General features: G+C 37.4%; 9 protein-coding genes, 1 non-coding gene and 1 pseudogene across 13 annotated transcripts; 5 read left to right on the forward strand and 6 right to left on the reverse strand.

Moving 5' to 3' along the window:
- Window positions 1-459: 459 nt before the first annotated feature.
- Window positions 460-38,313, reverse strand: LOC109071183 (msx2-interacting protein-like). The gene is given in 16 exon segments (XM_042713188.1): window positions 460-2,383; window positions 2,570-2,728; window positions 2,874-3,068; window positions 3,184-3,531; window positions 3,647-11,251; window positions 11,254-11,350; window positions 11,438-11,538; window positions 11,623-11,736; window positions 11,852-11,965; window positions 12,207-12,332; window positions 12,439-12,590; window positions 12,691-12,891; window positions 13,064-13,224; window positions 29,398-30,024; window positions 35,004-35,324; window positions 38,036-38,313. Coding segments are annotated over 16 exon segments (10,536 nt in total). The 5' UTR covers window positions 38,119-38,313; the 3' UTR covers window positions 460-2,251.
- A 2,540-nt stretch (window positions 38,314-40,853) lies between these two features.
- Window positions 40,854-42,353, reverse strand: LOC109078146 (transmembrane protein 82-like). The gene is made up of 5 exons (XM_042713971.1): window positions 42,335-42,353; window positions 42,053-42,222; window positions 41,542-41,959; window positions 41,114-41,295; window positions 40,854-41,000 (listed from the first exon to the last, which is right to left on the reverse strand). The coding sequence occupies exons 1-5, from the start codon at window positions 42,351-42,353 to the stop codon at window positions 40,923-40,925; spliced, it is 867 nt and encodes a 288-aa protein (XP_042569905.1). The 3' UTR covers window positions 40,854-40,922.
- Window positions 42,354-45,099: 2,746 nt separating this feature from the next.
- On the forward strand, window positions 45,100-50,189 carry LOC109072242 (SUZ domain-containing protein 1). The gene is made up of 4 exons (XM_019088501.2): window positions 45,100-45,247; window positions 46,446-46,495; window positions 46,594-46,863; window positions 48,499-50,189. Exons 1-4 carry the CDS (start codon window positions 45,197-45,199, stop codon window positions 48,611-48,613), a joined length of 486 nt encoding a protein of 161 aa, XP_018944046.1. The 5' UTR covers window positions 45,100-45,196; the 3' UTR covers window positions 48,614-50,189.
- A 433-nt stretch (window positions 50,190-50,622) lies between these two features.
- On the reverse strand, window positions 50,623-65,119 carry LOC109072243 (polyamine-transporting ATPase 13A2-like). 2 transcript variants are annotated; one of them, XM_042713189.1, is made up of 29 exons: window positions 64,584-65,119; window positions 62,377-62,474; window positions 62,136-62,303; window positions 61,953-62,011; window positions 61,269-61,338; window positions 61,104-61,183; window positions 60,944-61,021; window positions 60,791-60,860; window positions 60,482-60,616; window positions 60,322-60,388; window positions 60,101-60,232; window positions 59,839-60,000; window positions 59,071-59,181; window positions 58,910-58,956; window positions 58,542-58,730; window positions 57,277-57,483; window positions 56,736-56,843; window positions 56,263-56,419; window positions 56,037-56,148; window positions 54,969-55,093; window positions 54,606-54,790; window positions 54,384-54,476; window positions 54,189-54,268; window positions 53,837-53,989; window positions 53,033-53,129; window positions 52,691-52,914; window positions 51,790-51,941; window positions 51,103-51,275; window positions 50,623-51,018 (listed from the first exon to the last, which is right to left on the reverse strand). In XM_042713189.1, exons 1-29 carry the CDS (start codon window positions 64,600-64,602, stop codon window positions 50,851-50,853), a joined length of 3,519 nt encoding a protein of 1,172 aa, XP_042569123.1. In that variant the 5' UTR covers window positions 64,603-65,119; the 3' UTR covers window positions 50,623-50,850. The 2 variants fall into 2 exon arrangements, with proteins under 2 accessions (XP_042569123.1, XP_042569124.1); XM_042713190.1 differs by lacking the exon at window positions 64,584-65,119 and adding an exon at window positions 63,466-63,835.
- A 152-nt stretch (window positions 65,120-65,271) lies between these two features.
- Window positions 65,272-68,362, reverse strand: LOC122135089 (succinate dehydrogenase [ubiquinone] iron-sulfur subunit, mitochondrial-like). The gene is made up of 8 exons (XM_042713191.1): window positions 68,186-68,362; window positions 67,473-67,612; window positions 67,240-67,325; window positions 66,826-66,962; window positions 66,583-66,699; window positions 66,378-66,479; window positions 66,087-66,209; window positions 65,272-65,695 (listed from the first exon to the last, which is right to left on the reverse strand). Exons 1-8 carry the CDS (start codon window positions 68,246-68,248, stop codon window positions 65,615-65,617), a joined length of 849 nt encoding a protein of 282 aa, XP_042569125.1. The 5' UTR covers window positions 68,249-68,362; the 3' UTR covers window positions 65,272-65,614.
- A 2,248-nt stretch (window positions 68,363-70,610) lies between these two features.
- Window positions 70,611-81,190, reverse strand: LOC109072244 (transmembrane protein 240-like). Of its 2 annotated transcripts, none has more exons than XM_042713193.1 (4): window positions 80,592-81,190; window positions 80,216-80,406; window positions 78,119-78,327; window positions 70,611-71,693 (listed from the first exon to the last, which is right to left on the reverse strand). In XM_042713193.1, exons 2-4 carry the CDS (start codon window positions 80,305-80,307, stop codon window positions 71,539-71,541), a joined length of 456 nt encoding a protein of 151 aa, XP_042569127.1. In that variant the 5' UTR covers window positions 80,308-80,406; window positions 80,592-81,190; the 3' UTR covers window positions 70,611-71,538. The 2 variants fall into 2 exon arrangements, with proteins under 2 accessions (XP_042569127.1, XP_042569126.1); XM_042713192.1 differs by having other exon boundaries at window positions 80,216-80,322; window positions 80,592-81,185.
- A 3,443-nt stretch (window positions 81,191-84,633) lies between these two features.
- On the forward strand, window positions 84,634-87,622 carry LOC109072247 (annotated as a pseudogene).
- A 2,161-nt stretch (window positions 87,623-89,783) lies between these two features.
- Window positions 89,784-98,159, forward strand: LOC109072245 (KAT8 regulatory NSL complex subunit 2-like). Of its 2 annotated transcripts, none has more exons than XM_019088507.2 (10): window positions 89,784-91,040; window positions 91,743-92,001; window positions 92,336-92,514; window positions 93,016-93,130; window positions 93,230-93,393; window positions 93,476-93,642; window positions 93,851-93,941; window positions 95,536-95,789; window positions 97,368-97,571; window positions 97,692-98,159. In XM_019088507.2, exons 2-10 carry the CDS (start codon window positions 91,751-91,753, stop codon window positions 97,773-97,775), a joined length of 1,509 nt encoding a protein of 502 aa, XP_018944052.1. In that variant the 5' UTR covers window positions 89,784-91,040; window positions 91,743-91,750; the 3' UTR covers window positions 97,776-98,159. The 2 variants fall into 2 exon arrangements, with proteins under 2 accessions (XP_018944052.1, XP_042569129.1); XM_042713195.1 differs by lacking the exon at window positions 89,784-91,040 and adding an exon at window positions 91,344-91,362.
- LOC122135238 lies at window positions 95,297-95,431 on the forward strand. The gene has a single exon (XR_006153422.1). It is a non-coding gene; the product is annotated as a small nucleolar RNA SNORA2/SNORA34 family (small nucleolar RNA).
- Window positions 98,160-98,286: 127 nt separating the features above from the next.
- On the forward strand, window positions 98,287-124,286 carry LOC109072249 (nck-associated protein 5-like). Its single transcript, XM_042713194.1, is given in 13 exon segments — window positions 98,287-99,226; window positions 114,504-114,632; window positions 114,720-114,788; window positions 114,931-114,969; window positions 115,201-115,320; window positions 115,666-115,755; window positions 115,832-115,952; window positions 115,955-118,914; window positions 119,836-119,970; window positions 120,061-120,136; window positions 120,535-120,834; window positions 121,311-121,459; window positions 122,653-124,286. Coding segments are annotated over 12 exon segments (4,431 nt in total). The 5' UTR covers window positions 98,287-99,226; window positions 114,504-114,512; the 3' UTR covers window positions 122,905-124,286.
- A 795-nt stretch (window positions 124,287-125,081) lies between these two features.
- On the reverse strand, window positions 125,082-134,823 carry LOC109072251 (carboxy-terminal domain RNA polymerase II polypeptide A small phosphatase 2-like). Its single transcript, XM_019088512.2, has 7 exons — window positions 134,192-134,823; window positions 129,836-129,987; window positions 129,347-129,448; window positions 129,091-129,147; window positions 128,403-128,495; window positions 128,043-128,228; window positions 125,082-126,444 (listed from the first exon to the last, which is right to left on the reverse strand). The coding sequence occupies exons 1-7, from the start codon at window positions 134,250-134,252 to the stop codon at window positions 126,319-126,321; spliced, it is 777 nt and encodes a 258-aa protein (XP_018944057.1). The 5' UTR covers window positions 134,253-134,823; the 3' UTR covers window positions 125,082-126,318.
- Window positions 134,824-140,055: the final 5,232 nt, after the last annotated feature.

Below are 140,055 nucleotides of genomic sequence, written 5' to 3' on the forward strand. Positions count from 1 at the left end.
AACACAAAAGAAGATATTTTTTAAAAAGGTAACAGACCATTTAGGTTACCATTGACTTCTATTGTATGAACAAAAAAAGAAAAAAAAAAGTAGAGTTTAGGGTATCGTCAGATGTACTGGGTCTCAGGAAAAACACTAGATATAACTCGTCTTTTTCACGTTCACCGTATAACCACACAAAAGGCTGTAGTGAACTATAAGCCAAAACTCACAATAAACCATTAGATGAAAATACAGAACGTTATTATTATCATCACAATACTGCCATCAAGGGGCTGTTACAGACACTACCACTGTAGGTCAATGGCTGTCATATTACAAATAGGCTATTCTTAAAATAATGAAGTTAACCAACACCAGTGCATGATGATAGGCAAGTATAACAAGTGTAAAATTCATAGTGAATGGAAATCAGAACAAAGGCAAAAAAAGAAATAAAAATAATTACACCAACAGGCAGCGAGTGAATGACCATTTAATGATCTGCAAAGGTGTTAAACAAAATTTATTTTACATCTTTAAATGTCCTCATAGAGGAACAGCAAAATACACTCAAAATGATGAAAAGACAAATCAGACAAAATTTTAAGATCGGCTGTTTTTGTTTACTCTTTCGTTTGGTATTTTAATATTTTTTCATTTGTGTATCAAAAATGTAAGTGCCTTCAAAATGACCATGAGAATTTGTAGTAACCCAATGAAACTGCAAAACTAAGACTCATAGTTTACTTTCTGCATCGGTTTTCTTTACATACTTTTGTTTCGTTTAACAAAACAAAATAATGACCCTGACATTAAAAAAATAAAAGACAGAAAAAAAGCGACACAAAATGAAAATGATTATTTACAGCTTGGCTCAAGAAGACACCAATCAAGAAAGGAGACCAAAAAGGCAGTCTCTATCATGTCTCCTGAAAGATTTGTACATATTTTCATAATTTTTTTTTTTGTTTGTTCTTTTGTTTGTTTCCTTTTTACAAAGTATATTTACCACTTGCATTGCACTGTTCTTGTTGGACATTCAGAGGTATGTTCAAAAAACCAAGAAAGAACAGTGGAAAACAGAATTTAACACTTCAGGGGTCCTAAGGACATCATTATCAGTCCAGACCCCCCCCCCCCCCCAAATAGTTATCGACATGGAAAAAAAAAAAAAGGCTGAAATAGAGGTAGGGGACAAAAAAGCATAAAACAAGGCAATGTAAAATCAGTTCTTAAAGATCAAGTGACAAATACAAAGTCAAGTATCAAAATAAAACTTGATGAATCTCAATTCATACAGTTTTCTCCATTTAAAAATTATGGCACAGGATTGATTTCAAAAAACGTCAACTAAACAATAATCTGAAATGATAATCAAGTGGTAACTGACAGTTCACTTTCACGGTTGATGGCAATAGGTTGTCAATCTTGTTATGCTTGTCAACTGCTTTGAAAGTCTTTAAATATACATCATATTTACAACCAGGCTTTCGCCTGATTCACTTTTGCAATATTAAGAGGAAAGCGAAAAAAGTATACATACAATCCCCAATTGAGGCATCAAATGTAAACTGTACAACTCACAATGCTCCCACATTTTGTCCCTTTCAGAGATAACAAGGACTATATTGAGCGCCACTTCTACAAATAACATGGAAGTAACTTGTTTACTTATGATTGAACAGTAGCTGCTTTATATTACATTATATTTTTTTTTATAAAGTTTGTCAAAGGAATTCAATTGAATTACTTTGACTAGATAACATTTTTAGTCTCTACCACAAAAAATGGCTGGTGAATGAAGCATGTCCAAGTAATAAAGTAAAATTACAATTTCAATAACCAAATTTGTACAAATTTGTTGATTTTCATAACATAGTGCAATGATTGGTCTGAAAATTTTTCAGAAAAAAAAAAATTCTTAATCAATAAAAAGTTTCTTAAAGTCCTAATAATCCCAAACATCTTCAGTGTTTTAAAAACCATATACAAATCTCCAAAAGAAGAAGAAGAAAAAAAAGAGAGATCAGAAAATTGATCGTTGTAGATAGCTCCATTTATCTCTGTGTACTTTAAGGTGATACACAGTTAAACAGATGCGGCAATGAGTCAATGGATTAAAAGGCTGGTGAAAGAACAAAAAAAAAAAAGAGTGAATACATGGCCAAAAAGGAGTAAACTTGACTAACATTGAGGTGCTTTCCAGAGTACAAAAAAAAGGTAAGTCCCAAAGGCTGGTGTTGGCATGTTGGAAGCTGGGATCTCCCTCTTATACAGAAGCTATAACAATCATAAGATGGGGAGAGATACTGGAGATGCTATTGAGAAGGTCCGGAGCGAGATGAGACAAGTGGCTCTCAGAAAACTCGCAAGGAGGGAAAATCTGGACAACATAGGCTGGCTACAAAGAAAACAGAAGAAAAATATTTGTTTGTGGAATGTACAATTTTAAATTATTTATTTTCACTTATGTAAGCATCTAATCTTTACCGAGTGGTTAGACATGAGCATCTTCCCAAGCTATTTTCTCACACTGAACTCTGTCCTGCACATAAATTATAATCGTCACGTTCTTGGGAGGACTAACCTGATTTGAACCTGGATTCGGGACATTGATAATTCCAGCAGCTTGCTTTGCTTGCAGGTAAGTGATGAAACCAGTTTTAAGAGCATGGGTCTGGTTGTGGACATCCTCTTGGTCCAGTCCACAAGGCAATGCCAACAGAAGGCAGTATTCATTTTCAGCCTAGGAAAAAAGTTTTTTCCTTTAAATTCTTAATACTGTCCAGAGATTTCATCTGATTTAATTTTGCTTAGTTTTATAATAGACACGTATAAATTAGACTTAATGTGATTTGAGAAAGTGCTATAAAAGTAGACAGAATGCTTACAGTCATACGTCTTGCAACTCCCTCAAGTTGTGAGGCCTCTAAGCGCATTCTCTGGGCAATTCGTAGAAAAGCACCTCCTTCTGGAGGTGGCAGTGAACGGTGAGCCAGAACATTGTTTCCAGACACAAAATGCAGCTGTACTGCTGCAGTGTCATTCTTAAGTGCCAGGTGACCTTGCCAAATAATTGGGTATTTCTGCATAAAGGAAGACAAAAACACTGTTACAACCTAAAGAATTATTTCCACTCAACTTCTGATGGAAGTAAAAAATAAACAGAAACATTAATAAAAAAAAAAAAAGATTACAAACCGTCAACAACTGCACCATATCAACAGACCGAAGTCCAGTGTGGTCAAGTTTAAAGTCTGATCGCATCTGAGAACTGACTGAGGATGGAGGTGGCATCTGGTTAGAAATAGGTCCTTGAGGTCCCTTCTGCACAGTGATAGGCATCTCCAATTTGGGTGTTATAGTCACTGGAGAAGTGTAAGAGGGGGAGCCAGTCTCACCCTGAACTCGTGATATCTGACACAAATCCATGGAGCTTGGGCGTCGAATGTGAGAACCCTCAAGTTTTGATTCGCCGAAACTTCCCACAGACTCAATGGAGGAGACAGAGGGAACCTTGTGTCTCTGACCATGATCAATTTGTGAGACCTGATAAAGAACGTACATTTTAAGTCAAAACAAGATAAAAAATACTTTCATGGCTAATATAATTGTTAACTGTAATACTCAAATTAGGATTGTTGAGCACAAAACAAACTCTCACCTGTGACGCAGCAATTCCACGATTAGCCAAGTTAATTCCAATTACTGAATGACCTGAATACTGAGGATGGAAGCCACGCATTTCTCTGTAGTATTCAGACATGGAGTTTGCATTTCCAGGATGAATCAGTTGAACTCCTTGAGGAGATACCATCACAGAGCCAGCTGGGTGTCCTATTATCCTATTGTCTGAGTGAGGGGAGAGTGGCATCTTAAGCTCCATTGCTTTTGATGCATCCCTCACAGTCTGTGGAGCATTCTTTACCACAGGGGAGACTTTAGAAGAAGCAGATGATATGTGTGAAGATGACTGCATTGTCTCTGGTGTTCGCGTTTGGCGACTTTCAACAACACCTGGATGGTCGGTCAAATGCTGGTGCACAAGCATACGTAAATCTCTGGCATACTGATCGAGACGCAATGCCCTGTGATGCAGACCTTTGAATTCAGGCTGCATTACTATGCTTTCCGGTTGTATCTGTGGTGCAGAAGCTCTACAAAGTCCTTGAGGGAGACTCTGCATATTGTCATTGCTTGTCCCAACAACTTGACCATCGCCAGATGAACTTGAATGTGATTTCAGTACAACATCTCTGATTACTGCAGGTTGAGGTGTTGTGGAGCGCTGTGGAGGTGCGGATCGAGGCGATAATAGGTTTTCTGAACGGACTCCATAACCTATTCCAGATAATGATGGAGTACTGGCTCTGACATCTCCTTGGGACAAATGACCTATTGGCACAGACTGGGTGACACTATGAGGGGGCATGATAACTGACTGCTCAGCATGGTGTATATTTGACACATACTGAGATATAGGACCAGTTGGTCCCAAAACAACTGAGCTGGTAGGAGGGCAAACTTTTGGAAAGGGTGACGTGGAATGGCCTGACACCCTTGGAGAATGTGAATCTTGCTTGGGTTGTGAGACCACTCTTTCGTGTGGAGCACTAGATGTTAATATGTGATTGCCTGCCAAAGATGGGTGGTGTGGGCTTAAAACTGGTTTAATATTGAAGGTCTGTGATGGTTTTATCTCAGCTTTAATTGAAACGGTTTCAGCTGCTCCATTTTTCTTAATATGCTGCTGCTGTGTAATTGACAGACCGTACCTCAGAAGTTGAGGATGGCTTGTGGATTGTTGGTAGGTTTTCACAGAACCTCCTTGTTGGCCAGTGTGGTAGGATGGTTCAGATTTTTCAAAGCTAGGACTTTCCTGTTTAATTGAGGAAATAACAGGCTGAGCACTGAATGTTTGGCCAGCTAATACTACCCCTGCATGTCCATAACCTGTGGGTGTCTGTGATCCTTTTGGAGTAGAGGGGTGAGGTGGTGGTTCTTGTTTTATCTGTGATTTTGTTACAGACTGCTGAAACTCTATATCCACTGCACTGGCTGGTGGGATTTGACTTATTTTAGCAATGATCCGCTGTGGTCCCTCTGTCTTCTGTCCAGAATAACTCAAAACGACCACACCTTCGGATGTATTGACCCTCAAACCAGTACTTGACCCTGTGTTACAATGTGTGCTTTCAACAACAGGGCGCCCAACACTTCCACCATCATCAGAGGGGTTAAGCCCATGATACCTGCTATTATCATTCAAGCTTGTACGATACTTCTGCTTGGGTAAGGACATCCCAGAGCTACGGTTGCTTAACGAGATACGAGGAGTGTCCTCAAAATCAAAAGGCATAGGGATCCGACTAATGACTGAAGTAGCGGTGGAAGTTATAGCCAGTTTCTCCTTTAGGATCTGTGGTGACTCACATTGTTGCAGAGGTGGCGGTTGTGGTGGTGTTGTACGGGGTACAAGTTGAGTAATAGGGCTAGGTCTGTCTTCAAGTAGAGAGGTCTTTAAAGGCAGCACAGCCTCAACTGAATTTTCATTATCAGATATCCGTGCATCTGCTGTTGTGGTTGTGAACTGCATACTTGGGACTGCATTGCTATTTGAAGCAGACACATACTTTGGTTCCATAAGAATCTTTCGCAATGTGCTGGAGCTTGGGTCAATATCAGAGGCCTTTGTGTCCGGGGGCATGGGTGGATTTGCTGGGGGTCCCCCAACTCCTGGTGTAGACAATGCCACACTAACTTGTGGTTTAGGCGGAATTCCTTTCTCATCTGTTCTAGTGTTCCACTCAGGATGTGTGAGAGGAGTTTTGGATGATGCAGGTGAATTCAGGCAAGTTGTAGGTGAAATAAGGGCAGGTGCTACTGGTTCAGGAGACGGCTGTTGAGTCCTTAAATAAGAAGGACTGTTATTCCCAGAGTGGAAGGCAGATTCTTGAGGTTCGGGCTGGTCAACAGCCGGCTGTTCTGCCTCTTTTGGAGTGTCTAAAGTCACTGTAGCTGTAGCTTCATGTTTACATGCAGCAGCAACAGTAACTACAGCGGCTGCAGCTGCTGATGTCGCTGCCTTAGGGTTGGCAGTTTGAATTTCTTCTGGGATAGATTCTGGAAGTTTAACTATAGTGGATTCAGGTTCCAGCACTGCATCATCAGTGAACTCTAATTTTCTGTTTAAAGAAACCTTCCGACCTCTGAATTTCTTTGGTGTTTTTGGCCGTGCTCTTCCTCCTTTTTTGGCTGCCTCTGATAATGGAGATTCTGTTAGTGAAGTATCTGTGTTACTTGTTTGAGAAGATTTAGAGTCTGGAACAATAACACCATCTTGTTCAGATTCTACAATAGTCTTTACAGTCAAGTCTGTCTCAGGTTCCATCCCCTCGCTTGATACTGGCAAAACAAGTGCCTCTGGTGTGGGAAGGAGGGCTGTGAATGTTGTTGGAGCAGAGAATCCATCTGCATCACCTGATATATCCTCAGCAGTAATGGAATCAATTGCAGCAGCCAGTTCAGTTTCACTTGCTGGATTGGCTGGCTTTTCTACCTCTGTCTCATCTGCAGGTTGTACTATAACAGCTGGTGTTAGGGTAGCTGGTTCAGCACGAGGTTCTTTGTAAGGTGCTGGATGCTGTTCATCTGTAAGTCTTGAAATATTCTCCACTGCCCTCTCCAGTTCCATTTGACGGGCAAGGAAGGCAGCCACGGGATCAGTAGGAGGCTCGATTTCTGAAAGAGACTCTTTTTCCTCAAGACCGTGAACATGTTCCTCTTTGTGGTAAATTGGGACGTTTAAGTCTTCTTTTACTAACTGTGTGGTTTTGGTTTCCAAAGACCCTTCCAAACTCACAGCTTTATTATCACCTGAATGAAGGGCATCCTTAACTGTATCCACAGTGAGATTAACAACATTGACAGAATTATCATCAGGTATTATTTTGGTGTTCCGTGTTGACCTTGATGCCTTGACCTTCTTCTGATCTAAAGCCTGTGTTTTTTCTACAGAAGTGATTTCTATATCTGTTGATTTTTCCTCACCAGGATGTGTAATATCTTTTTCTCTTTTAGATATGTTATGTTGCTTGGTATCGTGTGACAACTGTCCAACCTGCATTGAAGTTTCATCTTTGGATTCAGTTTGGTGATCTAGGGCAGGTGACACATCAACCACTGCTGAATCTGACTGAATGGGTTCTGGGCTACCTGAAACTTTGTCCAATTTCAATGTTTTTCTACTTTGTCCTGCTCTTATTGGTGAGGACTGCCCCTTTTGGGATCGCGGAGAGCGCCATGTCTCAGCTGTTTTAGATATTTCTCCACTAGTTGTTGACTCCTTCATTTCAGTGTCTTCACTCTCAGAATTTTTTGTTTGATCTCCCTTAACTGGAGACATATCATCATCTCTTTTGCGAGTTTTGGGTGGACGACCTCTCCTACCAAGTGTGGTTGCCATCTGCTGTGTTGCAGCCTCCTTATCACTACAGCGTTTACGGGTGGAACGAGAAGGTTCTGTAATCTCTTTTCCTGGGTGTTGAGGAGCCTCATCCTCATGGGGTGTTGCATAGACAGACCGCACATTCCGTCGCTGCCGTGTTTTGCCATGGTTTGTGTTTGATTCATGGCCCTGCTCTGAATCAGTTGCATGAACAGGAGATTTTGCAGAGTTTTTGGAGTCAGCAATGAGTTTTGTAGAGTCTCCTCTGGGGGATGAAGATCTTTTCAGCTTTTCTCTATCAATGCGTTCGCTCTTTCGTGTAGCTGGTTTCTCATTAGCACCCTGAGGGATTGGTGTTGGTGAGACGGATTTTATCTTTTTATTCTTGGGTTGTTTACGTGGTGGCTGTACCTGTTCAAGCTCAGGTTCTGTTTCTGGCAACTCCACATCCAGTGGGGATGCAACCTTGCAAAGAGAAGGACTAACAGGTTCTGTTTTTGTTTCTGGAAGCTCTTTGATCTCTTGAGTTTGACTGGGCTTTGAAAACAATGGAGAAGTTGCCTGAAAAGGATCACATTCTGGCACAATATTACTTAGAGATGCACCAGGAGTAGGAGGTTTGACATCAATATCCTGTTCAACACTTAGGTTTACAGTTCTTATGGACTCACTCAGCTTTTCACTAGGTTCTTTGACAGTTACATCTTCCTTTATCATGCGTTCAGTGGATGTAGAACTAACTGGAACAGCTGTGTTCTGCTCCTTTAGGCTAATTGATGGTGGAGAATCTACTGGAGCATCTTTTGACTGCTCATTCACTATTTCTGGACCATCTTTGTTTGTAAATGTAGAGGGCAAATCTGGCTTATCATGCTGCTCAGAAATCTCTGAAATTTTAGACAGAGACATTGGTGATGTTGTAGCTGGAATATGACTAACTGTTAACTCTTGGGAAATTTCTGATATATTGGGGGATGGCTCAAATTCTTCATCCAATGTCTTTTCCTCCTCCTCCCCCTCCTCCTCCTCCTCAGTTACACTAATTCTTTCTGAAACTGGCAGCTGTTGGTTTTTATCTTTTTGCTGAAGTTCTAAGAAGCGGCTATGAAAAAGTACTCTTGGCTCTTGAGAGGGATCTGATCCTCCTGCTCCAGCTTGTTCCTCTTGGGAATCGCTTGTAATACTATCTTTACCGACTTTAATATCAGGGTCATTATTTTTCTGCTCCAGGTGCTGAAGTCGCCTTGAGTCTTGTTCAAAGATAGAGCTATGTAGGAAGCGTGAAGCAAAGAGCTCTTGTCGTTCTTGTTCATCATGCTTGGCATCTTCCTTTTTATCATCAAGCTTTCCATCAGAATAAGAACGAATTTTCTTTTTCTTCATGTACCACGAAGGAATAGGCCTTGGAGTGGGTTCAGACTTCTCTTTGTCTTTGCTATTCCGAAAGCTTTTGAATTTTGTGTCATGTCCAAGGAAAGACCAATTTTCTTCCCTAGATGTAGACAATGACTTAGCACGCTCGAGCAAAGCTTTGGTGTCTGGTGTTATGGTCTTATCCAATGCAAATTCATAGAACTTGTTCTTTTCAAGTGACTCAGAAGACTTCACATCTGAAAGCCTCTCTTCGTCCTCTCTATTGAAAGAATTTGGCTTTAGTGAAAGGTGTCTGCTTTCACTATCTTCATCAGAGTCTGACTGAACCTCTCCAGGTTCCAATTCACGTTCAGGACGTTTTCGAATACTTTCCCGCTTAACAATACTGGTGGGGAAGCTCATTTCTCCTCTCAATGTGCCGTGCCTAATATTGCTCTCCCAACAGAACTCCTCTTCTGTCACTGATGTTTTCACTTTCAAAATTTCTGCATGCGATGAAAGCCCTTGGCGCACTGAGTTGCCAATATTGTATTTTGATACATCAAATTGCAAGCAATTTTTACTTATTGCCACAGGTGAATCTGGCTCTTTTTCCAGCAACTGTGATGCATCCTCAGCAAAGGGTGTCCCTGGAAGTGAAGCAAGTCTCCTTTCAGGTTCATCATTTATGTGTTTGAACCTCTGATAATCTCGTGCTCTTTTAGAGCCAAAATCAAATTCAAATGGTCCTGACTTCTTTCGCTTGCTGGGTGGTGAATTGTCAGTTACATCTTGAGGTGGTTTTCCTACCTCGTGCACAAGACTTCGATGCTCAAAGTCCTCTGCATCGGTGCTGGGTGTGCTTTCAGTTTTATCAGATTTATCATACTCTAGCAATTGTTGCTGTAGGCGACGGTTCTGCTCCATTTGTTTTCTGCAACTCTGCGAGTGATCAATGTCTGAGAGCAACCTTTCTTTACTTTCAGAGTCTCTTTCTATCCTTGAGGAGTGTATGTGGTAGCTTGTTAAGTGCTGCTGTTCTTGGTCTTTTGAAAATTCCATATCTACACTTCCATCATCAGAGACTGCAAGACTGAAACTTGGTTGACTATGAGCTCCAATAGTACCGGTCTTTTGATCAAGGCTATCTAAAGGATCTGTTGCCTCCTCAGTTGGTTCCCCAAGTCGAGCCTGAAGGTCTAGACTGGGGCCTACTGACAATAGAGTGTCCAGCTCTTCTTTTGTAGTACTAACAGTAACCATCCTCTCTGGCTTCATTTTTTCTCTCTTATACACTTCTTTTCGTTGCATCTTTATATCATAATCAAAGTCTTTCAGCAATGGTTCATCAATAATTCTCCTTAACTTCCCTTCATCCTCCTCCTGACTTATCCTTTTTAAATGGTCAGCCTTTCCAGAAGTTTCTTCAAAGCGCCTCTTTCGTGCAGCTAAGCGGTCAGCTTCCACAGAAGAGTTAGTGTCAAATACAAGATCAGTTTTGAAGTATTTTTTGTTTTTCACGTTGCCCTCTTTATCCACAACTTCAACTTGACTAGCTAAGCCTTTCTCCTTGAGATGTTTTCCATGCTTAAAGAAGTCTCTAGCCTGAGTCTCTATGCGGAAAGGCATACTTTTGTGATCAGAAGAGGGTGGGCTGGTTGGAGACCGAACAGGGTCACTCCCAACCTTTGTTTTTTGTGTCTCACTGAGGATACTGTCTATTAACTTCACTTCCTTCTCCTTTACTCTTGTTAGCTGGACAACACAAGGTGGCAGATCAAGTTTTCCTTTTCCAGAGTAGTCTTTGTCTTTGATCAATGATTTGCTGGATTTACCTCGAAGAGTTAAGCTAGCCTCTGGGCTAATGTCCCTGTCAAGTTCAAGGTCTGGCTCTGATGTTGGAACAGTAGGGGATGCAAGTTTTAATTTCCTCAGCTTTTGCTTCTCAGTCCTGTCCTTGTCTCCTTTTTCCTTACGTCCAGCACGTCTGTCTTTTTCTCCTCCATTTCCACGCTCTGCTTCAAATAGTGATTTGTCTTTCTCTGATTTATCACTCCTATTGTGCCTCTCCAAACGAATTTTATCTGGCTTTTCAAATCGTGGTGGAGAAAGTGAACTGCAGCTGCCACTTCGCTCTGATGAGCGGCTGTAAACTTGATGTTCAGAGTCACTGGGAGGACGTTCAGAAAGGGATGGGGAAGCAGCAGGACTAGCAGGGCGACGTGGATGGGAAGGGCTTTGATTGTGTTCAATTGTTCGTTGACCGTGGTCTCGTTCACGATCCGTTTCAAACCGCTCTCTTTCCCTTTCACGCTCTCTTTGTAAGTAGCTGTACTTTCGAATATCCTGCTCATATGGGTCTCTATAATCCCTGTATTCACGGGGGTCATCATAGTATCGTGGGTCATAAAAATCCCCCATAAAAATACCACACTCAAAAAAAAACCCCACACCTCTCACAATATATTCTACCTACATCCACACTCAAAGAAACAACCTCACGCACGAACATTCTCATAGTATGCCCGTTCAGCTGTGAACTCATGATATGGCGGCCGGCGCTCATCTCTGCAAGAAAAAAAATTAAATAAACTAAATGAATAAATATGAAAGGATGATTCTACAAAATAAAAGACGTGTTGCCATACATCTTACCTTCGTTCATTTGTGATTTCATAGAAATCTCTTATGTCTTGTCCAGATGCCTGCATTGAACGGTAAAAAGCCATCTGGCTTTCTTGATTGGCGAAGTCAACCTGCAAACAAATTTTATTAATTAACAGTGTTAAACAAAGAAACAGTGGGTTTGTCAGTGGTACAATTCATAATAGATTACAGACCTTTATTTTATTTCCTCCAATTTTCCAACCCTTTGTTTCCTTGACAGCGGCCTGCGCATACTCTATATTATTATATAAGATGAGGGCCATTCCTTTTAATCGGTCAAACACAACCTAAATAAATAAATAAAAAATTAATATAAAGAAGACAAGTGAACTTCAAAATGCAGTGCATTTATTCTACCGAAGAAAGAAAACAGAACAAAATTAAAAAAAAAATGTAAATCACCTTTACAACATGTCCATAACGACAAAAGTGCCTTGTGAGATACTGTTCAGTAATGCTGGAGGACAAGCCATCCAACCATACACATGTTGTAGGCATACTCTTGCCAAAACCAAGCTGAAGGAAAGAAAAAAAAAAAAAATCACATTAAGACAATCAATATGTCTTTTGTAATCTATAGTTTTTAATTACAATGAGTACAAATAATAAAAAAATTAATAATTGGAAACACTTTTTCTCTTCTTTTTCCTCATTGTACTAACTGAGAATTGGCTGTTAGCTATATGTAACATAAAAAAAAGAGAGAAAAAAAAAAAAAAAAAAAAAAAGTCCAATAATAATCTGATCTCATCCTCACCTTTAACCTGTTGTTGCCAAGGTATTCACCATCCATTTTCTTAATTGCTTTGCAGACACTTGCTATGTCACAATACTGGAGAAAGGCATATTGTGGGGAACCATTTACCTTTTTTATATCGATATCCTGGTAAAAACAGAATATGTACATAAACTGGCAGTGTTAATACAGTGACTTTGTTTTAAAAACATTTTAGACAATTTTTAAATCACACTTTCAAATGTTTACTTACAACAATCTCTCCAAAACGCTGAAATATGTTAAGCAGATCATGATAGGTTGTGGTTTTCTCCAAATTTCCTATGAATAATGTCCTTGTAGCTTTGGGGTGAAACTCATCTATTCGTTCATCCAAAGGTCGGAACTCATTCTCACTCTCTGTTTCTATTGAGCAATAGATTAGAGAACAATGTTGGGTCCAATGCTACTTCAAAATCTAATATAATAACAACAACAGATTCTGTACTAAATGCGAGGAACCCACCTGGGCCATGCCAAGCAATGACATCAATTTGCATGCCAAAAAACAGCTTCCCTTTAGATGCACTTAGAGCTTTTTCTTGATCCTCTTGCTGGCGAAAGAACACTAATCCATACCGTTCCTCAGAGGCACCATGAATTTGAACTGATGTGACTTTGCCATGTTTCTTAAATTCATGGAAAAGACCATCCTTCAGACTTGTATCTAAAATAGACAGGGAGAGCATAATTACATTATTATTAAATGTTCTTAGTAGATGCTGTCTCACCAAAGTGTACTGCAAGATAATGCTTAAATCAGTTGGGCAATATGTTTTTTGTTTTGCTGTTTGAAAAGTGTATGTCTTCATTTTGACTTAAACTCATAAAAGCCTCACCCGTTGAGCGCACAGGGAGGTTCTGCACTTTGATACCAAAACTTTTGCGAGGTTCATCTTTGTCCAGTGAAGGTAGGGGCTGAGCAGGAGGGGCAGGTACAGCTGCTGACTGAACAGATCTAGCTGGAGACTGACCACTGGAGCTGCTGCTGGAATCACTACTGTGAGAGAAGAAGAACACAAACATGCTTAGAATTACAAAAAAAAAAAGCTACTAAACTTATAGTACATATAAAGTACATATATATATAGATTTCATGCAGTTTATATATATATATATATATATATATATATATATATAAAGAGTAATACAGTTTATTCATGCAGTTTGTTTTCCCACCTCAGAGAGGCACTATTGCAACAAAGAAATTCTGTTAGTGTTGCAGAAAAGAAATAGTGCATCTCCATGATGGTGAAAATATGTACACTCTAGGTCATCTTTTTTTTGGCCTCTGCAACAGAGTATTACAGAGGGAAAAAAGGTGGATATCTCAATCTAATTCCTCTAATCACATACAAAGCCCTGGCAAGCACAACTCACATTCATTTGTATGAGGTGGTTTACAAAATCCACATACATACTACACTGGTGTTTGTTATTTTCAGGTTTCAAGTAGTGAGTGAATGCTTAATTTCGCTACATATCCAAATGCCACTGACATCAATCAGTTTATTTGTATAGAAAGAACCAAGCACAGGATTTTAAATATAATAATAATTAATAAATAAATACATGCATATATTCACAAATCCATCTTTCTTTCATTATGCTTATGCATTTAAATGGCTACATATGAATATATCTTCACTGCCTAACACTGACACTTGTGACGTTACAGTGGATACTTCTTTCCTCAATATGATTCAGCCATATACATGACTTTCCTTTTGTCTGTTTACATCTTTGCACTGCCCTCTTTTCTCACTCGCTCTTTCTCTCAGAAGTGCGGCTGATAGGGGCTGGCCTGTGGGAGTGGGCAGGGAGCCAGCAGTGGCTAGAAATTTCCAGTTCCAACTGGATCTCACGGGGGTGGGGGGAGTTCAAGTGGGCAGTGTGAAAATACACCAGCCGTTGTTTCTTAAAATTCCCCTACAGCATTTTCTCCTTAAGAAGCGTACAATACACCTAACATATAGGAAAACAATATGCTTTTTTTATGCACAATGGCCCTTTATTTATAAAAGAAACAACTCTGCATTCATAAAAAAAGGATTACTTGCATGTTAACAAACAAATATAAATATACAGCACTCAATTCCTAAGGAAACTCACAGCTAAATAATAGAAAAATGGTTGTTTGTTGCATGCTCTTACAAACAAAACTTTGTTTATACATATTAATTACTATGGTGCAGCAAAAATAAAATCATAACGAGAAGAACATTTTCACCATCTGGGTGATTATCTCTCTGATAAATTACCCTTAGGTATCCATAACAAAAATATAATAATAATTTCATTCCTGACTTGTAAGTCGGAGGTTTAACAACATTTCGAAATGGTCACAGACATCTTTGGTGTTTCCTGCTAGTGAAAGGATAGCAAAGAGAGCTAGCTCCTGCTTTTCATCAGTCTGCTGATATTTGTCTCTGCCTCCCTTACGCTGTTTGCTGTCTGGCTGCTGTACATGGAACAGCTGTGTTTAAGAGGCATTTCCTAGAGGTAACCATACATAGTTTTAAAAGACACTGAAGAAAAATAGTGTGACCTTGCAGTAACATTTAAAGAAGAACAGACACAAGCAGAAAAATCCAATTCAATTCACGTTTATACGTTTAGCACTTTTCACGATACAAATCACTGCAAAGCTGCTTCACAGAAAATTTTAGCTTCTACATTATATTTAAGAGTAGCTTATCAGTAGTGAAAAAGATGTTCAACATGACCTGTGTCCTGTCTCCAGAGAATTGAAGGCACGCAAATTTCATTGCAAGTGAAGGTCTGTGTTGATGTCCTAAAGCCACAGGGGCATCTTAATCACTCTCAAAATGCCTCTTTGCACATAAATGGTTCTGAAATATCATTAATTGATGGCTGACCCAATGCCTGTAGCCAGTTTCTGGCCCGGTCAGCATCACAGGATGAAAGAACGCAACATCAACTAGGTCAGTCAACAACTCACGTTTTGATGTGCCTCTATTATATCATTTCGAATACTGCCTTTCATGCTTGTGTAATGTAGCTGTATGTGAATGTAAACAATCTGCAAAGTTTTAAAGCCAATTGTGCACAATAAATAAAGTTATTGTCTCCCAAAAGATTCGACTCTGAACAGCCGAAACGAGGCTTCACGTCATGGGGTTACACATAACGCCTGTCTATGTTCTGTGTTGTTCCAACTTGACCTGCCCTCAAACACTGTAGTTTGTTTGTGTGGTTAACATCATGCCGTGTGCTACGCTGTTAAAGTAAATTTGTTTTATTTTAACTTCTGAACGATGAAGCAGCAAAGAATCAGTGGTCAAAATTTACAGCAGTACAAGCCCAATCTTTTTTGTCTTGAAAGATGGCTTAGTACCCAGTTTATTTTGACCACCTGGCTCCACTGAATCACAAACTGTACGTATGATAAATAATAGATATTTATATTTTCTATCAAGCGTTTAAAATACGGAACTATGGCAATGGGCGTATCATATCAACCAATCACAACAGACTTAGCCATCTGGCCAATCAGAGTAGAGAGCGCTCACAGAAAGGAGGGGTTTAGAGAGATGAATCTTAGAATGGCTTCGAACAGTTCATTGGAAAATCAGTTGATATAAAAATGTATCTCTTGAGATAACTAAAGCGTTTTTTCACTTTGCATGCATGTAAACCTTTTGTAGGAGACTCCAAAAACAATATTAGGAACCTTAAAAATGGCATAAAACGGGCACTTTAAGGCCTGTTGACAAAAAGACATACACTTTGCTAGGGCTGGGTGACTTTTGTTTTGACATGATTTTATTTTTTAGAAATCAAGGAATCGTGAATTTTGAATAGAAATATTACCATATGTTAGAATTAGACACTTTTACAATATGCCGGTGATAACAGTAAAGAGAAAAGAATGATCCAACCACATGTCGGCGCACGTGATTAACTGCTCGCATGTGACAAGCTCTGTGTAGGACCATAAATTAAGCGCTAGGTGTCATTCACACAGCACTTATGTTTTGTCAAAGATGTGACATGGGCAGTGGAATAGGTAAAACATGCTAGAAGATGGGCGTGAACTTCTTTTAACTTGAGCGCGGTGTTTTAGAACAGCGTTTCATGCATGAGACACTGCAAAAGATGCGAGCGCAACAGTCAAACACATTCATGTTTACACAGAAAAAATGAATCCAGCTGTGAGATCTTGTGAAGTGTGCATTTTTATCCAGCATGATCGAGTGTTCTCTGTGTGACGGTCGGTCCGTGTGAACTGAATGCTGTAAACTTCAAACTCGTGATTTCAAATTATGCTGCACTTCATGCATTTGCCCACTGCCATATTCATGTCATTTTCTCTGTGTGCTGTATGTAAAATGAGTGTTACCCTTGCTTTATTTGAAAAATATGATTCCCAATGCATACAAACTTCCCAGAATACTGTGTGCCCAGTTGGTTACAGAGTTTACTCCCTTTTTAATTTTATTTTTATTAAATATTTTGTTATTTGTGAAAAGTACTTGTCATCTAAATAAAATAAAAAAAAAACAATATCGGTCGACCACTAGAAAAAACAACTGAAAAGCAGCGCAATCGAATAAAAAACCTGTAAAGAACTACTACTGCATGTTTGCATCATGGTGACAGGCTGAAAGCTGCTGTTGTTTTTAAAGAACATTTATAGTTAATAAACTGGTGTTATCTTTAGTCATTTTGAATTTGAATTACCTTGACTTGTGAGATTTTCTAAAATAGTTTTCCTTGTATTATTATTTCCTTGTATTATTTACATCATGTTGGCATCTTGGAATATAATTTTCTTTAACTAGAAGGTTAATAAAGAAAAAGTAACTTGAATCATGTTGTAGTTACATTTTCAAGTTGACTAGTTTAAAATCGTTAAAAAAAATCAGTCAAACATTCTGGAAAAATCGAGATTTAAATTTTTTGCAAAATCGCCCAGCCCTACACTTTGCATGTGATTTGTCAGTTCAGACAAGTGCAAAAGAAACAGCAAACATGCTGAATGATGAAAAAGCAAGAATTCAGCATTACACAGGACAGGGGCACATGATTTAAATTTTTTAGCAAATTTGGTATTTATCAAACTACATCAAATACAAGAATACAGATAGAAGTGGACTGGTTCTGCATGTGAATGTTTGTGCTGGTTTGTAATTAATTAAAATTAAAGTGTTTATCACACCAAACATTTGTCTTGGTGTGAAAAAGCCTTTATAGAGTTTTATGACTCTGTAACATTGCCGCTGTCATTAATTAGTTCAGTTGAAAATACTGAAATTTACATAGACACCTTTCCTGACATTTGGACCATTTACGTATGATGTCGTTGTTAAAACTGGTTTCCAATTACTTCCTGTAACTGGTAATGATTTACTAAGAAAGAAGCTCATCTATATGTTTGTTTTTCACCATTTTAACTGATATATTACCTGGTTATGCAGAGTCAACAAAACAGAGGTGCAAGCCAAGAAGTCTATGAATTCATGTTTCACCCAGCTGTTTAGTGATAACTAAGGTTGGGTATCATTGGAATTTTATCAATTCCGATTCTGGTTATCGATTCCGATTCTTATCAATTCACAGTTTCGATTCCAATGTGGTTAAAAAAAAATAATTCAAACATTTAGACATCAAACATATTTGTTCTGTGTCTCTTTTTGTTGCAACTGAATACCATGAACAAAAATCAGCAGGCTACATAAAAACTGGACTCGATTAAAGGGGTCATATGACGAAAAAAAAAAAAAGAAACATTATTTTATGTATTTGGTGTAAGGCAATGCGTTTACGCAGTTTAAGGTGCAAAAAACGTATTTATTTTTCACACTGTACAAAGTGACATGACATACAGCCAAGTATGGTGACCCATACTCAGAATTCGTGATCTGCATTTAACCCATCTAAAGTGCACACACACAGCAGTGAACACACACACACCTTGAACACACACCCGGTGCAGTGGCCAGCCATTTATGCTGCGGTGCCCGGGGAGCAGTTGGGAGTCGGTGCCTTGCTCAAGGGCACCTCATTCGTGGTATTTCCGGCCCAAGACTCGAACCCACAACCTTAGGGTTAGGAGTTAAACTCTCTAACCACTAAGCCATGACTTCCTGTACATTATAATGTATTGCTCCTCTATGCACCGCCTTTCTAAAACACGTCGATTTTTACAAAGCTCATTGTTCTGAAAAGCGCAATGTGCTCTGATTTGCCAGCTATGTAGTGCATTGTGATTGCCCGAATACCTCAAACATGTGACGGAAATGTAACGCCCCTTACCAGATTCAAGAAACTTAACTCTGTAAAATGCACTGCACATACTCAAATATTTGGGTTGTACTGTTTTGGAACAATGTTGTAAATAAACTTAACCACTGATTTATAGTTGCGTCCTCTTTTGGAAGGCAAAACAAAGTAGTTTGGCTTTCGCAAGCAAAACGCTCAACGGCACCACGACAGTGGCGGCGGCAACAATAGGCTTGTTTGAGATGCATAGGCGCTGCGCAGACCAATCGATGTATGACATCAAAGTACCACGAGAGAGCGATTCAAAAGTTTAAAGAGTAATTTGCTCTCTAATGTACTCCAATACAGTACTTTGATGTCATACGCCGGTCGGTCTGTGCAGCGCCAATGCATCTAGAATGAGCCTAATACTACTTCAAGAATAAAAGTTACGTCTTCTTTTTTCATATACATTTGGGCGGTGTTATGCTAATTTTTCCAAACAGTGTAGTAGAAATGTGGGGACGTGTTTGAACGAGGTGTTTTAGGAATTTTTTCTGCCGGTGCGACTAATTTTTGTGAACAGTCACACTGGCGCGACCACCAAGTTGTCCAGCTCATAAGCGCTGCCATTACTGTTACATTTGAGAAACATCAAACAGCTAACGAAAGCGAAATTAAACCATGCTACTCGTTTGAGCTGTGCAGCGCGGACCGTTTATCAGCTCGGCCCGCAAGGCAAACAAACTTGCCCAACCTCAGAACATCTATATTCGGGAGCCAAAGTTATGATCGCGACCCTGTTACTGCACAGATGTAACAGTGCTGCGAGATCCAGTGAGAAGCATTTGAATTTGCCACACAATGATAAGGTTGCTGCGAGATTGTGTGAGAATCATTCAAACTCTGCACAGAATTCTGTGCATTCATTCATTTCAGGGTTTGTACTACCTTTTGATAGAGAAATTCAAGCTCTTTTCAATGACTTTTTATAAGCATTTAACACAACTATTTCCACCACTTTAAAGGGGTTATATGTTGTTGCTAAAAAACATTATTTGGTGTATTTGGTGTAATGAAATGTGTTTATGTGGTTTAAGGTTCAAAAAACACATTATTTTCCACATACATTTGTACATTATTGTTGCTCCTCTATGCCCCGCCTTTCTGAAACACGCCGATTTTTTACAAAGTGTGCTCTGCTTGGCCAGCTATCCAGTGCATTGTGATTGGCTGAATACCTCAAGCGTGTGACGGAAATGTTATGCCCCTTGCCATTTTGTGATGTGTGTGCTGGTCAGAACACCGGCACAACGAGACAAAACCAATAGAGCTGAAACAACTAATCGATTTAATCGATTAAAATCGATTATTAAAATAGTTGTCAACTAATTTAGTAATCGATTCGTTGCTAAATAATTTTTTATTTGCCATAAGCGGCTCATTTCGTGCATATTTTTAAATCTGCGGTGACCAAAGTGTGGCAGTAATGAGCCACCGGAGGTTTTACTCAGCCAGTACAGCAGGAGAAGCAGCGAATAGCCAATAGCTGTCCTCGTTTTATGTCACGTGCTTCCCGCACAGCGTCTCTGCAGCATTCAGCGTGATGGGTGAGGCAGGCGGCAGTGGAGTAAGCTCGAGAAAGAAAAAAAAGAAAAAAGCGGAAGATAAAACTAATCGGACGAAGTCATCCAAAGTGTGGGAGCACTTTACTTTGAGCCTTCAAAAAAGAAGAGTAAACTGTAAACTGCGGCTGTTTTCTGCGGCAGGAAACATATCTTCTAAAAAGAGAGCAAGCCTAACTGCAGTAGGAGTAAAATCTTTGCGTGGCAGGGGCAGCTGCCACTGAGACCTGTCACTCGACCCGTCACCGCTAGTGGCAGCTGCCACTCGACCTGTCACCGCTACATGCGCCTGCCACTCGACCTGTCACCGCTTCATGCGCCTGTCACTCGACCTGCCACTGCTACATGCGCCTGTCACTCGACCTGCCACCGCTACATGCGCCTGTCACTCGACCTGCCACCGCTATATGCGCCTGTCACTCGACCTGCCACCGCTATATGCGCCTGTCACTCGACCTGTCACCGCTACATGCGCCTGTCACTCGACCTGCCACCGCTACATGCGCCTGTCACTCGACCTGCCACCGCTACATGCGCCTGTCACTCGACCTGCCACCGCTACATGCGCCTGTCACTCGACCTGCCACCGCTACATGCGCCTGTCACTCGACCTGCCACCGCTACATGCGCCTGTCACTCGACCTGCCACCGCTATATGCGCCTGTCACTCGACCTGCCACCGCTATATGCGCCTGTCACTCGACCTGTCACCGCTACATGCGCCTGTCACTCGACCTGCCACCGCTACATGCGCCTGTCACTCGACCTGCCACCGCTATATGCGCCTGTCACTCGACCTGTCACCGCTACATGCGCCTGTCACTCGACCTGCCACCGCTACATGCGCCTGTCACTCGACCTGCCACCGCTACATGCGCCTGTCACTCGACCTGCCACCGCTACATGCGCCTGTCACTCGACCTGCCACCGCTACATGCGCCTGTCACTCGACCTGCAACCGCTATATGCGCCTGTCACTCGACCTGCCACCGCTATATGCGCCTGTCACTCGACCTGCCACCGCTATATGCGCCTGTCACTCGACCTGTCACGTATATACGCTCCTGTCACTCGACCTGTCACCGCTATATGCGCCTGTCACTCGACCTGCCAGGGATATACGCGCCTGCCCCGCTTTCTAAATTATGACACTGAGTCCAGGTTCATTAATCTGAAATACACACTGTAGCTTTGAAACCAAGTTATACAACAGTAACCTAAAATAATAATAATAATAATAATAATAATAATAAAATTACACAAAAATGCAATACATGTATATAAAAAGAATATTTATTATTGTTTAAGTATTTCTCCAACAATTTGTTGTGATAAAACTTCCAAAAAGTGCACTATTGCAATTTGCATGCATTTTTAAGATTAGAAATAAGTGTTATTTACATACATTTTATAAATATAGATAATATATATATATATATATATATATATATATATATATATATATATATATATATATTATATATATATATACACACACAGTACTGGTAAAAGGTAACACACATTGCTATTTGTAATGTTTTTGAAATAAGTATTTTATGCCCACTAAGCCTGCATTTATTTAATCAAAAATTCAGAAAAAAAAAACAGTACTATTGTCAAATATTATTACAATTTAAAATAATGGTTGGAGTAATAATGGGTTTATATGAGGCGCCGCGTAGGATTTAAATCAAACTTCGCTTATGAATACATGCATAAAACACGTGCATATACACCTATACATTACTCACATATACATGCATACTACTGGATGTTCACAAATACATATATGAAATACACGTGCACACTAATATGAAATCGATACCAATACATATAATGTTAACAATGAATGCATACACACTTGTGAATAACTTGCGTATACATATAAACTTGACGCGTGCATACACCTACAGACATTCGCATATACAGGTCCTTCTCAAAAAATTAGCATATTGTGATAAAAGTTCATTATTTTCCATAATGTAATGATAAAAATTAAACTTTCATATATTTTAGATTCATTGCACACCAAACTGAAATATTTCAGGTCTTTTATTGTTTTTAATACTGATGATTTTGGCATACAGCTCATGAAAACCCAAAATTCCTATCTCAAAAAATTAGCATATTTCATCCGACCAATAAAAGAAAAAGTGTTTTTAATACAAAAAAAAAAGTCAACCTTCAAATAATTATGTTCAGTTATGCACTCAATACTTGGTCGGGAATCCTTTTGCAGAAATGACTGCTTCAATGCGGCGTGGCATGGAGGCAATCAGCCTGTGGCACTGCTGAGGTGTTATGGAGGCCCAGGATGCTTCGATAGCGGCCTTAAGCTCATCCAGAGTGTTGGGTCTTGCGTCTCTCAACTTTCTCTTCACAATATCCCACAGATTCTCTATGGGGTTCAGGTCAGGAGAGTTGGCAGGCCAATTGAGCACAGTAATACCATGGTCAGTAAACCATTTACCAGTGGTTTTGGCACTGTGAGCAGGTGCCAGGTCGTGCTGAAAAAACGAAATCTTCATCTCCATAAAGCTTTTCAGCAGATGGAAGCATGAAGTGCTCCAAAATCTCCTGATAGCTAGCTGCATTGACCCTGCCCTTGATAAAAACACAGTGGACCAACACCAGCAGCTGACATGGCACCCCAGACCATCACTGACTGTGGGTACTTGACACTGGACTTCACGCATTTTGGCATTTCCTTCTCCCCAGTCTTCCTCCAGACTCTGGCACCTTGATTTCCGAATGACATTTTTCATCCGAAAAAAGTACTTTGGGCCACTGAGCAACAGTCCAGTGCTGCTTCTCTGTAGCCCAGGTCAGGCGATTCTGCCGCTGTTTCTGGTTCAAAAGCACACGCCTGTGCACGGTGGCTCTGGATGTTTCTACTCCAGACTCAGTCCACTGCTTCCGCAGGTCCCCCAAGGTCTGGAATTGGTCCTTCTCCACAATCTTCCTCAGGGTCCGGTCACCTCTTCTCATTGTGCAGCGTTTTTTGCCACACTTTTTCCTTCCCACAGACTTCCCACTGAGGTGCCTTGATACAGCACTCTGGGAACAGCCTATTGATTCAGACATTTCTTTCTGTGTCTTACCCTCTCGCTTGAGGGTGTCAATGATGGCCTTCTGGACAGCAGTCAGGTCGGCAGTCTTACCCATGATTGCGGTTTTGAGTAATGAACCAGGCTGGGAGTTTTTAAAAGCCTCAGGAATCTTTTGCAGGTGTTTAGAGTTAATTAGTTGATTCAGATGATTAGGTTAATAGCTCGTTTAGAGAACCTTTTCATGATATGCTAATTTTTTGAGATTTTTTTTTAGGAATTTTGGGTTTTCATGAGCTGTATGCCAAAATCATCAGTATTAAAACAATAAAAGACCTGAAATATTTCAGTTGGTGTGCAATGAATCTAAAATATATGAAAGTTTAATTTTATCATTACATTATGGAAAATAATGAACTTTTATCACAATATGCTAATTTTTTGAGAAGGACCTGTATGTATAAGCTCGATCCATGCATATACACCTACACACACTCGCGCATACATATAAACTCGCTGTATACAAACACAACTGCACATACTCGCATATACATATAAACTTGATCCGTGCATATATACCTATTAAACACTCCCACATAAATGTAAACTCGATGCGCGCATAGCCTACACATCCATAAAACACTCGCGCATACATAAAAAATAACATTTACTAACGTATACAGCTCAGATAAGAAAGACGCATGCTTTATTTGTGTACATATATATATGCAAGTGATTTCATATGTGGATGTGCGTGAACTTTTCAGTTTAAACGGAAGGCATTTCAGTGTAAAAGGAAGTCGTTTAAGCATGAACGGAAGTAACCTGTGTATATACCGCATTTGCAATGGACAGGGATCGTGCTACAACTGAAGCAATTAGCATTTTGCGAAATGTTCTTTCTGCGCCCACTATTATAATAATACGCAAACCATGCCAACATCATCCGCCGGCAAAGTTTATATTTCATATATTTTTTAAGATGTTATAGTTATTGTAAATGTTTTACTGCGTGATGTATTATTTAAGGGTTTATTAGTACCACTGGTTTTAATTGTGTGCAGTTTGGAAATACTTATGGGATGTGGCAACAAGCTCATTACACCTTAAGTGAAGGTCAGGAACTGGATAGCAGCTTGATTTTAAAGATGTTCAAGCTGAAGGCCTTGTACATAAATACCTTAAGACCACTACTCTTGGTAAGACTGGAGTGTGTGTGTTTTTTTTTTGTTTTTTTTTGGTTATGAAGTTTAATTGATTTACTTTTTTTCTTACCCATATGGGCTTCCTTATAGGGTTTAGGGTTATTTTAGGCCATACAGTTGCACTCATAAGTTTACAAACCCTTTGCAGAATGTGCAAAATATTAATAGTTGAAACAAAATTTGAGGGATCATGAAAATTGCATGTTATTTTTTTTAATTTAGTTCTGTCCTGAATAAGCTATTTCACATGAGATGTTTACATATACTCTACAAGACAAAATAATAACTGAATTTATAAAAATGACCCCCATTCAAAAGTTTTACTGTAATACCCTTGATAAATAAACCCCTAATTAAACCCTTAAATAATAGCTACATCATGAAGTAAAACATTTACAATAACTATAACATATTAAAAAATATATTTTTTACCTTAAATCATGTAGCACTTTTTCTATGATTTCTATCCCATGCTTTGTCAAATTCAAACGCATTTAATATGTGTCCAATCTCATGCAAGTGCTGTTTTTTCTTTTGCTTTACTAGCTACTACATTATCGTCAGGGGAGGTCAACGATAACATCCTTATTAAAAGTCCGATGGTAGTGTGTCCTTGGCCTGTAAAAAAAAACACAGTTTAACAAAAAGCAAACTTTAATTAACCACATTTACATTTCTTGACATCCTTAATTCTGAAAATGGCTAAGCTCACTATTGAAACTGGGACTTAGTTGGGAACACATATATAGAGGCAGGACATTTTACTCTCTCTCTCTCTCTCTCTCTCTGTGTAATCTGCATAGCGTTTGGAAGGTATTTCATGAAGATTGCATAAAGTGAAATTGTGAAATTCTCACCTTTTTCTAGATCGAGACTGCCAATTAACTTACTGCTGGCGAGTGTGATATCATGGTCCGTGAACTTTGCCGGCGGATGATGTTGGCATGGTTTGCGTGTTATTATAATAGTGGGCGCAGAAAGAACATTTCACAAAATGCTAATTGCTTCAGTTGTAGCACGATCCCTGTCCATTGCAAATGCGGTATATACACAGGTTACTTCCGTTCACGCTTAAACGACTTCCTTTTACACTGAAATGCCTTCCGTTTAAACTGAAAAGTTCACGCACATCCACATATGAAATCACTTGCATATATATATGTACACAAATAAAGCATGTGTCTTTCTTATCTGAGCTGTATACATTAGTAAATGTTATTTTTTATGTATGCGCGAGTGTTTTATGGATGTGTATGCGCGCATCGAGTTTACATTTATGTGGGAGTGTTTAATAGGTATATATGCACGGATCAAGTTTATATGTATATGCGAGTATGTGCAGTTGTGTTTGTATACAGCGAGTTTATATGTATGCGCGAGTGTGTGTAGGTGTATATGCATGGATCGAGCTTATACATATATGCGAATGTCAGTAGGTGTATGCACGCGTCAAGTTTATATGTATACGCAAGTTATTCACAAGTGTGTATGCATTCATTGTTAACATTATATGTATTGGTATCGATTTCATATTAGTTTGCACGTGTATTTCATATATGTATTTGTGAACATCCAGTAGTATGCATGTATATGTGAGTAATGTATAGGTTTATATGCACGTGTTTTATGCATGTATTCATAAGCGAAGTTTGATTTAAATCCTACGCGGCGCCTCATAGGCGCCTCATACGGGTCGAGTGACAAATGGGTTACCTAGGTGAAAAAAAGTACATTTCTATAATTTACTTAAAGTGCTCTATTTTCGTGCACTAATTTCTAACTACTAAAAAACTTATTTAGTACTTCTTAAGATACTAATAAGAACATCTAAGTGCACTCAAGTGCGCTATTTTGAGACACCATGAAATATGAACTAAAATATGCTTTTAATATATTATCTCTGTATTTAAAAACATATATTTAGATAGGCCTACCACTTATAGTACATTTGAACCCATAGTGGACTACAAGTGGTAACTAAATACATTTTTTTAAATACATTTTTTAAATACAGAGATAGTATATTAAAAGCACATTTTAGTTCATATTTCATGGTGTCTCAAAATAGCACATTTAAGTGCACTTATAGACGCTCTTAAGATTATCTTAAGAAGTACTAAAGAATAATTTTTAGTAACCTATGTTAAGTACAAAATTAGTGCGCGAAAACAGAGCACTTTAAGTACATTATAGAAGTGTACTTTTTTTCACCTGGGTATCCGTGACAGGTCGAGTGGCAGGCGCGTTTATCCGTGACAGGTCGAGTGGCAGGCGCGTTTATCCATGACAGGTCGAGTGGCAGCTGCCACTAGCGGTGACGGGTCGAGTGACAGCTGCCACTAGCGGTGACGGGTCAAGTGACAGGTCTCAGTGGCAGCTGCCCCTGCCACGCAAAGATTTTACTCCCTCTCCCTAACTGTTAAACCCTGAACATTTGGACACGATGTTGACCTTTTTGCACTGCAATGCAAAGTTTTTCTCAAATAATGAGTGAATAGTGTTCTGCCTCATTTCCCACAGGTAGTCGAATTCCTCTCAGTTCAGGCATAAGCTGTTTTGTTAACATTTTATCGCTTTATTACATTTTTGAATTTTGCACTGTTATAAGGACCACTACATATTTAAAATCCGATGAAAATCACAGTGTGCAAAGACTTTTATTTGTGCAGATTCTGCAGTACAATGTTGTTTTTGCAAATGTTTAGTCGTAAAAGCTGATAACATTGCTTGCTTTTTAACAATTAACATTTAAAGCTTTGTCGTTTACCAGTTCATAATTCAGTCTTGCAGCCTAATTATGACTGATTGAGAGAGGTTAATGTTTAAATGTATTTGAAATGCACTTTTTTCTAAGTATTCACTGCCCTTTTTCACACAGCAGGTTTTTTGTGTGTCCAATTTTTTTTCCTGACAACCTTCTGATGGATTTTACTTTAAACTTTATTTTAAAATGTGAGTTCCATTCAGGTTTCATGCCATTGGCACTTTATTCGAAGGATTGTTTACAATTTCACAGCATAAGCTATAAAGCTGTTTCCCAGGTATAAGCTGTGTGTTTACAGGAAAAAAATAATAAAATGCAATTTACTGCAATTTTATTCTGTTTTATTCTTATTCTTTGTGAAAATATGTTCTGAAAGATTCCTTAATAAGCTTTGTTCGGGATGTTAAAAACTACTTTAGGAGCCCTAAGGACTGCCATGGTGAAAACATTATTTGAAATCTCCTTGTGAAATTTTGCTAGAGTATGTATGGGTCAGTGTTTTGATTGCAGAAGAGTTCGACAAAGGGATAACTAACACATAATAAAACACAACTCCAGGTATGTTTTTTGATGAGGATATGACAATGCAAAATGGTTAAAATCTCTAAAAAGTCTATGTTGAATGATAAAGACCCTTTGTTAATAATTTACTTGGGGGGAAAATGGGCAAAACTAAAATATAAGTACATAAACCGATTCATCGATTAATCGTAAAAATAAATAATGAGACTCTCAATCTTACAATGTCTGTATGAGCACCAAAGCTCAAAAAACCAATAAAACCCATTACAAACATGCCATTTGTTACATCCAGTGGGGATATAATTACGGATAATAATGATTTATAGCCTACTGTCTTTTTACATGTTGCATCACGCTGTGTAAACATAAAACTATGTCTGCACTTGTAATCGGAAAAACGACAAACAACAAGCGCTAATCTAAACTGCTCAAAACTCACGTTTGAATCATCAGTGGCAAATCCTTTAAATATGTAAACGTTCTTACAGACTGTGAGTCAGAACCGCCCAGCGCTACCAAACCTGCTCCTGGCGCCACCATCTGTAGAACTTAGTGGCGCTGGTGCCACTGCTCACAAATATTAGTCTGGGGCCTGGCTGTGCCACTTTTCAAATAGGTTGCCCAAACCTACATCAGCCTAACAGATAGTCCTGACTCAAACTGACGCTGCTGGATGAGCCAAAGTTGCTGTGTCGGTCTGATCGAATTGCTCAAACAAATAAAGCAATGTCTTATAGTGTCACAGAGCCACAACCTATACATTTTTTACTCGCCTATGCAGATTCATTTAGGATAAATTATGTTAACATTGAAAATTGCAACATAATAATTTAGTACATATTCTTCAAAAGAAACAAATGTGCAATACTGAAGTTTGTGTACTAAAAGCTGCACAAACATGGCTCAACAATGATGACCCGTGTGAGGGAGTTTAGAGATAGTTGATGGAACAGTCACTTGGTCTTTTCCATTCAGTGTTGCTTTGCCACTAAAAATGTTACATTTGTAGATCTTTTGCATCCATTTTTATGCCTTGCAAACTTATATGTTTGATTTTCTGTGATGTAATCTACAATGCTTTTGAAAAACCTGCAGATATTACAGAAAGATAATACTATTTAGCTGGTTAACAGATGAGGTTTTGTTGAAATTGCAAAAGTGACATGTGGTAGTCTTGAAAGCTCAGTTATAAAGTATTGGAAAATATAAAACAATGTTTTGGACCATATGCCATCACTTTCCAGCAAAAGTGTTTGTAATTTTATAGAGTTACTATGTAACTAAATATCCAGCTTGTTTCAATTATTTGTGTAAAACACAAAAGATGTTCTGAAGAATGTGGATAACCAAACAGTTGCTGGTCCCCCAATGATGGTGAGCAAATAATAACAGAATTTTTATTTTTCATATATATATATATATAAATATACAGTGTATATATATATGTGTGTGTGTGTGTGTGTGTGTGTGTGTGTGTGTGTGTGTGTGTGTGTGTGAGAGAAGACTTCAGACTTCAAACCTCTAAATCTGTCTGAGATTTTGTTGCTGATAAATGAGCATTTTTATTAGGCTCCTAGGAAAATAACATTGGACATTTTTGAAAATAAGGCATTCAATAACTGACTAGAAATTACTGAAATATACTGATATGTATATATATACACGTATATATACACGTATATATATATACACACATGTAAATACGTATATATATACACATACACACATTTATGTACGGCCATCGATATGCTAATGAAATGCACCAAGATGCTTATCTGCACTTACCTGCCACTGCCGCTACTGCTGGTGCTACTGACAGAGTCAGAGCTGGAGGAACGACTGTGGGATCCTGAGCCACTGTGGGAGCGTGTCGGCCGCGCTGCTTGACTCGGCAGCCTCTGTGGTGATGGATTGTGTGATTGTGAAGAGTGTGGCGAACGACTGCGACTGTGGTGGTATGTCCTTTCTCCTCGTCTGCCTCTTTCTTCTCTGTATAAATCCCGATGGACCACACTGGCGAGTGTGAAAGCTTCACGTGCACGGGGCTCATAGCGAGTCTCTGTAGTCTCAAAACGACTAGGGCTCCGACTTCGTGAACCGTAGTAGACAATGCCTCCCGGTGTCGAGCCGCCACTTCCTACTCCAGCAGTGCTGCTATTGCTTCCACCAGCACCGCTGCTTCCTGCAACACTCCCTGCAACACCTACACTGGCCCCTGATGAGCCACCTCCAATGCTGCCACTGGCAGAACTGGCACTCCCGCTGGCTCCACTGAGGGCCCGGTCCCTAGAGTCTCTGTAATAATCAGTCTCATAGTGACGCTGGCGATCGAAACTACTGCTGTTGCTGCTGCTACGCTCATGGTGTCCATAGGCACTGTGATCGTAAGAGCGCTCCCGACCATCCGCCGCCCTACATGTCAAGGAAAGGGATGGAGGATGGCAAAGAAAAATGGAAAGAATGAAATGAATGTTATTTTCATCCCTGACAGGCATACGAGTCAATTGACATGCGTTGAAGAGTGATTTAATCAAAACACAGACTGCAAGTGCATGTTGGAAAGATGCTGTCTTGGACTTTTCTTTTACTGTAGCACTCAACACAAATATTGATACCAGGTCAGGACGAAATGAATTTTTTTGTTTTGTTTTTTTGTTTGTTTATATATTTTAGATTTTGCTTCAAGTCTTATTGAAAACAGAAGGGAAGAAAATTATGCATGACAAAAGTCATGCATGTCATGGTCAGTCACAATCCAAGTTACACAGGGTAAAGAATAAAAAAAAAAAAAAAAAAAAAAACAAAAAGATTTATTTTACAATGGCAATTTACAATTTTCTATATAATTAAAATTATATATTTTTTAATTCATTAACCTACTGTTTTTTGTGTGTCTTTTTAGTGAGAAATTGTAATTACATTACAGTAATAGACAGTTAGATACAGTTAACTTCTTCTATATTACCTTGAATATAATGAAACAACTATGTCTTTTAATTAGAAATTCTAGACCCATTTCCCTCATATGACAGCATGACATAACTGCATATTACTGCCTCAATTTGTGATTTAATTAACTAACTGGAATGAGGTTTCATTAATACAATGAAGTTGATTTCAAAGAATAAAATCAAATCCACAGGTTATAAAAACTCATTATTTTGGAATAAAGGTATTTTATAATGAGACACTTCAACATCATTTATTCTGGTCATTCTGCAGAATAATGATTAGGGGTGCTCTGATTGATCGGCTACCGATCACTATCGGCCGGTAATCACGTTGGGATGATTGATCGGCGGTCTCTAAAAACCCAGATCTAAAAAAAACTATCTCAAGCTTATGACGCTGCCGTGAGAGGTTTGGCATGACTTGCAGCGGCACCGTCTCAGTTTCTGTCCGGCGCGGGTGAAATAATTATAATGGTATTATAATATTTCTTCATTAAATAACTTATAAAGTAATTTGACCCTTGTGTGAGTCTTTCCTTCACAAACAGCGTGAGGGAATCACCACGCACTCTCTCTCTCAAAATAATGGCTTCAAATCACCACACATCGCATCTGTCTATAAGCGAGCTGCACAGCTGACATAGGAATTGTCACTTGCACAATCGATGCAGTGTCATATTGTCACTAAAGTTTATAAATGGCATTACTTTTTAATTCTCTCCAGGTTCACATTACTCCATTTGCAGTGCATATGTGGTGCATATTTTTTCTGTGCTCATGTTAACGGATTAAAGCGTTCACACTGCACACGGTTGTGGTCCGGCAGTGCGTCTGCAGCAGTGCAGAGATCGTTTCCACACCGAGTCTATTGCTGCACTGCACTAAATTAAAAGTAACAGCGCATTGTTTTCAGTAAATATGAACATGGATTGGCACGAAAATGTAGTAATTACACAATAAATGCATATTATTAAAGTCTACTGTGTTTCACAGTCAACACATATGGCTTTTTGGCTAGGTTTAAAAGGAAAGAGCACTTTAGATTAACAAGGCAATAAGATGGCACTCGTGGAGGTAGAAAAACAAAGTTCTTTATGAACGGCAGGACTGCTTGTGATAAAGATTTAAATGCAAAAGGAAAGGCAGTAGAGCTGACTATTTCTGTCAATGGTAAGTTTGTGATAATGTAAGAAAAGTAGTTTAAATGTTTTGCCACTTGCTTGAGCAACTTAATATATAAATCTAGAAGTAAATGCAAAAGTTAAAAGCATTGAATAATGTTTTGCTTATTAAATTCAGGCCCTGAATAAATGGCTAAAAATCCTGATGGGAGTATCATTATAAATAGTTATAAATGATGAAAAGAAGGCTTTAAAAAGATTGCTATCGGTGATCGGTACCGGCAGATACTGCTTTCTGTGATCGGCCTCAAAAATCCTGATCGGAGCACCCCTAATAATGATTCACGTGGAGAGTGATTCTAAACCATTTTAAAAAAAGAGGAACAAAATAAACCCCAAAGAAACGGAATGAGTGAAGGGGATGTTGAAGCACACTAAACTCTATGCTGGCTTCACTTTAACAGCCATTTTGAAATGCATGAACACTGTAGTCAAACTATGAAAACATAACTGCAATCATTCCACAACCCTTCTTGAGTCAAACAGCTACAGATATTTTTAAATCGCTTGGGGGAAAAAGCAGTAATATTTTTATATTTTAAAAATGATATATTTATTATAATGAGTTCTGCTACTAACTGTTTTAATCTACCTGCCGGTTTTTCAAAATCTCACATTGATAAACTCACACAAATTATTACAAATAAAATTTACAAATTACAAATAAAAATTATTTCATAATTTTGATAATTAATTTCCTCTTTGAGGACAAATAAATGATCTATTAATCTTATTAATAATGATGATAATAATCAGAATAAACTAACATTTTGCAAAGTTATACTGACCGCTGACCATTAATAACTGCATAGTTGCCAAACAACAAAACAAATTTACACATTAATATATTAGCTATTTAAGTAAATTCTGTCATTTCTAATCACTAAAAGGTTGAAACAACACCTGACAAATTCCATTAAAAGCTTGAGATGCAGTTTCTCCAGAATAAGCATTTGTTAGTCATTGACAGTGAGTGATAATAAGCATGTAGCAACAAATCTGACCTAGTAAATCTGTTTGGTTTCCATTAGAAACAGATGTTTTTGTTTAGTGAAGCCAGCTGTGTAACTTGACTGTGATCAACCTTTACAGTACATATAGTCCACTCCTATAATTTCCACAAGAACTGACAAACAGTGGTGACACATTGCATCACAACACTCCACAGCTCATTTGCCATCTCCTCCATTTCCATAGAGCTGTTATGTGTTTGGTCAGCTTTGCTGTATTCTTTAAAGTCATTTGAACCTTTTTTTCTTATTATGCCTCATACACTATTCAAATTATTCACATAGGTAAAGCAGAGAGGCAAAAAGCCAGGGAGTGTGAAAAAGAGTGAGAATCAGGAAAGGGACAGCAAAGTGAGGTAAAAATCTGCAAATGCCAACAAGCTACTAAAAACAGCCTGTTTAACAGCTACATCTGTTAGTGGGAGATGGGAAAAAAGACAGGGATCAAACTAGGGGTTAGAGAACAGCTAATATACACAGGGCAGAACATACCAACCTTTTCAGACAGCGGTAACCCGACCTACAATTCCAAATACAATTTAGGGAGACAGAACTTTGTGAGCAAAAAAGGGGTTAAAAATGTAGAATGCAAAAAATGGTAAGAAAAAAAAAAAAAGGAAGTAATCCTTATCTTTCAGCATCCAACATAATAGTTTGGCCAAAAAGAATCCATGCGTATTAAAAAATAAGTCAATATCAATATACAAAAAGCGTATGGAGGTAAAAGTCAGGAGGTAGAATGTCCAACTTGGTTATGTGCAAAAAAATCCCCATCAGATCAAAAACAGGCTGAAGAAAGTAGTCAAAAAATATAAATCCATAATGTTGTTCTTCATACAGCATTACTCGTGTTCTTCATTGTCATTAGTCCTTTGAAACGAAATGTCTTTGAAAATGTTTTTAAAAATATGAAACCGCAAAACTTGAAACTTCAAATCTGCATGATGCCTCTGTCCTTTTAAATCCCTCTTCAGTGCATTCAATTTGATTCTTATCCCATCAGAACAATGTTCTAATAGCAGCAATGTTCTAATCTCTGTGAATGTTAATAATCCAAGTCAACTCTGAAAACATGGGCATTCGATCAATCTTTTACAAATCCCAGTGGAATCTTCATTGACGTTTGGAAAAAGAGATAATCCATTGGCATTGCAATAGTCCATTTGGAGAAACCAACTTTCTTCTTAATTGTAGTGTATCCACAGTCTGCTGTAGTCCCAGATCCATTATGGGGCTTTGTAATCCAAAGACATATTTCACATCCAAACTGAGAAGTCTTCAGCCCCACAACAGCAATATATACCTCCATGCTTTAATTTTTGGATCCAAAAAACAGTTCTTTCTTCAGTACATTAGACCAAATACGACTTTAAATCCATTCTTTTTTTCTTCGGCGTTTAGGAAAAAACCAAAAATGAACTTAAATGGTCTAGAAATAAGTAATGAATAAATAAAGAGATTTGCTCACTGTTTCTGTCACATTCTACCATGTTGATCAATGGCAGAAGTCTCCCATGTAATTAACAGCCAAACCCTAACACCACAAATAATCCCCAAAAAAACATATAATATATATAGAGAAGAACCCGTAGTGATAGAATATCCTTGTCATTGGGTAGTATTAATCCAGTGTGATTAAGAATCCAGAGAATACCATCCAGAGCACTCCAGATCATGGAAGGGAACTGATCCTAAACCACCCATTTCAATAATCCAATTACCAATCAATGGGTCTTAATTGATCAACACCGTAATCGTGTTACAATAACAGAGCCAAAACACATGATGTAAGACATTAATCCACCTTGGGCGGTACAGTACTCCAGAATAGGGCAATTCCAGGTAAGGCCGCAGTCACGGATTCACTCTGGCTTCCAGAAATCCCAGAATATTTTGATATCCGAAACATGCCCTGGATTCTCTTCGCGATGCGATATCCAACTCTGAGAGAATCCCCATGCAGAGGCACGCTAATCTCTACATAATTATAATGAATTTCGGTGCATGTTCACCATGCTTTGACAAACTTCAAAACTGGCTCGCTTTACATGTTGAGCGATGACAGACCTCGACCATCAAAGCTTGATGCCCAAATTAATACCCTCCAAAGTGTTCTCTTAATTTCCCTCATGTCACCCACCCCCAAAACAATAAATCAGCCCAATTAATGACGGAAATAACTGGGAGGGAGAGATGAGTTACAAGAAACGAATGGTCCCCCTGCCTTCAGAAAAACTATGTCCACTTACCCGTCTAGTCTGCGTTCAAAGCGTCCCTCTCTGCTGTGGAGTGACACAGGAGGCCCATACACAGGGCCCCCCGCCCCCCTTGTGAACCCTGAAACATCCCGCCCACGAGTGGCTATGGTCAGGCTATCATCCAGGCCTCGAGCTGCACTGGGAATAGTTCCTGGCTCATTGTAATCGGTGCGTAGGTCCCTGTCTCCCATCTTGTTGATAGAATTATGAGCTTTCTGAGCACTCTTAATGTCCACAAAATCCACAAAAGCTGCCACTCCACCCTCAGATCCACGTTTCGGGAGCACCTTGACACTCTCCACACGTCCATACCTAAAAAAAAGCAAAAAAACAAAGAGCAGAAAAAGTATTTCATGGTAGCCAACACTTATGCACTGCATGATACTTGCAATCAATTATGCTGATATGAATAATATCTGCAAAGGGCCAAGTAAAAAACAAACCTGCCTGCCAGTCATTTGTGCAATATGTAAATAAGGCTATTCAAATAAAACCAGCCTGCCTTCTGCATCATCACACAAAAATGTACCACTATATGAGTAGCATCAACCATATGCCAGTAATATCTCCCTTCATTTGAATACATCCAATAATCATGACAGGAAAACAAATATCAGATTTTGATAGCCTGTTTCTGGTGCACCACAGAATTGCAAAATAACCAACACAGATCTCATTGGGAGGAAGAGGCTATGTACCATTAAGCAATAAGTACATATGAATGCCAGAATTCAGTCAAATGTCATAATTCAGTCAAATCATTCAGGCTTGAAACCTCATTAGGATGTCTTGATCTGCCCTATGCACCTCTTCTGGACATGTTTAACAAACGTACATTATTTGTCACTTTAAAATCCTTGAAACATAGTGCTTGCATAAGCTTCAAGTTAATACACCACACATTAATTTGGTGTCAATCATCAAAAAAATAAAATAAACAAAACATGCGTAAATCGATGGCAGGTGTACATGGGGGTTAAAACAACACTTGCTAAGCAAAATATGAAAATGAGTAATAAACAACAGGCATTCAAATGGGTGTTCTAGGTGAGCAGCTGTCTGACACACCAGTTCTCACACACACTTACATCTCAGTCGCCATTTTACAAACCTATTCACACTGCTGCTTATTCATTCTCGCGTCCCCCATCTTCAATAAGTACCTCTGCCGCACTGACCTGAGCTCTGACAGTCACCGTACACAAATCACCTCGGGGTACTTAAATGTTGCTTTTATTTATATAGATGCATAATAGATCTGCTTTTATTTCCTTTATACAACAGAAACCCATTTCTCCTTTAATATTCCGTCACAATTGAGCGTGTTTTATTTAGTTCCCGTTCAAGGGGCTGACCGTCATTACCACAATTCAAAGCTAAATAGAACAAAAGCCCAACGTTGAGACAACAAAGCGGTTGGTAGATGCGTGAATTATTTACACAAATCTTATATGCGTGTTCGACTCGCAAAGTATGTCAGTGTTATGTTCATTTACTTCAGCTTGGAAATCTCCAGCACAAAACAAACTCGTTATACAACCCAACAAAACACCATTATGATGAGTTCGGTCACACCTGCAGTTTTTCAAAGACTACATCTGTGCGTTTTGATTGTATTTGCACAAACACGTAACAGACAGACAACGCATTTGTGGTCACTAAAGTCGTTAAGACCGCCTTTAGTCAAGTAACGTTAAATCGTATATATAGCGCTTTTTACAATGTGCATTGTTTTAAAGCAGCTTTGCAGAAGAACATAACGTTAATGTTTATAATACCTTCATGAATTCGTCGCACGGAGCTGGGGGATAATATAGTTTACATTTTGCGACGATACAAACAATCGTGTAGTTGATACTTGCGATGTAATTTCGCTTTACGTGGCCATGCTGCATGTATATCTATTTATGCATGTATATCTATATTTAGAAATCCAACCTTTATAGAGAGCTGTGCGATATAGTTAATGTTTTGGGACGAAATAAAGTCAAATGTGTTGTACGTGTTGAGCGATGTCACTACTGAAGGAGAAATCTCACCACGCTGTTTCAGACGCGAGGTGAAGACAGATTCGCACCATTTAGTTCCAACAAACCGTGTTATTCTTATTTAGTTACGCCTTCCGACCAAAGCCAGGTTGTAACTTATGAGTGAATTCGTTGAAAAATGATACCTTGCATTACGTGAATCCATACAGGTCAGAAATGGCCATAAAACCCCCTCAGGTGTGAGGGTTCAACGTGCAGATACGAGTGGTTTTGAACTCTAGATGTTTCTTTTAACACTAAAAGTCACGTCTTGATGCCATGCTAAACAAAACAGCCCGCGTATGCCAGTACCTTTCAGCTCACCGCCATACATACACAAACTTCTGGCAAGACAACTCAAACGTCCTATTGGTGCAGTAATAGGAACCGTCGCCACATGTTTATAGTTAAAGACTGACATAATTTGCAGGTTGGTCCTGCGCATTTTCATACATAAACTCGTCTTGAAAGTATCCTCCACACTGCTATTGTGTGACTTCTTGTGGATGCAGCCACTGACGGTCAGCGCTCGCCTGACATTCATGACATCTGAGCCGAGGAAGCTCAAAACAACACCCACTGTAATGCCTTTAGTAGTACAGACACCATTTAACCCATTCAACTCGATCGCAGTATTTTCTTCAACCATCGAGCAATAAACGTTACCACCTTAAAGATGGGCTACTGACATCTGGATTGCAAATTAAAGCAAGCTGAAGCCAATAGTTATGCAGCTACAAGTAAGGCGCTTGTATGCGACCCTCCGTGCTAATTAGCAACCTAGCGACGACTGCGACTCTCGAAAGCTAACTCACTAGCCAGCGTACGTTAAGTGAGCCAAAACAAGCCAACTCAATAGCAGCGTCGCTGCGAAAGTTGTGGCACACATTTAAGGTGTTTAACTCTGCACCGGTGTGCTGCTATTGTTTCTCCCCAAAACACTTGAAGATAGCACACTGCTGGATGTTGTCTCGCTCTCGGCAAACCGTCACTTACCGTTTGAAGTGCTCGATAATTTTTTCCTCTCGTACATTTTCTGGTAAATTCCCCACCCATAAATGTCTGGTTTCCCGGACCATACTGCGTTTTGGTGTCCCCCGATCATACAGAAGATTTTACTGAGTTAAATCCGACTGAATGAGTGTGGTGGGGCAAGTAGTTCCTCTGACTCGACACTACGATTGGACTCGCTTGCACTTGAAAGCTGTGTTGACTACGAGAGCCTGAACCTTGCTGTCTAGGAGCGCGCTCCGGTTCATGACGAGATCGCGCATATGCAATAAGCACTCGGAATTCCACACGGATAGAATCGGACATGACATATTTGATTGTAAATCGCTTTTTAATATTAAAATGTGCATATACATATATATATATCACTTGCAAGGTAAAAGTCAAACTTGGTTCCATTTGCTTTAGTTTGACAGCTTATTTGTAGAACATTACTTTAAAACGCAAGTTAATCGTAATCTTGGGATGTAAAATGTATGAGACTCGTGGTTTACCGCAAACTCTTTATTCACGAGTCATTGGATAGACGGTGTTGACAGTATTATTAGTTTCAGTACTGCTGCTTTGTGTACGTTTGCACATCCATTTGCTTTCCCAAAATCCAGATGGGAACTGTCTGTTTGATGTACGACTTACAAGTCAAAACAAAAGACATGACGAGATCCTCTGTACTCAAATGAACTAGTGTATTTAGAAGAAATAACTTATTGAACTGGATTCTCTCTAGATGATAATAACAGTTTAATCTGTATTTGTGGGAGATTAGTGGTCGGACGTCCCAGTCTTCACTGCAACGATGCCTTTAGCATGATTAGTTACTGAAAAGACAAGCATCGCGCTGAATGTAAGCTTAATAATTAATGACAGTACAGCCTGTTTACAGCAAGGATCAACTGTCCAAAATGTAAATAAAGGCGCTGATTAATCACCAGGTTGTGGCAATCAAATGCTGTCCTGAAGAAACACCCAATATAATGTCCAATCATATTACATTTCCTTATTAAAACAAACATTTGACTGTTTTCCAACTATGCACGAGGCGTATGATTTGATGCACGCATGCGCCAGAATGCGGCAAAACAGGGACCGCAATGGATGAATAGCGCGTGCGCTTTACACGCCCACATAGAGAGTTGACAAAGAGCAATTACGAACCCTCTGACTGGCAGAAAATTCTGGAACTTGTACTGAGGTGGAGCTGGTTCTCAAGCTGGATCTTGAGCAAGCCACATAATCTTCAGATTCAGTCTTGAGGCTTCACTGGAATTATCTGCCTCGCTTCCGCGCTGAGACAGTTAGCTGTAATTCTTTGACAGAACTTAATTCAATGAGGACTTTCTGGATCTGCCTAAATTCTTAATATTTATGGAATAGAACTAATAAAATGTAATTCTTTGACAGTGCTTTTGGGAGTGGATTTGGGATTGGTTGCACGTTGGAAATACAAAAGCGCACTTTAGGCCTAAACAATATTGTTGCATGTTATACAATAAATGAATCCCCTGGATACTTGGACAGCAATGGTCTTTTTTTCTTCTTGCTCCTAAACACCACAAGACGGTGTGGCAAACTTCTAAGGACATGAAGACATTTACTGCTTTGCTAAATTGCTAAAAATAATTGTAATGTGTTTATTTGACAGAGGAAACAACGGGATTATAAACAAAAAAGCGACAGAATGTGGAATGCGTTTGAGAGAAATGTTTTGTCCTTGTATGCTGGAGCGCTTTAAAACGCCCTGGAACAGCCTCACCGTGGAGAATTATTAAACACTTGCAGACTGCATGCCAGCCTCACAAACAGAACACACACTCGATGTTCGTGAATGTTCACTTGTTAATTTTTGGCGCCAGTTATCGAAAGAATGTTCTTTGAAATATGACGCCATTTTGAGCATAACCTAGTGTAGAAAAAAAACCAGCACAACAAAAGAAATGACAGCACGGCCATTTTGTTTCCAGTGGAATTAAACTACGTTTCCAGTATTATAATGCCTGGCTTACCCAATCAAACACAAACATTATACACTTTTAGTGAGTGTAACTGCTACTTTATACCCTTTTTGTTGTATTAGTTATCTTTATTATAATGCCTGGCTGACCCTAGCAAATACAACTATTTGTTACTATCTGTTCCTATCCAAGTCTATAGATCATCAAAACGAATAGCGTTTGTGGCAAGAACTGAAATGTAATTTAATCATGTTAATAACTCCAAAAAAAATACTTCTAAAATAAACAAAAATAACTATGGAAGGCATTCATAAGATTTTTTCATGCAGTACTAAAATGTTACGGGAGTAAAACTAAATGTTTTTAAATGACTTTAAATATTTAGGTACAATGGGATCATTGTGGGGAAAACAAAACATTTTCATGCATCGTCGCTGGGGTGGTACCCCTAACGAGAACAAATTAGTACATCTATAAAACTAAATGTTTTTAAATGACTTTAAATAATAAAAAGAACATAAAAATCAAAACACTAATGTTACGGGAGTAAAACTAAATGTTTTTAAATGACTTTAAATATTAAAGCGACTATATCGCTTTAAATATTAAGGACTTAAAAAGCACATCTCTTTACTTAAATGTGCATTTTTCAGGCAAACCACAGACCCTCATGGGATTGTGTTTACGACCTAGATTGTATTTTGAAGAGAAACTGTGTGTGTAGGCCTATCTATCTATCTATCTATCTATCTATCTATCTATCTATCTATCTATCTATCTATCTATCTATCTATCTATCTATCCAAAAAAGTTTTCATCCAAGCCTAGTCCAGTTTCCTTTCCAATAGCAGACACTTTTATCCAAATATATATAATATATATATACAGGCTGTATAGGTCAAGTTTGTTTTCATCCAAGCCTAGTCCAGTTTCCTTTCCAATGTCCTTTGTTCCTCGCGTTTTCCATGGCTTTTTAATGGGCCTTTACAGGTGACATGCTGTGAAAATACAATATGTGATTACATTTTATGCACAAAATCTTAGTTATCTAATTGATGCCTTGAGGATGAGATAAAGAGATCAGCAAATGCAATTAATTATTAGTTCTAACCTGATATATGGCTTCCAAAAGGTCTTGAGATGGTAACAGGCACACAGCTTCACCAGTGAAGCAGATTAGAACATGGAGTACATCTGACCAGCTGCCCACTGTAATCAGTAACACGAAAAGCCCACCCAGGCGCACAATGACTGTATTGAGAATCTGTTGGCCGGGCGGTTGATGTCGATCCTCTGAAAGATTGATTATATACTTATGATTAAACTCAAATGATGGGCAGTGTTGGCATGAATTTTTTTTTTTTTTTTATATAAATTAATACTTTTATTCAGCAACAATGCGTTACACTGATCAAAGGTGACAGTTAAGACATTTCTAATGTTACAAAAGATTAAAATTTTAAATAAATACTATGCTTTTGAATTCCGGTGAATAGGACTGTGTTAAAACCGTAAAGTTTTACCATTTGATTGTCTTACCATTCATGTACACAACCAGCAGAGTGTAGCAGATTGTGAGTGGGGTCCAAAATTTCAGAGCCTCGGTGGTTGATAGAAAGTGTTGGTTTATGTTTGATATGGCAGCAATTCCAGATACGCTAAAAGTTATAATTAGGGCACTGCATAGCCAGGCTAATATAGACGTGCCAGTGGTTAATAGTCCAATGCAAAGTCCACAATAGCGTTGTGAACTGTGTATTGGATACATTGTATTTACATGTCGCCATACTCTGCTGCACCTGCTTGCCAAGAACCAGCTCAGTCCAGCTGCAAGGAGGAGGCTTAGCCAGCCTTGCGGTGCCCCCTCGTGGAGGAAATTAAGGCTGCAGGTTAGTGCGCAGCCCAAGGAGAACTGGCACTGGATAATCATAAGTAACAATGGGTCCATTATTGAGTCCTAAACAAAAAAGAACAAGAACGTTTTATCTAGATTGATAACGAGTTGTCATGCACAAATGTATTAAATGTCATAAATCAATTATGCTCGTACTGATCCTCCTGTGATCCGTGCTGAAATGGTTCTGAGGGAGAACTCTAAAACTATTAGAGATGCAACGCGAGACCCCACAACAGAAAGAACCACAGTTAGGATCCAGAACTGAATTTTCTCTATTAGTCCACCATTTAGTCTGTTCCTTCGTTTAATGTCTGTTTCAGGATCTGCGATATAAAAGACAGACAAGAGAAATGTAAAAAAACCATCAACAAAAACTGTCATATCTTATTATTGAAATATTATATAATATTAAATATCTATTATCTTCAGCCATACAGCATGGGTTAAACAACATAGCACATACAGTATAACTAACCTCTGTGCCTCAACAAATAAGTACGTTTTTAAAAGGTTACGAAGAACCCAGATTCCACAAGCACCCACAAGCCCTGTGATTAACATAAAACATAAGACATTTATATATATATATATATATATATATATATATATATACATACACACACACACACACATATGACTCACCTTGTAAAACGGTCAAACATACAAAACACACAAACACACAAAACACTTGGCACAAACCGGGAAATGAAGGACAACATTCCTAAGTGAGAAATTGTTTAGTGCGCCAGTGATTTGTTTACATAGACACTAGTCAAATTGGCCACACACACACACACACACACACACACACACACAAAAACAAAACAAAACAAAATGAACTTAAATCAAAAGCCTGTATTAGTGACCTCAAGTGCAGATATGACATGTCTGCGATCTACAAACATATATATTTTATCAAGTGCAGATATGACAGTTGGAGGTTTGGTATCACAGTCTCAAAGGTCACTTAGTCCTTGGATCAGTTTTTACAACTCTTTGATTTGTTTCTCTACAGCCACAAAGGTTTAATCTATTAATGTATTTCCATAATTATTTCGGAGGCCTGTTCTTGATTCAAAATTGTAAAAATATGAAATAAAGGAACATTACATTTCTGCCCTCTGCTGGGGATTATTTTCATTTGCGTTAATATATTATGTGTACTTTCCAGAGATTTTATAAGAGGAACATCCCAAGTCTCCCGGAAGTCCCGGGAAAATGCATAATGATAGCGGGCTCCTGATGCCGCAAATTAAAAATCTCCCGGAACCTAGAGCGAGCGAGCAAAAGCGCATGCGAGACAGAGACCTGTGTTTCAAACCGTGTAGCGCGCGCACGGCAGAGAGAGAGAGGGAGCGAGAGACCTTGCGTGTGTGTTCTAGTGTGCGTCGAACGCGTGTAAGACATAGAGCATCCTGATTGGCCTTTTCGGCCAAATCAACCAATCAATGTCAGTGTGGGCGGGCTTTTATCTCTTCTCCCGAACCAAATTAGTCAGTTATGTCTATCTAGAAACAGGAGCACCATGGCAGAGGGAGAGTGCCACAAAAAAAAATAAAAAAATTTAAAAATAAAAAATTTTCCAAAAAAAAAACCTTACACAACCAAGTATAAGACACATTTTACGGCAGACTACACGAAAGTAGTAGTGTATTGTAGTGTCAAACATAATGACAGTCTTGCTCGCTGCACTTTTGTAACAGCGACTTCAACATTGCACATGGCGGGTAAATGATTGCAAAAGGCATGTTGAGGTGAGTTGACATGTTTCATTTCATGTGCATATTATTCAGGGCTAGTTGCGGCTACATTGTCTTAACAATTTAGACCTGTTTAAAGTTTCAATGGAAAATAAATAAAAAGTAGTTTACATAAATAGTATAAGCAGCTTATATAAATAGTAAAGTAATCTACATATTTAAACATTAACGAATAATTGCATAGCCCTATAGCTTATAGAAATTATTTTTATGCTTTGATATTATGTTCTGTGGTGAAATTATCATTATTTCTTGGGGGGCGGTGTACTTCGGGATACCTCCCTGAAAGCTTGAACGTTACACTGCATTCAAGAGCTTTCCAGAGATTTTATAAGAGGGCTTGAACGTTACACTGCATTCAAGAGCTTTGAACAGTCAACAGTTACCACTCATCCAGAGTTTGTTGAAAAAATGATTCAGTCATTAGGAGTTCATTCAAGTATTCAATTAAGCGCATTCACATTTTACACAAAACCAGGCAATTGTTGTGTCAACAGTATCTTTCACCTGCAGCATGCATGACTCACATTGCTCTGACATGAACTCATATTGTGGCCAAGGGCCAGGCTCTGGCTGGTGAAGATTCATTCGGTCAAAATGATATGAAACCACAGTGTCTTTCGGATTATAGGCCATATCCTATGGAAAAATGAATTGGCGTTCACATTATACCGTATTTTTCTATACAGCCCATGAAATCTAACCTTTTAACCTTGCAACCAGCATCCGAGAAAGAACGAGGCACAAGCTGGATGGGAAGATGAGTTTTGATAACAACTTGAACCATCAGGAGAAGTCACCTGAGTGGGCGCGCGCTTGCACTTTTCAAGTTCTCCTTCATTCAGGATGCTGTCCACTACTTCTTGTGTCCGAGATGATTTTTTATTTATATTGCATTGTGTTGTTTTCACAGCCTCTTTCTTGTTTTTTTTTTTTTTTTTTTGCACTCTACCTGATTTAGGATACGTGGCAATGAGCAAATCCACCTTTGATGCCTGGAACTTCACTCTTGCCCAGTCCTTCACCAGCCGCTGTCTGTGGTAATGGAATACCCTGCATTTGATTCGGCCCTTCGCGAGTTGTACCAACCATATTTGGACATATCTGGTTATATGCTTAATCACAGACACAGTTAGTTATGAGAACATAATTAACTGTGTATGTGATTAAGCATATAACCATAGATTAAATAGATTTTTATTTAAGACTTTTTCTGTGTCTAATCGTTTCATCTCTCGGACGTCAGCATGATGTTGAATGTATTAAACGATTTAAAAGGGACGCTGTTTTTTATTTTATGCGCATACCTTGAGAAACCTGGACAGTAGCAGCCCGTGCCATTTGTTGTAAAACTATTGCCTTTTTTATTATTATCATTTACTGTGTAAACACTGATTCTTAGCATGTTTGTAACTCTATCCTCCCTGCAGCAGATGGCGCTACTGTGTGACACTAAGCGGCTCGTTGAAGCTGTAGAGGGAAAATGTGCGTTAGCTTGTGGACTGAGGGAAGCCCCTAGTTAGCCAAGAGTGGAAACATGGATGATGAGGAGGTCGCCGAGAGCTGGGAAGAGGCCGCAGATAGTGGGGTAAATATGCGATAGCTGAGCTTTCCTTCTATCTTCCACAAAATGTCTTTTCAATGTAGACAGCCTCGCGTGGAGCATTAGGCTGATTCATACCACCGGCCTCATGCTAGCGCGCTAGTCACGCCTGTATATTCAGAGTTGGGCGGTAGGCCGCAGTTAAAGGGAAACTGGTCCCAAATCAGATGTTGTGGGATATTTCTTATTTTAAACCAGTAGGTAAAATAGAGGCGATTTTGAACATGGCGGTTGGTGAAGTGACACGTTCGTGCGTCGCGTAAAACAATTGGTTTTATAAGAAAATGACGTAATGAAATAAAACTGTGCTAACTAATGCTAGTTAGCAGGGGCAACTTCCGATGAATAAAAGGGGGAAATCTTTCTTTGCCACTGCATAAGAAACCAGGGATGGCTGCCGAATCGGCCGAGACCTGGTGAATGTCGTAGAGAAGGGACTGTGTGTTTCTGATGTGTAATTTTATGAGTTGATTTCATGCGGAAATACGAGTTCAGAGCAGCGGGATATAGAAGTGGGATAGTCTCCATTCAGACAGTCAACAGGCGCTTTTCACAAGTTTTCAATTTGTGCTGGGGTCTGTTGTCAGTGATACTGTGGAACAATGTATTTGCAAATCAACATATCTTTATTTAGTTAAGTATTTGTATTGATTTAGATGAAAAATGGAAGGTTTATCTCAATAAGAGCCGTTCTAGTTATAACTTTATGACAGAATAAATAAATAAATAAATGACTGAATTTCTTATTTTGGGCTGAACTTTAAATATGCCCTTGACAGAAAAAGTTCAATGGTATTTCATATCGCGTTTCTTTACTCTCATTTAGTAGAGATATTGAGCTCTTTTAAAACACGAGACTTTTTAAAGAGTTTGTCAGTATTTGTCTGGCAGTGACGTCAACACCCCAGCCTTTAGGCTCAGTAAACACATCTTTGAATGTTTCCCTCAAGTGTCTGTTTAGAAAAGCCTCATATTGTCTACCTACTCGAGCAGCACTCTGTAATTCGGCCTCGTCATTAATTTAGCCACTGCACTAAGGATATATAAATAACTTTGTGAAATTGAAAACTGGCTGCTGCTGCTTCAGAGGCTCTTTGCAGCGGCCTGCCTGAACTGTTTTATAAGATAACTTTATGAGATATTCTTCCAGTAGAAGTGTTCATTTTTTGTGTGTTTGACTTAGGAAATGGAAAGAAGACTAGAGGAAAAGCTTCGAATCAGTCAGAAAGAAAGGTGTGTCTGGTCATCCTTTAGTTTTTGAGTCCATGTTTTGCTCAGTGTAGCTTGTTTTACTCTTAATAATAATTATTATTTTTTGGATGCTCTTCCAGACTCTCAAGTGGCAGTTCGAGTCGTTCTCCGATGAGAACAGCCATCGTAATCCAGGATGACTCCCTCCCCGCAGCACCCCCTCCTCAGATTCGTATTTTAAAGCGACCCTCCAGTAATGGATCTTTAGGATCATCTGTGACGCAGACTCGACCCTCCCCACAAGTAAAATCCTTAGCTCAGCGAGAGGCAGAATACGCAGAGGCCAGGAAGAGAATCCTTGGCAGTGCTACTCCTGATGACACGCCACAGGAGAGAGCCAATTCAGACCGGTAAAATACTGACACGCTCATTAGGGCGAAACTCTCATGGTTCTGGAAGTTACATAGACTTTTTTTATGATATTGTATAAACTTTTCCATGCATTCCCATCATGAGCTCTGAGACTGAGCTAGATAAGCTTCTGTAGAAGACCACAAGCGAGCATCATAATAGCTGTGTCAACAACTTCGATTTATGTTGTGGATTATGGGAAGATCCTCGATATAGAGTGCTTGTTTAGCATAAAAATATTAAATTGATCAAAAGTGACAGTAAAGATTTTTATAATGTAACAAAAGATTTCCATTTCGAATAAATACTATTCTTTTGAACTTTCTATTCATCAAAGATTCCTGAAAAAATGATTGAAGGAAAATTCAAAAATATTAAGCAACACAACTGCTCAGCTTTACTATCGGAGTAATAAATTACCATTTAAAATATATTAAAATAGAAAAGTGATTTCAGATTGTAATATTTAATTATTACCATGAATATTACCGTCTTTACAGTATTTTTGATCAAATTGATCATTTCTTTTAAAAATATAAAATCTTACTGACCCCAAACTTTTGGATGGTAGTGTATATATAATTTTTTTTTTTTTCTTGCAGCAAGAAGCAAAATATATTTATTTTTATACTTGCCATAAGCTTTTTCTAAATCGGTAGCGAATTTCAGTGTTTCATGGCATAAAGTTAATTCATTAATCAGAGTTATTAAAGTTGTAATTTGTTGCAGAGCTGATTTGTTTTGTTCATGGCTTAAGGCTGGATTACATAGGATGCATTTTTCCAGTTAAAATAAGTTCTCCCTTTGAAGAACTCCTCTCTTGACCTTGCATTTTTTTCCCCATTCCACTGCCCACATCTCACATTTTTCAAAGCAAAAACATGCTCTGTGTGAATGGCCCATTTTCCACAAGTTGGTATGATTCTTTAGGGTCTTCGTGAAATGTCTGCAAAATACTTTGGTTAAAATTCCTCAATGGTCATGTAAAACAACACCCTTTTTACCTTGTCAAAAACAACTCTGTTCACAGCGACCCGTATCGGTGCATGTCTCTTTAAATGATAATGAGCTACTGCTCACTCCACCCCTCTCTTCTGTTTTTGTGTAACAAAACTAATCCACTGTGTCCTCAGTAGTTCTCATGTTAGGAGAAAATTTAAACTCTAAGTTCACTTTTACATCCAACTACAAAAAACCTGCATTGCTTGCGTGACATTGTCGTAGCTACAGCTGCTCGAGCACTGAGAAAATGGCAGACAATGTACAACTGGCTGAGAGCAGAAATATGCTAATACGGGGTCCATCAGAGATTGTGGGCTGGGACTGAAAATCAAAACAGCTTGATGATTAAAAGCGTTTAGGTTTTTTGGGGATGAAATAAAAAAACAGTGGATGGTTTTTATGATTGTAGTAAGGTTGTGTCCACACACTGCTAAGACACATTATATGCAAACACCATATAAAAGTGCATTTTGCATCCGATGAACCCTTTAAGAAAACTTTGAAATCTCTGTGGATACTTCTAGAACCAAGGCTCAAGACGTTTTGTTATTTACAAATGGCTGCTTTTAAAATGTTAAAATGCTCAGTATATTTTTGAGTGTGTGTTTTACATATTGTCTATCCTCAATCAGATCCCCACGTGGAAGCAGCCATACACTTTCAGAGGAAAACAGATCAGGAAACCATGTGGTTCGACAGCCAGCAGGTCCAGATGGTACACAAGGCTTTCACCACCAGCGCAGATAGGAATAGCAGCCTTTCCTGGGAGAAAAGGAGAGGCGATAGTGGGTCTCCCAGATTACTGTTGAAATTCAAATTTTTTTTAATCAATATTTAGGATGTGGGATGTTTTTCAAATAAGTACGAAACCCTCTTGAATCCAGCACAGCATGTGTGGAATGTAACTGGGGAAAGAAACACGATCCAGAGGAGCGAATGGGGAACGTTCCCCGCTTTTACACTGTGATGAGGACCTCGCTTCCGGACACTGCTCACTGTGATGTCCAGCCCCCAACCGCCAAAATCAAAATGAAAATAGAGAGAAATGAAACGAACTGCAGAACCATTTTCCCTTCCAGCCATCACTGGAAGCCAGCCTGTCAAGTCAAGCCCTCTGAAGAGACATTTGAAACAGAAGAAAACAAGTGCTGGATGTGCTAGAACCTATAAAAGGATAGTAAGAGGCACCAGCTTCCTTAAGCAATAATTCTAGAAATATCACTAATTATCCAGACCTCCCTTCCACACTCATCTCTCAAGCTTTTGTATTGCTTGTGTTTGTCTTTTATTTTAATTTTGGTAATTATTGGCTATGTAAGCTAATTGCCGTATGTTTTTAAATTGGTAAGAAACAGTGAGGGTATGTTGTGAAAACTCAAGCTGACTTTAAGTTCTTTATTGTTTACGGTTATCTCTCTTTTTTTTTTTTGTTCTTTTACTCATGGGTCTTCCTCTGACTGTCCTGATTTCTACATTAAGTAAGAAGAATAAAACAAGAACTAGTAGAGTATTAAATGAGTGCAGCAAATCACATTTTTAAACCGTTTCTTTGCCTTTTATATGATTTAAAAAGGTTGTCAATTTTAGACCTCTGCATTTAAAGTGAAATCCGGTGGAAAGATGACTTGTGTAAATATTCCTTGTGCTGGAAAGAACTGAAGGGAGTAAAGGGGGGGCGGGAGGAATGATTTCGCTGGCTCCTCTCACCTCACTTTCTCATCAAATCTGCTGTTGGCCATTTTCTTTTCTTTTTTTTTACTTATGTAGGAACTCAGGTTGTTGTGAGGAAATAAGAGCGGATGAATGAAGTTGTGTATCAGTGGATAGGTTTTTAACTGAATGATGGTGCAATGTTTAGCTTACATGAAGAATGGCTTCAAGATCATTTGAAAAACACCTCTATGACTGGATTACAGAATATCCTATAAGAGATTATTTAACATTTATTAAAACCTAAGAGAAAAGTGTGTCACACTGCACTTAACAACGCAACTTTAATGGAGTGTTAAGTTGACCTAGTTGCTTTGGCTCTCGCAATACAGTGTCTTTACATGAAGAGCCATACTACCTTTCTTGACTGTAACTCCCTTTTTTTTTTTTTTGCTTTTTTAGATTTTCTTCCTAAACCTTACTCTCTTGTGCTATCCATGAGTGATATCTCTGCCTCATGCAGTTTATGGAAATACCCTTTAATCTGACATGTCATTGTTCACCCATTGTGCTGTAACAGACCAGACCAGACATGGCCTGCCTGAGAACACAGAAATCTGTCTGTAAATACTTTTCAAAATGCCCATTTAATAAAGACTTTTTAAATAATGTCTCTGGAGACCATTTTTGAAAATATTTGTTTCAATTTTTTCATTTTTTTTTAAATGGGGAATTCTTACTTTTACTTCTAATGCCATCCAATGGTTTGTAGACACATGATGCAAGCTAGTCCTCCCAGTAGCAACTATATGTCAAAATGTTTAAAAGTCAGCTTAAATAAAATATTTATCCATGTGATATACACAAATATTCAACAAAAAACCGATGGATTAAACCAAGTTCTGCTCTGCTTTATATATATATATATATATATATATATAAAAATATTTTTTGGTAAATATATTACATATTCGCTATATATATATATATATATATATATATATATATATATATATATATATAAAAAATATTTTTTGGTAAATATATTACATATTCTGGGGAAAAATGTTTCCACCCTTTTTCTTAATTAATCAGAAGACCCTTTCAAAATACTTACAAAGGTTTTTATTCTTCAGTTATGTTTTGTATTGGAAACACCATTACTAACAGTCCATTCTTGTTGCTGTATGATAAGTTTTGTGCCATATATAATAGGCAGACAAGGATGACACCTGGTATGCATACCTCACTAGTGCACTGAGAGGTGGTATCAGATCTTTGGCAACCCTGGATGTGCATTGGGAAGGTTGAAATTCTAAAGCAGGAGGTAGGTGTTAGCTAACACCAATGACGGAGCACTGTGTTGGGAACAAGGGCTGGTTCAGGGGCGGCCATGAGGGTGTTCCTGCAAGATGGGCATCTAGACGTTTGTACTGCTTTTTGGACTCACGTTTTCCTCTGAGGTTGTGAAGGCAGTTCAGGGCACCTCGGTCAATAAGATTCTGTGAAGAAAAATTAATTTGCAATTACTGATATTGGCTGATATGTTTCGGATGTGATGTGTTAATACATGTATTTATCTTTACCTCAAGCAAGTAGCATATGAAGAAGTTGAGTGCAGCTACAGCTATCAGCAGTAGTTTATAGCTCATATCGTTGATTTCATAGAGCTTCAGCAGTTGATGGATGATGGTGTGACGGAAAAGAACCAGCCAGCACATAAGTGCAAAGAAAACCAGCAGTGCGCCTACAAACAAAACTAAGAGAAACAAAAAACATTAAAAAAGCTAAACATAAATATTAGACACAGCCACAGTGAGTAATTACTTTAATAATCACTATAATGATTAAAAAAATGGCTGAAAATCAGGACTGAGAGATTGAAAATTATTACTTATTCTATACCTCTTTATATAATATTATTATAAGGTGATCAATGTGTAATATAAATATATAACAAGGGGAAAGACATTTACATCTAAATGGTAATTAGTCAACATAAAATGGAACTCAAAGCCCAGAGTGACGCTATAAATTGCTCAAATCATCTGGATTCAGTCATATTTACTGAATAGAAACTTTTTTTCAAACAAACTGTTATTTGTTTACTCCATTATTATATGTTGCTTCATAAAAACCTATATTTATAATAAAAGACTATTGAGAAATAGGTCTGTGGTGAATTGTCTATGCATTTTCTGTAAAACTAGCTCATGTTTGCTGTGCTGAACTGGTCTAATTGTGCACAACAAGGTCAAAGTTTAAATTCTCACAATTGTAATACAGTGGTTTCTTGTAAGGATATCCTTTGGTTATCACAATAGACATCATGATATACTGGAATCCAGTTAAGGTAAATATGCTTGTGTCCTCCATGTTGGGCAAGTTTGCAGCCCCCGTCACAGTGGAATTTAGAGGCACATACCTGAAAACAGTCACAGAGTTAAAAAAATGTAAGTGTTAGTTGTAAAGTTAACAAAAACTATAATGAAAAAAATGACGAGACAGTAAGGTCAATAAATGATAACTGATAGATAAAAAAAAAATGATCAAAGGCTAAAATGTATTTAATTACTAGTGGACTGCTGTACATTCCTCTACTAAGTGAGCATAAAATGTATTTAAAAAAAATAAAAACTATATAAAAATCTCTTTTTATTTTCATAGCAAAAAAGCAGACAAAATATTATTGTGGACTGCTGTACATTCCTCTACTAAGTGAGCATTCCGGTGTGCAGTTATAATATTTTTTTGTTTGTTTTTTCCAGTTTTCATAATGTAGACCGAGAGAGTACATATCTAAGTCTTTGATATTAATTTATATATTAAATAGCCTATAATAAATCAGTATACTAGATGAGGTAAAATAAACCATGTATATGAGTTCACATTCTGTTGGTTTGTGCTTATTGCTGAAAGTGCAATACCTGAAATGTAAAAATAATTTTCCAAAACAAAAACAATCATAACAATTAAAATACCAAAAAAAAAAAATATTTACTAGATTAAAAATTAACAAAACAGAACAAATAAAACAATAAAACACTCAGATATTTAGTCGACTAAAACTTGACAAGACTGACTTAATATGATAATAACTAAAAAGTACATTTGAAACAGGAGTAAGACTAAATTAAGAGTGGCTGACAAAATTATTACTAGTTAACTGCTTACCAGTCTTGTGACACAGTGATAAGCAGGGCAGACACCTGGGCTAGGATCAGCAGCACAGTGTGCAGCAGTAAACTAGACAGGACTGGCAGAGACAGAAGACTGGCAGGGGGGCGCTGGGGATGGAGCTCATTGCTGGGACCTCCCCGTCCCATCACTATAGCCAAAACAGTCACCAAAACTAAATCAAAGAAGAGGAACTGGAAGTCTCCCAAGTTTGTTTTCTCCTATAATAGATAAAATAATTCACAAACATTATTGTTAAAATGCCATAATTACATAATTGTATATTTGGATATTGATTTTAGCTGATAAAACAAGTAAAAAGGACAGGCAAACACTCACAGTGTAGAGAATAAGTACAGAGGCAAACTGGATCAGACTGTACAAGGCCATGTACTTGAAAAGACTGAATGACGTCACCAGTGAACACCTGCCTTCCCTGTTTACATTTTTTTTTTTATTTCAAACAAGACATTAGATTTTGTTATAAAATAATAATAGTAATAATCATTACCATCATAATTGAATTATTATTATTATTAATAAATATAAATACTAATAAATAACTTCATTATGCATCATACATTGATATTATTAACAACTTGACTTGAGTCAAGAATACAATATCCAATTAAAAAGACTACTATTACTATTATTATTAATTATTTATTAAAGTATCATCATCATTGTTATAATTAATAATAAAAACAATAAAATATCATTATTATTATTATATCAATGCATATAAATGGCTATTATATATTGATGTTATAACAATAATCAAGAATACAATATCCAATTTAAAATAATAATAATTATTATTGTTTAATGTTTACTTGTATTAATGTTACTGTTATTAGTTTTATATAAAAGTATATAAAATTATAAAACAATGGCTTCATTATATATTGATATTATTATAATAGCTTATATCAATAGTTAATTAAAAGTAATTAACAACAACAAATTATAATATAAAAAAAATACAATTATAATAAATAAAATACATATATATTGATTAAATTATATATGGTTAATACAAATACTGACCCTATTATAATACCTTAAGCCAAAAACACAATATTTATTATCCAATTTATGGATATTAAAATCCATGCATAGGAATGGTAAAAGTGTGAAATGTACTTGATGAGTAGAGGCACGCAGCTAATGTTGTCAGACTTGGATGTGAAAGGAGACGCCACAGAGGCCTCAGCCTCAGACAATGACACACCGACATCTGCAGCCCTCAGTGCTCCACAGTCATTGGCTCCATCACCACACATGCCCACCCTGTAACTGCATGCGAGTCAGAAGATATGGGTGTTATTTTCAGTTTTACAAAGCCCTGCTAATAAATTCCAACAAGATTACTTTATTCATTGGTTATTTATTAATGATATTTAATCTTTCTACATTTTTGGTTGTCATTTATATACATATGATTCTCAAGCAATAGGCGCTACATTTAACCACATATTTCAAATACTGGACTCACTTGAGTTTCTGAAGTGCTTTTACCAGCTGGGTTTTCTGTTCTGGGGTCATGCGGGCGTACACTGTTCCCCTCATCAGTATCTGTATCACAAAAACAATGAGCACTGTTAATCTCCAGAAAATGCACTTGAAAACTCTGGTTCCACCAGTCTAAAACTGGAATGGATCAATATTTCTAAAATTTAATCTATGTCACCTTGGGCAGATATTCAGGGAAATGATCACAAAGTGCCGCAAAGGACATTCCATTTATAGCCAAATGATAGCCGGCACTGTTCTGGTAGAGACCCATGGTACAGGAAGAAGACAGATTAATCTCCTTGCTTTTCTGAATTAATAAAAACTCTGTATAAGACATTACTACATGATATATCAGTGGTAATATCTGTAAAGCACTTAAAAGGTCAAATAAGCAAACCTGTGCTGAAATATCAATAGTGTCCTGAGTATCAATAGTGGCTACTGCACCATCTCCTTGATGAAACTGCAGAGAGGCCACTGAACTGGCGGTAGGGGGCGATGCGTGAACAAAAATAACCTTCTCATGTGACAGCACCATTCCACATGCACGTGCTACATTCACAGCAGTGAGAATATTGTCACCTGATAAGAGCAAAAAAACAGCATGATCAATTATTTTCACTTGAATTTTTTTTGTGTGTCTATAAAGGCCAACAAAAACAATAATTTGAATGTTTAGTGACAATTCAACTAGGCCAGACAATTTTAAACACACACTATAAGGTTTTTCTTAGATTACGTTTGTTATTTTTGGACGTACCTGTAACCATAACAGGCCGTAATTGTGCCAGTTTAAGTGTGCGAATGACTTCTGCACTCTCTGGCTTCACCTGGTTCTTCATTACCAACAGACCCAGGAAGTTCATGTCTTTCTCCACCTCCACCCTACAAGCAAACATTTACTGTAAACTTGAGGTAGCAATGAATCTGTCCATTTTGAAATTTCTATCATATTTGATGAAAGAACTTTGTTTGGGGTTTGGGGTGAGTAAGAATTTTTTTTACAAAAATAATACTTTTATTCAAGAAGGATGCATTAATAAGGGGAAGTTGTGGCCTAGTGGTTACAGAGTTTGACTCCTAACCCTAGGGTTGTGGGTTTGAGTCTTGGGCCGGCAATACCACGACTGAGGTGCCCTTGAACAGGGCACCAAACCCCCAACTTCTCCCCGGGCGTCGCAGCATAAATGACTGCCCACTGCTCCGGGTATGTGTTCACGGTGTGTGTGTGTTCACTGCTGTGTGTGTGCACTTTAGATGGGTTAAATGCAGAGCACGAATTCTGAGTATGTGTCACCATACTTGGCACGTCACGTCACTTAATTAAAAAAATTAAAAAAACAATAATAATCATAATAACAAATAATTAATAATTAAACACACTAGCATTCAAAATTTTGGGATCAGGACAATTTCTTAAAAGAAATTAGTACTTTTATTCAGCAAGGATGTAATAAATTAAAAAAGTGACAGCAATGACAATTATAATGTTTAAATAAATAAATGCTTTTTTAAAAACTTTTTACTCATACTGAAAAAAGTATAATGGTTTCTTGAGAACCAAATCAACATATTAGAATGATTTCTGAAGAATCATGCGACACTTAAGACTGAAGTAAAGGCTGCTGAAAATACAGCTGTCATCACAGGAATAAATCACATTTTAAAATATACTAAAATAGTAATAATATTTCACAATGTGTTTACTGTATTTTTGTTCAAACGAATGCAGCCTTGCTGAGCATAAGAGTCTTTTTTCAAAAACACTAACAAATCTCACCAACCCTAAATCTTTGAATGGTATTGTTTATAAAACAAAGCAGCTGACCTTTCAACAGTGCTTAGGTTGGTCTCCTTAGTGAGGTGCTTGTAAGCAAATCCAAGGACTCTGAAGCCCTGGCTTGCATACTCCCGGAGAGTGGGTGAAAAATGAGAAGGCACTGTAACAAAGAGAGCACAAAGACAGAACACCACTGAGTGCAAAAATAGGCAGTATTCCATATACTCCTGCTCGTTCTTCTCAAGGTGATATAAGAACCAGGACAAGTCCTCACCACTTTCTCTAAGGCAGAAGCTGGCAACCATTTCAGGTGCTCCTTTAATGAATGCAACAGGAGACGCTCCACCTGGACCAACGGTCACCACGCTCATCCTTTGCAAAGAAGAGGAGAATAGGAATCGCCGTATGATTGCCACTGGCTGACTGACGGACTGAAAAACAAATTAAAATCATGTTATCCTTATGCAGTGTCTGGGATGAAGAGTTCAACCAAAAATGAACATTATCCACAGGCCATTCCAAACCTGAAGACTTTCTTTCTTCTGTAAAACACAAAAGATCATTTGGAAGAACGTTGGGGTCCAAAGAGCACTAGACACCATTGACTTTGAATTGTATGGACAAAAAAGTTGAAATATTTTTTCAAAATATCTTCTAATTCATAATCAAGCCCCAAAGTTTCAAGTCATTTCCTTGTGTTTTCATACCCAATAACTATTTTCTTGTTCTGTATATGAATCATCATACATTTCCTTGTGACGGGAGCTCAGATGCAGGGGGTCTCATCACTGCTAGTACTCTGTGTTTGCCAAATTCAGAATCAAGTCCCATCTCATTCTCCGGCTCTGTCAGTTCCTGTCATTTGCATGCAAGATGACATCAAATCAATTAAACAAAACACATATTCATATATCTGTCATATGTAAAAGACTTGAGATGTAAATCGCTAAAATTATTTACTATCCATCATGTTGTTCCAAACCAGTATAACAGTAACTTTATGTAACTTTTGAAGTTTGACAGCCCTTGGTCACTGTTCACTTTCAATGTATTGGAAAGAGCAGCGGGAACATTCTGCTAAATCTCTCATTCTGATCAGCAAGTTACCATTGACATCCATTATATGGATAAAAAACACAGATATTTCTCAGAATATCTTCTTTTATGTTCCACAGAAGAAATTAAGTCTTACAGGTTTGGAAGGACATGAAGATGAGTAGATAATGAAAGAATTTACATTTTTGGCTGAACTATCTCTTTAAAGACACTCTGAGTAAGCAGTCATTACCCATCCAGTGGATTCTATCATTTTGAGCTCTAGTGGGTCTCCGAGTGCTTGACCCCCCAGCAAAGCCAAAGAATGGCAGGAGGCAAGCGCAGAGAGCATCAGTCCAGGAGGAAGAAAGAGAGGGTCAGGGACCAGCTCACCAAATACTTCTCCACTCACTTCCATCACGCCCCACACATCCAGACCCTCCTCCGTAAGAGTGCCAGTCTGAAACAATCACATTCAGTCAGTTTTTAATAACAACACATAGAAACTTTGCCATCTTTTGTCACAACTTTCACTGAACCAAATGAAAATCAGACACAATATGTCTGACTGTCTAACTTAATTTTAAAATGGCATTAAAAACACTGAAAGGTCAACAGGAACACCTTTATAAACAAATGACTTGAGCAGTCGTCGCTGACACAAAATATATATATACAGTGTGATGAGGATGTTTGACTGGAGCACATATAGGGAGTTCTCATTCACTTGACAGGATCTTGATATTTAGCAAGACAGCAGCAGAGATCTTTATCGGTCATGGCTAACCCTCTGTGGCACAATGTAACCTCTAACAAACCCATTTTCTTCAATTTGAAAGCACATGCTGCAGGCAAGACGCCAATAATATGGTTAATAATGAAGGGATGACAAGAATTTAAAAAAATATATATTTTTCTTGGTGGAAAGGGTGTAACATTTTTGCTTTGGAAAACCACCTCGAAGAATTTTTTTTTATTACATTTACCTACCATAAAATATGACCTTCTTTTAGTATAGTTTATTTTAAAAGATTTAGTCATTTTAAATTATTTGCATAATCTTTTTGCTCACTAGAACCAATATTGCGCAGTGTGAAATGAATATGGATGGAGAATTCTAGAAAAATATTTCGAAACATAAATAATAATTATAATTTATAAAAATAAACTGCAATCCAAGTTAATAATCTAGTCAATAAACCTATCCATGTTAACTAGATTATGTGTCAAAATGAAGTAGCACTGGGAGTTATCACAAACTGGCAGTAAAGGAAATAAGCTGTCTATTGGTCTAGCCCAGGGCACGGATGATGTACTCTGCACTGAGTAATCCAACAAAGTTTATTTTAACAACCTGAAGCTTAGGCTTTAAATAACCAAATATAACATTAAGCAAATATTTAATCTTAAAACTTGAGCTTAACTATCCATCTTCAAGATATGAATCATCACAGCATTTTTAATGAAACAATAAAGACTGTTCCCCTCAATGGATCTCCAGAAACCTTGTTCTCTCACCTTATCAAAACAGAAAAGTGATATCTTGCTGCAGATATTAATGCGAGGTGGGCTGATGCAGAATACCCCATGATGCTTCAGACGACTCTGGGCATAGATAGTGGCTGTAGTCATAGCAGCCGGAAGAGCAGGTGGAACTATTATTGTCACAATATCCAGAGACCGGATGACTACCTCTTGCCAGGTTGTCTGATGCACAAAGAAATTGAAAAGAATCTGAAGTGTAATTATTTGTTAATAATTCAACAGCTTTTTATTGAGGATGAAAGCATCTAAATCCAAATTGATGTAGTGAAAGAACTCTACATTAGAGGGAAAAAAACTAAAATAATTTTGACAAATTTAAATATGTACTTAAAAATACTTACATTGCTATTTAAAAGTATCACAATGCTATAAATAGTGCCGACCAGAGCTGAAATATAGACATTCACATCAATGAAGGCCCACATTCTGCATTATGAGTCTAAAAGAAACAAATGTCATTATATCATATACATACATTAAGTTTGCAAATAACCCAACTTACCCAAAAGTCCTAGAAACAGTAGGAACTTCATAGCATCCCTGAAGAAGCGAAAGTCTAATGGCTGAGGGTAGAGGATAGAGCTAATAAGGTCTCCTTTGGCAGTAAAAAACCCTGAGGAACATAAACGAAAGTTACGTTGATTTCATGAGAAAACAACAAAAGAAATTAAAAATGAAAGTAATTTTATGGCTTGATGATTGTTTTTAAAATAAGTTTTTGAAAGAAGCCTCTAATGCTCACCAAGGGCTGCATTCGTTTAATAAAAATACAGTAAAAATTTTAATATTTGGAAATAATATTACATTTTAAAATAACTGTTTTATATATATATATATATATATATATATATATATATATATATATATATATATATATTAAAATGTAATTTATTCCAGTGATGGCAAAGCTGAAATTTCAGCAGCCATTGCTTCAGTCTTCAGTCACAATCCTTCAGAGTTCATTCTAATATGTGATTTGGTGCTCAAGAAACATATCTTATTTTTATCAATACTGAAATCAGTAGTGCTTCTTAATATGTTTGTGGAAACCATAATACATTTTTTCATGATTTTCTGATGATTAGAAAGTTCAAAAGAACCGGATATACTATTGAAATAGTTATCTTTTGTAACATTACCTCACTTTTGAGCAATTGAACGCATCCTTGCACAACACCAGTATTAATTTCTTTTCAAAACAAAGACCAAACTTTTGAACAGTAGTGTATAATCAACAACAACAAAACAATGTATTGTAAATGTAAGTCACCTATGCATGTTACAACAGCAATGGCCCCATTCCCAGCAGGACCGCCTCCTTTAGCCTGGATGAGCTGTGTGCCACAAAATAAAGTGTGTCTGGGTTGAGACTCTGATCTGTATGTGGCTTCAGACACAGACAATGACGTCTTCATCACTGGTATGCTCTCACCTGTCAGTGAGTGAAGAGTGAAGTGAAAACAGAAAAAAATGTTTAATGCACATAGAATTAGTGCAATACACAATTTCAGAGGCGGTCTGTATTCTCTCACCAGTCAGCATGCTTTCATTCACCATGCACTCCCCTGCCAGCAGGGCAGCATCGCAAGGCAGAAGCAAACCCTCGGCTGGAATCACAATACAGTCCCCTGGAACCAGCTCCTCGGAGCTCACACACTCCTCCTCTGGAAAAACAAACAAACATGTTTGCACAAAAAACAAAGTCACATTAAAAACACTGTGCCTATTTCTGGCGTTTGATGAACATCTTTACCTCCCGTGTCTCTACGCACAGTCACGTTCACTATCAACCGCGCCATGCGGCGGAGAGTGGTGCTTTGCTGCACAGACATATAAACATCTACTTACTATTTCAATTCACGATACGACAAAAGAGCTCTGACGACTTGAATGCACAAATAATATTTGCATACCTTACGAATCTCATAAAGAGACACACTGATTGAAATCAAGGATATGATTAGGATACAAGCAGCATAATAATAGTATCTGTCTGACATCCACAAGATGATGCTGAACACCTGAAATATGTAGAACGGATTGAGCACCTAAAAAAAATACAGAGCAAATCAATATATGAACCTTTCACAAAGCATTCACTTAAAAATCCCGGGAATGATGATGTTTAATCAACACACACTGTTTATAATTGCAAGGTATTGATTTCACTGTATTTTTAAATCATTATAGTGGTAAAAAAAAGTAATAGAGAACAGGTCTACCTCCTCAAAGAGAAGCTGTAAGTAAGACTTCACAGGTACATCAATGACATTGGCCCCAAAAATCTGCTTCCTGTAGGACAAAGAATGTGTAAGGCATACAAAGGAAAAAACAGTTATGTTCATTGGTCATATAGGCACTGAAAGTGTACAGGCCTTGTGCTTTGGTCTGCTTTACTCAGTCCTTGTTGTTGGTTATGCAAGTAAGCGCAGGTCCAGCCTTCAGTGAGAATGCTGTAGACAGAAGATCATTTACTACCACACAATTTCAGGCAGCTTAAAGTAAACTAATACATACATAAATATCAAACAGTACCTTGCTTTGCAAAAGGCTCCTTTCCTGGAAATCCATATGTAGCGCATGCCCTCAAACACATAGTATCTGAGCTGTGTTTTCTAGATGGAAGAAAAACAAGACACGATCAAGCAAATGGAACCGAAATGTACATTACACCATCTTTTTTGACTGCCCTTATGTTACCTTTTCACTGTGTAGCTGCACAGTGTCTCTCCATTCATTCTCATCTGCCTCTCCTACTGCAAACTCCAAACTGGAAAAGTTCAACAGAAGAGTTTGATTAATGGCTCTATAAATGTTATTGAAAATCATTTAAATATGTATGGTAATTAATATTATATATAAATAAATACAGTAAAATAAACAAATTTTGCTTTAAATAAATTATTATTGATAAATTATTTTGAGTACAACAAACACTAACATGACACAGAAATACCTTTAAAATTATTTATAATTATATTTTCACACTTAAATATTATATAATTTTTCCCACATTACAGAAATGACAATTTAGGTGAGAAAGTGCTTAACTGTCATGAAAATAATGTCACAATGAAAAATAATTTAATGGGATTAGAATGAATTAAAATTAGATTCAATACTCTGAAATCAGATTGTTACATTAAATTATTCAAGCTAAAAAAAAAAAAAATTTTCAATATTTGTATAAATCTAAATATAGATCTAAATATAGTGCTATGTTATAGGTTTGCGCCCTCACAACTTTTAGTAAACACTTTAAAGTTTTTAAAATGCAAAGAATGAGTTAACACAAGCGGCTGGTTCCTTTCTAAAGGAAACTGAAAGAAATTCATAAATACAAAAAAGGAAAAGCATGAGTAATAAATGTACTGTGGGTCTCACCTGCCTTCCTCAATCTGCTCTGTAAGCACATCTACAACAAAATGCTGTCCATATCGGTCCTGTCATAACAAAAAAAAAAATAATATCCTTCCTTATTTTGGAAAAGATGTGATTTACTGTATATTCTTCCCCCACTTGAAATTATTTTAACAACCAGTATCTAATGTCTCAGTAAAACAATACCTTTAATAGTAAAACATCCGCCATTGAAATGGGACAGGATCTGCAGCGGGCCAGGATGCCGAGGCGAGGGCGCCAGTTGAAGAGCACTAGTAACAGGCCTAAAGAACATAGCGCCCCAATACGACACAACCACACCTTCCAGCATACCCATTTGTACCCCTGAACATCCTGAGAAACAAATCACATGATAAAATGATCAGTTCTACAGTAACAAGAAGCGCATTTGTATTTTTCCAAGTACCATATGTGAGACGGCACTGAGCTCCTTGGGTCTCGGATCCTTTATGAGGGGTTCTGTGTCTGCGGAGGTCACCCCATCCAGCCCTGGACCACAGCTCCCTAAAAGACAAGATCCGCAATTGGTCCTGTTGAGCAGTAGCTCCTTAAATGCACTAAGCCATAAGTGCAAACACACTACATAACCTGTGTAGTGCACACTCCCTTTTTGTAAATACAAGAATAGACTCTTCCACCTGACGTCAGTAGGATATGACACTGATTGTAATGTTGAGCTCAAACACATCCACGTTGTGAGTAACATGCTGGCAAATCGTCATTTTCAAGCTGTGAAAAATGCATGAAATGGCTATTTGCATTTATAAGTTGTGAAGAAAGGTTTGTAAAGAGGTTTTAAAAGGTCAAGGCTGTGAAACTTGTGTGAGTCTGGAGTTTATCCAAGTCATGGAGAATTTTAAACTGAAAGAAGCAAACTGAAAACTTCTTTTTCCTCTTTTTTTTCAGGTCATGTGCTTGCTTTGTGATGTTTCTACACAACCAAAAAATGCTGACTTTTACATTACAAGTGCTTCCTTCAAATAAAACTGAAAAACCACGAAACAACAAACTTTTATCAAACAACTTGATTATTTTTTTTTTTTGACGTTCAAAGATTTAATGGTGTTAAGTCATAATTTCGACATACACTGTGTTGAAACACTTGTATGAAATATGTAAAAAGCTGGGCTGAACGATATTCATAAGAAATTAACTATTTTAGCAGCAGAAATTGGCCAATACAATAAAATACTGAGCTATTTAAAGAATCTTTTTAGCAGGTATAAGACACAGAGCTTGAAATACAGGTTCAGTACAGCAGAGAAGACAAGAGTCCAGAGGAAATATCAAGCAGTAAATGTGCTAGAAACATAATACCCCCTTCAACACATTATTTATCAACTGACTTTGACTCCACATAATGTCAAATATGCCTTTTTAGAGTTTCAGGCAGTTCTAACAGCTGAAACGATTACTATTTAAAACTAACTTTATATGTGCTAAACAAATAACTGTACTGATGTATTTTTCTAAATATTTTTTCAAAAGAACTTACCACTTTTGGTCTTTTCCCTGATGCAAGTTCCTAGCAAAACTTCCAAAAATATTCACCACAAGACTTGTCTACGACATTATAGATTACTTTGGCTGAAATATCTACAACATTACAGTAAAGCCTGAAGCTGCAGTCTGTAACTTTTGGCGCTCTAGCGGTTAATAAACAGAACTGCGTGCGTCTTGCGGAAGAACTTTTTAGCCGGAGCTACTTCTCTCTGTTTATGTCTATGACGAATCACGCAGGTACCGGCTACTCCTTAAGTAGTCTTAAACGTCTTAAATAGTCCGAATATAAACACTTAATATAGGTGTACCGTAGAGATTCAGGATAAGCCAAAAACACGGTTTGGAAAATGGATTCATGGTGTACTCGCTTATTATAGAAATTTTGTACATTTTAAACACAAAAAAGTTACGGACTGCACAGGAAATGCTCCCGTTCAGGTAACGTTAAACCGAAGCAAAGAAAAAAAAAATAAATTCAATTAAGCAATATGTATGTGCAAACAGATTTTTATTAGGTTTTCAGTCTTGAATAAGTTTAATAGAAAATTATTATTATTATTGTTTAACAGCAATGATCAGTTATTAGAAATAAAGTGATTTAGAACCACTGATCTATAATAGAGAACATATACAGATCATATATAGATCAGTGTTTAGAACCTATACCTATATAATACTAATATATTTACATAACTCTGATCATTTTTTTGGACATTTTAATAAAATGTTTGAAGCCCATTGTGTTATGTAAAATTAAGCCTGTTTCGTACACACACACAGATATTGTTTTATCTTATTAAAATCCAAATTAATCTAACTTTCTGACGTCATGCATTGAACACGACTAAAACAAAAGCAGTCTACAGATAAAATAAAAATAAGATTTCGAAAGCAGTGCACGTTCTGCTCTTGACGTTGAACGATCAGATCAACTCAACAAATGTTAGATATCCAGCTTTATTCATATGTCATGCGAAAGAAATTTTCAGCTTGTAAATACATCAAATTAAAGATTAAACTGCAATCTTCAAAAGACCTATGGGATGCGGTTGATTCACGAGCTCAGCTTTAGTGGCATTTTATTCACTTGCACAGGCGAAATGCACTTACCCATACCTGGCGAATCCATCTATGAGCAACAGGGTGAAGGCTAAAGCCCATACTTTTATTCTAGGGCCATAATTTTTATTACACTACCGCAGAAGCTAAGTTTCTGATTCAAGTGTCAGTTCTCTGAATGTGACGCCGGACGGTGCGTTATAAACGGGATATATCGCCCTCCAAAGCACACTTCGGAGTGAAAACAATCATGGCCACCATACTGAAGGGTCGTTCCAAACCGAAGTGCTCACAGCTGGCCACTTCAAAGGGCCCTTCGGAATGAAGTACAATTGATACTTCGGGCTCCCATGATCCTTTGCGCAGATTCTTTGTATGAGGAGGGCGCCTCCGTGTGTGCACGTGATTATGACACAGGAGGGCGCTTAAAAAAAAACAGTTTTTTGGTCCCCTACACCCTTCAAAGCTCTCACTCCGGAGGGTGAACCCTTTGAAGTGATTAGGGCATAGGGATGAGCCCTTCCGAATGAAACGCAGGAGTAGTCTTTCTTTCCTCCTTTACGATCTTTTGTCAGCTCACCCATCCAACACCGCCACCTCGAGGACATCGCCTTCTCTAAATCTAATTTATTCTGCAGAAGCATACACTCCACGTCTTCAGTAAAAAAAAAAAAAAAAAAGTCTTTCTAACCTATGCAGATCATAATTGGAAACATGAGTGTGATGTTAAACATGCAAATATTTGTATATCTTTTATAGCAAGTATAGAGCATCACGTGTACAGTGAGAATCCAACACACAAAGACAATCTAGGACACAAGACAGACAGCTATTGTATGATAAATATTATGCCATTTTGACAGGTTCCTGGATTCAGATATTCATGTACAGTATAACTACAATCAGGTTAAAATGGAAATGAAAAGCAGGTGTTGTTGTAGATTTACTTTTCATTAGAAGTAAATGTAGGTCTCTCCACTATCAAACGATATAAAAACGAAATATCCCATATTAACGAACGTTCCATGCTGAACTCACACAATCATTTAAACCAAGTACATGATATTTTCCGCATTTACAAGTCAGATGGCAGACAATCTCTTTTCTTTATAAGTCGCCATCATTTTCTTAATTTCTGCTATGGCTTTTCCAGGATTGAGTCCCTAAACAGAAGAGAGGACAGAACAGATTCAATGAAATACAGAAAAAAAGGGAGACAAAACATAAGCTAGTGCAAACAAACATTTATTTAAAGGGATAGTCCACCCAAAAATGACATCCAAACAGTTACGGCTGCTCCCATTGACTTCCATTGTAGTTTTTGTCCACACAATAGAAGTTAATGAGAAATGAAAAACGTTTGGTTACCAACATCCTTTAAAATATCTTCTTTAATGTTCGAAATAAGAAAGCAGGTCACACAATTTAGAAATGATGATGATAAGTAAATTAAATTTTTTTTAGGGGATGGACTGTCCCTTAATTTCCAATAACAGAGAGTCTAGTTCATCTAAGTAAAGTGTTGCTTTCCAGTTTAATGGGAAGATGGCATACCTTGGGACATGTCTTTGTACAATTCATTATTGTGTGACAGCGGTAGAGGGAGAAAGGGTCCTGTAATTTGGACAGACGCTCTTCTGTAAAGTCATCACGAGAGTCAATCATCCACCTATACGCCTGAGAATTGGATGCAAAACAGCAGAGATGTGAGGGCAAAGATGTAAAATCAATGTTGATCCAGACTAATGAAGACTAACTGGTAGATTTATTATTGTAAAATTAATCAACAATGATAAATGGCTGTTTATTGTCCATATAAGCAGTGCTATATGGGAAAATAAATACCTGCATGAGCACAGCTGGACCAAGGTACTTGTCTCCATTCCACCAGTAACTAGGACAACTAGTGCTGCAGCATGCACACAGAATGCATTCATACAGACCATCCTATGGGCACGGGAAAAAGTGTGTTTAAAAAATCATTAGCAAAGATCACAATCATCCTTCACACTAACAAAATCAGCAGAATATTCAGAGGAGGGTCTCGAACCAGCTTTTGGCGGTCCTCGATTGACTGGAGGTACTGCTCTTTTCCCTGCTGTGACTCATCCTTCTTTTTTAAATATGGCTCGATGGACTTGTACTGTGCATAAAAGTTGCTCATATCCTAAAACAACAGGAAATATGAGCGTAGGATCAGTTTGAAAAATTTAGGTTCATTCTATTTGACAAATAAATACTTATATTATCATATGTTGTCGCTGGGGTTTTCAGTTAACTGTGGTTTACTCACAGGGACTAGATCTTTCACAACATACATGTGCGGCAGGGGGTAAATCTTCATCACTTTGCTGGTATTTGTATCTATTTTGTTTAAGCAGGCTAAGGTGTTGCCCCCGTTGATGTTCATAGCACACGAGCCACAGATACCTGTAAATTATATACAGAGAAATTAAATCACATTCTGTCATAATGATGTAAAATATTAAAGGAATAGTTCACCCAAAAATTTCTACATTTCTCCAAATCTGTTTTGTTGAAGAAACAAACTCATCTACATCTTGAATGGCCTGAGGGTGAGTAAACTTTTAGCAAATTCTCATTTTTGGGTGAACTGTTTCTTTGACAGGACACAGACTTGATGTATTTTTTTGTGCTCAAAAGAGTAAAATGTATTTATTTTTAATTCTATTGTAATTTTTTTTACCCTCTCTACACGAGCGTCTGAAGGTGAGTGTCGGGTCCATTTCATTTTTAATTTTGATGAGAGCATCAAGAACCATTGGACCACATCTAGGATGAGAACAAGTAAACGGTTATGACTATAACGTACTAACAGAGGAGACTATAACGTCTGTGTAAATATCTGGTGCACACCATATCAAATCAACCAAGTAAACGGTTATGACTATAACGTCTGTGTAAATATCTGGTGCTTACGTGTTCAAATCAACCTCATAGGTTTGCATGCGGGGCTTGTCACCAGGGGTGTCAGGGTCCCATCTGTAAATCTGAAATTTCTTTATTTTTGGCTCAGGGGCAGCGGCAGGGGCAGCTGCTGTCTGGGCATATCGCACCAGCTGGGGTAGAGAGAGGAAAGCAAAAGATGAGTTCAACAAAAGACAGGCGATGCTCAATGCAGAGTTCACTGACATTACATAAATAAAACACATTGCATCCCCCCCAACCTTAAAATATATTCGGTAAAATTAAAACAGATGACTCTATATTATTTTCATGGCTTTGTCGAGTAAGTAAATACATTAATATGCCGATGTCTTTTTATCAAAGGGGTCTTTGTTCTGAAAAAAAAAATGAAGCCACTGGTATAAGCGAATCACCTTTTTTACAGCGCCACCTCTAGGTGTAATAGAGAAGTGTGCGGGAGTTATATCACCCTGTTACTCAACTCACATGTACAATTGAGGTTCAATAATACTCTTCCATACTAGAAGATCAGTTACTGAGAATTAAAAAAAAAACAGCGGTTAAGTAACATGACTAAACAGGTAAACGCCTGATCTGTCAGCTAACAATTCACACTTGGCGAATTCCCTACAACGAGAACTTCCTTATAAATCACGATGGTCTCATACATTTTCACCTTACACACGCATAAGATGCTGACAGATGCGGATTCGTACACAACTTACCGCCAACGTCCTACATTTGCTGAAAGCAACAGCGCTGCGAGTAAAAGAATTGCAAGCGAACATCCTCCACTTCTGTGTTGTTATGTAGGAGTTTCTTCGCGTAAACGGCTTCAACAGTTTCAGAAACGTGAGCTGCTATCCGCTCCTCCTCCTAAAGCCAGCTGGGCGTGAATTTGTCCTCCGTCAATAAAGAGCGACAAGAAGACTCGTATGCAACGATACATGAAGCTGAAGCGTCTTTCAGGGATCCCACGGTTATGGAAAGCTTGGAAACATTATGGTTTCCATGCATGGGAAAGTCATGAAAATTTAAAAAAAAAAAATGTAAATGGTGAGTTTTTTTAATTTTATTTTTACTTAATCAGCTCTTTTTGCTTATATAGGCTAAATAATAATAAAAAGATAAATACCTTAATTGTATTATTATTATTATTATTTTAAATGTTATACATTTCGTGTGAGATCCCCTATGACTTCAACTATGAAAAAAGAAACTGTTCTGGAAACAGCGGCTGATATTGAAAATCCATACGAAAAATCATAAGCAGATGCAAATGCCACAATCTGTTTATGTTATGATATGAGGATCAACAAAGGTCAGGTTTCGCAGAATAAAAACCTAAACAGCCCTAAACATTAATAGGCATAATTAAACTAAACTGAGAACTATAGCATACATTTACCACAATGCTGCATATTTCGGGGCCTTTGTCATAATAGTTATGAAACGTCTGACATATTTAATCTTTGTTATTCAGAAACTGATTACATTTAGAGAAATAGTCATAGGTGCCATGCAGGTCAAAACCTCAAATCAGTTTTGGGGGAACTGTTTCTTTAAGAATACTCATTTAGGCTATAGGCCCACAGATATTCATAGCTTATAACTATTTTGAGCACTGTGATGTGGTTCATTTTATCTTAGTATTTTGTTGCTTAACCTGTCTGAAAACATTAGTGCAAACAATTATTCAGGTTTTTGCTGAAAAAAAAAATCACTTTAGAAGGGAAAACAGGGTAGAAAGCATTTTAAAACTCATTTGACATCATTTAAAAGATAAACCCATAGGAACAAAGCACAATTACATAGCAGTCCGCTGTTTTTACAAGCTCCGCCACTTTGCCATGGCTATAACAGCGGAAAACTGGCCTACATGTATTTAATCTTATAGAGTTCCCGAGATGCTAGTCGATCTTGAGTGAGGTTTTCCTCGCTAGTTTGAGAGACATCAAGAATTACGGTTGAAGGAGCATTAAAACATCCCTTCAAGGTAAAACAGGAATGGTGTTCATCAGTCTTGTCTCATTTCCAGAGATCTGCAGTGACTCCTGGATCAAAAGCAATCTTACTCAGGCCTCAAGTGGAGTAGTCCACGTTTATCTGTCAAGTGAGTCCCACTTCTGCCAGAAGAGCTTCTAACAAATCCCTTTGACCTTATGAGCCACTGTAGGGTATATTGAGGCAAAGTGGAAAGGATTTTATTTAAATCCGTCAGTGTCCTCAGTCAAGTTAAACATTTCAGAAATTTAATTTCCCACCCAAAACAGAGCACATTTATAGCCTTATGTGGTTTAATGTCAATCAGTGTAAATCAATGTCAAATATATGTAGTGTTAAAAGTCTCTTATGCTCACCAAGGCTGCATTTATTTGAAAAATACTACAAAAACGGTAATGTTATTACAAGAACTGTTTTCAATTTGAATATATTTTAAAATGTAATTTATTCCTATGATGGGAAAGCTGAATTCTCAGCAGTCGTTTTTTTTTAGGAATCATTCTAATATGCTGATTTCATGCTCAATTATAATCAGTTATTACTGGTGGTCAAATACTAATGATGGTTCTTATCTTATATTATTGCTTGAGCACCAAATCAGCATATTAGAATAGAAATCAAAAAATCAAATAACACAGAAGACTGGAGCAATAATCATAAAAAATAATATTTTTCAAAAAAAAAAAAAACAGCAATTTAAAATATATAGAAAACAGTTATTTTAAATTGTAATAATATTTCAAAAATTCTGTTTTACTGCATTTTTAATCATATAAATTCAGCCTTGGTGCATAACACTGATATATCTTTCAAAAACGTTAAAAAAATCTTGTCATATCAGTCAATATCATATCATATCAGTTGTTCTTAACTGAAAGTATCAAAGTGTCTATCACTTCATCATACTATTTTTTTCTACCTAATACAGCATTAGAACTGTTTTAAACACAGCAGTTATCATTTGACAGCGACAGGCATGTCATTTCGACAGATTTTTGTTGCTATACAATATTTAGTTTGAATTCTACTTGTTTTATGAGTCATTAATCGTAAATTTTCCAGGTGAAATTTCCCCTCAGCATGAATGTTATGTGATTGTTCCATGCACACCACCTTCAGTCGTTGAGAAATTACACATCCCAAAACTAGGGGTCACTGTTGTGCTTCAATGGCACTTTTAATAAAACAGACATTTTATCTTCACAACAGCAATGTCTGGACATAAAGAGGAAGAGAAAATTGGGTCAGGGCTCTGTGTGCTGGCAGGCTGGTTGTTCTTGTTTGAGTCTGGAGTAGTTTAAAAGCAGACCAGGGAGGGCTATTGGACACAGTGAAGACAAGGCAAATGCTAGCAGTTCTCTCGCATATGACGGATGACTTTCAAAACAGCAAAAAGAGCCCTGACCACTCATTTCAACATTCCTGCACGCTCCTTTATTTACAGATAAAACGAATACATTCATTTATTTCACATGGTAACAAAGCTAATCAATCATTTTTTAGAGTGATCTCTTTTTCATCCATCCAAAAATTTCACGTATCACATATCAGCATTCAAAATTCTTTCCTCTTTATGTTTCTCTGTCTTTTTATTCAGTTCATGACTCTTATCTAAGAACCTCCAACACCTGTGTTTGCTTAAATCCCATAAAACAATATGTATAACTATTTACAAGAGCATTAATCTCTAACTATACCATCACAAAACCATAACCTCCCACCCCACCCGCTCCCAAAAAGTTGTTTTTTGATGAAAAAGCTAAAAAAGGTTGGGGGGGGGGGACATGAATTGACTCTCAATGTCTCACAAAACCATTTCTTGCATCCTCCCTCATTCTAAAAGTGCATGCCTAGATTCAGCAATTGAAAATAAAATGCCTATACAGAAAAAAACCTTTCTAAACCATTCGCCATGTGGACACAGATCAGCATATTGGCAACGATAATCTTCTCTCTTCTTTTGGCAAATACTCGAGTGATTTTTGAAGGTCTAAAAAATGTAGTGGAACAATTAAAGTGGGTCTCTGAGGCAGCAGCTGGTAATGGAGCAGTTTTGGGGAAACTGCCATTAAAGTCAGAGGTGGCGGGGGCTGGGATGACCATTGTGATAGAGCTTCTGCTTGATGTGCACCATGTTTCCGCTGGAATCCTCCAGCTGCCGAAGCTGTGCCCGTCTACGGAGGTCCCGGAGGTTGCAGAACTGTGGCAACCACGACCAAGAAGGGGTATCTGTGAGTGACACAGAGAAAAACTCATTAGCATCGGTTAAACGGTGGAGTTCCATACATTCTTAATGACTAAGCTAATGAGATGGTTAAGAAAAGGAAAACAATGTACACCTTACAATGAACCAGCATATCTACACAATGTGTTAATGCAAACAACATGTTGGTCCAGACGTGGGGATGTAGAGGTATAACGAAACCACAGACACTTCCTCAGATAGTCCCACTCCCTCACAGCTAGCCCTGTTGGAAGTGTGTCAGTGTGTGTGCGAGGGAGGCGATGGGGGAGCGGGGGGTTATTTATAGCATTCCATGGGTATGCAATCCACTAGGATTGTCGTGAAGGGTGTACAGAGGAAGACTGTGAATAAGGGTTTTTTAAGTCTTATAGCTGGATCAGAAGAAAGAGTTCAGTGAAGAGCTAAATATTAAAGGGACTCAGTAATAGAGTTCCTTTTTTAAACAAAAGAAAGGTATGGGGATGTTGGTTGCAAGCAGTCATATTAGCCCTTTTATAAAAATATATAAAAAGATAAATCTATACAAATATTTTATTAAAATATGGATATATATATTTTTCTAAAATTTTTGTATGTTTTTTCCCCTAAATTATTATTATTTTATTTACTGTAATATATTATTTAATTTTATTATTACTGTTCTTTTCATTTTAGGTGCTTTTTTTATTCATTAATTTTATACATGGTTGTCGGGGAGATGCTAAAATTGCAAAAAAGGATTGTCTGTACAAATAATTACATTTGTTCTTTAAAATATGGATATGCATATTCATAATATAAAATATATTAAAGTATAAATATATAAAACATTTTATTAATACAATATAAATCAGTTAACATTTATATTATTCTTGATCTGAACAGAAAATGATTATTGAAATGTGAAAAAATATGTAATATAAAATATGTTAAAAATATTATTAATATTTTAAGATTATTAAAATGTCAAAAATATATAAAAAATATATAAAAGTTAAAAGTATTAAATATTTGATTATTTCAGTTATTACAGTATAAATCAGTTATCAGATATATTACTCCTGAGCTAAACAGAAGAGTAACAGAAAAACTCAAAGCAATGAAATGTAATTCTAAAATAGGAAATGAGAGCTAAAATTCAAGGTATGTGCCTCAGTGCAGTGTATATGTAGTGTGTGTATGACTGCACGCTTACACATCTCGCCAACTTGCCTTCTCTATCCAGCTGCTCTTTGTCTATTTTTAGCGCTCGCACAGTGCAAGGGTGCAAGTCAGTGTGTGTGTGTGTGTGTGTGTGTGTGTGCTGGTGGGGGTGGGGGCATGACAGCATCTCCCTCCCGCCTTCCTTTCCATCAACCTCACCTTCACTCCCTATCCTGGTGAGGCTAAATGAGGCTGACCTGCCATCAACGTCACATTTTCACAGCTGTGGTGTGCTTTACTAGAAGGGCATCCCCAATATTTTTTCACTAGTCCATATCATATGGAGATACCATTTTGTGTTGGGTACAGATAAATATATGTGGTTGTAATTTTTCTCAATGCTACTCTGGATCTAGATGTGAACTGAACTGAACTGAATATATTTTTTCTTTGGTGCCTGTGTGTCGTTCCAAACCGGTAAGATTTTGGTAAATCTTCAAAAAACAAACTAAGATATTTTTAATAAAACCTAAGACGTTTCTGTCCCTCCATAAAGTCCAGGTAATCAAAACCTAGAAGATCCAAAAAGGTCATAAAGGGATTGTAAAATGAATCTAGGATTGAGTGGTTTAATCCACGTCTTGAGAAGACATACGATTGTTTTATATTATAAACATTTAATTTAGGGTTTTATTCCCATACAAACTAAAACTGGCTTTCATTTCTCTCATACCACACCACAGACTCACTCTTTTTTAATTTCATACATACCCCTTTGCATTTCATTTTTTTAAAGAACCTAATATTTTTTTTTCCATTTTAACATTTTTGTAATGTTTATCGTCTCATTGCTTTTGTAAATTGTAATGGAACCTTTAAGAAAATACAGGTAAGAATAAGATCGAATAGATCAAATGGCCTTCACATTTCATGTCCACATATTTATTCATTTGGTGAGTGTAGTGGGGTTATGCACATTTAACCACTCATTGTCGCTAAATAACCTCTGACCAACTAACCATCCTCTGACACGGAGTGTTTAATTACTAAATAGCTAGCGGCCACATTATAACCTACTTTTTCAATATATTCTTTTCTTCCAAGCTGTTCTTTTATCTGTGACTCTCCTTGACCCATAATAACCATCAAATGTTCATCCGATGAACACAATAATCATATTCAAACTAAAAGCGTTCCCTTTTAATGCACTATTTACACATTCTGCCACTCTGCCCTCAAAGGACCATGGACAACTGTTATAAACAACTGCTGTGTTGCCTGCGATTTAGTTACACTAAGTGAAAGCCTGCTGTTAATTTCTGCAGCTACAGTCTTCATCTTAATACATTCATTACTGGACTGTAAAAACCTGACAAGTCACAGTAACTCAAACCGTTTGAGTAAACAGATTGCCTTTGCTTAAACCATGTAAGTTTAAAAACTTTGCAATTATGTAATCAAGTGATTATTAAGTGCTGATTGAGCATTAGTGATGACCAGCTGCTGTTAACAAACAGCATCACAGCTCCACTTATTAATAACCAGACTGACTTTATTTCTGTCAGACGTCTACAGAAGATCTGATTGAGAATTAACTAAGGTTTAGATGTTGATTTATTGCTTCATTTAAAGTAACCATGTTAGAGATCAGTGTTTGCTTTAGTTGGGCTCTTGACCCTTGATTTCGGTCTTAGATTATTTTTTTTTTTTTGGACATTGTAACCATGTGTTTTTTAAACATGTTTGTTATAACTCAAAAAACCCAGAGAAAATATGATCAGGTATTGGTTGTTAAACAGCATATTGGTGATGATGATCATCAATTACGGAGCTGTTCAGAGTTCATAATCTTACTAAATAGGTGTTCTATAGTTAGTTCAGTTGATTACAATGAAAGTCATTCAAAAAGTCAGTGGTTCTTCCATAATCAGTTAATATAAAAGACTTTCCAAAACAGTGTGGTCTTCTATGGTGTCAATTAGTCACACACAGACATCAATAATCAGAATACCAACATCAACAACTGCAACGAAAAAAAAAAAAAAAAAACATGCTGCAATGCATGCTGGGTACTATTGTAGTACAAAACTCATCCATGGCCCCCAGCATGCTCTGCTGGAATGGTTTTTTTTTTTTTTTTTTTTTTTTTATGGTCACCATTGTTGAGGTTCATATGCTGATTATTGATGTCTGTGTGTGACTAAGTGACACCATAGAAGACAAAACTGTTTGGAAAGTTCTTTATATTAACTGATTATCACAGAATCACTGGCTCTTAGAATCACTTTTACTGTAATCAATCCAACTAATTACACAACACCTATTTCATCATAGATTAGACTCCAAACAGTTCAATAATCAATGATTATCATCACCATATACAGTATAACAACCAACATCTAGGTACAGGCTAGATGAAAAAAATGATAACCTGAATGCACTGTAAGTTGCTTTGGATAAAAGAAGCTTCTAAGAGTGTGAGTGTGTGTTATAAACACCTGATGATATTTTCTCTGGGGCTTTTGAGTTACAACGAATGGTTACAACAGCCAAAGAAAAAACTAAGACAGAAATCAAGGGTCAAGAGCCCAACTAAAGCAAACACTGATCTCTAACATGGTTACTTCAAATGAAAACAATAAATCAACATCTAAACCTTAGTCAATTCTCAATCAGATCTTCTGTAGACGTCTGACAGAAATAAAGTCAGTCTGGTTATTAATAAGTGGAGCTGGTGATGCTGTTTGTGGGGTGTGTTTAATCAGATCTTGAGAGATTTAATGTATTTTATTTCAGTTTATTTCATCTAAGGCTGTGTCTGAAGTCAGTGTGTAGTTCTTGTGTTTCTCTCTTTTCTTCAGTAATTCTGTTTGTTAACAGCAGGTGTTCATCACTAATGCTCAATTATCACTCAATTAATCACTTAATTATTTAATTGCAATGTATATCTTCTTTCAGTGAACTCAACTGAATTAAGTTCAGAGTACTCATAACTGTTAAGTTTTAAAACTTAAATGGTTTAAGGCAATCAGTTTCCTCAAACGGTTTGAGTAAACCCAACTTGTCAGGTTTTAGTGAGGCTGTGTCTGAAGTCAGTTTGTAGTTCCTTTCTCTCTTTTCCTTCAGTAATTCTGTTGTTAACAGCAGGTGTTCATCACTAATGCTCAATTATCACTCTATTAATCACTTAATTTACTTAATTGCACTGTATATCTTCTTTCAGTGAACTCAACTGAATTAAGTTCAGAGTACTCATAACTGTTAAGTTTTAAAACTTAAATGGTTTAAGGCAATCGGTTTCCTCAAACGGTTTGAGTAAACCCAACTTGTCATGTTTTTAAGGATATTTGTTTACACAAAAGGTTTGAGTTACGTTACTTGTCGGGTTTTACAGTGTGTTAGTTTTAAAACTTAAATGGTTTTAAGGCAATCGGTTTCCTCAAACGGTTAGAGTAAACCCAACTTGTCAGGTTTTTAAGGATATCTGTTTACTCAAACGGTTTGAGTTACTGTGACTTGTCAGGTTTTACAGTGTGGGGGTGATAATAACCGGGCAGAAGGGGAGCGCTGACAGCTGATGAAAATGAAAAATGTAGGTGTGTAAATGTTTGGGGACAGAAAATTGAATTTTGGGAGTGTTTGGAAAAAAATATGTTTATTAACATAAAACCAATACAGTGGGACACATGCATTTTTAGATTGTTTTATAAATTTATGAGGATTTAATCCTATACAAATCCGGGTATATATAGCACTCTAACACACCAACTGCTAATCATTTTGTGAGATTAGCTGATCTGTTACTGTATATTATAAACACCACTGATATAATAAGTAAATGTACAATTTTAAATCCTTTAATTACAGTATTTTACTCTTTTAGACACAGCTAACATCACTGTAAAAAAAATTTTTTTTTGAAGTTGCAAATAAAACAGAGTAATAGAGTATGTTTTACAAGAATATACTTTTTCAGCTTTTATACTTTAAAATGTAATGTTTCAATTTGTTTCTTTGTAATTAAAGGGATACTCCACCCCAAAATGTAAATTTTGTCATTAATCACTTACCCTTATGTTGTTCCAAACCCATAAAATTTAACACAATTTAAGATATTTTGGATGAAAACCGGGAGGCCTGTGACTGTCCCATAGAGTGCCAAGTAAATAACAGTGTCAAGGTCCATAAAAGGTATGAAAGTCGTCGTCAGAATACTCCATCTGCCATCAGATGTGCAATCTGGGTTATATGAATGGACGGGAACTCTTTTTGTAAAGTCTCCTCTGTGTCTCTCTATATCACCATATGCTGCGTATGCTCTGCTGTATCATCCGCGCCACAAGGATGCGCTGTTTTCTTTCAAATCAAAGCTAAATACACATGGAAACAACAAATCCTTGTGGCGTGGCTGACACAGAAGCGCATACGCAGCATACGCTGATATGGAGAGACACAGAGGAGACTGTTGACAAAGGTATTGTTGAATAAAGTCATTATTTTTGTTTTCTTCGCTTACAAAAAGTGTTCCCGTTGCTTCATATAACCCAGATTGCACGTCTGATGGCAGATGGAGTATTCTGACGATGACTTTCATATCTTTTATGGACCTTGACACTGCTATTTACTTGGCCGTCTTTGGGACAGTCACAGGCCTCCCGGTTTTCATCCAAAATATCTTTAATTGTGTTCCGAAGACGAACGAAGCTTTTACGGGTTTGTAATGACATGGGGGTAAGTGATTAATGACAAATTTTAATTTTGGAGTGGAGTATCCCTTTAATTGAGAAATTTGCTGGCAGTTAAAACTGTTTTGACACCAATTTCTTTCAGTGTATTTTTAATTAACTACACAAGCTGTGTTCATATTTTCACTAACATTTAAGGCACTTATTCTTCACAGTAAAGTGTTTGACATCAATTCTTTAGTTTTTTCAAATACAGTAACCAGTTAGTACCTGAATACATCCATTTAAATCTTGCACACAAAACATGGCATTTATTGAGCAAGGAAACAACACTCAACAACATTCAAACTCAAAATGATCATGCTAAACTAAATATAATGCAAACAAACTTACAAATATCATTACCTCGGTTCATAACATTAAATAAATTGTCACATGAGGGAAGAAATCTTGATTTGGTGTTATTTCAATGCATAAAATGTAATTTTCTGTAACCAAATCATGGTCTGCACAATGTTCCTACAAGCAAATCCTTTGTCTTTTACATGTATCCACATATATGCTTTCCATATACTCTTGGTTACAATGTTCTTCCCACTCACCATAATAGCGACTGGCTCTCCAGGCCCTCACAGCACAGTGCAAAGCTCCATCCAGCCACAACAGCAACCAGCTGATGCAGAAGCCCAGCAACAGCCCCAGCATGAGGTCCATCTCCTGTTTGGTCACACTGTCACTCACAAAGTAATTCTCAGATGAGTCCACGAGCGAATGGTCTCCGTCATATGGAATTACATAGTGAACATGATGCCTAGGGCAGAGGGGAAAACTGTGTTTAGAGGTTTGCATTCAGCAACTAAACGCGACAGACAGGAACATTAAATATAAAATGATAGAGAAAACAGTAAATTAAGTGATAGACAATAATGACATACAATATTATGTCAATTACACAAATGCATGCTTTAATATTGCTCTCAGCAGGGTGGGAAAGCCAGCATTTCTATACTGATACTATTTGGATCCAACTGAGCTCAGTCAAGCGGGGTTTGTTTTCTTGGAACATGTAAATGCATTAAACATATGGTTTGGCACACAGCTTTTACAAATAATGCCATATACATTTTTTGTCGCACTGTGTTGTTTATGAAGGTCTATGGGAAAATACTCTTCTTATAATTCAACAGAACTATGTGCAAAAGTGTCTTAGATAGGGGTTTAAATATGTTATGCATTTGAAAATCTTCATCTGGTTTTGATATGTAAAAATTACTGTACATCATACATAATTTCTTTATATGTAGTACTATTTCATGTAAAGAAAACTGACTTATGGTAAGTTTGTATATAACCTATATGCAACCTTTATACTTAGCTACATAATGCCTCAAAGGTCAAATAATTGTATTTATTGTATTTAGTTTTGTTTTTCCAAATCCAAATCCAAAAACTACTTTTTTTTAAATTAGGATGGAAAAACTATAACAGTGGCCAATTTGAGGGGAAAGTAGAAAAAAAGTCATAAAGAAATTGATTTATATGTAATAAAATAAATTACGAGAGCTCGACTTTTGCACATTAGATACTGACAGGCAGAAATAGACAGATATGCAGATGTTAAAGGACTATATGAATAGATTAATATTTTGATGAAGAATGATAAATTATATCTATAAATGACAATGATCAACACAAATCAATATGCTTCCTCTGGTTATCTATAAATTAGCTTTACGTTTCATGCATGAACAAATATTTCACATGAGAGTTTTATGCCTTGTCTTGCAAATATCAGGACACCGAGCGAGTTTTCACTGACCATGACCTATTTGTATAATGCACTCGGTCCTGATATGTGACACAGAATATACTCTATGTTTGGAAAGAGATGTGGCACGCAGTCATTAAGTTATTAACAGATCTTCACCAACAATAAAGTGTTAAAACATGCAATTCTAATTGAGAACAATTATGATTTGACCTAATTTACTACCCTCAGATGTTCTTACATCAACAGTTTGTAATCAACAGACATAGCTTGAACAGAAACTGTTGTGCAAATGAAGGCTAACTAACAAGTGAGGTTTCATATACTATATTCAACAACATAAAAGAAATGATAGTCCTGTGTGTGTATAAATACAAATAAGATTATTTTGTCTTAACCATTTATGTAGCCTACTACACTAAACCACAACACAAAACTGCATTTACACTGTAATTACTCATATGCATTATCTCAACAGTCCTTCTGTATTAAAATTACATTTTATGTCAGTAACATAAACGTGATTTTGTGGCCAACACACACACCCAAAAGAACAACATCTCTGGCTGTGCTTGGAGAAAAATCACACCTTGATACGCATAAAGAAAACACACACACACACACACACACACACACACACAAGCTGAGAAATCAAGGAGATTTCACACCGACGCAAAGCAACAGTAGCTCCTCAGTATTGATAAACCATTCGAATTACGCCCAAATTGTGAAATAAACCCTGCGAATACAAATATTAGGCCTTTAATGAGATAATCTCCGATTGGATAAATGAGATGAAATGGAAAAGACAGTGTTTCGGGGGCTGGAGAATAGCTCAGGCCTAAGAACTGTTAGTAAGAGATGGGGAAACCTGTCGATTTCTGGCTCTCGTGCTAGAATTCATTTCTTTATTAACGCTTGGGTTTTTTACCTTCCACAGTTGCAATGACAGACGCGGTCTTCTCCTCGTAAATGCGGTAAGATGTAGTTGTGAAAGCGGTCCAGGAGTGCGTTCATGTCCATTAAACACGCTATCGCCTGCAAAGAACCATTCGAGTCAGCCGGGACATGACAAGCAGTATTGGAACACAGCAACCGCTACATGACCTGGTACTGTGACCACTGCAGGGGAAAATACACATTACATTTCCACATCAGCCAGTAATAGACACAAGTACGGTTGTGCTGTTTTAATGAGATTTTTAAATGGACTTTCAGCGGTCCACGCTTTCGTTAACCCCCGATTTCACTTTGAAAATGACAGAAATGCACAATTATGAAGTGCTTAGGCAGGCGGAAGGTCTTACCATGACAACTGAAGCACCGAGGATCATAAAAATCATGGTGGTTGTGATCATATGCATCAAAACTTCCGAACTCGCCTTTCCTCTTCCCCAGTCTGTTCAACAAATCCGGTTAAACTAAAAACATGCCGTCCCGGGAGAAGACGCTCATGGATGCGCCCTCACCGCTACACCTGCCTCAGTCCTGAACCCGCCAGATTGGGAAGCGTTCTGAAGGCGCATAGGGTTAGGATGAGCAGATCTCTCTATCCCAATCTATGAGCATACACGCGCATTCACACGGTCTTCACCCACATCCAGCGGAACGTTCACCCAGTGCTGCAGTTGAATCCGCCTCAGCTGTGCGGTTGGGAGGGAGCTGAGGAACGCGTCCTCGTCTGATAACTGATGCTGCTGCCTCTCTCCTCCTTCGCGTTCCGACGCCGTTTGAAACGTCTTGCGAAAACGAGCGATGCCTGGCTCAGCTAGTTCTCTGATATATCTGTCTAGGAGATGACATCTAGTAGACCTTAGATTCGTCGTCGAGGTTTTGTTTGTAGAAATGTGAAGTCGGCTTTACATCTGCTGTGATCGCCACACTGTATGTGGCAAGCCGTTTTGACATTCACTCCTTAATATGGATCTAGCGCATACATATATAAAATATATTACACACACACACACACACACACACACACACAAACACACACACACACACAAGTTTAGGGTCAGTAAGAAATTTTAATGATTTTGAAACAAGTTTCATATGCTCTCTAATTTATTTTATCAAAAAGTAAAAACAGTACAAATATTGTGAAATGTTATTACACTTTAAAATAACTGTTTTCTATTTTATTATATTTTAAAATGTAATTTATTTTTGTGATGGCAAAGCTAAATTTTCAGCATCCATTAGGCTACTGTCTAGTCTTCATTGTCACATGATCCTTAAGAAATCATTCTAATATGCTGATTTGATGCTCAAAAAATGTCTTGTTATTATTATCAATTCTAAAAACAGTTGTGTTGCTTTATATTTGTATGGAAACTATAATATATATATATATATATATATATATATATATAAATATATATATATATATATATATAAATATATATATATATATATATATTTTTTAATAATAATATATTTATGGCTATTTTTAAGTTAAGATTTAAAAAATCTTGAAGAAATAAAACTGTTACCAATAAAAATTTGAATAAATACTAGTGTCTCAAAAAGTTGGTAGTATCTGTCAAGTTATTCAACTATTTAGTTGCATGCAGATAAATGATAATTAATAATAAATAAATATTACTTAAACTGAAACAAGTACCAGCAACAACTGGAGTTTAGGTAAGAAAAGTGAATAGCTGATTTCAGAATCACATGCTGTGTCTGAATTGCCTACTTCCATGTAGATGAAAACAGTATATGAAAAAAGTAGCATGTTCACATTCACATAGTATCTGAAAAACAGTACCAGATGACCTACTAGGGGAGAGCGGGGCACAAAGTAACACTTTTTGACTTTGTCCGTTTGTGTGCATCCACATGGGGTTCAGAATATAATTTTTTTATCCACAGTGATTATACACTTGTCTAGCACAAATATGTCGCTTTGTTTCATAATTACAGTGTATACTTTTTTCATATTTACCCTCAAAAAAATGAAAGTGAAATGTGACAACATGCCCCATAGGTGGGGTACATTGTAAAAGTTGTGGGGCACGTTGTAACATGACCATATGACAGCTTAAAATGTTATCTGATCAAATGAAAAAATATACAAGACAAACTAAAATATTTTGTTAATAAAAAAAAATAATTAAAAAATAAAAAATAATCTGATTTTAGAGTTTGACAATCCAACCATGCTTGGAACGGTCCACATAAACAAGCAAAAATACTTTACATGTCTTGAAATAATAATTTCTAAACATTAATCATTGACTGTCAGTCTTTATTCACCTGTTTCTCATTGTTTCTCATTAAAATTCATTAAAGTAAATAGTGTAAATTACATCGCTAATGTCATAGAATAGCACATTGTAACGCAGTGTTACAATATGCCCCATCTGCACAACTGGAACTTAAAACTGGTTAGTGTCTTCTGCTAGTTATCAAAGCATTAAAAAACGATCTGAACTGTTAAATAACAGATTGGAGATTAAAATGCTTTTAGTGAAGCAATGCAACTAAAGCTGGTAGGTCACACGACAGTAACAGCATGGCGGATGTAGTACATCCAAATTAAGTGAAGTAATGAAGTAAGTTTCAAACCAAATATAGTAGCTACTGGACTATGTAATTTTGGGTGCAAATCGTAGAACAGAAAGATACTAGTTAGTTTTAAGGAGTAATATTAAAATGGCTTGCCACACACTGTAGGTTTTTGTTGGTAAAGTAGGCTTCTTTAAGTCAGCATGCGATCAGATTCTTCTTTCTAAATATCCATATGGATTTATATGCAGAAGCTGCCATCACTGTGTTATAACCTGCTATTTGATCCAAGGCAGCCAGGAGCGTTTCTTTCCCATCTGGTGGCAGTGCCGGTGCGTGAGCGTAATGTGCGCGTGAGAGGGGTGGGGGAGAGACGGGGGTTTGGGTGGGGAGTGGTAGAAGACACTTGACCAATTCACTTTTCCCGTAAAAACACGGCTGATCTTTTCCAATTAATGAAATGCACTACATTATAGGACAGCCATCCCATAAGGAGCGTGTAGTCTTTCCCAACCCATCCTCACGCCCCCTCACGCGCTCTGCAGTTCATATTGCGCCATTTCGTTTAGCCCATACGATTGTTCAGCTTCTGTATCCCACCTCATGTTCCTGTTACCGATGATTGGCACGTTAACTAACACATGTGAAAGGACCTTGACCGAATATACAAAGCACTGACTGACTTGGCAGGAATTCAAGCTTTAAGTCTTAACTCAATTTCCTACTTGATGCACTTCAGTTTCTTTCCAGAGCGCGCAGTAATGCAGAGTGATGGCCAAAACGATAACCAAATCCATTCTGTTGTACTACAACATGCTGTGACAAGTGAAAATGCATTATTAGTGAGTTTTTCAACAAGCTTTTAATGCAGAACATGACGCTGTTTTCGTTTTAACTATTATACACTAATTCATTAAAGCTAATTTACTGATGACAAGTGTTTATTTATGAAGGTCACCGAGAACATGCCACGATGCCCCCCACATTCAGCAACAACACATTTCAGCACCCTGGAGAGCAGCACAGTGAAGATTTACTGCTGACCACCATCAAACTATCTCTCTCTCTCTCTCTCTCTCTCTCTCTCTCTCTCTCTCTCTCTCTCTCTCTCTCTCTGATTCTCCATCTCACTCAATATGCTGACATAACGTAGAATGAAATGGAGAAAGAAGTGAGTTTTTGTGAAAATCTGAAAATGCTCAAATTTATCATGTACAATAATGTTTATATTACTTGAAATCTTTTTTGCAACTGCTTTTCCTTTGCAAACCTCATATCAAATATAACAATAAATACATTTTTATTTTTTATTTTTATAAGTAAAATAATAAATAAAATATTTTAAAATGTTCAAATATTTGTAAAAATATTTACAATATTTATTACATTACATTCGTTTTATTAAAATGTATTATTTATTATATTATATTATTAAATATTATAAATTGTTTTGTTTTTTTCCCACCAAGTTATATTTAAAAGACAAATAACATATACACTAGATACTACAGCTTTTCCTAGTGGAAAAACTTAAGTTCTGTCATTTGCTGACATATTATGATATCATATTATAAATATTGTAAGAATTATTTAAAAAACAGGCAACTTTATTCTTGCATAATTTTACCTAAATTATATTAAATGAGCACATATCTTAACAGGGAGTATTTTAATTTAATTTTTGATAAATCGTCCCTGATGAAATGAAATCAAAGTAGACCTATGTAGCAAAATGAGCACGTTATGGAGTCTTTTATCCATTTCGTTTTATTTTGCATTAGTATGTTGCTTATGCTACGGTCGCTTGCTTCCCGCTGCGGCTTATCCTTCGACGTCATATCCGCTGCGTTGTTGTTGTACCCACTGATCTATAATATAGAACCACCAAAGAGGTATAGGTGCGTATTGATTTAAATAATCATTCAAATGAAAGAGTAATTGTAATTCTCACACGTGCGTTGTTATTTGCATTTTTGATTAATATTTCATTTGACTTTTTCGCCTCTGTGCATTAAAGTGTTTTAATATTTATGTCTTTCAGAATGATCAAGAGTTTGCCCAACGATGTTCAAGCACAGCTGGGCTCTGGCGTTACTATTCTCTCATTGCAGCAATGTGTGGAGGAGCTCATGTTGAACAGCATCGATGCTGGAGCAACATGTGTGGCTTTCAAAATACACATAGACAATGGCTCTTGAATGTGCCAGGAGGACATAGAAAGAGTGGCCCTGCGATACAACACAATTAAATGCAGCTTGCTGGAGGATCTGGAAAATGTCCGCTTTTATAGGTTCAGAGGAGAAGCAATTTCCAGTACAGTCTCTCTTGCAGAAATGGTCGAAATATTATCTAGGATTAAGCTGTCATTGAAAACATACGTTAAAACCTTTAATGAAGCAAATGCGCTGGATGTTGCTGAAGCTCAAACCGTTCGTCCTTCTGCAGGGATGACTGTGTCTGTCTACAATATCCACAACATGCCAGTTCGAAGAAAGAGAATGGACATTGTTTTAGAAACCGAACACATCCGTCAGAGTGGAGACCATATCTCTGATGCACCCATCTGTGTCATTTACAGTGAAAAAAGAAAATTCAGCCCACATGATGGTGCAGCTCTCAAAAACAAGCAGTAGTTATTACATGTTTGTGCAGATTCATGGCTTGAGCTGAGCTCAAAAGCTTGGAGAGATCAATTACGTCCATGAGCAGTTAGAAATGACTGGTCATATCGGCCGTGAGGGTCACTACAACAGCTTGCAATTCCTGTTTGTAAATGGGAGGCTTTTTCTGAAGCCACGCATTCATAAAACACTCAGCTGCCTTTTGAAGAGAGTAAGCAGTGCTGCCAGACAAAACAACCACCCGACCACATATTCGTTAACATTGAGCCCCAAACAAAGGGGCGGATGTGATCTCCATGGCGTCTACGTGTTGAATATCAAATGCCATTACTCAGAGTATGACATATTTGTCCAAATATAAACATACAACAACAACAGTGATGGGAAGCAAAAACCAAAGGATTTCAATTACAGATGGAAAAGAGGCTGAAGTTAGTTTGAAAAAATTCTGCTTCCCAAATAAAATTTCTCCAGAAAAGAGGAAGTTGCCATCAAATGACACTGAAGAAGACAAAGATGGTTTTTATGGTACCAACTCAAAGACTTCCGGAGCTGCACCATGTCGTAAATTAACTCTTTTGAAACGGGATCTCTTGACAAGTTCAAAAGGTTGTTTGGGAAGGATGCTGAGAAAAAACAACAGAGTACAGGAAAAACATGCCTTTTAAATCCAGTGTCTTCTAGAAAATCCATTGACTGCTTTGTTGGACCTACTTTGTGTTTAGATGATTTAGACAAGCCCTTTTTGAGGAACATTTCAGGTGTTTATTCTCCTTATAGTTCTGAATGTTCTGCTGAATATTCATCATGGCACAAGGGAGACACACTATCATTGGCTGCCAAATGTTTCTATTTAAAACATGACAAAGAGCCATTCAAAGAGGTCAGCAGAGAAACAGACTTTCTTTCTATGGAAAATTCATTTTTCCCAGTTGTGCAGGACTCACACTTTGACAAAAAGTCTTGTGAATTAGAAAAAAGCCTCCTAGAAGATGTTTTACTTGGATCCACTGGAACTGTTGATTCAGTTGTCCATGACTCTTCTAAAGATTTTCCAGGCTTCGCTGTAAATGATCAGGACACAACAATACCAGAAACTTCCTCCGTTTTAGAAGACTGACACCTCTGCAACAAGAATGTGACTTCTTTTGTAGGAAGTGTGAACTGTGTTGATGAAGCCAGTGTAACCTCTCAGTATGATCCTCAGTGCAGCAACACAGGAAATGAAGGTCAGGCTACAAATAAAAGTGCTGAAACAATCCCAGTGTCCAGCAGCTGGCTGGCTCATGACAGTTTGTTTGGAAAACTGGTTTACATCAACCAAGTTACAGGGCTCAGCAAATACAACTCTCCTCCTGTGGAGGAGACTCAAGTGCCATGTACACAGATGTCAGTAACATGGGGGTCAGTGTTATTTCAAGAACAGGTTGGAGAAATTCAGTAAGCTGATTTAGAATGACTAATGTACAGATATTTATGTTATAATTAGATTTTCTTTGCTCATAGGATTTGAGTACAGGTGTTATCCATTTCACACAGACATTGTACTTCCCTTTCTGCCCAAGCCCAGAGCAGAAAGAGCCCTAACTCAGGGAAAGACAGCAGAGGTACAGCTCTAGACTGACATCAGGACTGAAATCAGCTTTTTAGTGCACATTAACTAATTGTTTTTCTTCTTACTCTTTTAAGAGGATGCTCAAGGTCCCAATTCACTCTCGACTGGAGTAACCCAGTGTTCATACCAGAGGTAAAAAGACTACTAATTTAATAAATAATTTAAAGATTTTTAATTAATTTATCCTTATTTAACACTGGGTAATGTAAAAATAATTTGACTCACATATTCTATTAATTATTCTGAAAATGTTGCTGTGGATGTAACCAGCGGTCAAGCTGAGGGTCTTGTTGTAAAAATCCACAATATTATTTACCCCTACCGGTTTACCAACAATATGATCCACACAATGAGAGAGTGTATTTTTACCCTTCTGCTCTTTTTGTGCTTTGAGGAACTTGCATGGCTAGACACTTAAGATAGCAATGTCACAAAGCATAGCCTTTTTCTTATGTGGTGAAAACTAATCTAAGATTGTGTTGTATTTTTACCTCAGGACATCCATAAAGTGGACAAGAAGTTCCTTGCTTGTTTGATAAATACAACAGAGCAGGAAGCCTCTGAAAGCAGTACAAATGAAGGTGCCGCAGGATGAAAATCATTACGTTGAATGGTCTGATGATGTTCTAAACATTTGTCATTGCTTCCACCTGCAGGAAATCTTCTAGTGTTGCTTGATCAACATGCTGCCCATGAAAGAGTTCGACTGGAGGGGTTGGTAACGTCATAATGTTACAAAAGATTTCTATTTCAAATCATTCTTTAAATAAAAAAAATACTGAGAAAAAAACAAAACAATGTATCACAGTTTCCACAAATATATGAAGTAGCACAACGGTTTTCAACTATTATAATAATAAAAAATGTTTCTTGAGCGCCAAATCAGCATATTAGAATGATTTCTGAAGGATAATGTGACACTGGAGACTGGAGTATTGACTTATCAATACTCATGGAAAAAATGACATAACATTTATAAACATATTAAAAATAGAAAACATTGTAATAATATTTCACAATATTACTGTTTTGTTTCTTTCAAAAATGTTGAAAAATCATACTGATCCCAAACTTATAAGAATATAAGAACGAAATAAATTCCATGTAAAACATTAGCAATAGGGGTGTGACGAGATCTCGTGGATCTGACTGGTCTCGCGAGAACGTGAGGATATTCTTGCAGACCTTTCAGATATATTTTATTTGCATTACACTGGCTCCTTACCAGTGGTGGTATGTAAGATAATTTATGTTCACATCAGGCAAGTGGCCGCATGATAATCGGGGAAATTACACAGTGAAGTCTTTATCCAGTCATAAAAACAGAATTCACAGTTTAACACGGAATGTCACTGAATTTTTTACATTTTGAATGAATTAATCAAAAGTAGGTAATTTCACTTAGATCAAATCACCATATGGACTAGAATCTGTAAATATTAAGCCGCAAAAGTCGATTTAAGTATGAATCCTGCATGTTCTGCCTGTCTCCGTTAATGAATGGTGCAGACGCGCGGTTTACACACACACACAAACTGAAGCGCCCCTGACGCTCGTCGTGATTTCTGCGTCTGCTGTCTCACTAAAGTAGGATGTAAACATATTAACAGCATCTCCAGAACTGCTCTGAGAGTCACTTCATGAGCATTTTACCATTTGATTTAAGTAAAACTAGCGTCATATACAGTCTATGGTCATATCTCATACACAGAACTGTAAAGGTATTCACAGCAACCCGTCAAAATAAAACTCCGGTTTGATTAAAGACACTGCCTATTAATATTTTTCAGTACAATGTACATAGCTTACTACTACTACTTTAAAGAATAATCAAACTTCCATGTTTTAATTTTAATAGTAAACCCCCTTTGTTTGCACAAAAATAAAGTTAATCAATTTTCAATAATTAAGTGATAAATGAAATTAATGTTTTATGCCTTCATTTCATGACCAGAAAAATGTAAATACACAACCCAGAATTTCATAGGGAAAAAACACATTCATAAGGCTACTTTAAGAAAAAAAAAAATGTTGTTTTATGCATTCAAATAATTAGACATGCTAAAACAGAATTTGGTAACAATAAAAAATATAAATAATATTTTGAAAGGATAAAGCATTTCATAGGGCCCTAAGCATGTATTTTTTTGTTCAACTTTTAATAAAGTGATGTGAAAATGTTTCATGATTTTAATTAATTAGACATGCTTTTTAATTAATACAATTTAATTTAACCATTTTAAGAAAAATTCAAATGGAAAAAACGGAATCCAGTAAAATAAAATGACAGAATTTGGAAAAAAATAAATAAAACTGATTTCATAGGGCCCGAACTATCCCTCAGCCTTGCCGCGCCTCCCAGTTTGGGAACCACTGATTTATTCTTTTAAATGGATACATTAATCGGGTTTATTATATATATATATAAAATTAGTTTACTAAATAAAGTAAACTTGACTGACTGGTTGAGATTTTAGTGGTGTTTATTATTTATACTGTTTATACTTTTTGTGCAGTTATTTGCCTGTCAGTTGAGCTTGTGGCAAAACATTTAGCAGTGTTTACATGTTTATTACTGCATAAAATTTATTAAAATGGATGTTTAATTTCATAAAGTACAAGTTGATTTCAAAATGCACCAATTTTGTTTTTGCATTTTGTGTTTTTTTAAGTTGAATAAAACTATTTTCCCCTGTATATTTCATCATTGAGGATTTCTTCAAAAAAGTCTAAAAATCTCGTCTCGTGGGATAAATGTCTCGTCACACCCCTAATTAGCAATAAATATATATTTTTCCCACACTGTTCTTGTTGTTTGATGTAGACTTTTATGAAGCTGACCCAGGCACACCTGGAAAAAGAGGCTGTGTTCTTCAAGTGTTACCCCACCCTTAGAGATTAATGTAAGTGAGGAGGAATTGAGACTCAGAGGTCAGTGCAGCTGTTTGAGTCAACATTCCTGATTCTGCCGTCATCTCTCTGAAACATACACGTGGGTTCAATTTGTTCTGCACTTTTTTCGAACAGTCCCATAAATCTCTCTTTTGTTCTTCAAATGGTCTTGTCAGGCCTTCCTGAGGGGTCTTGCTTTAGATGTAAGGTTCTGAAAGAGTGAGTCACTTTGAGTGTGTTGTTGGAGAGACTTCCCACATGTTTCATAGAGAAAGAAAGCACAGAGCTCCGTCGTGAGAGATAGTCGGTAATTAAAACCATTGCAGAGTTCAGACTCAGTTCTTATGTTTTTTAATTTATTTATTCATTAATTTTTATATTGATTTAATCTTAGTTTAGACTCTGTTTTATTTTGTAGGACTATCTGAGAGAATACATTGAGGTGAGCTGCATATCCATGTGACTTGTATCTAATCTGTGAACAGAATACTACAAGTGGTCTGGTTTTAGACCTTGAAGGATACATGACCGCTTTTAAATAATGATAAGCATATCATGATCAGCCGTAGCACATCATATATCTTGATTTTTTTTACCCCGTATATTTTTAAATACTTTTCTTTGATAGTTTCATTAATTTATTTTTATATCCCCACAGGATCTTCCCAAACCAAATCTGGGAAAACTTGAGAAGAATGTACAAGTCTTGGCAGCTCTATGGAAAAGCTCAATCTGTTGCACAAAATAAAAACTGAATTTACAATCAAAAGCATCCTGCACTTTACGCTTATCTATGAAATTATTTAATTTTAATAGAGATATTCTACTTCTGTTTTATTGATGGGCGGCTTTTATTATGGTTCACCCTTTGGCGCGTGCAGCTGCTGGCAACAACACTGCTCTGAGTTAGAGTAGCCAATAATAAAGGACTATACTCGATCATGGAGCATTTTCCTCCAATCAAATTGTTCCTCGCAAGGTTGTGGTCCAATCAACGGAAACGTAGGAGGGCGCTAAAATGGATGATGTTCCTCTGCAGCTCGTTGTTGTGCATTGCGATGATCGGAGGAAGGGGCGACAGGAAGGTCTCACGTAAACGTTTACCAAGTATTACTTTATAGGTGAGTTATGTACGTAGAAATGACGAATTATAGCACACGACACCAGTCTTAGACTAAATGAATGCTATATATTGATTTATTATATCAGTTTTAACCAAAAGTATCCTATCCTCCCAATTCAAAGATGGCCGAACAGCAGGACTTGGCGCTTTAACGTCAATCTTTTTTATCTCTAATAAAGTTTGAGGACTCACAGCTTCTGTTATGTTAACGTTTGCATGTTTTGCTAATACAAAGTTGAAGAATTTAATATTTGAATGCTCGTGGAGACAGTATGGCACATGCTTTAACGGAATCCATGTGCAGCTGGTAACGTAATACGGTAAAATCTTGAACCAGTTCTTGTTTATCTTTAATAGATTTGCATAATTAAGTTGTATGCCGCATTTTCGATCTTTTTGGCCACTTCATGTTTAAATACAGTCATGACAATGAAGTGCATCATTCATTCATGGCGTGGTCTGAAAGGTATCTACGGGGTTGTAAGTTAACGTTATCAGTTCATGAAAAAATCTGAAAATATAAGGGAGTCTTTAAAATTGTGATACAGATGTGCTGAAAGTTAACTTAAGCAGGTAGAATAAAAATGTATATTTCTGTGGTTATGCTCTGTGTCTTCTGTTAAGCTGGATACATTTCTGTAATGATGAACTGTAATATCACGGTGCCTGTATTTGAATGGTTATGTTGGCTTTCTCACAGCATCAGTGATGAACAGGATTCGGATCCACGTTCTCCCGTCCAGCAGAGGTCGAGTGACTCAAGCTGCTCGTGCTCAAGAACCTCAGACCTGCTCTTATGCCCAGAGACCCTGTTCACAGCCTCGCCTGGAGGGCCTAGAGTTCTGCATCAAACATGTACTTGAAGATAAAAATGCTCCCTACAGGCAATGCAGCTATGTGTCCAACAAGAATGGCAAGCGCTGCCCCAATGCAGCCCCAAAACCAGAGAAAAAAGAGGGGTGAGGGTGTTTGTTTATTCCCGTAACACACTTACACTTACCCCAGGTTTCACAGACAAGGCTTAAGCCTAGTCCTAGACTAAAATGTAAGTCTGAGCTGTTTCGAATGAAAGAAACTTGCACTGACTGATCTTAAAATATATCAGTGCCTTTGTTTTGTCTCAAGATGCACACCAGTAATGTTTTTTTTTCTAAGGCACGTTTATAAAAATTAATTTAATGTCCTAATTGAACTATGGCCTAATCCTAGCTTAAACTAAGCCTTGTCTATGAAACCGGGCTTTAAAATACCTACTAGAGATATTTGACCAATAATGTTTCTTCTTCTTCTTAGGGTATCATTCTGTGCAGAACATGCACGCAGAAATGCTTTGGTGCAACAAGCTCAAATGCGGAAGGCATCTGCTTCAGGACCTTCCCCTGAAGTCTTGCTGTCTCAGATCAGTGGCTACAGTCGACCGGAAACTGGAACTCACGATCAAGAGGGCCGTAGTGAAGCTAGCCGCATACTAGGTGAGATGTAACTGATCTTCTAATCTTGTGCCATTACTTATTAACCAGGCATGCATTTGTCCTTGTGAACATTGAGAAATCTCTGGGTGTGATGCAAACAAACATGTGCATGTGTAAAGTGTAGTATAAGTAACAGAAGAACCAATTATGAATAATAGGTTAAAATTATTTGTACTCTAGAAATTATTTAAAATGGAAACCGAATGTAGCTTTTTTTTTATTTATATTAAAAAAAAGTTTTTTTTTCTGCTGAATTAAAACTTGCATCAAATGCTGATAAATAATGGTTTATGTAAATTTTTTGTGTAATTTGTCATTGTAATTTTTCATTATTTTTCTTTTTTTTTGTATAAAGTTACCAAGATAAGTCCTTTTTTGTTTTTTTACTACTTGACGGAACTTTTAATAGATCTGAACATAACATAATAAAAAAATTGTATAAGAGACAGAGTTGCATTTGATTTTTATGGTGATCTATTCTGTAATTACTTCCTTGTATAGATGAAGAGAGTTGGAGTGAAGAGGAGCAGGATCCTATTGTTTTGGATCAGACCTGGAGAGGAGACCCTGACAGTGAAGATGAAAGTCTTGACAGTGACCACGAAGACCCTTTAAAGTGAGACCTTCCTCAATTTATTTTACTTTTCTGCTTTGTCAAAATTAGTTTTAATAATGTCACGTGAGATGTCAATTAATGAAATGTGATTTTCTACAGGCATGCGGGTGTGTACACAGCAGAGGAAGTGGCACTCATCACACGTGAAAAGCTGATCAGACTTCAGTCCCTCTACATAGACCAATTTAAACGTCTTCAACACTTATTAAAAGAAAAGAAACGACGCTACCTGCACAGCCGCAAGATTGAACATGAGACAATTGGTGAGGCAGCTGCTTTTATCCTTTGATTGCGTGATATCACATATACAATGAACATGTATACTCACTTGTGTGTGTGATTCAGGGAGCAGCCTGTTAACGGGTCCAGAGGGGCTGTCCATGAAGGAACGAGAGAACCTGAAAAAATTAAAGGCTCTGCGACGTTATCGCCGTCGCTATGGTGTGGAGGCCTTGCTGCATCGCCAACTCAGACAGCGAAGACAAGCAATTACTGAGGGAGGAACGCCACAGGTATGGATGGACTTTCTAATAATGTCTTAAAGACAATAGAAGGTTTAAACACTGCACACTGCCAAATGAGACAGACCTTTTATTGGCTTTCCCATACTGTCAGATGGGCATCAGAAGAGACAATCTGAGCCTACTGTCATGGGCTGTTATTTTTTTTATTAATATTATTTGTACATATTTTAAATCTTTTGTGTCTTTTTCTGCACAGGCGACACGTTTAGGTCAGAGATGCATTTCCTTTGTGGAAGGGACTCGCTGTTCATATCCGTGTCTGCCAATGACACGACATTGTGTCTCTCGTATCCTTATTTGTTTCCGTACATGCATACATATTTACACGTGTATGTGTGTATATGTATGTATGTGTGTGTATATATGTATATGTGTGTGTATATATATAATGAAAAATTTGGGGTTGTAAGATTTTTTTTTTTGATAGTCTCATGTTCACTAAGGCTGCATTTATTTGATTAAAAATACAGTAAAACAGTAATACTATGACATATGAATACAATTTAAAATAACTTTCATTTTCTTATATATTTTAAAATTTAATTTAATCCTGTGATGGCAAAGCTTAATCTTTCAGAAGCCATTGTATATGTCTTTACTGCCATCTTTAATTAGTTTAAAGGGTACATAACATACAGTTTCACCTAATCTCATGTTAATCTTGAGTACCTATAGAGTAGTACTGCATCCTTCATATGTCCAAAAAGTCTTTAGTTTTATCATATTTATAAAAGAAAAATACAGTTTTCCGATTCTCCGGAAAAAGCCGAGCTCCTGGAGGCATGCTGTGGGCGGAGCTATAATACCGATGTTTCGTATTGTTTCCATTAACATATATTCTTATGTGCTGATTTCCAACAAAAGACAGAAATTTGATGCAGTTGTACTTACATGAAGGGGTTTTTCTTTATCACTGGGACTGCTCCATGTTTTAATGGCAAACGATGTGCAAATCCAGCGTCGACCTAGGCCTTGTTTATAAAACATTCGTCACTGAAATGACGAGAACACACAAATGCACTTGCTACACTGCCCCGGAAAAACAAACTGCATCCACTCTTCTGGTTTGGAGACATTCTTGAACAAATCCTATTGGTGAACTCCTATGCAGCGCTTCTGACGATTTCCATTTGGAGACATTCTTGAACAAATCCTATGCAGCGCTTCTGACGATTTCCAGATGAAGCGCGTTGATGGGCGCGGTCTCGCTCTCCTCTGGTCGACGTGTGCGTGAGCGCGCTTTTCCGAGAGAAATGCTCATATAAGGAGTTCCACCATTGTCTACGTCATTAAATCCACGATCGAAAAAAAAACCAGCCGAAACTTGTAGCAACCCGGAAGTAAGATTTTCGGCACAAAAATTGTCATTCTTCCAAATTATTTTTTACAACTTTGGCCATGTTTAACATGAGAATCTCTTTGACACTGTGAACAACTCTGAATACATGAAACACCATTGTAGCCTCCCCTTAATGCATCTTTGCTGAATAAAAGTATTTTTTATTTTACTTTATCTTTATCGATCAACCCCAAATTTTTGAATGGAAATATGCATATTTATTTACATATGTTAAATATACATATATATTTCTTTGTTTATATGGGCGTACATCTATATAGACATAGATGTATATATGCTTTTGAAGCCCTGAATCAAGACCCACAGCTTGCTGTAGCTGTTGGTTTCAAACAGCGGCTGATATAAAAGTCTTCTTATGGTATGTTGGCTTTCCCAGTTATCTAATGGGTAAAGTCGATTCAGTTTGAAGGAACAGTTCAAGTTTTCCACGTCCTCCAGCCTTCGATATCTTTGACATTTAAAAGTTATTTCCCAGATATGCCAATGTAAGTTCTCTTAATCTCCTTAATCCTCCACAATAGACATTTATCAAGACAGTAGCCAAGTTTTATTCAAAATGTGCCCTGGTCTGAAGGACGTTCCATGTGATCGTCCTGTGCACATGGGACAGTCAGAAGAGCCCCGCTGTCCTCTCCACCTGTCCCTGCCTCCTCCCATGTACCAGCCTGAGCAGGAGTCAATTGCCCCGGAGCAGCTGCCGTCTGCACCCACAGACCTGTACCTCAGTGCCGCAGAGCTCCAGCCAACAGAAAATCTACCTCTGGAATTCAGTGATGTATGAATTGTGTTGGTTTTTCTCATTAAAACTAAAGTTACTGTGTGCAGTTGCTTTCCTCATGTGTTTTGGCACATTCCTTCACACTAAGTTTCATATTATCAGAGCAATTAACTCAGCAATCTGCACTAAATTTGTTCTACACCTTGCTCCCTCTTCAGATTGTTAAGGTATCCATCAAGTATCTACATGCCTGCAAGCAGTGCTGCTCAAACATGTCCCCTGTCGTGTAAATCAAATCTCATAGCCTCGTATGAATGAAAAACAAATTAATCTGGATGTTCAGCAGTCATCTTCCTTTAATTTGTCTGACATTTTCTGTGTGCCCACAGTAAAACCTCTCATTTAATCTCATTTTTGGAAACATCTCATTTTCCTGTTATGCTACAAACTATTTATGTGCTTTTCCATTACTTGTTCCCATTGCTTGCTTTCAAGCACACAAACAATATTGCAAATTTACTCATATTGCTGGATTTTGTTTGCTACATCAGTGCCAATGTTTTGATTCCATTTCAGTTATCAGCCAGTATTAGAGATAAGTTGATATCAGACATTTTGTCCAATCTTTATATTTAATTTACATTTGCTGTAATTGTTAAAGGGATACTCCACCCCAAAATGAAAATTTGCCATTAATCACATACCCCCATGTCGTTCCAAACCCGTTAAAGCTTCGTTCATCTTCGGAACACAATTTAACATATTTTGGATGAAAACCGGGAGGTCTGTGACTGTCCCATAGACTGCAAAGTAAATAACAGTGTCAAGGTCCAGAAAAGGTATGAAAAGCATCGTCAGAATACTCCATCTGCCATCAGACGTGCAATCTGGGTTATATGAAGCAATGGGAACACTTTTTGTAAGCGAAGAAAACAAAAATAACTTTATTCAACAATTCCTTTATTAACGGTCTCCTCTGTTTCTCTCCATATCACCGCATGCTCTTCCGTATCATCCGCGCCACAAGGATGCACTGTTTTCTTTCAAATCAAAGCTAAATACACGTAGAAACAGCGCATTCTTGTTCCCGTCGCTTCATATAACCCAGATTGCACATCTGATGGCAGATGGAGTATTCTGATGACGACTTTCATATCTTTTATGGACCTTGACGCTGTTATTTACTTGGCAGTCCATGGGACAGTCACAGGCCTCCCGGTTTTCATCCAAAATATCTTAAATTGTCTTCCGAAGACGAACAAAGCTTTTACGGATTTGGAACGACATGGGGGTAAGTGATTACTGGCAAAATTTTCATTTTGGGGTGGAGTATCCCTTTAATCTTTTAAAAATATTTTAAATAACTGTCAGTTGTAACCTTTAGCAATTCACAAATTAAATATTTATTTTTCATATAGTACATCATAATGGTGTGAAGCCTAATTTAACTTGTGACATTTAAAACAATTTATAATTTTTAATGATTTGTTAATGATTGTTTTTTCAGGAATGGCATAGAACTTTAATATCAGCAATTTATCAGTTATTGGCCATAACGTAAACTAATTATTGTCCAGATTATAAATATTTGCGCATCCCTTATCACTGTTGTAATTAAAGTCTGCTGATGTGCAGGATCTTGATGCTGAAGATGAGGGTTTGCAGTGTCCCCCGTCCCCCTTGCTGTTCGACACAGCGCTTGCATTAGAAGACCAGACCATCAGAGAGATCGCCGAGGCCCCCATGGACATTCTGACAGGGGCGGAGCACGGCTATCTGGATGGCTCTTCCCAAGATGCTGAGCTCTCGGAGAGAGACGAGGTGTCTGTGGATGATCAAGTAAATATTGTTACACTGTCACGTGTTGGAATAATTAAACAATGCAACTGAGGCAATATGTCTGTTTCTTGCAATGACAAGGGGACATTTAAACCCCAAAACTGTTGTCTTATTTTACAGGTTGAATCTGAAATACTTGAAGCAGTTCCCATGCAGAATTCATCAAAGGACTCTGACATGAAAACAACAGATGCCTTATCCTGAGCACCTCGTGACCTGATTTTCTCAGCTGTCATACTGTTGAGATTTCAAACTATCCAGATATCTATTTAAAAGCCATATTTCTGAAAGATTGCTTTGAATTTTAACATCTGAAACATTTTTAACTTAAAACATTCTCATTACTTGCTACAATAGTAAAATAGCACATGTTCTGATATAGACTTTTAGTGTCTTGTGAAACTAAAGGGACATAAGTTATATGCACAGCTGGAGGTTTGTGTTTTGTACGGTGAAGATGATGTACGAATTTCACTACAAAAAGTCTCAAAGCACCATTTCTACTTTTATCCAGTACATTTCTGGTTCCATGTGACATTTATAACTCATAACTGGGATTTGTTCACTAAAATAAACCTTTACATCTCATCTTGTTCTTGTTAATTATAAATTTGCATTCATGAAAGGAGCTCCTCTGGGATAGTCAGAGTTCCCACGGTCTCGGCAAACCTAGAAACATCAGGGAGTTTTTATCTTCAGAGTAATGGAAATATTTATAGTGGATATACATGGTTCTAGTAATGATCTGCTCTGTGTGTGGGGTAGAACTTGATTGCGAACACGGTTTGATTTGTGAGTGAACTGTTCTTTCGAGTTGGTTGTTTTTGTTAAAAAAGGCAAAGGGGTTCACAAAAAAGATCTGAGTAATACATCAGTGAACTGGTCTCAAACTGATATTTTTAGGAATCTGTATCCAGTAAACAAATGACTGGAAAGGTCATGGAAACTGGTCAAAAAGCGGGAGCCCTGGACAATGAAATAGTGTCTTGATGTTGAACATTTACTAGTTGCTTTCCAAGCTGGGAAATTAAGCAGGTAGTTGTGTTTTAGGAGTATGGTAGCTGTTAAACACAAAACATAGTTCAAAATAACACGTTTTAAATTAATATATATGTTGTAATTAAATAAAAAGTAGGTTTATACACTTAAAGGCGTAAAATGAAAAACATATACTAAAGATTGGACAGAGCATTAAACTGCATGTCAGCCCTGACGGACAAAAATAAAGCTGAATCGCTGCTTAGTCACAAATCATGAATATGAAATCACTGCAGATGCGAAGAGAAGAAAAAAAAGACGCGATTACAGCTTAGCTTAATAAAATAAACTGCGTTGGCAAATAACAACTATTAAGATAAATGAAAACATGCTTTTGAAAACGCTACGTGGAGCACAAGACAGGCCCTTTTACTAAAAGTGGGGCGGGCAACACAATTTCAAGCCATGACATCACTTTTCCTGCGAGTGCTTTAACCTAAACACGGGAAGAGAGACGGATGGGAAGAGACGACGATAAAACCTCTGATCTGCGGCTGGGAAAACAGATAAACATGTCCACAAGCTGTGAATTTAAAAGTACAGCTCAAGGTATTTCTTAGCGATATTCACCGGGGATATAATTCACACCTTCCGAAGCAACACAAGGACCGCGCGAGGTAAGGATCCCTTTTTTCCCAGCTATTGCACGCAGTTTGACGTTTACATGTCGAAAGTATGCTGATTTTGCAAAAAGCAGTGTATTTTGGGCGTAGAGGGTTTTATTGTGGTATTAAATGTTGAAGTGCGCGGTGTAAGATTGGAAAGGGAAATGTGGGGCATTAGCCATCCGGCTATCTGGGACACCGGTGGGGTTGTAGACTGAGGATGCTTGTGATATCCTGCTTTGCTCAGAAATGCAATGCGCTTGGCTCTTTAATTACTGATTCTGCCATAATCGACTTCTTTTGAGTTTGCTTCATATATAAACAAATATTTCATTCATATAGTTTTAATGGCAGCGCACAAAAATCACAATAATCCGATTTTATCGTAAGCCTTTGCATCAGTTTTCCCCAGATCACTGTGTTTTATGTAGTTAAAGCCTTTCCTCTTTCTGCAGCATAGCGAACGTGCAGCCTGTTTATAGTTACACACTTTGGCAACCCGCAACTTTTGTGTTTACTTGTGTGTGTGTGATGAGAACGCAGACTGCATTGTAAAATTGCTAATTTTGGCAGTTCATTCTGCTTGAGACCCTAAAACAGCAACTAATTCAAGAGTAATTGAGGGTAAAAGCATGCCCCCCAGCCCCTCCCCTTTAATATTTTACAGATGTTTTTCACATTTGCTAGTCCCATGTTCAAAACCATGTTAAAACTGGCTTACAACCTACAATTCTCCTACATATTATATAGTCACGTTTCAAAGGCAGTGTAGTAGAGATATTTGGGTCATTTTTCATTTAGGGAAACTTCTTGTTTCTTAGATGATTTAAAAAAAGCAAAGCAATGCTGTTTTAAAAGGTTATTTTCCAAATTTGTAAGAGTGTTGAAATGTTCAGTTTGCTGAACTTTTCCTCCCTCCAGACATTTTAACTTCTCTTGTTATGTATATGTTTCACACATATTTGGTGCATCTGTGCAATTTGTGGTTTTTAACAAAGAAGAAACAATAAAACCAATTAACAAATAAACAATTAAAGTTCAGAAATTAACACAAATTAAAACTCAAAGTAATAAAAGTTCAGAAATTAATTGTAATTAAATCTCCACTTAATAATTCAAGACTTTTTTTTTTCCTGGGTGTCATTACCAAACCAGTCGGTTTCTGAGAATATTATGTCATAAGCTGTCGAGTTGTTTTAAGTTAATTGACTGCTAGTTAAATTGTTGTTGTCAAGTCCAAGGTTAATCCTTTAATTTTAATTTCTACCAAAAAGTGAAAAATATCATTGGCATCACATCATTAAAATCGCACACTGAACCAAAATCTATTTAAAAGTTGATTGACCATGATCATATGTTCCTTTAGTGCCAAAAGTTTAACATAGATTGACGACCATTTCATTTCTAAAGATTTCATTTAATACAAAGTCCCTCTAATTGAAGAATCCACCCATTTGTTCTTACATAGTGCTCTTGGTATTTTGATGCACAGACAGACCTTTGCACAGCCAATTAAGTAAATAAGGTCCCCAAAATAGCTGACAGCAATTGGAGGCGAGATAAACTCCAAATTGCTCGGTAAACTAAATGGCCACAGAGGACATTAGAGGCAGCAGGGGGCCTTGCTCCCTTGTTTGCTGATAGTCATGGTCGTGTGGTGATTTTGTGAACTACTCCCATGATCACAACATTATCTTCATGTGGCTTTTGATGTTTTTGCATGCCCGACGGACATGCATTGTCCTTAATGGGAGTCAGATGACATAGGCAAGTTCACATTATTAAAGATTCCAAGACACTTAGTGAGGAATTCAGAATGTTTTCCTTTGTGAATTCACTCAAGTGATGTGCGAAAATATGAAACTGTTTCCATAGCTCCAGTTTATCTGTTTGTCTAACTATATCTAAAACGTTTGTGTTGTTTTATGCTTTTTTGTAAGACTTTTAAAATGTATGCTTACCTATACAACACACACATGCTTGTTTTGCACTGGGCGGTTCATGTGAAGCCGATTTCCTCGTTGGGCATCTTTACTCTGCAATTCAATTAGTTTCATGTCTGTCACCAAAACAGTTTTCTATTTTTTATTCTGCTTAAAACTATTTCTAACATTATAGAATAGAGGGAGTGACCTAAATGAATCGCAAACGCCTTTCAACATTTCATGCATTATTTGCTTCCACAGAAAATTCTGACTCCGTACTAATAAATACAGCAAATTCTGCAGAAAGCCATTGTGACTCTTGTTAAAGCAGTGTAGTTTGCATTCCATATGTAATCACTGTGCCAAAGAGGTCATGCAACTATTGTTCTCATATATACATATTTAAATAAGATGCTATCAGTCATAGCGCTGCATTACATTTCAACATGTTACAGCTCCCACATGGCCTGAAGTTGTTTCTCTGTTATGTTGTAGCTTGCGAACAGTGCCGCTCGTTGTTTTTCCAGGTTGTGGCTCATGATGTTATTCCATGGATTGGAGCCCAGAATGGTTGGGGGAGATTGTGCTTGGCCACCTGATCCTAGTGCACGGCGGAGATGCCGATCAGCTGCTATCACAAAGCAGAGCCACATGAGCCGCATACAAACAGAACCCCTGTGAAACATCTGATAAAGAAATTAAATCACACAGGGTGCTGTGGGAAAATTTAGAAGTGATATCTTGCAGGTTTCGCCCCCCGGTTTAATGTTTGTTGTTGAAAGGTTTATGTCTCTTGATTTGTTATTCGGTGCAGCTTTAAGGCAAGACGTCCCAAGTGAATATGGTAAAGATGTATAATAGTCACCATACTTCCCTAGTTGTTTGTTTACATTATATATGTCAATTAGGCATTACTTATCTGACTGAACATGCAGTAGAAACAATAAAATATAAACTTACAAAGCACCGTACAAAAAACCATTCAAAAACCAGATTATGCTTTTTTCAGCAGAGAACACTTCCTTCAAAGAAATGTAATGTAATTGAAATCTACTTATACAAATAGATGTGGTGCAATTAAAAAACACTTAAGTGTATTTTGGATGTTTTTTTTTTCTTTTTTTCAGTAGTCTGCAACATCATGTTATATAAAGCCAAATAGCCAAAATCTCAAAATAGTTTTTGCCTGTGTCTCGCCTTAAGGAAGCACCTCAGAAAATAGGGAAGTGAACAGTTCCTTAAATTCAGATGTGAAACTGTAGAGTTTTTATAGCTTGCACAGTTTCATTCGTGCTGCGCTTGGTCATCTAAACATGGCTCTTTGGACAGTTAGGTCTGAGGCATGAAATTGGACCTTTGGCAGTGGCTGTTTGGCTCTGAGAGCCTCCGTATAACCAGGCAGCCTGATTGAGGCCCAGTAGTCGTGCATTAGTGTGAGAAAATGGAAGCCGTCATTACAGCAGCATCTTTCTTGTCAACATAAAAGGCTAAAAAGTATACTGATGGGCCAGCGTTGGCACAAAGCATGTTTAAACTCCCTCTAGACACGCAGGCTCTCGGTTTACCCATGCTGGGTTAGGACGACAATGTCTGTTATCAGTTTTCCCTGCTGGCGCATTTCCCCTCACCCTGCACCCCGGCAAACAGTTACCATGGTTATGGATTGGGGGATCATATAAATGCAGAAAACTCATCAATTACTCTGGGATGCTGGAAAGATATGCCGTATACACAGCAGGGGAGTGGGCTGCCATCTCCCCAAGACATTACTACTGTTTTCACAAACACTGCAGACATTTGGACGAACGCAATTACTCTTGCAGCATTCTCTCCTTCCAGTCTTTGTTGTGTTTTTAAGGTGCATAGTGAGGCTTTCTTACCTGTATTTTACACATTCATGTGTATGGGTATCTGACATGATGTGCATTTTCTGTTTATTTAAGAAAAAAAAATCTGATAATTTGACTTTATGAAAAGGCAGAGTTAGTTTAGGTTGTAAAAGGTCATTTGGTGTGACTCACCAAAACCATAATCATATTTATGAATTCATAATCAGGAGGGGGAGGAGCCCTTTAGAGTAGTATTAAAAAACTTTTTGAGGATTATTAAGATGTATGGTCACATCCTTTGAAGGTGTAAGGAAAATATTTTATACTTCATGGTTACACCACATGACATTTTTAGTCATTAACAGTCTTATTTTAGTATTATGTCTGTAGTAATTTAATATTCTGAATTAGCGTTTATTTTAGTTTTAGTAATTTTATGTGCTTTTGTATTTTTTTTTTATTTTTGAAATTTGCCAGTTTTTGCTTTAGTAAATTTAGTACTTCCATTTCAGCTTATTTTATTTGAATTAGTTGCCAGCATTACTGTTATAACATTTTTTAAGGTTGTTTTTTTCATCTAATATATATATATATATTATTTTAATTTTAGCATTATTTCAATTATTTATTACTTTTTTAATTAGTTTTTGCTAACAGCATTGGTCATTAACTCATTAGACTTTTGTAAAAAATGGTTAAAAGATGTTTGAGTACAGATATTAAGCTGAAACATGGCCAATGCATTTCAAACTATATTTTTTATAATGTTTTTTTTCCTTTCTTTATCATTGACAGTCTTATTCGTCGATGGCCCGTGTATGTTAATCTATATATTATTACAGTGGGTTTGTCAAGAGTACATTCCTGTTACCTTCCTGTATACTTAGCCAGTAACAGTATCTTTTGCATTGAACAGTGGTGCTTAGAGAACCTATCAGCAGTGACCAAGTGAAAGCAATGCACCATTGCAAAAATATATGGATTTATTTTGCTTCACATTCACACTGCAGAGATAAAAAAAGCGAAGTAAACATTTGCTTTGGTTTTCACAGTGCGCCAGTCTTCAGCTGCAACAAACATTCAATTCATAGTTTTACTCAGCGGAAATATGCTTCGGAATGTGGCCTTAATCAATTCAAGCAAACCAGTTCAATGGAACATCCTGTTTGGGGAAAGAGGGGATAAATGTCTACGATTTAGTTGGGCAGCAATGAGAGTCAAACAAACGTTATCGTCATTGCTGTAGAGTGGGGCAGTTGTACAGCACCATACATCTGATATGGCAGGGGTCCCTTTTCTCTGGCACAAAGAGGCTACAGTCACAGACCCCCTTTGAAAAGCCACACCACCACCCTGTTTGAAAGCCAGGAAAAATGGCCTCACGTGCTTTCATTTCCCTTCTTTTTTCTCTCCAAATGAAAGCATTGGCGGTTTAGGATCCAGTGACCTTTAGCCTGTTAATTACGCCAACTATTCCCCTGAGAGGCTTACCAAAGCTGATGTATGTTATGTTTATGTTAAATGTGCATCCTGCCCTTCGACAGGGTCACTTCTTTTAAAACACCCACATTATCAATCTGGCTCATAAGAGCGGCACGTTATCTTTGCAACCTTTTTTGGCTGACAGAATTTGCATATTTATGTAGCTCAAAGGATTAATGGCTAGACAGAAGTACATGCAGAACACATTAATATGGCTTAAATATGGATTCTAGCGTTTTTAAGTGGACAGTGTGACAGAACAGAAGAGGTTATCCATATTTCGTAATGTAAATAAAACAAAAAAACTACATTTATTAAAAAAAACAATCAATAAAAATATTAATAAACATTTTTGTCAATACCAAATCAATGTGATTTAGGCATCACAACGTTTTTATGGACCGCAGAGGACTAAAAAACACATTATGTAAAAAAAATCAGTAAAATCATTCATTAACATTTTTGTTTAGGCATCACAACCAACAGAATTTACTTATGTATGTAGGGCAGAGGATTAATGGTGGCATGAAAGTACATGCAGAATACATTAATACGCTTAAATATAGATTCTTGCATTTCTAAGTGGACTGCGGCCACATGCGGCAGAACAAAAGAGGGGAGGTAGGGAGCTGAGATGATTGTGCATCCCAGCTGGAAGGTGCTGGAGGACATTCGCTTTGAGCCACGACGCCTGGTGTCCAGATGTTCAGTGGCTGTGTCCATGTTCACTGGCTCTGCAGTCTGCTGAATGCCAGGCTTCACTGCACTTTACTTCAGTGCCGGCACGGGGACACCGGCTCAGCCAACGCAACTCACATGCCAGTCTTTAAACCAAGCGTATAGCCCACTGTTTTATTATGTTGAGCTGTTTATTTTACAATGGAAGAACATTTTTCCAGGTTTGTTAAACGTGTGGCTTTTCTTCCTTTTGTTTATCAATGGAACCCGATCCCGACCCTCCCTCTTTTTTCCCCAATACAGTAGCCAGGGTGACATTTAGTCAAGGTGGTAACCATGACTACAAGATTATTCTGTTTTGGCTTTACCAGATGTCCTTGTCCCATAGATACAGCGTTTACTCGTGTGTTTGTGACCTCCAAGTCAAATTTGCTTTGTCAGGCAGGTTATTTTGTCTCTGCGTGTTTGTACGATTTGTACTTGCATGGTGTATTTGGAATTTAGTGTTCACATTTATCCTTGAATTGATGCGGCGGATAAATGCTGTTAGATAAGTCACTGTTTATTGTAAAATGTCATGGAACTCAATTTTCAGTGTTTACTGCTACATAATTGTTGCTGTAATACAGAAGACGTGCTCCCCGCGGGGATGAAGGACCGGTCAGTTTAGCACAGTGGCGTCCCACCCCTCCTTCTCCCCCTCAGACCAGTGTCACATTTCTAAAAGGTGGATCAGCCCCTCCACCTCACATGGAGTTCAGCACATTACCGCCCATTAAGCTGTCTCACTCTCAATGGGGGCTTTTTTTGCCATGAGCCTGATTTATTCCTTTAATCCTGAGTCACCCAAATGCTTTGTCATTGACCAACTGCTGGCAAATGGAAGTGGACCTAACACTAGCAAATGTCTGTTGCAAGGATTTTTTTATTAGGGATGGTATTAAAATTCAGACCGATACCAATTAGCTGATTTATATTTTTTCATTTATCAGTCATTAATTATTATTATTATTATTATTATTATTGCATGGTATTACTAGCCAAAAGCAAACACACTAAAATCAATCATTAAAATAAATAGTAAATTTCATAACAATGATATCATCCAAAAAAATTATATTTATATAAAAAAATAAACATAAATTATAACATATGAATGGAAATAAATATTTATTCTGATATCTGCTAAGGAAATTTGAATGCAATAAAATATTATTCATAATTTATATCATATGAATGTTTGGACATATAGATACACTACAATAATATTGCATAATAGTTACTATTAGTAATGCAATAATACCATTTAATAATAATAATAATATATTGAAAAGTGATAGATACTAATTTTCTAAATAAATAACTGATATATTATGCGTCTTGTAAAATATTTTCTTATCAGGTCTTTCTGTTCTGTATCTGTGGAATATAATTCTGTGGAATCTCAGTAACATGCTTCTCTCAAGCATTTGATGGTCTCCCACACAGAATCCAAGAATCCCTAATCAGCTCTATCAAATCACAATGTTATTGTAGTTATGTAACATTTGTGAGCTCCAGATATTGCTCAGTCAGGCTCAATCAACCGACTTAAAATGTAATTGCCTGCATTACTTCCTTTGAGGTTTCTAATTAGGCCAAAGTCCAGCTGTGTTTAAGGAGATGTAGTTCAGCAGAACTGTTACAAGCATGTTAATGTCACTTGGCACCTGGGGCTTACAGACGCTTTCAAGTGTGCTCCACTTTGCATGTCATTGCTGAGTAGTGAATTGGTAACACATTGGAAAGCCAAGACGACCTCCCAATAAGACTCTGAGTTCCTGACATTTAAGACCATCTTGTCACAATACACCTCATTATGGATCCGGATCATTGTATGTAATGACGTAAGTCTATCCCTCTTGGGTGTTTAGAGACGTGAAAGTGGAGTTTAAAGGATCACAATGGCCCTTTGTCCAGAAAGCTCTCACCCTTTGACTGTTGACTCCAAGACAACATGTGACCCCTTTGCATTTGGGTCATTTCATCCAATTTGGTCGTCTCATGTGAAGACACTATCACTAGCCGAGGTGGAATTCCTCCTTCAGGCATGCACATATGAATAAGTGTCTGGCAGGGGCATGATCTGAGGTTCATTCACAGTCAGGGATGGGCTTTTTCAGCCTTTTGGCCTTGCAGACGGCCCTGTAGCCATAATTCAAAGATATTAAGATAAGCTTTAAGTGCCTGCAAGAATTTTGTTGTCCTTTGAGCAGGGTTTTTTTTTTTTTATTAGGGGAGGATTACGAAAGTGTCAAAATCTCCTCTCAGGTTACCAATAAGTATGTCTACATGCACAGTTACAATTGAGCAAAAGTTGAATCTGTCTGTTGAAGTGTACATGACACAATGAGTAATTGAGCTACATCCATATTATCCATACAAGGACGCTTAGTCACAAAACCCAGAATTTCATTCATACTAAAGCATTTACATGACAGTTTAAAAAGATTTTTTTAGTCCTACTTAAATAAAGCTTTTGTAACTACACTTAGGTAATGTACATAAATTAGCATACATATTTTCAAAATTGACTAGTCAGTAAGTTATCTTATGTTTACTTCACTAGCTCCAGCTTGCGGACTGTCTGCATGAAATAATTTTCATCAATGTTACAGTTCGCTGATGTCCTCGCACACAATCCACATGCAGCCCGGGGCTGTTGTGCATGTGCGAATGATTTAAGCACTCAAAAAGAGCAGCCCACTAGAGTCTGTGTGTGTGGCAAAGCGGAACATGGAAAATGAAGTATACCTGAGTTTAGAGATTGTCGTGTTCATCCTAATCTGTTTTAAGGATGCCCTGTATTTTTTGATAAATTGGTGTTGGGTTTGTTTACATAGAATGCTTTCAAAAACAGCTAGATGAAGCGCAACTGAATGAAAGTGAACTTTTTTTTTTTTTTTTTATGTTTAAAACTACTTTAGTGCAGCATCTTAGTGCTCATGGCAAAGAGCTCCAAAAACAGTGGAAGATGTGACGTATTGTCCAAAGACGTCTGTCTGAATGTGTATAGCTAATGTAGTAGTGCTTTAAAAAGGGTTAATGTTTAATTTTAGTCTTTTTTTGGAATTGTTTTCTAGTCAAAAATGATCTTATTTATTTCTAAAACTTCCTAAAACATAATAATTTTAACACCACTGCATAAGATATTATTTTCATAGATGGTATATTGAATATTAGTGTATTATGTCTTCACAGTGATATTCAGATACTATTATAGTATTTATTTATATTTTGAATTAGCTTTTTATTATAATTTCAGTTTAATTTTAGTTATTTTGTTATGTTTTGTCATTTTATTCTATATATTCTATATAGCTTATAGCTTTATATATACACTCTATAACTATTATTATTATTATTATTATTATTATTTTATTTCAAGTATGTATCCGGGATGTCTCTTCTTTTCCCAGACATTTGCATCTTTGGCAGAAGTGTTATTTATCCAGGTCAGCTCTTGGTCATGCAGCTCCACATTGACTTCCACAGTATCTGCAGTTGCAATCCAATCAGTGCAAGTCTGATAAAGCAGTCTCAATCCTCTTAGAAAAGAAGCTCCTGCTCCTTGACAAGGGGCTGAGGTGCCTGGGTAACTCCATTTTCGCCCCTGTGCTCATTCGGATATCCGTCCTTGTCCTCATCTTTGTTCGGGATGCCTTTTTGAAATATAACCCCCTCTCTTTTTATGGCCTCTCCAGCAGTTGTAGGGTTAATGTTTAGCTGCAGCCGTTGGAGGAGGGAGAGACACTCGGAGGATAGGTGGGGGGGGTGGCCCACAGCTGTTGTAGTAGGTTGGGTCTATTGGGGTAGAATGCCTGCCTCACACTCCCTTGAACAATGGGAGGACATGGAGGCCACTGCATATGGCATAGACAGTTTCCTCGCACTTACCTAAGGACAGGCACTGTACTTACAGAATAATGTGAGGAGGATTTCCAAAGGCGCACGTTAAAAGATCGCAAAGGGCTTCTTTGCAGCATTTGCAGATCCGGCTCCAGTGTCTCACATTTGCCTTGCATGGGCTGCACTGAAACGTCTGGGATGCTCTGATTGGAATTTAAGGTAATTTTATGCATAGCTGTTCGCAGCCCTGGTTTTTAGCCCCGGTTGAATCCCGTCTGTATGTTTCTCGCTGTATTTCAGTGACTTGTGTTTGCAGGCACTTTGTCAGGAAGAGTGTTTTATGATCTGCTGGATATCAGATTTGGCTAAGTATGGAATAACTATGCATTTATCCCCTTGGCAAACAGTTTCACAGCAATCTATACAATATATTTTTTTATACATTAACTTGATGCATTAATGTTTTTGAAACCTCTAGAACGTTGCAGGTAGGTCATTGATGATTCTGTATGTTAATCAGACAAAACGGTTTGCTTAAGCCGGCATAGTGTGATGAAACGACCCATACAAGTTTTCCTTGTCCTAGAAAAGCAGTTGCATGCTAAAATGTTAAAAAATACAAATCTGTTTGCTTTGGATGAGGGACAACATGGCTTACATCATTCAGTGTGATGCCTGAAGGATTCATTGTTTGGGTGTGAGTGATCACCTTATTTAACTCTAAGCTGACTGTAAGTAATTGAGAATTAGATTGAAGTTCGTTCACAGTTAGTCTGCGACTCAAAATAGTAATTAAAGAAGCTGAAGCTTTTGCTTAGTCCTCTTTTAAGTGTGTTTAGGTAGATCATGCTGCACTCAAGGCCGTGCAAATGTAGACAACGTACTTCGTCTAGATAGGTGCGCTGCCGCAAAGGACAACAATAGTGCATGAGTCTGCAGATGCCTGCATGGTAACTTTGCTGAAAGCTACTGAGTAACATGGCTTGCCTTTTATGTTTTGTGCAAAATGGAGGACCATAGAGTCCATAAACATTTTGGGGGGGGTGCTTCGCTGTCACTGATGCGACAGCCCGAGCAAGTGGACGAAATAATCTTTAGAGCACACAGAAAATTGCAATTGAAATATTTACCCCAGCTGCATAAACCTGCATTATTCAAGATTTTTATATTTAATGCCACATTCAGGAATAGAAGCTGCCTCGCCGTACTTCAGAGACTCTTTATCCCCGGAATAATTTACATCAAAGAGAAAAAATAATGCCCTTAGGGACTTGATGGAAGGTCTATATGTTTGTTTCCTTTGCCACAGAGTGTTTGTATTCATTATAACTCTATTCAGTGCAATTGCAGACTGTGCATTTCCTCCTGTCTCTGTGATTGATCATTTTATCAGCTCGTAAATCATGCGAAAAGATCAATAATTGGGTTATGAAGGTGTCTTTGGGCTCTGTGCCCATTGTGCAGGGTGTGAATAATCAGAGACCGTCTCTGCAGATGCCGATTGGCTGCTGCTTAATAACTCCTGGAGTGTGGGGGATGGAGGCGGAGCTCCCAGCACGTTTTGGGATCCCAGAGAGCCCTACTTCTGTTTGATTGCTTTAATCCACCCCTCCGATCCAGCCAGGGCCTCCCCCAACCTCCACTTTCCCTTTTTTATCCACACTCTTTTAAATCCTAATTTGCATTATTCGAGATATCATTCATAACTGTACGAGGTCACACCTCCCAAAAAATGCGGCTCCATGGCAGCCGTTCATTCATTCATGGCTTACTGATGAAGCTGGTAGAAGAAACATGGATATTTTTGCACACCATCACAAAGGACTTGTACTAAATTTCTTTGAAGAATAGGAACTGTTTGTACTATTAATTACCAGATTCAAATGGTTTAATCTGGCAACCATCCATTTTGTTTTTGTAATTGCGGAACGTATATAAATTACTTTAATTAGAAGGCATGTGGTTGTGATTTTCTGCTGGTCTTGACGCCCTTCTCTTGTACAGATAGGACCATAAATGAATGCCTGTGGTTCAATGATAAAAATACATTTGACATTGTGTGCAATCTAAAACTCCTTCTTCATTATTGTCCCTGATTGAGTAGACATTCTCCTCTACATCATTTGATCAACCTCTCAAGAAGCTGTGTCCTCTACATTGTCAGATAAGAGCGGCCTTCTTGTGTTTGATATATACAGCAGAACAGACAGTGGCCTCTGGTGTCTGACTCTGCCATGTTTGTCGGTGTCTCGTCTCGTCTCAGAGCATAGCTTTGATTTCTAGTCTTAATCACATTCTGTAGACTTCTCTCCTCTGGGCATCATACCAAGCCAGTGACTCAGAAGTATGCGAGAATATAAGTTCTACCAACGTTAACAGTAGTCTCTCAGAAGCTTAGCCTCAATAAATGTACTGCTTTACAGACAAATGAGTTTGGGGCCCTGTTTTGGGTACGCCACAGTGCTTTATTGCTATATTTACTATACAGCATATCAGTGGATTAAGGGGTTTGCATTGTGCCTGAGCACTGCCAAGAATCCTGTTGGCATGGGTGCTTGTTTGCCTCTGTTTTTGCTTGTCGCTAAAACCGACTCCACTATGTTATGGTATATACAGCAGGGCTATAACCATCCTAGATATTATAGTGGGCACATCCACCCCATGTGTTCAGAATAGTGGTTGATCAATGTGGATTTTTTTATGCATGATTCTTAAAGGGACACTTCATCCAAAACTGTAATTTACTCACCTTCATGTTGTTCCAAACCCGTTTGGCTTTTGTAGAACACAGAAGGTAAATTTATGAAGCATGTCCTGGCCATTCTTTTCAATGTGTAATGCTGCCATGCTCCAAAATAACAAAAAAGTCAAGTCACATTATTTATATATAATGCTTTATAATTGTACAGATTGTTTCAGGAAAATAATAATGTCGTAAAATTAACCAGAAGATAAAATCATCATTATTCTGCTCAGTTTAGTTCAGAAATTCAGTCTTGTTTCTATTCGGTTCAGTAACTGTTGCAAGTCATAAAGGTGGTCCATGCGATTCATGCATGATAATGATATCCATTTTGTAAATGAGTCATTCTTTTGTGTTGCATATTTTAAATGAATCATTTTATCAAATTCACATTAATCTCAATAATTTCTTCACGAATTGGACTAAACCTGATTTGAAGAGGGTTGCAGCGGTCAACAGCTCACTGATGATTGTCAGTAAATAATGTTTTTGTTTGGTCATAATGTTGGATGTTGTCTCTCTGGAGACTTTTGAGGAAGGCCCAAAAGTGCAGTAGCAACTGATGGGAAGTTCTTGACTGACGGTCATCTCTCCACTGACAGTATTATCATAAAGATTCTAAAATAGGCTTTTGAGGCTGTTTCAACAGAATAAGCTTACTCATCCATGCATTTTTTTTATTGCCTGCAAGTGATTCATAGATGAAAAAGAAAGATGATCGAAGCTGGTGGTAATCCTCTTGAGATTTTGCCCAGCCCTGGCCTCCAGCATTCGGAAAACGGTCAAGCATTAACAACACAGGGTAAAAATGTAGAGACGTGACACGGTTCTAGCTAATCCAGTATTGCAAATGTTGTGAAACCAATATGCCATCACGTACGCATAATATGCAGATTTAGCTTCCTTGTTGCTCGAGATCATCTTCATCACACAACTCTTTTGCACATGAGGACTGGAGCGAAATCCAGAGGGATGTTTTATTTAGGTTTTTCTTATCAGACAAGAAACAAGAGTAATAACCTGGAAAACCACAAACTCCTCTACCAAGGCATTGGTTTTTAAAATTGGATTTTCACTATATTCATTTCTTGGTGAGTTTTATTTTATTTTAATTTATTATTTTAAAATTAATAATTTATATATTTATCTATTTGTTTAACATCTGGTACATTGGCAGTAAAATACTATTATAGGATTTGTGGATTTGTAGATTAATTAAATTCTGGATTTAAAAGATGATTTATCACTTATGTATCTATTTTCTTTTTGTAAGTCATTTTGTATAAAAGTGTCTTCCTCTATTGGAAGGCTCTTTGTGAAAAGAGTTTGTCATGTGAAAGGAGCCTCCTGGCACTGCAGGAACTATCAGCTCTGTAGTGTGGCCTGGAGCCTGTCGAATAGTGCCATCTTTACTATTAAAACAGAGCAGTGCTCTCTGACCCACTGCACTCTGTGAAACCTCTGACCCCAATAGCCTTTGTGTTCATTTACTTCCTGATATGGAGTTTTCATTTAAGCTGTTCACTCGTCTATAGATAACCTTGCTACATAAATGAGCACACAGAATGCTCAGAGGATCAATAAAGGATAAGTCCCATGAACATTGATTTTTAGATTCAGTTTTGCAGTGATAGTCCATCTGTTGACTACATCCGGTGTTCATATTGAAGGTCAAATTTATGGTATAGTGCACTGATGGGAATAGTTGGATAAAGGTGACTGGAGGCTACCGTATAGTTAAACAATACATTTACATTTACATTTAAGTCATTAAAAAAAAAAGTTTTAATATCGGCCAATATATTAGTTAATGGCTTCAAATTGTAAATATCCATCCCTACATTTAATAAAGTAATGTCTTTATGTGCAAAGCAAAAATGGGGTAATGGTAAAATTCTTGGTTTGCCAAGCAGGTTTGACCATCATAATTTATTAAAACATACAAAAATGCTTTGGATAGCAATATATGATTGGTTATTTCAGAATAACTGTTTAGTGTTCTCATATTCTTTAGCACTCACTAGAACACGTGTCTTTGAACGCTGTTTTGTTGTCTAAGTTTAAATGCAGGTCAAGAGGATCTGATTCTGTGCCCCATTCAGTAAGTCACTAGGTCATGAATCATCATGATGGCTGGAATCCTCTAGTTTTTTCAGACCTCTTCAGTCTAATCCTCTCTGAAGATGTGTCCTGCCAGGGACTCAAGTCCTGCTTAATCACTCAGAGCTGTCTCAAAGACTTGATAATCACGCTAACTCTTTTACGTCGAGATTAAAAGGCACACCGCTAGTGTGTTCTGTAGGAACTCAGAAAGTACAAAAGAATGTTTGGAAAGCTGGATTACAGATTGTTTAACCAGTTGTTTACAATATGCAAACACCCAGTTTGAAAAAAGCAAGAATCTGAATCTCTTTAAAGGTTGAGAATGTAATTTCAGCTTCATTAGAACACCGAAGAGAATTGCATTAATAATGTGTCTTCAAACAAGTTTTGCCAAACACGCCCCACATCTTTTATGTGTTGGACAAACAGAAAGCCCTGCCTCACACTTACAGTTGTCTCTGTATATCAAGCTGGGACAGGAGAATGTATTTATGTCGACATTAAAAACATTTGACAGTAAAGCTCTAAGAGTGATTAGAAGAAGAAATCATTTATCACAGCACTTTTATTTCACTCTTGAGTGGTTTAGGTAGTGGGAACTGTAAAATAATGGCACAATAAAATCTCTTTATTTTTGTTAGGTAGAGACGATGTCGGAAGAGGCCCAAAATAGAGTAGATGAGGACTTTGAGTCTGAGGAGGGTGATCTCGAATCCTATCTAGAGGAAGAGAGTAGCAGTGAGCTTCTGGAGCGAGTGAGAGAACTTCAAGTAAGTGCCATTTACTTTCACCAAGAATACAGTTTTGTTGACTTTTCTTCCTTGACTTACTGTTTAAACTGTTCTATTTTTGTATAGGCCGAGAACTCTGCCCTTTCATTAGCAAACGAGAGTCAAAGAGAAGCATATGAACGATGCTTGGATGAGGTGAGTTCCATACCAACCCATGCATTTGCCTTCCTATGGAGATTTGCTATGTTTTTGGATAATGCAGAAGCCAATTAAATAGTCAGATGATGAATAAAATAGTCCTGAAAGTATTTTGTTTAATTTATGTGTGTATTTGTAGGTCGCTAACCATGTTGTCCAAGCTTTGCTCAATCAAAAGGTAAAAACTGTGGTTTTGCATCAGGAGCGTAGTTATAAAAACTTCATTTGAACTACAAAGTCTAAAATTTAATTCAAATTAAATATTTAATTAATATTTTTTTTCATATATATTACAAATTATTAAATTATTGGTTATTTTATATGTTGGTTGTATATTTTATAAGTGATGTACATATTCTAGTCATGTATTTTTTTAAATGTTTTTAAAAGCTGTGGATTCTTCTTTTAGGATCTCAGAGAGGAATGCATTAAGCTGAAAATGCGTGTGTTTGATTTGGAGAGGCAGAACAGAACACTGTGTGAGCTCTTGCAGGAGAAACTGCACAGTCAGTCATGTGTACATCAGCAGGTAAATGATTAAATCCTTCAACGTACAATGACAAAATGCACAGTGCAGGTCCGATTATAGTTTAAAATTTGTTTTTCACAAAACATTCTTCAAAGTCCACAGGGATGTTCTGTTAGGTTTGTTTGCAAAATGAAGAAAATGGCTCAATTAACTTCTTCCTGTTTAATTTTCTTGAGCTGCTTGGGCAGCATTTTTTCATGTAACTACAAGGAATTTGTGTGTAAACAGGCAACAACAAAAAAAACTTGTGCATGCATAGTTGTTATACATGAGGTGTTTTGCATAATCCAAAAATTAATTCATATAATAAGAAGCTTAAAGCTTACCTGATGTGTCTTATCATAGCAGCCAGGACCCTGTCTGGAACACATCGGCGAGCTGCAGCACAGTGAACCTAACAAACTGATTGAGGCTCAGAGGAATGCACAGGCCAAGGTAAGAGCTGTACACAAAGTCTTTAAGTCAGTCTTGTATGACAACTTTACCTTATCCTTATGATTTGGTTCCACAGGGAAACAGTGAATGTGCACAAAATTGCATACCAGAGACCCAAGGCTCATCCACGTCCATGGAGGCCATGTCCCCATTCTTGAAGAAGAAAGCACACATTTTGGAGGTCCTCCGCAAGCTTGAAGAACGGATCCACTTCGGTACCATCGTTCCTCTGGCATTCCCTCGATCTGTGACTATAGCCAGGCTCTTGCCTCTAAGGAGGCTGTATTGGCCTGTAGAGACAATACATCCAGGTGCAATGCACCCAAAGCACATTGTTCCCATTCCTGTCCAGATGTTTGCACACATCAGCATTTGAATGGAGGAGAGCACAGCAATGTAAAATGTGGTAGTTGTAGCACATGCCTGATACTGTCCAATAAAGATTCAGTCAGCTTAGCCAAGAGTAGCCACAATTGTTGCACTTCAGCCCCCATTACCATTGATAACCTCAATTTGGCTCGGCCCGATTTCCAAGAGAACATGGAAATGCAGAGCCTTGTGAAGCCTGCCACAGGTACAAGTGAACTATTTATAAATAGGACATCTGGAGATTTGTCCATTCTTTCAGCAGAGCAAGGTCTTAACCCTCCGAATGATCCCCACTCATTAGAAATCCCTGAATCATACTCAAGACTAACTGTTTCAGAAAGAGATCAGCCCAGAGGGTCCGATCACGTGTTGGTGGAAACAAGAGACAAGAACAGGTTATCTGACCTTCTGCTTGAATCTCAGTCCAACAGGTCAAGCGGCAGCACCTTCAATGAGACGATTTGTGATGATAGCACAATTGATGTGGCGCTACTGGACTCGGACTTGAAGCACTTAAATGCTGTAGTGCCACAAAGACTCGAGAAGGAAGAGTTTGCAACAAAAGAAGACACTGACTGTGTCTGTCGAGGCAACATAGCCACCTCAAAGCTGCCTACTCTCGGACTCAAAGAAAATGAACCAGTCCACAAAGGCTTGTTATTTTCTCCTAATGAGAATCATACTGCCTCAAAAGTACTGGATGATATCTCTGTCCCTGTGAAAGACACACCATCCGATCCTCAGTCCATTAGATTGAAAGTTGCGGTCGGCCCAAATCAAGTTTCTTGCCTTAGAGAGGTCAAGGCCTCACCCTCCAAACTGCTTAAGTTCCTCAAGATACCCACTCTTGGAGAACGTACTGCAGTACCTGCTCCACCTCGTCTCAGTCCTCAGTTGACTCGTAGCTCAAAGATTCCTTGCCGGAGCAACAACTATGAGGTGAACAATTCACCTGTAGCCACGCGAAAAGCCACCACGACAGAGAGGCAAAGACAGCTGCCCCCTTCTAAATCGGAGTCACACTCTGCTCCAACTTCTCCACCCCAGCCTGATGATGTCTCTGCTCCATTGCTGAAGGACCTTGGCTGTGGTATCCCTAAAACAACTCCTGTAGCCAAGCCTACACAAAGTTCTCACGTTCAAAAGACCCCTCAGAAAATTCCACACTACGAAAATGTCTCTGACATCTCCAAAACATGCAGCACTGATGTATCCCAGCTGCTTGGAGAAGTGAGCTCATCTCTTCAAAATTCCAGCCCAGCTAATGAAGGTGCGAAAGGAAAGCAGACAAAGTTTGGTATAGAACGACCAGCGAGTCTCAAGCAGAAGGAAATCTCACCAGAGTCTGATTCTTCAGACCAAGAGGACAGCTCAGAGAGTCCGGTGTGGCATAAGCAAGTCATTCATCGCAGTCTGCCTAGTCAGTCATCATCCCAGAAGGCTCAGAGTGGGATTAGCATGAGATCCAGGAGCCAAGAGAAAAATGAAATGGTAGATAATGATTCACAAAGCTCTGAATCACCTTTAAAAAGGAACGATCCACCACCTGTTCCTAAGAAATCAGGGATTGGTAGACATTCAGGTGAATCAAGTCATTCTTTTAAAGAACGACTAGCTGCACTTGGCAAGTTGAGGAACCCAGACGAGTCCACAACTTGTCCTCCACTTGCAGAGAGGAAAGAAATCCAGTCCGCTGCAAGCACATCAACACGGACCACCGATAAAAGCAAAATTGCTGACAGAAACTCGGATTGTAAGTCAGAAGAATATAGACTTCCTAAAAATACAGATTCCATTGAGGATAAATCATACCATTCAGGTCATCTTGATGGTGCTGTTTCAAAACACCAAGCAGCCTTTCAGCATGTTGAGCAAGCTGTCAGGTCTCTTCCCTCTTGCACATTAGTCTCCAAACTTGAACATGAATCCTCTAGAACATTCTTAGCAAAGCAGGAGAGCCCAAAATCTAAGATGCATCCACCATCTACTAACTTAGAGGCTGCGCAGGCTTTGCGGAGCTATGCTAAGAGTACGACACCTCATAGCCTTTCATATAATGGAAAAAATGTTGCTGGTTCCCATAGTGCCAGCCCCAATAAAATCGCCCTCAAATCACCAACTAAAACTGTGCCACCCTCTATGAACCGAGATGGGAAACCTACTCAAGAATTTCAGAGGTACATGTCCAAATCTGAGGACAGGAGCCATCTCAGGGCCAATAAGAAGAAGAATTCTTCGTATGGAGAGAGTCTTCCTCCTCCACCACCAAGGCCAGTAGAGTCTGCTGAAGAAAAAAGGCACTCTGCTCCCAGTCCACAGTCTTCTATCGAGCAGAAGGTCATGAAGGGCATTGAGGAAAATATGATGAAACTGCATGAGCAAGATAAAGGGCAAATGACTGAAGTCAAGCAAAAGGCTTCCAATGGAATTGCCAACTGGTTTGGTCTGAGAAAAAGCAAGCTTCCAGCTCTTAGCCGTAAACCAGAAATGTCAAAATCGAAGGATGACAAGAGAGAATGGAAACTCAATATATCTTCAGTGGGCAAGGATTCCAAGGGGGCTGCAAAGAAAACCGAGAGCGAGAGCCTAAACATTTCCATGCTGATTGAGAAGGCAGAGGGCTTGCATAAAGCTCTTGAAGAAGAACGGGCTTATGTGAATGGAGTGGCCTTGGACCGACAAGGAAAGGGACATTCCTGTGAGGTGGTGATGGACCAAGCCCAAGGCCAGCTATCTGTAATGTACAGAGGAGTGCCATCTGATAACTTCATGCAGCAACTGCTAAACCGGTTAGTACAAAGCAACTTATACAGTAACTCTAAAAGGTTTTAGAGTTTAGGTTTTATTTTGATATTTGTTTTAAAGAAAGACAGCACAAGTACATATTTCAAGGAGGAAAAAAAAGGGGGAGGCGGGGGAGTAGTTTATGCCAATTTGGTTTGGCTTAATGCAATTAAATGTTATTTTTATATTATTTTCAGTCATATTCTCAGCATTTTTGTTCCAAGACGTATTCATTTAGTGCAGGGTTGGCGAACATCGGTCCTTGAGAGCCGCAGCCCTGCAGAGTTTTGCTTCAACCCTAATCAAACACACCTGAACAAGCTAATCAAGTTCTGAAAGTTACTAGAAAGCTACAGGCAGGTGAGATTTAATTAGGGTTGGAGCTGAACTCTCCAGGACCGGATTCATCACCCCTGATTTAGTGTATAAATCAACCCACAGTAAAGCTACAAGTCAAAGGCCAAATTAATGACTTAAATCCTTAATTCTTTAATCTTCAAGTGCATAGTTGTAGTGCAGGTTTGCAGGTGTTGAAAGTTAATTGAAATAACTGATGAATGAGTATGGTGAGAAAATGTGCTTTGAGACTTAATTTGAATATGACTTGTGAATTTGCATTATTATAATAGCTGGGCTTCTGCATATGCTTTAATAAATTAGAGGGAAAGTTTAACTAAAACCTAAAATGTACTTGCATTCAACCAAAGTATTTTTTTATTCCTTTTTTTTTTGTTGGAAGATTTAAAAAACAATTTAATATAAAGCTCCAGAAAGGAAGATACAGTTATCATAAAAGTAGTCTACCTGCTATATTCCAGGTATTCCAAAGCCATACACTTTGTCTCTGATGAATAGGTAATGTAAATATATTGTAGACAAACAATGAATAGTACTTTCACATCAACTGTATTCCAATTCTTCCATAAGGTTGATGGGAAGGACACTGGTGGCATCAGTATGGCACATCGACGCCTCTCGTTTGACTGTAAATCCAGACCTGTATTCAGTCACCAGAGCGCTGGCATTGCTGGTCAGACAAGAAGCAGTGATGACATAGAAAAGGTAAGAAGTGAAATTCATGGGGATAATGCACAGTCATTTTGAAAGTTTTCAATATGACTTTTAATGCTACCTTGACGGCACTTTTCACAGGTTTCTGCGTTACTGAGTAAAGATGTCACGTCAGATGAGAACCTGGCTGAGGCGATTCATCATGAGCACTTTGCAGGTAAGGCATGATCACAATGCATGACATCATGGTTTTCAGTGTTTCCAGAGGCAGGAATTTCAATTGGTTAGCATGTAGTGACAAAAACGGGTTTTAACCTGTCACTGATGATGAATAATCTAGGTGCGTCTGAATTACTGTGGCTCTCATATGCGAGTCATCCAGCAACAGCTGTATGGAAAACATTATCTTGATGTTAAGGGTGTGATCCTTTGTTATGCAATGCTACTTGAAAATATGTGTCCATGTATAATTTAAATAAGGTTAAAAAAGATTATTAAGTCATTTAATTATAATTCAAATTAATATTATTATTATTTTATTAAGCACAATTCATTCATGTATTTTAAATTAATAAAGTATTAATAATATATTCTATTTAAATTAATCTTTTTCAGGATCTGGAATCTCCACATACACTCTTGACAGTGGCATTGGTACCTTCCCTCTTCCTGACTATAGCGCAAATGCTGGTTGCAAAAGCATTCCCAAAGGGAAGGCCCATGGGGAGAGTGACCCTACTCATCTCCAGGGAAAACATGGCTCAGGGATGAAAATATCCCACAAGGCCTGGACTTTGGAGAGAGAGCTTTCATGTTTAGAAGAGGATTATATGGGGGGTCAGGATATGGATCATCACACCAGCACTTTGGAAAACAAGATTCCATCCAGCCAGATTGCAAACATCATTCATGATGGTATATAGTACTTTTTAGCCGTCACTTAAGGTTAATGAGTTATGTGAGTTTTCAATTTAGAATGATTATACAGTATAGTGTTTCTTATCCAGATAGTAGGGCTGCACGATTAATCGCATGCATTTGTCATGCGTGTCTCATCAGTAAAGCCGGTTCCGTGATTAGCGTAAATGTCTGTCGTATTCAAACGGGAGCGGCAGTTAATACACAGAGCCGTAGTTCACTGAAAAGCTACGCAATATTCTGTTTCATAATTGAGATTAATCGCATTCGATTATGAACACGATATTGCGTAGCTTGTCAGTGAACTACGGCTCTGTGTATGAACTCCTGGTGCATTTGAAAACAGGTGACGGATATTTACCGCTAATTTTACTGATGAGACACGCATGACAAATGCATGCGATTAATTGTGCAGCCCTACCAGATAGTGTTTCTTTTTACTCTATTTCTCAGCTTTGATTTATTTATTTCAGGCACTGATATCTGTGGAGCACCTATGAAATTAGGCCCCACAAAAAACTGGACTTTCCCAAACCTCAAAGCATCTGCAGAGCCGTCTGAGGTTTATCTTGGCGTTGGAGACGGAGTGCAGCCAGTGAGTCACAAGACTTCATTTAAGAGGGTGAGCATCACTTTAGATCCTAGTGTCACCCAACAAGACAATTACAACAATTTTTTATTTAATTAAAAATATTTATATACACTACCATTCAAAAGCTTGGGGTCTGTAAGGTTTTTTTTTTTTTTTTTTTGTAATCTTTGGGCTTTTTTGGCCTTTATTTTGATAGGACAGTATATATAGACAGTAAGCAAAGTGGGAGAGAGAGGGGAGGGCAGGATTGGGAAAGGGATGCGAGCCGGGGCTCGAACTCTGGATGCCCCGAAGTGCAATGGCTCTATTTGTCGGTGTGCTGCTCACGAAGCTATTGGTGCCAACCTGTAATGTTTTTGAAAGAAGTCTCTATAATGCTCACCAAGGCTGCTTTTTTTTTTTTTAACCGTAATATTGTGAAATATTATCGCCATTTAAAATTGCATTTTCTATTTTAATATATATTCAATTGTAATTTTTTCCGGTGATGGCTAAGCTGAATTTTCAGCAGCCATTACTCCAGTCTTCAGTGTCACATGATTTTAATATGCTTATTTGATGCTTAAGAAACATTTCTTCCATTATCAACACTTGTGCTGCTTAACACTTTTGTGGAAACTGTGATACATTTTTTTCATTCATTGATGAATCGAAAGTTCCTAAGGACAGCATTTATTTATAAATGTCTTCACTGACATTTTAGATCAATTTAGTGCCTCCTTATAATAGTGTAAAAGTATAAATTTATTTAAAACAAAACAAAAAATCATAATGGCCCCAAACTTTTGAACAATGTGTATTTCTGTTAGTGTACACACAGTAAAGTTCAGCAGCATGTTTATGTTCTTGCATTTAGTTTACCTTTGCCATCATTCTAAAGTTCACTGAAAGTTAATCTTTTAACACTGTTAATGTGCTTTAGCAAACCTCAAAATAAATCCGTTCGCTTTTAGCATTTAAAACTGTCGATTTTAGTTTTTAAAATTAATTCATTTACTGACAATACAAATAAAACTTTAATAATGTCCATTTATTTATCAGTCGTAACAGGTAGCATAACAGTTAGAATTTTAATTGACTTAAATAGCCATACATAGACTGTTATAAAGTATTATTATGATTAATTAAATGATTAAAGTATTATTATGTGTTGTCATATTTTATATCATCATGTACTGTTTAATGTTACTCACTGTGCCTATTTGGGCCTGTTTTACCTGCAGTGCAAAAAGACGAGTGATTCAGTAGCCAGCCGCGAGGGAGACCCGAGAAGTCTTCCTCAGCCCGGTCAGGCACGTAGAGGTAAAAGCCGCATTCCAGCTAACCCAGACATGGTGAGGGACACTGGTTTGGAGTTAGTGAAAGAGAGACCTGACGACGGCCTGTCTCCAAGCCATCCCCAGGTCCTCGAGACTCCCGAGTCCCTGAGCGATTCCCTCTATGACAGCCTGTCCTCGTGTGGTAGTCAAGGCTGAAGTGTTTTCAGAGGGACTGAATGATAACCAGGTACAACCTTTTTGTAAACCCCCCCCCACCGGATTCTCGTGACACTTCAGATATTTTTCAAAGGTGGATACTTACGGGATAACCCATTTTTTTGACCGAAAAAAATTCCCACGCCACGTCACCCACAAAATACCCACGTTTCTATCCTGATGGTCAGAAGGAGGACTTTTACAGTGTTTGTGGTGGTGTAATTTTAGTCCATTATATCATCTCATTCGTGTTCTCTGTTTGAAGTGGTAGCAAAAGTAGTGACGTTCAGCTCGTATTATCTTTAAATTACGTTTCAAGGACGAATCCAAGCTCATTGCGACAGTCTTCCAGTTTTTAATCTCACAGAATGTTCTGGTTCTCATGCAACATCAGTGCACACACTCTTTGGTAACATTTGTGTAAAGTTATTGGAAAGTGAATGTTAATATATGTGATTTTCAGTTAATTTAATACGCATATTTCATGAAAAGAAAAAAGAAAAAAACTGCATCAGCCGTAGACTTTTGATTCATTGTGTTTAAAGAAAAAAACTTTGTAGCAGCAACATACAGTAAGTGCGATCCCTATAAGGAAGAGCTACAGTGTTCCACGGTGAATTATTATTTACTTTTATTTATTTATTTTCTTTGAATAGTGTGGTAAGATGAGACCACCTTTCATTGGTTACTCCTTTTATGTTCTGTTCAAACACGTTCTGTGCCTGACTTTGTGTGTACATGTCTCGCTGTACGTCTCTAGGTTAGTTTGTTCTCCAGATCTGGCCATGACTTATTTTTTTGTGTTAACTTTGTATTTGCAACGATGTGACTCGGTAGCTTATGACCTAATTTTGAACTGTGTATTGTTGGATCACCCTGCTTACAATCAGTGAACAAAGCTTTAACGCAGGATTTTTTTATCCCAGTTTGGCTCTGACCGACTAGACACGAGAGAAAAATCAACAAATCGTTCCTTATGAATTTTGAAAAGATGGCTGATGATTTCTTCATGTTGATGTAACAATGCTGACTCTGCCTTATGCATCTTTCCACAGCTGTTAGAAATTAGCCTTCTGTGGGCCAGGTTTCATGTCGATTACTCAGCAAAGGTTTTTTGGGGGGGAAATATTCCTGATTTTTTCCCACAAACCCATCGTACTTCTTCAGCCTAAAACATTTAGGTGTAATTCAAGTCAAGGTGCGTTGCATGCGCTTAACGATGCTAATCCTGCAAAATGGATTACAGGCAAAAAACTTTTCAATTTCAAGTGGTTGCTCAAAAAGCCATAGGTTAGTTGATTAATAGTACAACCCAAATCCTTTTAAATCTGTGCTGACCTCATTAGGGGTTTTTTTTTTTTTTTTTTTTTTTTTGAAACGACCACAACAAAAGACTAATTAGAAACATTCCCAAGCATATATGCTTTGTCATCCAACAGTTTTTTTTCTAGACCATAAAAAATATTATTATAGAGAAAAAACCCACACCCACACACACATCACACTATATTTCACAAAAAACTCTTTTTTTTTGTTATTATTATTATTTTTTTATACGTAGTTTGTGTTACTATCGTAGTTCCCGAATTTGCCTGCCGTTATAACCTTTGTTATTTACCTTGTTGTAATTGTCAGGAATATTTTATATTAGTTTGGTATGTTTACAACAGAATTTATGATGAAGTTGTTAATATATCTGTAAAATGTTTATATACGGTGCTATCTGATTTTTGTTTTCACTCTGTCCTGCAAAAGCCATAAATGTGTTTTCATAATCTCCTTTCTAAGCAATCGCCATCACTCATGCAACCCAATAAAACCTTTTTAAGTATGTTCCTATGGTGTATTTATTACAGAAAATGACATACATGTGTCTTCATATATACTGAGATGGATTCTGGTGCCCCTAGTGGTCAGAACAAGTTACTTTTCAGATGATAGAAACAATTTAACGTGTCTGAAAAAAAAATGATACATCCTTTTTTGGGATCAGACTATTTCAAAATGAGTATCATTTTAGGTCAAAGAATCTGAATGCTTGTTTTCTGATGTTTCATCATTCAAAAGTGCATGTGTCTTGAATTTGAATGCTATTTACATGCTATTTGAATTCTGTGCAGCTATGTATAAGGTTATTATTATTAATAATACATTACAGTGACTCATTTACATTTACATAATGTTCCACAGAAAAAAATTTATTGTTGCAAATACAAAAGTCAAAAATAACAACAGATTTTATCCGGGCAGTTTTTTAACCAAAGACAATAATCTGCTCTTTCCAATATTTTGCTGTTTATAAAAATCATGAGTATTTGTGCTACAGTAAAAACAACTTATAAAAACATGATCATGGTCAAATAATATAAGATGAAGTTTGTGGTCTGCGTCGACAGACGGTATCATACAAAGACAATTCAAGTTCAATTCAGGTTCAACCAAATATACACATAGATGACAGCACAAATAATTGTCTGCATAAATACAGCAGAGAGAAAGACAATTACAGAACAAGATAAATCTCTTTGGTTCATTCTGTGGTGTTAATTCTGCTCCTCACGTATCATAAAACCCCTTCAAGTACACATGAAGCAGACATAAGGCCACTTTAAGATGAATACAGGAAGTGTCCAGATAAGCATGAAGTTGTAATTCACACACAACAGTGTTAAAAACAGGGATTTTACATAATACCATGTTAATGCAGCTCAGCAACAGTAAAAAACTGCAGTTTAAACAAGGCCTTGTCTAAAGTAATAAGACTTATCAGAAACAAGGATGAATGGGTGCTTGGTGTCACATTTGCATTTATGGAAAAAGTATGCATAGCATGCTGGATAAGACGATGTGTATTCCTGTAGCTTTTCCGCTCTAATCTGGAATACACAAGAAACACTAGTTTTCCTTTAAAGTATGATTATGAATGTTGAAGACTGAAAAAGTGTGAGGCTGAGTTCAGGTAGGACTTTGCATAGAGAGACTGGCCTGAAAGCTTATCGTGCTTTATGTTTTAACATAATACAGTGACTTCAGCTTCATTGTTGTGGATTATTGATGACCTGTTTAAATCTCCCAAAACATGTCATTGTAAATGTAAAAAAAAAGAAAAAATGCTATGAGCAAAAAATAGAAAAGTAAAAAAGGAATATAAAATCTGTAATTGTTATTGCAAAAGGCAAGCTCAATGACGGAGACAAAGTTGGCATCTGACCACAATATTTATCATTGCTAACTGCTCAAGGTCCTCAAACCATGTAGCAGAACCGCATATACTTTGTGCTGAGCAGAATTATGAGCTTCCGTGTTTGTTTTCAGGTCAGAAGGCGGAGTCTCCTGTCATATGAGCCGCTCGCGTGTGATTGGCAGTCAGTGCTACACAACATGGAGGTTTGCCCTGGTCTGGTGGTGTAGGGATTACGGACCCCTGAGTTGTTCGAGTCTGCTGTAGACATCTTCAGCCTGACTTAGCTCTTCAAATACTGGGATGAGGTGAAGCAGTTCAGTGTCCTCTGAATCATCAAACCAGGAGAGCACAGGAACCTGTTAAAGGCACAGAGGTTATTATACATCACTACTTTACAGGCTTAAAGGAGGGGGAGGTATTTTTTCAAAAACGCTTTAGAAAACTGAGTCGGGCCGAGTACCAAAACAAACTTGTAGCCAATCAGCAATAAGGGGTGTGTCTACTCATGATGGCGACGAGAGAGCACTTAGTACACAGGATGGATATTATCAGATAAATCGAGAAGTAGGACCAGTGTAAATTTCGGATATGCTTTCCAGCGCTGAAGAGAACTCAAGGAGCGGGAAGGGGTGCGATCGGACGCCGAGGTTGCTCCGTTACTTCTCGACAGGTGAGTAACATTGGTTTTGCTTTGTTTCACAGAACTAATATATGCTGGCTTTTGCTTGAATATGCTCAGGTGTCATGTTCGCTTGTTTGTTCATCTGCAATCGTAGTGTCGTTCCCTTCAGCTATGATAAAGACACATTCATTTCCACACCTATAAGCCTGGCGCGTCTAAACCTCCTCCACTGTTTGTTTTAAGCGTCAGCTCCCAAAGTGTGTCCTAAAAATAAGATGATATGTTTAATACAGCAGATGATAATACAGTCATAATCGTTGTCTGGGTTGCGTACGTATTTGTGGGGCGGAGCTATCAAAATAGGGGCGAGACCCTTTTGGGGTAGGGGCGTATTTGTTTCGGTGATTTGAAATATCAACATTGGCTACCAGAAATCACGTACCCCACCTTTAAAGTAATATAATCATTTTGGTATTATTTGAATCTACTGGGTTTATGTATTTTAAAAGCATGAAGATCATTTTAGATGGTGGTACATCAATCATTTTTTACATATACAGTTGGGTCCAACATTTGTTCAGCTTTTAAACATTTGTTAATATGCACATAATATTTGATATATATTTATACAGTAAATAGAATAGAATATATATGTGACCCTGGACCACAAAACCAGTCTTAAGTTGCTGGGGTATATTTTTAGCCATAGCCAAAAAAACATTGTATGGGTCAAAATTATAAAATTTTATTTTATGCCAAAAATCATTAGGATATTAAGTAAAGATCATGTTCCATAAAAATATTTTGTAAATTTCCTACCATAAATATCAAAACTTACTTTTTTATTAGTAATATGCAATGTTAAGAAATCATTTGGACAACTTCAAAGGCGATTTTCTCAGTATTTTGATTTTTTTTGCACCCTGACTTTCAGATTTTCAAATAGTTGTATCTTGGCCAAATATTGTCCGATCCTAATAAACCATACATCAATGGAAATCTTATTTATTAAGCTTTCAGATGATGTATAAATCTCAATTTCAGAAAATTGACACTTATTGACACTTTGTGGTCCAGGGTCACATATTTGTGACTATATGATAGATATAATAATACATACAACTACCGTTCAAAAGTAAACTACTGTTCTTTTTTGCAAAAATCTTTTGTAACATTGTCTTTGCTGTCTTTTTTTTTTTTATCAGTTAAATGCATCCTTGCTGAATAAAGTATTAATTTAATTGATTGTTAAATTGTTAAATAGCAAGAGGTAGAATCTAGAAGGCAGGCTTTAACAAAAAAGCTAAATAGCAGCAGGACAGTGAAACCCACAGCATTCTCAGGGTGGAAGATGTAGGAGGCAGGGGAGTTGTCCAGGATCAGGGTTTTGTGGAGCTCACGGCCGAGGCGACTCAGGTCTTTAACATAGCAGCCTTGATAGAAGACACAAGATTCACGGAAGAGCCGTGTGCGGAACACGCCACACTGATCCAGCAGGTCAGTCACGGGGTCTGCATACTATCACAGCCATGAAGGGGGAGAAGGAGGGATGGGTTAAGGAAACTTTGATACTGGAGAAGAAAATAAATCTAACGCTAGAAGAGCATAACTCTATAACACTAACTGACCAGCACTAGTGAGGGATTTCTATTTCCTAGAGCTCTTAATGAAAGGTGATAAATGTCTGAATACCTTAGCAAGGCTGGCAGTGAACAGAACACATTCAAACAGTTCTCCCATCCTCTGAAGAAACTCATCCACATATGGCCTCTTCAACACATACACCTAAAACACAGACAGGTTTGTTGTTGTTTATGAGATAAATGTTGTTAATTCACCATTCAAATGCAGTGTTATCAGAGTAGCAAGTAGTCAATTTTAAAATTCTGTAAATAAAATAAATCATGTTCTGCAGGTCCATCTAGTGCTGTCGCTCATAGCCTCCTCCTGAAACAAGTAATCAAGAATAGGCCGTACTAGTGGGAACTAACCTATCCTGGATTACTTGAACCAGGCAGAGGCCAAATGCAGAGTTTCTGTGAAAAATTACAGAGAACATAAAGTTCAATCTCATAATTTTAAAAACTATAAAAAATTATATTCTAGCTGTGGTGTTTACCACAGTTTTGTGAGTAAAACAAAAGAATCAATGGGAAAATAGTCTCTTGTGATTGTACACGACGTCAAAATCCTCCTCCACTAACGTAAGTGTTGTTCTCACATCAGTCCAGCAGATGGTGATCATCATTCACTTTTGAATACAGAACAACCTCTCCACTCTTTCCTCAGGCACAAACAAGTCCTGCACAATTCGAGTCAGTACGCACTGGCAGGAGATTACTGCCGTTTCTCACATACACAAACATTGATCAGATCTCACCTGGTGTGTGGTCCCCTCAATCTCCACAGGCACAATGAAATCGGCATTGCTAATTGGCTACAAAAACACAATGTGGATACAGTTAAAAACACTGGTGGAGTCAGTGTGCAACTGTTGTTAACTCTGTTGTTTAAATGCAAATACAATAATTCTTTTACAGATTATTTCATGGATCTATTCTTAAAGTGAAACAGTATGAAGCTCCTTAAAATGTCAAATTTACTTTACCAGTCAGTGTTTGATAAACTGAATGTACCTTAAATGAGCTATGCACCAGTGTTTCATCCAGATCTATGACCACACAGATCTTCCCCTGGTCCTGAGAGGTCACTGCTGGCAGCAGACACTCTCCTGGTACCTACAGATAATATGTAACAGATCAATATTTTATTATTTTTTCATCACACCAACAAAAAAAAAAAGATTGACTGAAAAAATACATTGTATAGCCCCTTTATTGTCTGAACTGTACATTAAATTTTACACATCCAGATTATAATTCACACATTTTATATGGAATATTTTCTATTTATCTACCCACATATATGTATACAATATACAATTTGACAATGTACAGAGTTTGTTTTTGTTTTTTTGCAAAATGACATCATTTAAGGATTGGCAGCTATTTCTAATTAATCCTTAAAATGTTTCTTTCCTTTTTTGTTCTGTGTTTTTAATGATCCAAAATAACAAACTGGAACAAAAAAAGTGACAAAGTGTTGATTAATGGTTACTATAATACTTTGGCAATTGTCCCATTGTCCTCAGGGGCTAGCAAGGCATCATGGGTAGGTGATGTTGGCAGTTGGGCATCTTGAGCTCGAAGGCAACAGATGAGCTTTTTGAAGATATTCCTACTCCCAGGTTTCTGAGGTGAGCTTTTATTCACCTGATCTGTTTGAACACAATAAAACAATTTTTTCAAATGCATAATTTGCATATTACTCCCGCTGATAATTGCATTGCATAAACATAGCATTAAAAAGCCTCATGTTGTGTGGTTTATAAACAATCCCACTTGAATCCCACTAAAAGCTACTGTTAAACCCCACTCAGAGCAAATATTAATAAATATTTTCAATGACCCACTTTAGTCTCTAATAGATGGCAAACAAAAACTAAATTCACATTTGCCAATCAGCTAGATACATTTGCATCAAATGCACCACCGAAGCTTGACAGAGCTTTTAAATAAATAATTCAGAGCACTGGAATGAAATGTATGTTTTCGTCAATAAACGCTGCTCCTATCAACATCAAAACCACCAAACGCTCAGCCACCCCTCTCCAGAGATGGCACACGTTGCACAGAAACACAAAATCTGTTTTAAATGAGACTTCTGGCCGTGGCTGGTATATGTTATATAATCTCAGAGGGCGGGAAAGCCCACACATTTCAGCTGTACCTTCGGAGCAAAACATACACACACACACACACTAACACACTCACAGACCGCTCCTGCCATTTCATCACAGGAGAGTCTGGCAGAAACAAGCCCTAGAAGTGCATACGCCACAAAAATAACTCATAGCTACAGAAATAAGAGATGTTTAGTAACACACGACATCTGTCTGTAGTGAGCTTTGTTGTGCATTACGGAGGGGCTCCTTGCATATTTAGGGGGCTTTTTTTTATATATGCTCTTTATAATCATGTATGTGACGAATAAAAAGCTTGAGTCTTCAGGCATACTTTTGCTTGGAAATATTTGTATTTGCATGTAAGGGAAACATGATTTTGTTCAGACATGCCTGTTGAGATTCCCAAGAATGAAAAATGGCTATTATAAAATCTCTTGCAACATGAAAGTACACCATGCAATGATTAGAATCTGTTTTTTATTGTTATGGTGATGTAACTTCAGTACTAGTAATGTTTTTTTTAACAGCTTAAGGAATTGACCATGACGATGAGCAGGGGGCCGATCCCAGGCACCTTTCCCCCTCTCGTTCCCTATTGGGGCTTATGTAGCCATAGGAATCATCTTATGTAACATACGAGCAGCATGTACAGCAGAGGGAGGATGAGAGAAAATGGCCTCCTCGTCATCATTTACTCTGTGCTGTATTTGCCCATCTGTACACTCGCTGATAACGCCCTGCTTAACAAAAGGACTCAGGAAATGGAGTACAAGGAAAATGTATCCATGAATTCAAATGCACTGTTTTGAAAGCATTTTTCACATGAGGATGGAGCGATACTGCAAAGCATTTAGAGTATTTTGTTAAGGTCCGTCAAAGGTTCTGCTACAAGCTTTTAAGTGGTCAGGGTTTCTAGCTATCACACTTCAGATCTAATCAAATGAGATTGTGTGTGTGTTCTTAATCAATCTACCGAAAAACAGTTTAACTGCTGAATAAGAGAAAACTGCTAATTTCATCCTCAGTGAATTGTCATCTATTTTCCTTAATAATCGAGATCTCCGAGGCAAATTAGACGGCAAGCATGGATTTGAGTTTCAAGGGATCGTGTGTAACTGGAGTTCAATGAATCTGTTACGAAAACAACAAGTTCTTGATATCTGTAATTAGACCAGCGGACAAAGTAACTGAGAAATTATTGTTTGTCTCAGTCGTGTTGCATGTATCTGACAAGATCAGAAAACACTGATATAACAGCAGCAATGTTTTCCTACACAAAGTGTCTTAGAATTGCTCTAAACAAATTGGTTTTACAAATATCGTATCATCAATACATACAGAAGCTATTTTTCAGGCATTCAGATGCTGCTTGGTCTCTGTCACCCTGATATCTACATATACATCCATATTGGATAACCTTTATATTTAAACTAAGCATTGTTTTACTGTCTTTCTTCATGGATTGCATTTTGATGTTATGATATGCATTAAACTAAACCCTAGTTGGATACAGATGGATATTCAGCTAATGAGAAAATAAGACATAACTGTCAGTTTCTAAAACGGAATCCTTGCTTGATTTGAATGGCATCAATACAATATATTCAACAAACTTGTTTAATCTTAGGTTCAATAGCAAAGATAAACAAAACTTTACATGAACAGTGCAAACCTTCTTTGCATTTGGTATCTGGTTTAGGGGTCAATGACATGACTTGTACAGACATATTAAATATATTAAACATTTTAAGAAATGCATTTTATACAGAAATGGCTTGAATATGGCTTATATAATATTTTCAGTTGCTGAATTAAAATTATTTGTATATTGTATGGTGAAGGTTAAGGTCCAAATTGCCTAGTGTACCTGTCTGGAGACTGTTAAAAAAAAAAAAAAAACAAGATAGAAAATAAGAAAATATTTTTATTAGAAGGATTAAGTTATTTAAAAAAATAAATGGTGGTAAAAGTACTTGCATATAAATATTTTATATATTTTTTTATAAATAATATTAATAATATTTGAAAAGACTTCTGACAGACAAATCCTAGTCAGTGGCATAACAACAAGCAGGAAGCCATTTTGTTGTCATGTCACAAAACAGAGTCCGTTTCAGACCCTGACGAGTGTGAATTATAGGCATTTAGTTTGTTAAAAAAGATTATAAACTATATATTTATATGTATTTTTAGATTTTATATTTTTGACCTTTTTAAGCACCTTTTTGATATTCGTGACTCAAAAATTAATTCTATTTTTACCCTGAATAATATTTTAGAATATATTTTTTTAATTTGAGTACACACATTATACTTGAAAAGAAACTATTTCAGTGCTTTTTACTTGGTTACGCCACTTGATAGTTTTAGACTGGGTCTGAATATTTGCACAAATGTATACAAAAATGATTTTCAAGCCATCATAAATACAAAGATTATGTCTTAGAAGATAACTGGCACGTATGTTTTAAACTATATCGGTAAACTTTTTATATTACCATCTTACACTTGGACTAATGCATCTGATCACCTCCCAAACACCATCATTTGAGAGATTCTTTGCTGTTAAAGTCACACTGGACACAGGTTCAAGGGGTCTTCTAGGAACCTGTGCAAGACTTGGCTCGGCTATTTCCCCAACATTATGGCTGCTGGTAATTCACTAATCCAGAGATCGTAAACATCTGAAATAATACCCTAACTGAAATCAGTAAAGTACAGTCATGCTAGAAAGACCGGTGTTTATATCGTGTTTGCGTCAGATCTATAATAAGCGCACAGCTCTGCACACGATAAACATTGGTACGAACTGCGCGAGATACACTCGCCCGACAGGTAGTAAGTAAGGGATTACAAAATGGTTACAATGTAATTTTCCGCGGCCTTTACCCGTTAAACGTCTAGATAAGGCCTTCATCGACCGTTAAGGTTTAAACGCGTGTAACGTAATCGTCGCGTCGCGCGGCAGATGGAGGGCGTGTGCTGAGGGGTGTGTTGTGCATTCCAGCGCGGCACCTTGCGCTCTCCACTAGGCCGACGCTTTTCTACATTTCAGCTCGACGATTTGTGTAGTTTTACAGCGGTAGGATTGTGAGATATCCGAGGGCACGTAAGTCGAGTAAACAGAAAGTAAATGTTTCTGAAACACAAGCTGCGTAACATTAAAACAACATGTCACTCAAATGATCCATTAACCGAGCGATGAAACGACATCCACAAAAGAGGAAACGACGTGCGACACGAATTCAATTGGTCGGATTGGTTATGTTTCGAAAAATATCCAAAAATCATAATCGCATCTATTGTGTGAATGATCAATAAATAATACATAAATAAAATACATACCTTATTACTATACATCAAAGAGCCCAAATAAGAGAGAAAAACATGTCAGTGTTGTCAACACGTCGTCTAAAATTCTTTTCAAAACATTACGTAAACATTCAGCGATGCCTTACTGCAACAGCAAAGCATGTAACTTACATAATAAAATAAGTTACACGTAATTGTTTTGTTTTCTTTATTAAGCCATATACAAAACAGAGCGTATTTACATTTCGCTGTTCAAACCGTCGGAACTTAACGAATTCCGCTCGCGACTGTCACGTCAGTCGGCTCAATATGACAAATAACCGTCACAGTTCGAATCGCACAGCGGTAACGTTACGTTAAATAAAGCCCGACAGAGAATATGAGAGCAGGGAGAGCTGTAAGCATGTGACAGTGCGTTTCCTACCTGTTTTCGAAGACAACCGAGAATCCTCTCTCTGCACTTGAGTGATGATAGAACTTTCCATCTAACAAACGCGCAGCCCTTAACGTCCAACCAACCTTTTCCAGCGACACACAGTCGGCCCGCATTTAGTGGCATTAAAAGCTAGCGAGGCTTGAAATGAATAATTTCCGTTAGCGCAAAAATATCTCAAACCTACGGCGACAAAATATTTTGATATTTATTTATTCCCGCCTTCTATTCTCTTCCACATGGGAGGGGCATGACACTTTGTTTTTGTTTTCTCTTATCTGCTATTTTCTAGGCTTCGCGTCTCGGTTTACTTCATCGCCTGTATATTTATCCATAGCCCCTTCTTGTCTAGGTAAAGCCCTCACTTTTTCTCCAACAACATGGAGAATCCAGGCGAAAGAAGAAAAACAACCGAGGACATGGGGCAAGGACGGTTTCAAGTTCCCCTTACTACAGATAAACAACCCTGTAGCTGGGCTATATTCAGAAAAGTATTTTTTTTAAAGACACGACCAGATCGCTCAGGTGTATAATTTGAGAAGATAAGACGCGAAACTAGGCGGTAATCGACTATTTTTATGTTTTTCCGTGTGTTGTTTTGCTTTGGACGGACTCGGAGGGGCGCCTTGAAACAGTTGGTCGTTTCGGATTGGATCTTCAGGAAGTGGGAGTAGCTGAAGCATTCTTCTGTTCTGCACACTCCACACCGAAAACATTCCAGTGCTGGTTTTGTCGCAGATCAGTAGTCAGAAGCGATCGTATTAAATCTAAATTGCAGTTAAAAATGCATCACACCTGCCTAATTATTTTTCCTGCTGATCCTCCTCATCATAACTGATGATGAAGTGGATTAAAAGGCTATTTATTGCTCAATTTAAAAATATCTCTTTGTGTTATCAGTGCAAAATTTGAGTAACCTGCAGATTCTGTGCCAAAGGTAATTTAATAAACAAAATTTATTAAGTACTAAAAGCTGTATTTTAATTACTCAAATTAATGCAAGTGTTAATTCCACATCGATTAATTAATCAAGATAAAAAAAACAAATAGACAACAACATCAATGAAATTGAGGTTATGGAGTATGACATCACTAAAATCGATTAATTAATTAGGTTATTAAAAATAAACATGCCACTTAGATAACAACTTGTTTGCTTTGAAAACAATATTTCAGTTCATGATATGAAACGTTGTTGGTGAGCGAAAGCATCAGTTAAATTGTAGTGATCAACTGTGGGAAGAAAAATATATGCATCATTTCTTAATTATGAAAGCTTAATAGCTTTTGACCAACTCTAATGGCCCTGTATAATGGCTAGCACAAGGTGTTAATTTAATGATGAATGATTTAATGAGTAATTGCACAATTGCTAATTTGTTTTCAAACAGAAATGAAAGCTTTGCTCCTTCATTCTATTTTTCTACATTCTATATTTCTATCTTTTTTCTCCCTCTCTTTCAATAGGAGCAGAGGTAGAGGATGGTAAATGTAAGTGATAAAAGGGCGACAGGCATAGTTTTTATGAGTCTGAGTACTGCCCAGTACTCCTATGTTGGAAATCTATTCCTGACTATTCCCAAATGGGACCAATTCTATACCACAAAACCAAGACATAAACAAGAATGGTAGCACTGTTTACATTCCTAGTTTTAGAAATGTGGAAGTTGTGCAGATGTCAGATATGTGACTAAAATAAGCCGGAGAGCTCCAAAACATGTTTTTTTCTCTCTCTCTTTTCCTCAACTCTGCAATCTCAAAAGATCTATTCTGTTTACAATGCACTATAATACAAAGCCAAACCATTTCAAACAAATATATTTTAAAGAAGGAAATAAAGAAAATAATAAAACATTAACATACTCTATGCTTTTAAGGTGAAATAATACATTTTGCTTCATTAATAACAATTATAATTAACTTTTTTTGTAACTACACTTTCTCAGCCCATTGTAAATAAAAGCTTTTATGTTACTGAAATTTTAATGCCTCTTCCTTGCTGTATAGTGCCCCTTGTTTGTCCTGTTGACTAAACATTCCATAGAGGTCAAAACTGAGAGATACACCTCACTCCAGGTGTAACCCATCTTTTTGCAGTTCATCTCGAGGTCTTGGCGCCAGGTATTTCTTGGCCTTCCTTGGCATAGCTTCTTAAAGGAATAGTTCACCCAAAAATGAAAATTTGCTGAAAATTTATTCCACTAAGCCATCCATGATGTGAACTGATTTGGAAAAATTTAGCATTAATTCACAAGTAATCCACACGACTCTAGTCCATCACTTAAGATCATGAGAAGTGAAAAGCTGTGTGTTTGTAATTAACAAATTCATCATTAAGATGTTTTTAACTCCAAACCGTGGCTTCTGGCCAAAATAGGAGCCCTCTATCCATAAAATTGCTTTCTCCAGTGAGAAAGTTGTCTTATCCGAATCAGCTCTGTTTACAAGTGAAAACAGTCAAAGCAGTTTAAACAAATATGTCGGTGGAAGTTGTCCTTGATGTGAGGACAACTGGGGATGGGCTTTTTCACCATGAAGCATTATTATGGATTATGGACTTGTATTTTTGGCCAATGATTTCAAGTTAAACCATTAAATTTTGTGGATTATTTTTGTGGATTACCATAATGTTTTTAATTAGCTGTTTGGACTCTCGTTCTGATGGCACCAAATCTGTTCTGATGAAGAAACACTCATCTTGGATGGCTTGAGGATGAGTACAGTTTAAGCAAATTATTATTTTCTTTTTTGGGCGGGGTGGGTGAAAAATTACCCCAATAAAATATCCCCTTCAAATATCTTCATTACATAATCTTAGAACCTTCTCTAACCCAAAAGGGCAGCCTAATCCATCATGGAGTTGTACCTGCCTCCAAAAAGTTCATTAAACCCAAATGGTAATCTTAGAACCTTCTCTAACCCAAAAGGGCAGCCTAATTGTTGTGTTTTTATAAGGTTACAATTCTGGATTGGTGCCTTGAACAAGGACGGAGTGAAATTAGAACCTGTTCCCTAACCCTTGATCATCTCTGGTGTACATTTCAAGACCACAAAACAAGAAGACTGTCAAGCTGTTCAACTGATTGGATGGATTCAGTGTATTATGAATATACTCTACCATTGAAAAGTTTTGGGTCATTATTGAAATGTTTTTGAAATAAGTTTCTTATACTCAACATGGCTGCATTTATTTAATCAAACGCAAAGCAAAAACTTTTACAGTTTAAAATAACTGTTAATGTTATTCTTAATATATTTTAAAGTAGATTTTATTCCTGTGATGTGAGTCTTTAGTGTCACATGATCCTTTAAAAATCCTTCATGCTGATTTGCTCAAGAAACCTTATCAGTGTAGAAAAGAAACTTGCTTAGTGTTTCCATGGAAGCCATGATACACTACCAGTCAAAAGTTTGGGATAAGACTTAAAACAAAATCAATACTTTTATTTAGCAAGGACACATTTAATTGATCAGAAGTAACAGTAAAGACATCTATAAAGCAGCAAAACTATTTCAATTAAATGCTGTCTGCTTTCTATTCATCAAAGAATCACGAAAAATAAAATATCATGGTTTCCACAAAATTATTAAGCAGCAAAAACTATTTTCAGCATTGATAATAACATGAACAGTTAAAAATCCAGCTTTGCCAGCAGGAATAATTAACATTTTAAAATATATTAAAATAGAAAACTGTAATAGAATTTCACAATATTACTGTTTATGCTGTGCTTTTGGTCAAATAAACACAGCCTTGGTGAGCATAAAATACTTTTTTTTTTCAAAAACATCAACAAAAAATTTGAAAGGGTAGTGCATATACAGTATTAAAATGTATTTACTAATAACTACTAGATAATTCTAATAAAAAATGTAATATAATATGAACACAATTTTATATTAATATTCATTTTAGTATAATATAACATTAACTGTATTATATGAATACATATTAACATTTGTCTTGCATTAAATATGATAATTGTAAATAGAAGATTTTTAAAAAGATGGCCGTAAAACAGTCTTATCGCAACATATGAACATAGGCTTTTAAAGTGATGAAATCTTGAGATATCTTCAGGATTCATTCAGTCTTAAGGCTCTTTGTACATATCAATAATCAGTGAACAGGATATAAGCTAACAAATCCTGCCTAGAGCCCCCCTCCCTCAGTGACTTACGGTCCATGCACTCAATGACCCGAACACATATGCTCAGCGAGAGCTGTGCCCAGACTGACCAAATCTGAGGTTTCTGTAAGGCTCAGACTCAAGTCTAGAGCCATGTGATTTGCAAGAAGGGGAAGGAGACCCCCTCCCACAATCACTCTCTCTCTCTCCCCCAAACCTGCCCCTGAGTGGCCCCTGCCAGGCTCTGTTTCCAGGAAAGGGGCCTAGTGGACAGGCGCAGGGGCCTGCGTCAGGGAGAGCCTGGCTCATTGAGAAAAACAAAAACAGAGAGGGGAGGTGGGAAGACTCTCCCTCCTTACATAAGAGTCTCTCACAGTGAAAAAAAAGCCTCTCTCTCTCTACCACCATCATACTTGAAACCCGTCTGTCTGCTCTTTACACAATGCCACACCCTATAGTAGGTCTCTGCTGGAACTTCAGCATTTTGGATGGTTTTATTTATTGGACAGAAAAGAGACTCTTCTTTTAATTACTTTTTTTAATTGCCAGCTGGATGCTCATTAGATGCATTGAGCATGGAAGCAACATGCACGCCTCAAGCTTGCAAAACTCTTTGCTGCTGTGCATGACTTTTAAGATTACAACAAATAATAACTGGTGGTAAACTGGGCTGTGCAATGCATATGTGTAAATAACATGTAGCAATATTTATTAGGGTCTTAGGGTTCAGAGAGGCACATATGATGCTAATACCAACAGTCTATTAATTTTGACACTTTACTGCCTCCTTGTGGTCACACTAAAAACTGAAAACTGAAAAAGCGAAAAATAGTAGACCATTTATGTAAAGATTTACAAATGAGTTCTATGTCCAGTTTCGTGGGTTTACAATATTCATATTTAGTCATTTAAAATGCTCTTTATTTCAAAACATCTTGCAAATGATAACAGCCAATGATATTCAAAGTGCACAATGCCAAGTATAAGTTAGTGAAATGCAAAAATATAAAGTATTTTTAAGCATTTATAAGAATGTTTAATGTATTAAACCAACTATAAAATGTTTGACCACCTCAGGTTGAATAGGATGTGATCTGCTTTGCATGTTCCCAAACAGGAACTGAACCAGACAAAAATGCCAACATGTCAGCAAGAGCAACAATATTTAACAAACCAAGAAAATAGTCTTTGTCAAATTAATGACTCAACATATGAGTCATGGAGATGATTCTGATATTCATATTCATAAACATTCTAATATTTTTATATGCTGCTCAGTTATTATCGGTTATTATTGGTAGTCAATTATTATTATTAATGGCTATTATTTTCATCATCAATTTTGAAAACCGTTTTTGCTGCTTAATATTTTTTAGGATTCTTTGATGAACAGGAAGTTCAAAACAGCACTTATTTGGAAAAGAAATCTTTTGCACCATTATAAACCATTATTCACTTTTGATCAATTTAATGCATCCATGCTAGACAGAAATATTAATTTTAACATTTATAATAATACTGATAATAATAAAAAGAAAAATCTGCCTGATTTCTACCTTTACATTCTGGACAATATGTTTCAAATGTTAGGAAAGATCAAATGTTACCAGTCTTGACAGCATGTTTTTCAAAGCAATTTGAAAGGTAATGTAGATTTCATGCATTCATTATGAATAGCATACATGCAAAATAACAGTATATTATAATGTATATTATTTCAATATA

Source organism: Cyprinus carpio, chromosome A23 (assembly GCF_018340385.1).
Source record: "Cyprinus carpio isolate SPL01 chromosome A23, ASM1834038v1, whole genome shotgun sequence".
Taxonomy (NCBI): domain Eukaryota; kingdom Metazoa; phylum Chordata; class Actinopteri; order Cypriniformes; family Cyprinidae; genus Cyprinus; species Cyprinus carpio.

Excerpts from the sequence above, each read along its gene's own strand:
- LOC109078146 (XM_042713971.1), bottom strand. Across the intron at positions 41,296-41,541 it reads GCTGGTTGTGTACATGAATG|AGGATCGACATCAACCGCCC; the intron begins GTAAGACAATCA and ends TCAATCTTTCAG. Across the intron at positions 41,001-41,113 it reads TTTTGGAAGCCATATATCAG|CATGTCACCTGTAAAGGCCC; the intron begins GTTAGAACTAAT and ends GTATTTTCACAG.
- LOC109072242 (XM_019088501.2), top strand. The coding sequence starts at position 45,197 with ATGGATGATGAGGAGGTCGCCGAGAGCTGGGAAGAGGCCGCAGATAGT. Across the intron at positions 45,248-46,445 it reads AAGAGGCCGCAGATAGTGGG|GAAATGGAAAGAAGACTAGA; the intron begins GTAAATATGCGA and ends TGTTTGACTTAG. Across the intron at positions 46,864-48,498 it reads GAGAGAGCCAATTCAGACCG|ATCCCCACGTGGAAGCAGCC; the intron begins GTAAAATACTGA and ends ATCCTCAATCAG.
- LOC109072243 (XM_042713189.1), bottom strand. Across the intron at positions 57,484-58,541 it reads CACTTTTCTGTTTTGATAAG|ACTGGCACTCTTACGGAGGA; the intron begins GTGAGAGAACAA and ends TGATTGTTTCAG. Across the intron at positions 55,094-56,036 it reads AACCTAAGCACTGTTGAAAG|GGTGGAGGTGGAGAAAGACA; the intron begins GTCAGCTGCTTT and ends GTTTGCTTGTAG.
- LOC122135089 (XM_042713191.1), bottom strand. The coding sequence starts at position 68,248 with ATGTTCGCTTGCAATTCTTTTACTCGCAGCGCTGTTGCTTTCAGCAAA. Across the intron at positions 66,700-66,825 it reads TTGTGAAAGATCTAGTCCCT|GATATGAGCAACTTTTATGC; the intron begins GTGAGTAAACCA and ends CTGTTGTTTTAG. Across the intron at positions 65,696-66,086 it reads GTACAAAGACATGTCCCAAG|GGACTCAATCCTGGAAAAGC; the intron begins GTATGCCATCTT and ends TCTTCTGTTTAG.
- LOC109072244 (XM_042713192.1), bottom strand. The coding sequence starts at position 80,648 with ATGCATATGATCACAACCACCATGATTTTTATGATCCTCGGTGCTTCA. Across the intron at positions 78,328-80,215 it reads TGTCATTGCAACTGTGGAAG|GCATCATGTTCACTATGTAA; the intron begins GTAAAAAACCCA and ends CCTCTGCCCTAG. Across the intron at positions 71,694-78,118 it reads GAGAGCCAGTCGCTATTATG|ATACCCCTTCTTGGTCGTGG; the intron begins GTGAGTGGGAAG and ends TGTCACTCACAG.
- LOC109072245 (XM_019088507.2), top strand. The coding sequence starts at position 91,751 with ATGAACAGGATTCGGATCCACGTTCTCCCGTCCAGCAGAGGTCGAGTG. Across the intron at positions 93,394-93,475 it reads GATTGAACATGAGACAATTG|GGAGCAGCCTGTTAACGGGT; the intron begins GTGAGGCAGCTG and ends TGTGTGATTCAG. Across the intron at positions 93,942-95,535 it reads GACACGACATTGTGTCTCTC|ACATTTATCAAGACAGTAGC; the intron begins GTATCCTTATTT and ends CCTCCACAATAG.
- LOC109072251 (XM_019088512.2), bottom strand. The coding sequence starts at position 134,252 with ATGGAAAGTTCTATCATCACTCAAGTGCAGAGAGAGGATTCTCGGTTG. Across the intron at positions 129,148-129,346 it reads TGGTGCATAGCTCATTTAAG|CCAATTAGCAATGCCGATTT; the intron begins GTACATTCAGTT and ends GTGTTTTTGTAG. Across the intron at positions 128,229-128,402 it reads TCACTGCCAGCCTTGCTAAG|TATGCAGACCCCGTGACTGA; the intron begins GTATTCAGACAT and ends TGGCTGTGATAG.